The 117,736-nt window shown below is 35.7% G+C and overlaps 1 protein-coding gene across 3 annotated transcripts; it reads left to right on the forward strand.

The window, feature by feature from the left end:
- The first annotated feature begins 14,668 nt into the window (after positions 1 to 14,668).
- Alkbh8 (alkB homolog 8, tRNA methyltransferase) lies at positions 14,669 to 65,927 on the forward strand. 3 transcript variants are annotated; one of them, XM_046466404.2, is made up of 12 exons: positions 14,669 to 14,743; positions 19,314 to 19,449; positions 22,235 to 22,472; positions 25,684 to 25,815; positions 26,484 to 26,579; positions 28,898 to 29,002; positions 30,048 to 30,118; positions 42,005 to 42,111; positions 52,570 to 52,721; positions 54,774 to 55,030; positions 58,878 to 59,027; positions 65,027 to 65,927. In XM_046466404.2, the coding sequence occupies exons 1-12, from the start codon at positions 14,730 to 14,732 to the stop codon at positions 65,567 to 65,569; spliced, it is 2,001 nt and encodes a 666-aa protein (XP_046322360.1). In that variant the 5' UTR covers positions 14,669 to 14,729; the 3' UTR covers positions 65,570 to 65,927. The 3 variants fall into 3 exon arrangements, with proteins under 3 accessions (XP_046322360.1, XP_046322368.1, XP_046322373.1); XM_046466412.2 differs by having other exon boundaries at positions 14,738 to 14,850; XM_046466417.2 differs by lacking the exon at positions 14,669 to 14,743 and adding an exon at positions 14,865 to 15,385.
- The last annotated feature ends 51,809 nt before the right edge of the window (positions 65,928 to 117,736 follow it).

Below are 117,736 nucleotides of genomic sequence, written 5' to 3' on the forward strand. Positions count from 1 at the left end.
TTTGTTTAGAATAACAGTCAGCACTAGTAGAGCCTTTCTGCCAGGCCTTATTCAGAAAACTTCACCCAAATTATTTCATTTTGTACTCAAAGTAGCCTTAAAGGTAGATTTTATTATTATACAAGACCCACATTATAAACAGATGAGGAACCTGAAACATAAATTTGCAAATCTAGTGTTGATGAAGGGAGAAAGATCAGGAAGTCTAACTGGGGAGCCCACATTTTAACTACATGTGATATTGTCTCAAGGCCACATTAACTGATGGATATTTGGTAAGAAGGAATGGAGGGTATAAGTTTTATTCTGGCTCTGTCTTTTACTAGATTGTTAGTCAAAATCAGTCTCATACATAGTGGAAATTTGGATGTATTTTGAGAATGGTAAGGAAGAGTGGATCTCACCCATGCCAAGAGACCACACACTCCTCTTCCTTTAATCCTGTTACCTTCTGTGTGCGTGTGTGTGGGTGTGTGGGTAGGGTTCCTGGGCATCCAACCCAGGGCCTCATGCACTACCACTGTGTTCCCAGCCCTCCTTTTCTCTTTTCTCTTTTTTTCTTCCCCCATTCTTTTTCCTTCTCTATTGGTTAGACCATTAGTCCATAAATGCCACCCACAGAAACTTCTTAGTGTTATTGGTGATCCTCAGGTATAAATAGCCAGGGGTAGTGGGTGGAAGGACAAACACTACTCCAGGCAAAAAGGAATAATAAAAGCACAAGGTAAGAATGCTCTGGAGAAGAAAAGCAGAAAGAACCAGGAAGGTATGTAAGCTGAGTGGAGAGAGGGAGGCATCCCAAGTGGCTCTCCTAACAATTAGGACACCAATTAGGTTTATAGGAAGGCTAGAGGGAAGGGAGGAGCCTACATGTTTGAGATGACTGAGCCTAGGCTTGCAAAAGAGGTATGCAGTTACATGCAAACCACATCCATGCAAAAGTTAGAGATGTCTCTAGAGGCCAGTGAAGGTAAAAGGATGCACAGGTCTTAGGCTGGGATGGACCACTACCAAATAAGACACTTGTCTTACTTCAGTCTCAATGAAATTACAACATCATACACTGTTAGAGTGAAAGAGACCTTTGAAATAATTGAGTCATGATATTTGAAATTTAAGACAAAGAACCTTTATAAGTGGCCTTCTACTGTGAACCCCAGACCTCAAAAGCAGGTCTGCTCTTAGTAAAGTTGGGGAAGGTCAGTGTTCCTCTCCTCTCCTCACTCCACTGTGTATTGTAACTACTTCTTGGGAAACCCAAATAAGGCTGACCATTTAAAAAGCAGTGGTTTGGTCCAACTTCACTCCATTACAGAGAAGCAACTAAGGTGCAGAAAGGAGAAAAGACTTGCCAAAATAAAATTCTCCTCACTTATACCCCCTTGCAGTATGTTCTCTGCTGAGTCATTCTGCCTTTAAGTTGGCCAACAGAAGGTTAGGTGCAGGGGTGCACATCTGTAATCTTAGTGATTTGAGAGGCTGAAGCAGAAGGATCCCAAGTTCAAGGCCAACCTCAGTAACTTAGTCAGACCCTGTCTCAAAATTAAAAAATAAAAGTTGACTGGGGATGTATCTCAGTGGTAAAGCACCTCTAGGTTCAATCTCTGGTGCCAAACAATAATAACAGAAAACAAACAAAAAAACCCCAAAAGCAAATAGAATAAGTCAACCCATGTATACTGAGCATTATCAATGTTCAGGACTTGATCCTGGATGCTGTAGGGTAGGGTACAAAGTATAAGCTGTGGCCTTCAAAGTGTTTATAGATTAATTAGGGAAAACTGAATAACAATATGAAAGTAAAACAGCAGAAAGAGACTGGGAGGTGGTGGTTTCTCTTCTATGAGGATTGGTTTGCTTGCTTTGTTTCCACAATGGGAGTTTCTTGAGCACAATGGGAGTTTCTTGAGCACACCGGGAGTTGCTTGACCTTTCACCTATAAGTGCAAACATGCCCAGTTGTTACCCTCAGACCTGACCCAAGCAGTAGGATTTAAAATCCCCACAAGAGGGCTGGGAATGTAGCTCAGTTGGAAGGGTACTTGTCTTCCATGTATAAGGCCCTGGGTTCAATCCTTAGCACCACACACATACAAAAATCCTTACAGGAAACTTCCTTATGCCAAGTTGCCAAGTCTCAGGTTGCTTAGCTAGGTTTTTACAAGAGCTTCCTGCTTCATATTATTATTTTGGAGCCCACACTATGCGAACTTAATTTCTCTGAGAAGTGAAATTCTGCCTTGCTTTTTGAAGGGTAGGGTACAAAGTGTAAGCTGTGGCCTTCAAAGTGTTTATAGCTTAAGAATTCTCTTAAGGAGTGGACTTTATTCTTAACTGAGTCCTGAGACTTTTTATCTGAAGATGCTTGCTGGAAATTCCAAGAATTACCTGTTGTTGAATATTTTGTTTTGTGTGGTCACTTGTGTTGACTCTGCTACTGTATGCTGCTTGCATGCCACAAGTCTTCATGCCCTTTGGACATACTGTTTCCTGGCAATATCCCAATCCCAATGGACAGATGTCTAGTTCTACAAGTACTTCAGAATCTTCCCTTTGGGTTTCAGTGGATGGTGCAGACAGTGGCTAAAGAGCTTGGCTGTTCTAGCTGATGGTCTCTCCTGGTCTTAGCAGCTATTGAACTGACTGAACATGCTGTGTCCCTATTTGGGTGCATATATACCTTTCAGGCTTTATTTTGTTATGGCCTGACTTGAAAGTTTAGTCAGACTGACCCCATTCTGCTCAGACATCTCACCCCTTGCAGAAGCTGGCCCCCATCCTATAAGAGCCAAGTCTCATAAAAGCTGACACCCCCACCCACTTGTACCCTGACCACAATGTCTTTAAACTATGGAGCTTGTGCTAGCTTACTTCCTGAGTAGGTACAAGAGGTGCAAATTTCTGAGCACATACTTGTGACTATACTTGCCTTTCCCACCCCCCTCCTTTGTGGTTTTTCTGTTTTTAAATGGCCCTTCCATTTGCATTCAGTGCCTTGAACTGCAGAACTGTCTGCCTTCTGTTCCCTTGTCCCTGGCCAGAATAAATCCTTTGTCTTTATTTCAAAAAGACCTGAAGTTTTATTTGGGATTTTGAAATAGCACCTTAACAATTTCTAGTAAGGAATTCAAGATTTTTTTTTTGACAACCTAATTTGCAATGAATAAAAGCTGTGGCTCTGGTGTCTAGAGAAGAAGTTGCCACAAAAGAACGCTGTTCAACAGCTTTATAGCTCCCTCCTCACCAAGGAGGACTGACTCCTGAAGACCCAGCATTCCAGATATGCTGTCATGGTGTGACCTACTTCACTGAGAGTTGGACAGGTGGAGGAGCCACAGAAGTTCTGTCTAGTTATTTGTGTGGACATGCCTTTTTTTAGGGCCTAGAATCTAGTAGCAGACTCTTCAACTGACTAGAGGATAGTTAGGCTCAAAGTCTTTTGGCTGGGGGTAGAGAGTAGGGAGTTAAGAAACTTGCTGTGCAACAACCTTCATTCAGTGCCTCTGTGATAGGATTTATGGACAAATGCTGACAAAGTTTTGGGGAGAGGCCAGTGATGGTATGAGAGAGAAGCAATAAACTAACTTTTAAATTCGAAGCCAGAGATCTTTCTCCAATGGAGACTGTATCATGGAAAAAAGCTCAAGCCACAAGTGTTTGCTGCAGACCCCTGTAACTGTGGCAGTCTGAGACGTCTAGCCACATGCCCGGTGTACCAAGGGTGGAGATAGCTCTGCTCCATATTAAAGATCTTCTTCTGATTTTCTCTGTGTCATCCACTTCTAGCTCTTAAACAGACTTGGAGCTCTGACTTCCTGGCCAATGATAAGTATGGAAATTATCTTGTTTGGAGGGATAGGACTTGCATTTTTCTTTTTTCCTCTTTCCACATTTTTTATTGGTACATTATAGTTGTACATGCTCTCTTTCAATAGGACTGGGTCTTTTTCAGCCTTGGCTAAGTCTTTAGTGCTATTAGTTGGAGACTAAATCTCCAGGTCCATGTTGGCACTTGCTTCTCAGATGTGTTCTATTCTTAGTACTATTTACTTGGCTTGGAATATTTCAACTCTAACTTTGTACATTTGACAGCTGGGTCTTTGCAGACTGTCACTCCATAGTCTCTGGTCTTTCAATGTGGAGACCAGTGTTCCATCACTAATGAGCAACACTCTCAGCCTCCCCTTGATGTTTCAGGAGCTATTGGTATTCTGTCCAGGTGTTTCATGACCACAGTGATGAAAGTCGGAAGCCCAAATCTTTCGGATTTCCTTGAGGATCTCTTGTCCCATTTGCACTGTGGCTGTGGGGCACTCTGATGTGACATGCCTGTCATCATCAACCTCTGGACAAGTTATTTGTCAAGGAAGGAGGCCAAGCCTGACCAATAAGGAGACTATTATCTTGGAACCTGATATTAAAGAGGACTATTTGGACCTATGAGTACTTCTCTATAGCTCTTCTGTGTATCTCATGCTAATCTCTATCTCCTATAATTAAAAAAAAAAAAAAGACAGGTGACTGGTTCTTATTTAATCCTGGGCTCTGAATCAGATTAACAATCCAATAAATACCTCTTAGTCTCAACCCTGTTCATAAAACCTGAAAAACATGGCCAACAGAAGTCATTCTCCTAAAGTACATTTGCCCTCAGGAAATGTAAATGGATCTCTCAGATCTAAGTGTTTTTGTTTGGAACACCAAAGGTTCTCTTCATCAGTACAATTTGGCCCCATTTCACTACTTTCAAAGTCCCTAGGTATTTAAGCCTCCTATCACCATCCCTGTTTTGAATTTTTCCAGAAAAAATAAGGGCAGTTCTAGACAGTCTGGAGACCAAGCCACGTTTTACAAAGCAGCACAACCAGGAAAGTAAGGCATTGTACTAGAAGCGAAATTCTTACTGTAGGATCTCTTCTTCTTGTGGTATTAGGTCTGATTTCCCCTCACTCTCAATCACCTCTTCAAGATATTGGGGAAATCTTCATTGACCTTTTTTAAATTGGTGAATTATAATTATAGATAATAGTTGGCTTCATTGTGAAGTATTTGTACCTGTACACATGTTTTGGTTATTGATCTTCTTTAATCTGATTGGTTAGTCCCTCCTTCATTCCTCATCACTACTTACTTTAACAGTTATTTGGCAAGGAAGGAGGCAAGATCTACACCATCAGATTTTTATCTGCTCCCAGGGATACCTAATATGGGCCAAGAAACTGAATTCCCCCAAATACGTCATCATTATTTGGGATTACCAATACAGTTCCTAGGTGGGACTTCTGTTCTCCCAGGAGGCCTGCCCTGTGCTCCCACCACTACTTTAATAATTGGCGTGAACCAGAGGTCCTGCCCAGATTGTCAGCCCTGGAAACATTTTCAGTCCAGTCATTTATGTCTTGCTTTGTTTGGGGACTTGTGGCTTAAATCCTAGTCCATTTTCCTGCTTTTTATTTCAGTGGTTCCCTGCCTCTGATACTTGTATTTGACTTCTCTTGTTATTAATTGGGATAAAATTGGAGAGATCCTTTATTACTCTGGCTTAGCAACATCAGCTAAAAGACTTAACCCTTGATTGTGGGTTAAGGGGACTCCTCTCTGCACTCTGAACAGAAGCCTGGATCACTTCGTGGAAGTGGCATCTTCTAAAGACCTCCTACCAGCCAGAAGCAGAGCTCTTGAGAAGAAATCTTTATTTTCCAGTACTGATATTTGCCTCAGGATTCCATTCTCCCTACAGACGTTCCTGCTTCTATTGCTGCCATCTCCTGGTGGAAGATGATGGCTACATTAAAACAAAAACAAAAAAACAAAACTGGGCTAGCAACTTCCTGTTTTCTTTAGGCCTTAGATCCCCATGTTTTAAACAATTTGCCACTAAGACATTAAGAATTCTCAGTCAAGTCTTGTGTAACCACTCCATCTTATCCCAATCTTCTAGGGTTTAGAATAGAACCAATTAATGTGAAGTTACTGCTGTCATACATTTCTGTTAATTTTACTGAAAGAACATTAAAAACTGGAGGAATTTGTAATATGGAGAAAGACATAAGGAATATAAATCAGATAGCTCGGTTTGATGGCGCAAGCCTGTACCCTGCTCCGGATGGGATGGGGGTGCTCTGAGCCAGGAGGATTGAAAGCTCAAAGCCAGCCTCAGCAACTTAGTGAGCCCCTGTCTCAAAATTAAAAAAAAAAAAAAAAAAAATTAAAAAGGGCTGGGGATGTGGCTCAATGGTTAAGTGTCCCTGGGTTCAATCCCTGGTATCAGAAAAAGAAATCAGATACTCAGAAATCCCAAATGATGACATACATTAAAAACACGTGTTAACATAAGGTTATGGTCTTCTGATACTACCAGGTCAATAGTTCAACTTCACAAAACTTCATTTCAAATAATTCTTGAAAGTAATCTATTTTTAATTTGGTACATGTCTTGGCCTATTTTTGCTACTATAACAAAACACCTTATACATTACCTAGTCTAAGCAATAGAAGCTATTTTGTATATTTCTGGAAGCTGGGAATTCCAAGATCAAGGCACTAGCAGATTCAATCTCCATTGAGGCCCTGTTCTTCATGAATGGCACTTTCTTTGTGTGTCCCATGTGGTGAAGGATGGAAGGGCAAACACACTTCTTCCATCCTCTATTATTAAGGGCACTAATCCCTTTTAATCTCTTCCTAAAATTCACCATCTCTTAATAATATCAGGAATTAAATTTCAACATGAATTAATTAATAAGGATGGGGGAGGAATGTCACCATTTAGACTATAGCCATATGTTAAATTTCATGAAGAAATGGTAATTAATTATTCTTCATCCTGAGGAAGTCAACAGACTTTCCTGGAAATATTGAAAAGTAAATTCCAGATCTGGTAAACTGACTTGACTACATGATTCCATAAGACTTATTTTAAATAGGTGACAAAATGAGGCTATCCGATCTTATGTTTGACTTGGACATCTGAGACAAGAGACTACAATAATGCTCGTTTTTTTAAAATAATATAGCACATAAACTTTCAATTAAGATTCTGTATGTGCTAGCTTCTTTGAAAGTTTCAAAATTACACTATGTAAATTTTTCTTGTGTGTGCTTGCATAACAGATGAACTCACTTCAACAAGACACTTATCATATTGGTCATGTCTATATTTGTCTCATTACACTTGTATAAACCTCAAAATATAAAAAAGGCATATCTTCTCATAATGATGTCTGTCCCTCAGCAATAGTGCACGAGGTCAGTCAAGAGAAGTAACTTTGGATTGGATCGTGGCTTCATCACTATCTGATCTTGGGAGAGTTGCTTAACCTCTCTGAACCTCAGATTTCATTTGTAAAATTGGGAGAATTAGACTTTTGAGTTCTTTTTTTAAAAAAAGAATTCAGTAATAGTGTATATTCAGTCTTTCGTACTTACTACTTCAATAAAAGTTAGCTGTAGAAAAAGAGGTATGTGTTCTATAAACTGCACCCCTTTATTCATAAATAAAAATACACACACATAAATGTAAGGCACTCTTAAAAATATCTCCTACTTATATACTCTGTCTTAGTTGCTACATGTGCAAAATGGGATATGGTAATGCCAATAATTAGAATTATTTTGAGACATAATTTCATGGATTCTTAAAAAAATTTCTCAGTTTTTGGATCATCAAAATTCTTTGTTCTTTGTACCTTAAGGAATTAAAATATTCCAACTGAAATGAAAATTCCAAATATAATAGAAATCTGGCAGCTGGTCACCTTTGGGAAGGTTGTTAGACATTTATCTGTATTAATGAATAATGTACAGTGTTTTTCTTCAATGGTTGTACATTTACAATAGAAGCAGGCCTTTTTGATAAACATACAAATTACTAGACTCCAGTCCCAGAAATTCTGGAGTACATACTATAATTCATAGATGTTCAAAGAAATTATTAACATCTATATTTGTTCTCAATTTCCTCATTATAGCTTGTCCGGTCATAAATTACATTTTCAGGGGCCAGAGATGTAGCTCAGTGTAAGCACTTGCCTAGTAAATACTAGGCCCTGGGTTTGATCCACAGCACCAAGAAAACAAACAAAATTACATTTTCAGAGCTGGGGATGTGGTTCAAGCGGTAGCGCACTCGCCTGGCATGCGTGCGGCCCGGGTTCGATCCTCAGCACCACATACAAACAAAGATGTTGTGTCCGCCAAAAACTAAAAAATAAATATTAAAAAAAAATTCTCTCTCTCTTAAAAAAAAACAAACTACATTTTCAATAAGTACTCCAGTGATTTAGCGAGGCAAGTAGTCTAACAACCACCCTCTGAGAAACATGCCCTAGTGCAGTGGCCTCTGAGGGTAAGTATGTATAACTTAGGGGATCTGGAAGATTATATTGGAAATTCTATTTATATTTCTTATCTAAACTAAATTTCCATTCACACTTTATAGACTAGAGCCTTCATTAGGTCTGAAAGTCTGTTTGTCATGAACTCTGAGAGATGCTGTCAAAGAAAAGCAGAGGGGTGCTCACAGGCAGGGGAACTGCCTCTGACACCTCCCTCTTTTGATTTAAGTAAGACATGATTTTTTTTTTTTTTTTGGTCTGGTAAATGGATGAAATAATGCAAAACTACTTTTGCAAAATGGACAAGTGGGTTAAAAAAAGCTCCAAACTCCTTACAGTGAAGTGAATAAAGACAATAATTCAAGCCCAAGTAACCAATACAAAGTGGTAAAATGATGCTCTAGTATGGGAGCTTAGTTAGTCATAATACAAGCAAAAGCCAAGACCATCTAATCAGATCTCACAGAGTCGACTCTCCAAATTAGAAATGATTGCAAAAGCTATGTGAAATACAAATTTATACCCAGTATAGATAATGATGCAGCTTGTACTTTTGGGGCAAGTATCTTTGGGTCTTAGGATTAAGCATAGCATGAAGCCATCAAAGTAGCAAGACACTTTAAAATGAAGTATTTATAAATTCTTAAGAGATTTTTTTTTTCTTATAGAGTGAAGGGGAAATATTTTAAACATTATTTTATTGAAACCTTTAAAAATCCACAAAATCTATTCCTCTAGCCATCCCCAAAGATTTTCCCTCACTTCAAATTGCCTACTATTTCCTTACTCTCTTCTACTTGAAAAATATGTTGCAGGAAAAAAAATCTGCAGTGTAAATAGGTCTTCAGACTTAAGAATAAACAAACTATTATTGAGAGGTTAATGCTTCACAGCTTAAATTTTATGTTTTGCAAGTGACCAAGATATAATCCTCCAAGATGAGTTTTATGTTTTGTATTACAGATTAAAGTTTGGTTTCATTTCTTCTTCCTCTTTTTTTTTTTTGGAGTGGGGGGGGGTGCCAGGAAGGTTACTTTTTGCCTCTAATTACTGCACCAGGAATACTTTCACCATCTGACTTATAAAACTGCTAACTTTTCATTGAATTTTTATTACCATAGCATGAATAATGCATTTAGTTCTGAAATGTCACAGTGAACATCAAATGGTTTTACATAATGCATTTTTGCAGGAGTTTCAAGAAGCTAGCAATCCTGGGAAAGAGTAGTGAAGACACAATCTTGGAAAGGAAACTTGATACAAATTTGTCATTTACCCAGGAGGGAAAAATAAGTAGCAGAAGAGTAAGTGGAGAGGAAAGACTGTGGAATACAAGTTTTTTTTTTTTTTTTTTTTAACCAAAAATAAGGGAATAAAAGCAAAACATGTACACTTGCTTCCGGGGACAAGTGGAAGAAAAACCTCAGGGAGAAAGAAGCAAATATGGGAGCAGGGTGAGTAGGGAGAGGAAGGGGAAGGGAGGTTAGAAACTTCATAAATACAAGAATTAAGTCCGCATTTAATACCTTGAAAAAGACTGAAATTGAATTTCAAAATGTAGAAAAACCGAATCATAGTTTGGAACCACAGTATGTTAGAGACTATGAGAGCCATTTTCAATTTTTTTCTGATTGATGGATCTGAAAGAAGAATGCAACAAGATGCTGTATTAATTGATGAAAATGCTCATACATCTTTTAGGTTTTGAGACAGACTATATTATGAAAACCTGACCAGAAATAAGTGGTAAACTCCCATGTCTCCCTAACAGAATTCTAATAGAACTCTCTATATATTTTTAATTTTTTTTGTAGATGGACACTACATCTTATCTTTATTGTATTCACTTATTTTTATGTGGTGCTGAGGATCAAACCCAGTGTCTCACATATGTTAGGCAAGTGCTCTACCACCATGTCACAACCCCAGCCCAGAACTCTATATTTTTTAAAGCCGGGCCCCAATATTGCCACAGTGCCACACCCTAGGTAGAGCTTCCATCCTGTGGTGGAAAGTGGTTAGAAGAGACCCCCCCCAATACACAAACCTCACTGCAGCCACCAGAACTTAGCTCCACGAACAGGTAGCTGGGGCAACATGAGAAATGCTAATGTTGGACTCACTTTTTGATTCCTCTTCTCATTAGTTTTTATATATTCTTCCTTTAAAACATCTCTCAAGTTAATCTCTTTCTTTCAAAAAAAAAAAAAAAAAAAGAAAAAAAAAAACAAACCAAAAAACCTGGAAACCACTGTCCTACTTTTTTCCCCACAAAGCATAGTGTATCAAGGTCTTTTGATCTTAGGGAAGCTTCATCATAGTCCTATAGAAGAAATCCCATGGTTGGCCTTAAAGCAATCATGGTAATTCTACTCCCCTTACCTAGGGATTGGTCTGGGATAAGCCTATGTATTAATTTTCTATTGCTGCTATAACAAATTGCCCCAAATTTAACAGTTAAACACAAATTTATTATTTTTCAGTTCTGTAGGTCAGATGTAAGGAGTATTAGTTTAGTTGATTTCCCCTGCTCTGAGTTTCATGAAGATAAAATAAAGATGCCAGCTGGCTAGGTTCTTATCAAGATGCCATGGGAGGGATCTGCTCCCCAACTTATTTAAGTTGTTGGCACAATCCATTTCCTTGTAATTATATGATGAGATCATCTTTCCTTTTTTTTTTGGCTATTAGCTGGGTACAGCTCCTAGCTCATCTGAGGCCTCTCTTCAGTCCTTGCACAAAGACCCTTGTATCTCAGCAACAGTGTTGACAGCTTCACACTTAGCATCATTCTGTTTAAGAAATTGTGTGGTTTCTTTGGACCCTTGCATAATCTAAGATAGTCTATATTAGTAAAGTTTGCAAACTTAATTATATCTTCATATTTACAGGTTGCAAGAATTAGAGTGTAGATGCTGATGGGGCCCATAATTCTGCCTTCCATATTATACAACTTGTACACAGTTAAAAAATAAACAAAACAACAATAACAAGGGGAAGTCCATTGGAAGCTTCATTTCCCGGATCAAAAATGAAAAGGAGGCGACACTGCTACTTTTTTTCAGTTACAGGTGCTAGTATACTGGGAGACATTAAGAATTAGAATAAAATGTCAATACACCAAGGGTGAAGCAGGGGATTAGAAAGTACTTGGATTTTTTATGACATTTTTGAGCAGCAAAACCAATGACAGTGACTACCTTTGGGTAGCTTCTAATTTGGAGAAAAACAACTGTTCAATAAGACCAGTTTTCTGTTACTGGCAACTAAACACTCGCCTGGCATGTGCGGGACCCTGTGTTCAATCCTCAGCACCACATAAAAGTAAATGAATGGAATAAAGGTATTATGTCCAACCACAACTAAAAAAATAAATATTAAAAAAAGCAATTCTAAATGATATGTTGTTCTTCTCCTTAATTTCTGGAACTCTTACTTTTTACTGCTTTAATAGTGTGGGCTAATCTGATTAAATTCATTTATGTTATCATGCATAGTAAATATCCTCAGTGGTGGGTTCAATCACAACTTTACCTTGAGAATGTGCTCTCAATTAGAAAAGGGTCCAGGGTTGGCAAATTATGACCCACTGGCCAGGTGCTGTGGCATAGTTAGAGTAACTAAGAAAATTTTTACATTTTTTAAAGGTTTGTTTAAAAAAAGGAATATGTGGCCAGAAAGCTGAAAAGATTTATTATCTTGTCCTTTGTAGAAAAATCTTGCCAAACCCTGCAGTTGCACAGAGGACCTATCTCATGAAGTTGAGATTAGGATTTTACTAAGGAAAAAATCATTATGTCAGTATTTAATACCTTTGAAAAATTATTATAGATCACCACGTTAATTTTGGTACAGGTTAAGATGTATTCTATCTTTAAATTAGATTCCTTTTCAGTTTATTAAATTCCTATTATTACAAGACTATGAAAGACACTGGGTTTATGTAGTGAATAAAAAAGGGTCTCATTGTAGTTGCAAATTGCTTAGGGAGAAATGGTTTGAGCAATACTCCAAAGAAAAGATAAGGGTATGCATACAATTTTTTTTTCAGTACTGGGGATCAATCTCAGTGTCTTGCACATGCTAGGTAAGGACTCTGCCACAGAACTTCTTCCCCAGTCCTTAAAATTTTATATGTATTCACCGTTTTCTATAGATCTTCAGGCAGGATTGAACAGTGGATAGTTAGAAATGTGGGCCTAAACCTCAGGAGCAGAAGAGGAGAAATGAACAACCATCCAACAGCTACTCTATATGTTTCATTTTATTACATCAATCCTCAAAGTTAAAATGTTTTGCAGTTTCTACTTCGGGTAATACTCCAATGCCCATATTATTTTCATTAAATTAAATTGCTTCTTAAAGGGAAGTCAGAACTAAAGGAAAATAGGGAATGATTCACAAAAAGTCCGGGGAGGGCTGTCAGGGAGAGACTATGGAATAAAAGGTAAAGGTCAAACACAAAACCTGAGGGATTGCCTGTGTTTAATTATGGGTAAAAGGAGGAAAGGTAGTAGAGATCTCTGAAAAAAGTGATCCAAATGTATAAAGATAACTAAATGAGACTTCATGGAGACTTGGAAATTCAAAAGTTTTAAAAGCTCAGTACCTTCAAGTACAACACATACAGAGAAGTCACTTAATTTGGCCAATAGGAGAAACGGGGATATCTTACAGTGTCCTTCAATTTGGTAGCAACTCATCACATGTAAATTAATTGAAGCTAAATAAAAATTTAGAGATTCAAAATTCAGTACCTTACCTATCTGGCCACATTTGAAATGCTCAAAATCCAGATGTGGCTAGTGTCTACCACATTGGACAACTCAGGTTATAACAAATTTCCATCACTACAGAAATTTTGATTGGGATATGTTTGCAAAATATCAGAAGCAAGATTGAAATGGGGGAGATTGAACATGTTTACCTTCACACTAAAACTTGATTTGACCTCTCCAGCTTGCACTTGCCTTTTCCTCTTATGTTCTGGTCTCAATCTTCCTTTCCTGGACTATTGCAAGGCTGCTTGTCTGCCTCCCAACCTCTGTTCTTTTCTCCTTCTAACTTCCTTTTCTCAAAATAAATCATTTCTCCACTCAACAATACTTTCTTTTCAGTGCCACTTTCCCTGGCTACCTAGCCTTAACTTCTATTCACAGTCTGCTGTAGTGGAGCCCGGCTAGCCTACCGGATCACGCTACAGGAAGGCGGCTGAGTGTCTCAAAACTTGAACTCACAGCTCATATACAATGCTGAGAGAATGATTATGGTGCATTGTATCACATTTAACATTAGAATAGAAACGATTGCTGATCATTGCACTTTCCTGTCTTTTCTCACCTGTTGTCAACCCATTTTTTTTTTGGGGGGGGGTACCAGGGATTGATTCCAGGGATACATAACCATTGAGCTACATCTCCAGCCCCTTTTGTATTTTATTTTGACACAGGGTCTTGCTAAGTTGCTTAGGACCTCACTAAGTTGCTGAGGTTGGCTTTTTTTTTTTTTTTTTAAATATTTTTGTAGTTGTAGATGGATACTATACCCTTATTTATTTATTTTTATGTGTTGCTGAGATGAAACCCAGTGCCTCATAAGTGCTAGGCAAGTACTCCACCACTGAGCCACAACCCCAGCCCACTCCCCCACCTCCACCCCCACCCCCCACCCCCCCCAGCTTGGCTGGGGATCCTCCTGCCTCAGCCTCTGGAGCCGCTGGGATTACAGGTGTGGGCCCCGCTCAGGCCCATTTTTTTCTTTCCCTTTGCCGCTGTTGTGTCTCAGTTAAAATTCCGGTACATTTCTGTTTACCACTGCAACAACTGTCTTAATTCTAGTCTCTTCTTTCACTTTCCACAAGGAGATCTGGTCATACCATTCCACTTCTCTAAGCTTTCCTCCCTTAGGCAAACAGGATATAATATTGCTAAGTTTTCTAATAATTTAGGGACACCCCACCTTTCCTACCTTGACTTCTTTAACACATGTTTCTATTACTCTGTGGGTACTCACCATTCCCCTGGAGCTTTCATGCAATGTCACCCCCGCCCACGTGATGCCATCTTTCATACCCCAAGATCCTCTCAAACCTCTAATAAGATTCAGGACTAAAGTAGCACAAAGAGCCCAAGCTGAGGGAGGCTATTATTGATGGAGTAGAAGGACACGACCGTGTGACCTTGTCCTTTTGGGAAGGGACCCATAAAAATAAGCGGCACGTCCAACCACAACTATTCATCCGAAAAAGAACCAAATCTTCACTGTTAGGGTCAGCGGCTGACAAACAAAGACGTCTGGGTCAACGCTCCCTGGGGCTTTGGGAGCGAGGGGGATTGTGGGAGCGCTGTTCGCGCACCGCTGGCTCATGGGAAATGTAGTGCCGTGTTCTCCAACATGGCCGCGCCCAGGTACAGTGGTGTGCGAAGGCCTCTTACGGCTCTCTGGGGCTAGGTGGAAAAGCTGGCGAGGGAGAGAGCAGCAGAGTAGCGAGAACCCGGCTTGAGCAGAGGCGGAGGTGTGGGGCACTTCTTGCTGGCGGGCACGAAGGGCTGCATGTCTTCATTTTCTCTTGTCGGACTTTTTCGTTCTTTGTTAGGTCGCTGGCCTGGGGCTGAAAGCTCGAAAGAAGGAAGATCTAGGCGGCTCTCTGCTTGTAGTTTGTGGGCTGTACTGTGTCTGTGCGTTGGGTATCCACTTAAGGTTGAAGGTGCACGTGTTTGTGTTTGGTACGATTGCTCACGTGGTGCCTGTGTCACTCTGTTTTGGGGGCCGGGCAGGCACTTGTCACCTAGGGCATGTTAGTATGGCTCTTCTAGGGCTTTTCTGACCAGTGTCCACTCAGTGAAGCAGAGAGCTTGTTGATGGCCTGATTTCCCACGGAGCTGTCTTCCTATGCTTTTGTTTAGCAACCCCTGTGCCCCTTGCGTGTGGTGGTGTCACCCTGTGGTTTTGATCTATTTCATTGGACATTTATTGCTAGCCGAATGCCAGGCATCCAGTCTGTTCCCTTAAGTAGATGACAGCCTTCTGAGAGCCCAACACACAAACAGGTAATTATAATACAATGTGAGGACTCCAGGTATACACTGTGCTAATGAAAACGTTGAAGAAGGCCACCAAAATCAGAATTCTGGGGGAGGAGAGGTTTAGAGATGGCAATTTCTATTTAGTTATTTTTTGAAAAGTTTAATGAGTAGCTACTGGGTATTAGATCTTGTTTAGGTGTTGAGTGCTACATGGTGACAGACAAAATCCTTACCTTACAGAGTAGACATTCCATTAAGTTGTAGGAGAAAGAATAAACACAATAATGAACACACAGACATTTAGAAAGTACTTGAGTACTTCTAAGGTACTTTTGAGTATTCAAAGGGTTAAAAAGGGACGATATGATAAGTGATAGGGGAATTTTTCCTAGTTGTTTAAAATCTTTATTTTCAAATAGGAAATGCATTTGAATAGCTACTAAATTCAAGTCATGAAAGAGGAAAATTCTCATTTCTGGATTCATCTTACCATTTTCCATTCCTGGAGACAACCCATGTCACCAGTTTCTTGTGTGTTCTAAAGATTTACATGTATACTCTGTGTACCTGTGCTATCTTTAAAATCAGGCCTCATTTGATAGGAATTTAGGGTCTTTCTACTTATTGTTATTTAAAAATTTTTGTTGTTGTTGTAAATGGACACAATACCTTTATTTTGTTTATTTTTTGTGGTCCTGAGGATAGAACCCAGTGCCTCACATATGTAGGGAAAGAGCTCTACCAATGAGCTACAACCCCAGGCCCTACTCATTGTTATTAATGCAGGTCTACACAAGCACAGGAACATTTGTTTTGCCTCTACTACTTTGTTCAAAATAAGTTCTGTATTGTTTAAGAAGGGCATGGACATAGATACTACAATTGCCACTTGGGGTGGTATTCAGTAGGGTATATTGAGGGTTAAACTACCTAGCAAGCAAGTTGCAAAGCATGCATATTCTTTAGGCTCTTTTATCTTACAGAGAATATCCTCAGGCTGGGGAGGCTCAACTGGGCCCAGCATGGCTAGAATCCTACTAAATAGTGACTTTACTCCTATAATATGCCAAGGTGCAACCGAGAATCTGTGCAATAATGGAAAACTCCCTGGCTAGGGAAGTGGCCTTGATGAAAAGGAGGTACCTTTATGCTTCAACAGCTGACATCCTGTTATTGTTGAATTGACAGGTCTGCTGGGCCATTGCATTGCCAAGCCACAGGAATGGAAGTGGGGGACCAGCTTCAAAGGCTATCTGGATTTGTCTTTCTTTACATGCAAAAATACAGCATGATTGAGGGAGGGAGAAAATAGAAGGGATGACCAAAATGTGGTATGAGGCTCCATCTGCTGGTGTTGGACTCTTAGTGGCAAACTTAAAAAAAAAAAAAAATGTATTCAGCATCTTTTCTTTTTCATTTCTTCCATTCTTAGCTTATGTGAAACATCAAGAAAAAAATTTGTAGTATACTCACTATTTGTTTTCCATGACATACTACAAAGTTGCTCTTAGAAAGATGGAGAATTTAGAATGGAATGACTATAAAATAGTCTTTTGAAAGCCCTCTACTGTTCTTTGTTTTGTTAAACCATTCTGATATGGCTCGAAAGAAAATTAACAGTAATGTAGTAACAGATAAATTTAATCCTAAAAAAGTTGTGAGAGGCACTACTATTATTATCCTTATTCATATTTACGGAAACTGAAGCACAGGTATATGTAACTAATTCAGTCAGGATCATTCAGCTAGTTGGACTCCTAAACACTGCACTGAAGAAGGGTCTAGGGTAACTAGGGAAAATATGACTTAATTCCTCAAAGAGCTCATAGTCTAGTGGAAGGGGACAGATATTAGAACAAATAATTTGAGCAATGTTACAAATATCCAGTCATTTATTCTCTTCCTCTCTAATGATTACTCCTCAGGTTGTCTAACCTTAGTGGTCTTCTTAGGAGCTACTTAGTATTGTCAACTGCTATGCAGACATTGAGACTGTTTCTCACCAATGCCTTAAACATATCATATCCTAAATCTGACTCATTACTTTCCTCCTCAAGTGGCCCTTCCCAACCTTCCTCTTGACTTTGCAGTTTTGAAATGATATCACTAGTCTCTCAATCACTCAGTCTGTGTCCTATTAGTATGCGATCTTTTATTCCTTTCTTCCTCACATCTGAGTGGCAATCAAGGTGTACTGATTCTACCTGAAAAGATTTTTACCCTTCCTCTTTCCCCTCTCCTCATTTCCTTTCTTTCTGTACCTCCATTGTAGACCAGGCCAACATTTCTACTTGCCAAGCTGGGTTATTACATATTTTCTCATCTCTCGTCTCCCTAGTATGCTGTCTAACCAGCCTGTCTTACTGGTTTTCCTTCCTATCACACGTGCCCTGTGTACTAGGAAGCTGGAGAGCTGACATTTCAACAAACTTGGTGTTTTTTTTATTGTATATTTAAAGACTAGTAATGAGAGTTTCTACTGTTAGCCATTTTTAAATATAATTTTACTAACCCCCAAATTTTGAAGTGTGCAGAGCGGAACTAGAGGGTCAGCAAACATCTCTGCTCAAAAAACATTATGCCTATATCACACTGTCTTTGCCAGACATACTCTTTTCTGTTTTAGTTTCTGTTCTTTACCACCTCACTAAATATTTTCTTCTTCATATGACTCTATAATGTTCTTATCCTCCAGTACTGAGAATGGAACCCTTTCTGGTTTGAAGTTTTCCCAACTTCAGTTAACACTGATCTTATGTTTTTGGATCTAATTCATGTCACACTTAAGGACTGTACCATTAGCACTTACAGATGTGTCATATGATTTCATTGTTTAGTATTTGCCTTGTCAAACTTAAACTTTTTGAAAGCACATGGTATGTATTATAGTTGTATGCTGCAGGGTGACACTATAATAGGAATATGTGTATTCGTACATTTAATATTTATACCTTCAACAGTATTCACTGGGCACCTACTGTGTGTTGGCATTCCTGCTCTCTTGGGGTTTACATCATGATGGGGGAGTTAAGCTAACGGGTGAATCATCAATTATGTTAAATTCTGTGAACAAAATAAAATTGGCTATTGTGATAAAGCATGGTGTAGGGTGCTGATTTTGAATGATTATAAAAGCCTCTTTGGGTGTACTTAATAACTCCCAAATTTGATGATTGATGCGTTTGATGATTGATGTATTTCAACAAAATGAATAGTTTTATGGGGTTCTTATTTCTATTATTTAAAATTATAGCTATAAAATATATAAGATGTACAGCTTTTAAAATAGTAGTACAAACACCTGTACCTGTTTTCTGGCTTGAGAAATACCTATGATGCTTCCATGTGACACTCTCATCAGTTTTCTTTCCCTTTCCCACAGATATAACCTCTCTCCTAAATTTTGTGTTTATCAGTTTATTGCTTTTATTTTAACTTTGTTATATATATTTAATATCTAAACAGTAATGGCTTGCTTTTGGATTTTGAACTTTATTATAAGTAGAATTGTATTTATTTTATGTTCTTCTGTGAATTTTTTGTATGGTTCTTCCCTCTATTGCTCCTCTTACCCCTCTTCTTCCTCCTCCTCCTCCATGTCTTACATTGTGATAGTGGAATTTATCTATGCCAGTGTTATATAGGACTTTATAGTAATGGCATTCATCACCTATGGGTAGAACTGTGTGCTTAATGGACTAAAGCATTGAAACATTTCTTAGAACCCTCAGAAATGTTATTAGATGTTCCTATCTTGCTACCTTCTTAGATATTCCTTTATTTCCCATGTCTGTTTGTTCTCATTTCTTTGGATTGGTGAAAGGTAAATAAAGAATTTTTAAAAAATTGTCATGTAAATATTTTTATAAATTATAGGACATGAATAACATTATTATAATTGTTCCTTTAGGGAATCTTAAGGTTGACATTTTTTACTACTTTTTTTTAATAGTGTTGCTATGGACACCAACCATCAAAGTAATATCAAACTCAGTAAAACTGAGAAGAAATTCTTAAGGAAACAGATTAAAGCCAGGAATACTTTGCTGAGACATGAAGGCATCGAGGCAGTATCCTATGCCACTCAGGTGATCTAAAATATTATTATTATTTGAATGTACATATATTGGTATGTAAATATGTTTTATTTATATTGTTAATTGCTCAAGATTGTAGTTGTGTGTTATCTCCACATTAAATATACATATGATAGGGCCTAACTTTATATTTTGGGCCATAGCATAACCCAAAAGGTTTGCTAATCAGTAACTATTCTTTGCACTAGAATAAGTTGTGGGTTTATATTAATGATAACAATATACAAGTCTTTTCAGTTGATAAAACAAACATATTCATTATCATATTTAATTTCCTAAAAGTCCTTATGAAATAGCTGAGAAAACTATAAAGTTTTGAGAGATTATGATATATCCATTGATGTAAACTAGTAAGTGGTTGATCTTGTAAGCCAGATCTTCTGTATCCTAATACAATCTTTCTTCTGTTCTCAACCTTACCTGTGTTATATTTTGATAATATACAGTAAATCTTTTTTCATTTACTAGACCTTATTTATAAAACTTTTTCATTATTTGCCTACATAATGAAGCTTCCATAAAAACCTAAAAGGACAGAGTTCAGAGGAATTTCTGGATAGTGGAACAGGTAGTGGTTCCTGGAGGGTGATGTAGCAGAGAGGGAATGATTCTCTCTTCCCTTTCCACAACTTTACCCTGTGTATATTTTCCATCTGTCTGTTCATCTCTGTCCTTTGTAGTACTCTTTATAATAAGTGGGTGCATGTAAGTAGAGTGTTTGCCTGAGCTCTGTGGGCTTCTCTAATAAAGTAATTGAACCTGAGGAGGGAGTCCTGGGAACCGTTTACAACCATACTGTCAGAAAGATGGGAGACAACATACTGTTTGCTGTGGCATCTGAACTTGAAGGCAATCTTGTGGGACTGACTTCTCGACCTGTGGGATCTGATAGTGTCAGAAGTAAACAGAATTAGAGGACACTTTAACTAGTTTCTCCTGGAGAATCTGCTGCAAAATATACTGGTTGCTGCTGGGGAGAAATCCTCACAGTTTTTGATGGCTAGAAATCATAGAAATATTTTCTATTGGGTTGTATTGCATGTGTGGGAATAGGAAAAAACCAAAATTTAACCCACTCTGTCTCTCAGAGTTAGGGATATGGAAATGTTTTTGTGATTATATGTGACTATATATAAGCAAATTATTTTGGCATTTTAATCAAAAGACAATGCTCATTGACTGAGGTCCAGGGCAAATAAATTGCCATCTGAAAATAAATTTTCTGTCCTTTAATATAGTATTGTAGTACTGGATTTGTTTACTATGTATATGTGTATACTTGTATGCATATAAAGTATTGGATACTCTATGACAAAATAGTTTCACTTTTCTTCTTATCCAATTAATGGTAATTCTTTCACATCCTTTTTAAGCAAGGTTATAGATAACTTTCATTTTGTATAACAAAACTAATACCTAATCTTAAACTTGGAATAAATTAGGGGGTCATCAAACAATTGTCCTAAGAGCAAATCAGGCTTATGAGTTAAGAATGGATTTTACATTTTATGGGCTTGTTAAAAAATAAAACCAGGGGGCTGGAGTTGTGGCTCAGTAGTAGAGTACTCAGCTAGCATGTGTGAGGCACTGGGTTCAGTCCTCAGCACCACATAAAAAAATAAACAAAATAAAGGTATTGTGTCCATCTACAACCAAAAAATAAATAAATAAATAAATAAAGCCAGGACTATATTACAGAAACTTATGTGGCTTTCAAACTCTTAAAATATTTATTATCTGAGTCTCTTTAGAATTTTACCAACACCTGGTATAAAATGATAAAGTGAATGAGAGGAGACCATTCATGGTTTACTTTTGTTATACTGTAACATTTTTAGAAATCATAGGTCATAAATCGAGCTCTTAATATTGTGTAGAATGGTTTTTAAGTATAGAGATATAAGGACACAAGGCTATAAACATCAGAATGAAGATAGGAGGACTCTCCAACCCAAAACCTCTTGAATAAAGCTTAGTGTAGGACTATAGATGACAAGAAGCACAAAACTTACAAAGGAAACAATTTTAACTGCAAATTGACTAAATTACTTAGACTAATTAATTTCCTTAGGGAAATGTTCATATTTTATGCTCAATAGAACCTATAATTGATTTTTCTTTGAGCTAATACCATTACTTTTAGTTTTTAGTAACCATTTTATAATAGTTGTATTAAAAGTGTGGATTCTGTAAAACTAGCAGAAATAGGTTTGGAACCAGCTCCTCCTAATCACCACCTTAATCTAATTGTTCTGATTTTCAGTTTCTTCCTCTAAAAGGCTCATATTACTCAAATAAATATACTTCTTGTAAAGATTATGTTAATCAGGATTAGGTAGATAACAAGAATATAGAACGTTCATTCTCTGGAAAAAAGCAAGTATCATAAAACTGCTTGTTTCTTCCCATTCTTCCTCTTTTCTTCCCTTTAATTATGCTAAATTTGTTTTTAAATGATAAAAAGTCATTTTTAATTTGCATTTATAGTTATTAAGAAATGAATATTTTACAGAAATTGGCTATTTAAAAACAAATGTTTAAAAAAATAAAAAATAAATAAAATAAAAACAAATGTTATTTACAACATAGGAATTCTTTTTATTCTTCAGATATTTAGTAAATTGGTTTACATACTTTGAATGAAATTAACAAGTAATTACCACAAAAAATTTCTTTTTAATTACATCTTTGTTGAAAATTATTTTAAAATAACTTTATTTTAAAACAAACAAGTTGATATCAATTGATCATGTTTCTTTCTTTTTTTTTTTTAAAGAGCCTGGTTGTTGCCAATGGTGGTTTGGGTAATAGTGTGAGTAGGAAGCAACTGCTCCCAGTTTTAGAGAAATGTGGACTTGTGGAAGCTCTCTTAATGCCACCTAACAAGCCCTATTCATTTGTAAGATACACAACTACAGAAGAATCCAGAAAAGCCTATGTTACCCTCAATGGAAAAGAAATAGTGGATGATTTAGGACAAAAGATTATTCTGTACTTGAATTTTGTGGAAAAAGGTATTATCATAAAGGTATTATATAGTTATTTTTTAAATAATGGTTCTTGCCTTTGTAAGTTTTCTTTTTTAAAAAAAAATATTTAACATCAATAAAATTTAAGGTTATCCTGTATTCATGTTTAACTATGCAAGAGTACAATAGGAATTGATTTTGTGATTTTAGTGTTGCTGCAGTGAGAAAACATATTTCATGCTAAAAGACAATGCTTTTCATCCTGTTTGTAATTATTACTTTAATCATGATAATCATAATCATTCCAAGTAATGTATACTTGTGTATATACTTACATATTATATTTACATATAATCATATGACATAATTATCATCTTATAAGTTATTTTTTATTTCAAATTTTTTCTTTTTTATTTGTTTTAATTAGTTATACATGACAGTAGAATGCATTATGATACACCATCTGGGAAGCTTTTGTGAGTTTTCTTTTCATGGGCATAAGTTGGATGGGAGTTCAGTTACTGTGAAACAAAAGGCCATTGGTAAAGTAGTCCTCTGACATATATTCTTTAAGCACCTATTTGTGCCAGACTTGGGGCTAGTAGTTAAAGGATATAGTGGTGAATAATACATGGTCTGCCCTTCAGGAGGTCTCACTAACTAATGATTAATTAATTAATTTGTTTATTCATTATAGTACTGGGAAATAAACCCAGTGCCTAGCAAGTGCTAGCCAAACACTCTATCCTTGATCTACATCCCCGGCCCTTTTTGTTTTATTTTGAGACACAGCCTTATTTAGTTACCCAGGCTGGCCTTGAACTTGCAATCCTCCTGCCTCAGCCTCCTAAGTAGCTGGGATTACAGATGTGTGCCACTACAGCCAGCAAACAATACATTTATTATGCCTGTTACTTAATTTAGAACTTTGCTACCTAATTTTACTTTTCAGAGTTTAATATTGAGGATTCAGATCAGTTTATTTCACAGTATGTACCCGGAAGCTTTGAATTAATCACTTAAGAATCAACTGTGATCCAAGTGATATATGTCAATCTTCATCTTTTTTGAAGAGCGAGCAGAAATCCCCAAAACTTTATAGGGTGTTATTCAATGGACTTTCTGTGTTTGTGAATACTTTCATTTCTGTGCTGTCCATACAATAGTTGTGGATAGTGCAATAGAGGAACTGAATAATTTAAGTAATAGCTTTATAGACTTATTTGTACAATTGCTATAGGGAGTGTTACACCTTTTTACCTCTACCCATAGATATGAGATGTATTGAGATGAACTGTAATTCAGATATCTAATTTTATATCCATGTTTTATTTATTTAGCAATAAAAGAGATGTTTAGATATCCTGAGGGTAGGTAACTGGATAAAATATGATCAAATTTATGTTTTTGTAAAATGAGACTTAAAGGAAAACTTTTAAAGACTCTTTTTAAATATATATGTAGAAATTATACTTCTCGGTGTCCCTGTGTTTAATTTTAAATCTGACTTAGGCTTCACAGATTTTAAAAACTAGATTATTCTTGTACTTTGTTTCTGATCAGTTTTTGAAAACTGAATGGTGAAGGAGTAGCTAGTAATCAGGAAGTATTGTCCTTAGATTGCCTCCTCTGCCTCACTCCATTTAGTATATAGGACGTTCAGAAAGGAATTGTACAAAGTGAGCTTGGAGTATTCTTTATATGAAATCCTTCATTAGCATTATATCCAGGTATACTTCTAAGACTGTAGCAATCACATTTATAACCTTGGAAATAATTTTTAATTGAAATAAGAATTTTTTATTATTTATTTATTTTTTATTTATTTGGTATCAGGGATTGAACCCGGGGGCACTTAACCACTGAGCCATATCCCTAACCCTTTTTATATTTTATTTAGAGATAGGATCTTGCTAAGTTGCTTAGGACCTCACTAAGTTGCTGAGGCTGGCTTTGAACTTTTGATCCTCCTGCCTTAGCCTCTTGAGCCATTGAGATTATAGGCATGTGACAATGTGCCTGGTTACAAAAGTTTTGATACTTTTTTTATATCTCCTGAAGAGCAAATATAAGAGCTTAATTTTAATTTTTTTTTGCAAAATTATTGTCACACAATAGAATACAGGAGATATTTTTAATTTTTTTTGTAAACAGGAGGATGTTTAGGAAACTAAATATAACTTAATTGTACTATGAATTATCTGTCTTTAAGGAATTCTTCCCAAAGCTTTTCTTAACAAAATTTGAATAAATAATATAATTTCTGGCATATAGTAGGCACTTGGTCTATACTTATCAAGTGATTTACTATTTATATTTACAAAGTGCTATTAACAAAATCTAGTGGGTACTTATTATTTTTGTAAATTTTTATATTAAATAATTCTAAGATAGATTTGCCTAGCTGAAAATCTTTAGAAATCATTTCTGTAATGCGAACAATTGGATCCATAATAGTAGATATTAATATATGTATTCCCTTAATCTGGTAGAAAATTTTTTCACTTTCCTTCTGTACCTATCTAAAACTTTGAAGGACATAGAAACTTAAATTTATTTTAATATGTATTAAATAATTCTTCTTACGTGATTTTTAAATTTCTTTAGAAAGCTCTTTGCTAGTTTACATTTTTCTATTACTTGACCACATCTAGTATGAAGAGATTGAAGAGTAAAAATGGGCAATTAAATTCTTGAATTAATATTCAAAGCTAATCTTGACCTTGTTGTAGAGTTATATACTGTGAATATTTTGAGAAACTTTGTCTTTTAGTGATGATTAAAAAGTGAATTATGATCAAGCAGTATACTTAGTACTGTTCTATTTGCTGAAGGGAATTGGGTGAATAAAATATGCCATAATTTTGATCTTGGTCCTTGTTTTTGTAATTTCTTTTTTTTGGGGGGGATGGGGGGCTTGTGGAACTAGGGATTAAACTCATAGGAACTCGACCACCGAGCCACATCTCCAGCCCTATTTTGTATTTTATTTAGAGGGTTTCACTGAGTTGCTTAGTGCCTCACTTTTGCTGAGGCTGGCTTTGAACTTGTGATCCTCCTGTCTCAGCCTGATCCATTGGGATTACAGGCATGCGCTACCAAGCCTACCTATAATTTCAATATGTTGTGTGCCTTTTAGCATTCTTATTTATAAAAATGTGAATTTTCTGAGTTGATAAATGACTATTGGGCAGAATTATCTGTATATAAAATTTTTCTGTTTTATATGTAACTATTTTAATTTGATTTCCCCTAGCACAATGGAAGGAGATGGGGCTTCAACCTTTACCTCCAGGCCTCATGGTAGTAGAAGAAATTATTTCGTCTGAGGATGAGAAAATGCTTTTGGAAAGTTTTATTTGGACAGAAGATACAGACAATCAAAATTGTAAATAAAACTTTCCGAATATCATGTTTAAAAGTTCTGCAAAATGTTCTGTCACTACTCTTCCTTCCCTCCCTGCTTTGGTTTATTAAAACTTCAATATTTCCTCAAGTTCATTGAGAGTAGCTTGTATCCAGTGTTAGGCAAGTCATACCAATAATTCTTAGGAACATTAATAGTAGATAACATTTATATAGCTATCAATTTTAAACTCCAAACTGATGAATATTTATTAGTTAGCATTTATACAGCTAACATTTTAAGTCTTTTCACATATATTATCTTATTTGCTCCTTTCTACCCTAAGGCAGATTTCCTCTGAGGAATCAGCAATGCAGTACCATACCACTGTAGTGTAGCCAAAGCCTCCTGGTGTTATTTGCAAATTAGAGTTACTCTGACTTTCCAGATCGTTAGCAGTCTTGTGAGTGGCAGTGTGCATGTTTATGTCTTTCACAGTGATTAGGTGAATCTCTTTATGTGTTTGTTACAGTTTTAGACTTGAAAGAACAGTGGATATGAAAAGAATAGTTAATGTTATCAAATACAGTAATTTAGCAGTCAACCGAAGTTATCATTCTAAACAAATCCATACTCATAATGTTGACTTAAATATATGAAGGATTGCTTTTTTTTTCTCCTAAATAGTTTTCTTTCTTTTCTTCATACAGTTCAGAAATCCTTAAAACACAGAAGAGTAAAGCATTTTGGTTATGAATTCCACTATGAGAACAATAATGTAGATAAAGATAAGCCATTACCGGGGGGTAAGTAATTGTTAATAATAAATATGAGTTTAGAAAAAAAGACTTGTATATTTGAAGTTTGTCATAGCTTAAAGTGTATGTTTTATTTGTAGGTAAACTTTTGACGTATTTATTAAAGCCTTTTAATTAGATAAATGGTATTATTTTTATATTTTTAGCTTCTTACTGTATTTCTTATTGGTATATTATAATTATACATTATAGTGGGATTCATTATGCCATATTCATATGTGTATACAACAGTTTGATCAATCTTATTCCCCAGAACTTTCCTATTCCCTTCCCTTCTCCCTCATCCATTTGCTCTACTCTACTGATTTCCCTTCTATGATTATTATTATATATACACGTATATATATTTTAAACATTTATTTTTTAGTTACAGGAGGACATAATACCTTTATTTTATTTTATGTGGTGCTGAGGATTGAACCCAGTGCCTCATGCATGCTAGGCGAGCACTCTTCCTCTGAGCCACAACCCCAGCCTTATTATTATATTTTAAAAATAAGTGTATTATAATTATGTATATAGGCAGGATTTATTGTGGTATATTTGTACATGGACACAATGGTAATATTTTGTTGTAAAAAAATTTGAACATACAAATAAAACTAAAACTACTTTTCTCATACTTCTTTCTTTTAAGAAGTTTGTGATATTACAAGTTTAGCATGTATTCTTCTAATCCTTTAAAAGATAAGTGTACATCCAAATATATACCTACTAAAATATGTAGTTTAATATATGTAGTATTATATTGTATAAATTGTATATTCATATTTTACATGCATCCCTCCAACATGTTCATTTTCCTTCGTGATATATCTTAAATATCTTATGTAGTTTTTCATTTTACTGAAAGTTCCATAATAGCTTATTCAGTTAGTTTTCTATTGATAAGCATTTAGCATATAGTGCTATAGTGAATATCTTTGTGTGTGCTTCCTTAAGTACAATGTAAACGTGTTCTCAAGAGAGACTGCCAAGAAATAGAATTATTGAGTAAACATTAATGCTCGTTTGACATTGTTACAAGATACAAATTGTTCCTCAAAACAGCTGTGCCAACATATTCTCCCCAAGTGTGCACCATTTTCCTTTCACACTTTCTTACATGTGATGTTATAAAACTTTAAAATTTTTAATTTCCTAATTAGTAATGAGGTTAAGCATTAGTATATCCTTTTTTATGAATATTTTTCATATTCCTTACCAGTTTTTTAATATGGTTTGCTTTTATGTCCTTGATATTATTTAAGGCTTTTCATTCATTGTGAAATAACATTTATGACTCCCATGAACTAACACTTATGACTCCTATGATTCCTATCACTTTGAAAAATGTGGTATTTTAAAGACAATAATTTAAAAATATATAAAATAAATATAATACTTAACATAACAAAAAAGAAAACGAACAGGTTAATTTCTAATATATAATGTACAGGTTGATTATTCCTAATTAGAAAATCCAAAATTCTCCAAAATCTGAAAAGTTTTGAATACTGATGTGATGCCATATGCATTACCCATATGAGTTCATGTGACAGGTTAGTCAAAACGTAGGCGCTGGGCACGTGGTGCATGCCTGTAATCCCAGAGGTTCAGGAGGCTGAGGCAGGAGGATCACGGGTTCAAAACCAGCCTCAGCAACTTAGCGAAGCCCTAAGGAACTCAGCAAGACCCTGTCTCTAAAAAAGAAAAAATGTGTGTGTGTGTGTGTATGTGTGTGTAAAGGCTGGGGTTATGGCTCAGTGGTTAAGCATCTCTGGCTTCAATTCCCAGTACCAACAAAACAAAACAAAACAAAAACCCAAAACTCCAAACAAACAGAAAAACTACTTAGGCAAACTAAAAATATTATATGAAATTACCTTCAGACTATGTAAATAAGATGCATATATGAAACTTGAGTGAATTTTGTTTAAATTTAGGTCCATCTCTGAAATATCTGTTGTGTATTATATGCAAATATTCCAAAATCTGAAAAAATTCCAGAATCTGAAACATTTCTAGTACCAAACATTGTAGATAAGGAATAATCAATACATACTAAGTTTTATTATTTTGTTATTATTTTATAAACTACCCAAATTGTTGTTAGTGAAATTATTCTTTTATTAATTTTATTTGATAAAATTAATGACATACATAGATTCTTAAGAGGTTTTGTTTGTAAGCTCATTGTTTTATTAATAGATCTGACTGCTACATTAAATCTGTTTGATTTATATCAGAGCGACTTTTTTATTCTTGGGTGAAACATGCAAAGTAATTATTTTAATATGTTTTGCCTTTATGATTGCTGATTTCAGGTCTTCCTGACATTTGTGATAGCATTTTGGAGAAATGGTTGAAGAAAGGTTACATTAAGCATAAACCTGATCAGTTGACTGTAAATCAGTATGAACCTGGGCATGGTAAGTATTTATTCTTTTAAAATACCAGTTATATATTTCAGAATTAAGAAGATTATATAACATTTTAAGATCAAAGGTATTTGATAGTTAGCTCAAACTCTTAACTTTGCTTATATTAAATATTTATGTTTATCTTAATTTCTTGCAAATCTACGCCTCAACCCCTTGAGGAACATTAGTCAAAAAGTCTTAAAAGACTGATATAAATTGATGTTAATGATTTTTTTTTGTTTTGCCTCTCAACATTTTATTTAGAGAAGGAGGTGACTGCTTAAAACAGAAATATTCTATAATGAAAGAACTGAATAATTTAAAGAAGGGAAGAAAGTTAATTGGTTGAATGCCACTTTCTCTATCTGAGAATATAGAAGACAATTCTAGGATGTCATGTTAGTGGAAAATCTTTAGGTCGTAGATTTTTTGCCTTTGTTAGCAACATCTTTATCTGATATTTGAAATAATCAAATAATTTTGAGGGTTTTATAAATGGCAATAGTTGATGTATTTTTTATTGCTTATTAACCTGTCTTTCTACTGGTTTGTAAACTTCTTGCAGACAGGGACTAGGTCTTGTTTTATATCTTTTCACTATTCTCTTAGTTTCTTTACTAAGAGGTACTCAATTAACAGATTGATAGATCAGTAGAGGAAGCCTTATCTTAATTATTAGATATGCTCAGTCTTCACACATGGCTATTGCCTTTATTCTCCAAGTACATGGGAATTCAGAATTCAAGGGAAGCAATGACACTTATTCATCTTTCACATCTTCCTCTTGGGCTGGGCTTGGATAAGTGTCCTAGTTAAGCACTGACTCCCAAGCCTTGATTGTAGAATTCTAATGGTACTTTATCATGAAGTTATTTTTAGTTTAGCTTTAAGTTTAATTTTGTTTAGTTACATTACCTTGTTTCCCTTTAACTAAAATTATAGTACCTTTTTGATAACCAATGTTTTCACCATAATTGCATGAGGCTGCATTTAGAATCATCTTAAATTTCCTACAAGGAAAAATGAAATGACATGTTATATTTTTTTATCTCAGGAATTCCTCCTCATATTGACACACATTCTGCTTTTGAGGATGAGATTGTTTCTCTCAGTTTGGGGTCAGAGGTAAATGTTCAAACATTTTTATTAGCTTTCAGCATGTGTTTTACTTTGGAACAATGTCTTTTTTATAAGATTATTCACATTCTTAATTAAAATGAATTAAGATTTTTAAATGATAAGTAAGGGCATCATTAGCACTTTATTTCTCATAGGACTAGGTATAATGGTATGCATCTGTAATCCCACTGACTCAGGAAGCTGAGGTGGGAGGATTGAAAGTTTGAGGCCAGACTCAGCAATTTAGTGAGATCCTGTCTCAAAATAAGAATTTAAAATGACTGGAGATGTAACTCAGTAGTAAAGTGTCTGTGGTTTTAATCCCTAGTACTGCATAAAAGTAAAACAAACAAACAAAAAATCTTAGAGAAAATGAAATTATCATATTCTCTCCCTTCAAATAGCCAATGTTTTACCATCCTTCTTATCAAATACTAAGAAAAATTTAATTTTTACATATTTCACTTTAGCAGTTAAATGAAATCCAGATTTCCCTTGGTAGGTTGGCCAACTTTGGACCTACTGATGCTGCATTGCCATCTAGTGGCAAAAGACCATACCTGCAGGCCTTAGAAAAAAGACAAAACTTTAGTATGTGTCTGGAATTTTGATAAACTTTTTTACATATGTTACGTGATTAAATCCTTTCCCAAACTCTGAGCAGTAACAGGGTCTTATACACATTTTTTCCTGATGAATAAGAGGCTTATGTTTATTCACAGTTTCTGTAGCTGAACTTTGTTGAACTGCTAAAGAAGATATCAAAACCATGACTTAAAATGATATACGCAATTGCAAGAATTTTAGAGAGAAAAAAAATTAGAATTTTAAATCTAGAATAATCTTTAAAATATGGGAGTATCTAACCTAACTAGACATTGCTTCAAAATCTGATCTTGTACCTGGTTGAGTTTTTGTTTTAGTTTTCTTATCTTCTTTTTTTTTTTTTTAAACCATAGTTTAGTGCCCATCACTAGGTCTTCAGTGCTTTCACAATCTTTGCCGAGCTCCTGTGATCATGCTGATACTGTGGTTAAAGAATTAAGGCTGTTTGTTTGATATGACAAAACCATCTTATCAGCTACACTTGTGGTTTCTTAATTTAGACTTTCAAAAATAATGAAGATGGGGAGAAAAAAGAAAGAGGTCTTCTCTGTGATTTATTTTTATTTTTGCCTCTTGTCTTTGCTTGTAGCTTTAGGAGATTGATTAAAAAAAAAATCTTTGTTTTTTCTTCCCAGCTGTGTAATCAGTTGAAAATGAGACCAAAGATGAATGGAAATTAGAGCATTAATTTTGCTACTAAGAAAGTGATAATAGGACATAACTGTAGATTTATGGCCAATTGGACTTGTAATACTTCTCCTCTGAATTAGAGAAACATACTGACCTTGTCACTGGCACCTATCTTCCCCATAGAGACAGAGGCTACACCTATAACAGGGATGTCAAAGAGCTATGTTAGATCCTACAAACCAGCTGGTTCTGAAAAGAGGAAAGGAATGAGCCGGTTGAGTCTGTCTGCAGACCAACTGGTCAGCCAAGAGGTTACTTCTTTTCTGGAGAGTTGTGAGTGAAGGGGCAGAGAAAGCTAGGAATGTGCTTTCTACTTTTCACTTCTAGAGAAACTCCCCATTTAGCAGTTTTTCATTAAAAGTTATAAAGAAGGGAAATCTTACCCTTTAGTTGAGCTAAAAATCTGCTGCAATCATTATTTTCATTTGTTGTGTCTAGAAGCCTATAATTTTTAGCCACCAACAGGAATGATAGAGTTTTTGTTAGAGCCATCTTTGTAGTAGTTGGAAAATGTGCATATATTAATTTATGACAGGATTATTAGATTTTCTTTCAAAAGAACTTTTAAGGGTAAGTAAATGATATTGAGGAAAAAATGTTTATTAAACATTTCATTTTATCATGCTATATAATACTGAGTCCTAAATTTGAACTTGTTTCACTGTAAGATGGGATTCATTACATTTCTTTCCTGGTTGAAGGATTATGATGGGAATAAAATGAGTTTAATGTAAGAGCAAATGTTCTTCAAACTCAGAGCAATTTGTACATGTAAAGGATTGTTAAGGTACGTGTCCTCTAGGGTTCTTTACTTGAAACCTTCACTTCTAGAACAAGATGTTGCCATGACCAGAAGTAGGATTTCAAGTGGTCATAGAAAGAAAGATGTCTTTCATTTTTTCTCTTTTCATTTTCTCACTCTGGTGCCCTGTGCTGTTCTACTTTGTTGTTGTTGTTATTTGTTTGTTTTTTGATGCTTTGTAATTACTTGAATTCTTCCCTAGATCCTTTTCCAGACATAGAATCTGGGTGCCACACCTTTGTCTCTATTTCTTTTTTTTGTCATCCTTGACATACTTAGTTGTTTTAAGAAATTTACTATAGTGCCTATACCAGTTTCTATTTCTTTGTAACCATTTTGTTAGTGGCATCATTGTTTTGGCCTCTTTTACACATTTTTTTTAAAAAAATTCTGTTTTGTTTATTGATTTTCCTTTGGTTAGAATCCTTTTGTTTATATTTAACTATTTTCTTTCCTTTTTCAGGAAATTTCTAAAATATTTTTTGAATTTCCCCCCTCAGTAGTACTAGGGATTGAATCCAGGGGCACTATCACTGAGCTATATCCCCAGCCCTTTTTATTTTTTTATTTTGAGACAGGGTCTCACTAAGCTTCCAAGACTGATTTTGAACTTGCATTTCTCCTACCTCAGCCTTCCAAGTCACTGGGATTACAGGTGTGCACAACTGTGCTCCACAAAGATTTCTCTTAATTCTTAAATGCTCCAACACAAGATGTTCCCAGAAGGTATTCTTAACTTTAATATCAATCTTACTCAAATGCCTTATTTTCATGACCAACTAACTACTTGAACTTCAATATCTCTAACAAGATGTGTGAACATTTTATAAACAGCCAAAGTAGTTTTTATTTTTTCAAATATGTTTTGCCTCTGCAACTAAGTTGTGATTTTCTTTAATGCTTTTGTACCTCCAAAAGTATTACAAATATTCATACATAAACTTCATGATATGTATATAAATGAGGATGCTTTTAGCTGCAAAAACAGCAAAAAACCCCCATAAAACAAAAAACTGAATAAAATGATTATACAACAAAAGCAAGTTAATATCTCATATAACCAGGCAGGCTAAGTTCCAAAAGTTTCAATTTGTTGGCTTAGCTTAGTAATTTCTCCAAGGAACCATGTAGATTCTTTGCATTACAAATACTCAGGCTCCCCTACCCAAGGACTAGCTTGGGGAAATATCCAACAAGAGAATTATATGAGAATTATATGCACCCTGTGAAATCAATTAGGCTTTTGCATTTAAGTACTCCTTACTTAGTAGGTTTGTCCTACTGTAAATTGCATCTTGCCTTTGTTGGCCAGATGTTTTGAGAAATGCCCTTGCCATAAACCTCCTTGTAAACTAATACGCTTGTTGGGCAGTTACTCTTTAGAACAAATGCCGTAAGATTGGGTTAGCCAAAGGTGAAAGTGATCATATAATGTGCATTTATTTAAAATAGTACCAAACTTTTATTGAAAATAAGAAAGAAAAATTTTGACTGGCTTATCTGTAAAAATGAAACAAAATTATGAAGATAGCTTTAAAAATCTTTTAAAATTTAACAATATTTAGATTATGTTACAACTATAAGTTTATATTTAGAAAAAAGAATAAGTCACATGAGCATTATTTTGGTATTGCTTTTCTGATAAAATATGACAATTTGATAGAAAATTTCTTTGTCATTTACAACTTAATTATAAAGGGAGCCTTTTTTCCCTAATGCAATTATTGAAGTCATTATCAGTTTTTCCAAGAGTTTGTCTTAAATCTCTGATATTCACATTTCATTTAAAAGCTTTGTGCATCACTGATGTCTTCATTGTAAAAGTCCTGGCTTTGTCAGATTTTCAAATCTTAGGCTTGCTTTATGTTATTTAAATGATTCTCTGATTAAGAATGTTAGGAATGAAGGCTGGTTTTCTATATTTATAGTTTTCTTCCATATAAAACAAAACCTCAGATAGACTTCTATCTTTTGTAAGAATTGTGATTCCAATTTGTTCATATTTGCATTGCATTGGCTCATATTTGTAACATCAACATTCACTAAAAGGCTGACCAAAAGGGTTACAGCAGTGAGCGTAAGTAGTAGCTGATGTTGAACAATGGTTTGGGCCATTATTAATTTTATAACAAGTTGATTGGTTTATCAGTGAATATTTCTTTTTGGACTTTTGCAACTCAGTGGGTTTGGATAATCCTGTACACGGGTAATGAAGATCCTATCTACTGAATACTTACTACTAGGCAGCATCTTTCATTATATTGTCTGCTTTCTCTCTAGGCTTATGCTTTCAGTAAATAGCTGTTGAGTCCAGTATGATCTTCTTAGTAGGAAATTGAATATAAATTCTTTGTGAAATGTCTTGAAATACCCAGCCAAATGGTATGGTAGATTTCCTAGTCTTTTCAATTTGATCGTGCTATAGTTTGCCCAGCAGTATTCTCATTCTGGAGAATTCTTATCAGTTTTATCTATCAGGAATATCTTCTCTTTTAGGAGTTTATTGTTTTAATGGACAAATGTTCATTACTTTCTGATCTTTAGCACAAACTGGAAAAAGCACAGACCTTTTCATATACAGCTTAAAACAACAATTACAATCTGAACTCCAGACATACTGACTTTATCTACAGCCTTTAATTTAGCCCTAAGTATTTGCATTTATAAGTAATGTTTAGACTCGGACACCAATCTCCTCTTTTTATCTGGATTCCAAGTTTTAACTTATCTAAATGAAGCTCATTATTTTTGTCTTCAGCCTTTTACCTCCCATTGCCATTCTCTCATATAAAACAAAACAAATTTCTGCTCTCTCTGGGTTCCCTGCTCTGGTTAATGATCAATTCAGAACCTGGGAAATGTTCTTGACATATATTTTATTTTTTGTTGTTTGTGTGTGTGTGTTTCTGGGGATTGCACTCAGGGCCTCATTCGTGTTAAGCTCTATCACTGAGCTGCATTCCCAGTCCTATAAATTTTACTCTTAAGTACTGCATTATTGCATCTAATGTCTTCTTTGTAGAACAGCTTTACAGAGGTAAAATTAACATACAATAAGCTGCACTTATTTAATATGAGACAGCTTTACTACACTCAAAATAATCAAAAAGAATGAATATATATATATATATATATATATATATAAAATTCTCTAAAGTTTCTGTATGCATTTATTTCTTCAGCAAAAAGAGGGATACAAACATATTTTCAGTCTTTATCCTATCCCCCTAATACCTCCCACCCCCCATGTTAGACCAGAATATCCAATGTTCTGAAAACATTTTAGTTTGTTTTCTTTTTGTGGGGTGGGAGGTGGGAGGGGTACAAGGGATTGAACTCAGGAGCACTGGACCACTGAGCCACATCCTCAGCCCTATTTTGTATTTTATTTAGAGAAAGGTCTCACCGAGTTGCTTAATACTTCAGCATTGCTGAGTCTGGCTTTGTACTTGATCCTTCAGCCTCAGCCTCCTGAGCTGCTGGGATTACACGCATGTGCCACCGTGCCCGACTAGCTTTTTTTTTTTTTTTTTTCTTTTTTATGGTGCCTAGGGGTGGGTGCTTTGCCACTGAACCACACCTTCAGCCCTTTTTATTTTCTTATTTTGAGACAGGGTTTCACTAAGTCACTGAGACTAGTCTAGTACTTACAATCCTCCTGCTTTAACCTCCCAAGTCACTAGGATTGCAGGCAAGACTTTGGCTTTAAATTTTTTTTTCTTTTTTCTTTTGTTTTTTATAGTTTTATTTTGATGGGCCTGCTTATTCTGCTAATTTTGATATTTTTTTTATTCTTTTATTTTATTTTTATTTGGCTTCTTGAATCTGTGGGTTGGTTTTGTCCATCAGTTTTGTAAATCTCAGACATTGTCTCTGTCCCATTTTCTCTCTTTATTTACCTTTTCTTTATATTCTTTATTTTACTTTTCCTATTCTTATATGTTTTATTTTATTTCTTCATGCTTCATCCCAGATAATATCCTGTATCACTAATTCTTTCTTTTGACATGTTTAATTTGTTCTTAAACCCATTCATTGAAGTCTTAATTTAATTCATGGTATTGTTCTGTTTTAGCATACTTGTTTTGTGTCTCCTTTTATAATTTCCATTCCCTGATGAAGTATTCAAGCTTAGCGTTTATATCTTCGAACATGGTACACATGTTTGTTTTATAACCTGTGTTTGATATTTAAATATTTGAGGTCTCTCTGATTCTTTTTTTTCCCCTCTGCTAGACTGTCTTTTTGTACCTTGGCTTATTCTAATTAAGAATGTCTGTGATGAAGGCTGTTTTGTATATTTATAGAAAGCTCATAGATGATTGTGTTATTTAGCTGAGATTTTGGACAGTGGAGTTAGAAAATGCTGAAATGTTAATATCACATGGTATAGTTCCAATTCCAAAGACAAGAAATTTCAGACTTATTCTTTCAGAGAAAGATTAGAAATGAATTAATATAGGCTCCGAATGGCAGTTTGAATCATCATTCAATTTATATCCTAATGCAATGCTGGAAACTGAAAAAGTTAAAGCCTATATGTTTTATTTTCAGATCCTTGTGTGTTCCTACTGGAACTGAATTCAGCATGGAACAAGTCAGGAAACTTGGGTTCTAGCTCATCTCTTATATTAATAACTTTTAATTGACTAAGGAGCGATAACTTCCTTTTTGTGTTTTCTGTCTTATATTGCAGTTGGCATACAATACTTGCATTTAATTGTCACAGGGAGTTGGTAAGCATTTAGTACAAATGATAGCAGCTACTATTGCTTTTTTCATCATTGTCAATGCTGCTATTGCTATCATCATCATTGCCAGCAACTACCTGTTCTATGCTTGGGATGTGGTAGATGCTATAAGTGACCTTTTTCTTATGGGAACAATCTAGTGCCTCAGGAACAGATATACCCCTGACTGTTGTTCTTTGTTCCTCTAGATGTCTTTTTTTGGTTATATGTATATATGAATCTGTTGATTTATTTTGCTTAAGGAAAAAGGTCCATACAATATACAAATGGAATTTAGGAAGCCTTCTGTCCAAAAGATACACCACTGTATTCTTTCAAATTAAGTATTTATAATTAATTAATTCAAAAATCCTTCTAGAATATAATACACTAGATAAGCTATAATGAGTAAATAGGGATAAAATTTTAAAAGTTTATATTTTTTAAACTAAAATGTTTCATTACTTCTTTAGCCTTATATATAAAGTGGTTTGTCACTGACATTTTTGAGACCCCATCTTTGGATGCTGGTTCGTTTTCCACAAACAAATGAAGCCACAGTGTAATTAATGAGAGCTCATAGCAAATGGTCTCAGTGTAAACACATAAGCATGAGCATATTATCTTTTAGGCATTTAAACCAAGCATTTATAATATTTAATATGCAATGGTATCTAAAGTATCTCCTTGAGCACCTTTTATTTTTCACATTAATTTTTCTATTATGCAGTGGGCATTTTGCTCTCCATTGTACCATTTGGCAATTGCATTTAGACTGTTGAGCTAAAAGATGTCTTCTGTTTTTATTTTATATTACACTGGAGCTTAGCTAGACAAGAAAGTTCAAAATCATCTGTAATTGGGGTTGAAGAGGATAAGATGGTATAATTTATTCATTCTGCAGCTGAGACTGACTTTTGGAAGGCAGAGTTATGTTTGAAAGGTAGAATTGGCTGATTTGTGCTATAGTGTTAGTGTTTTATTTTTAAAATTTTTGACCTATATAATATTGCTTGTTTCACATATGCACACTGCAGGCATGTTCCTTGATATGTGTCCTAAATGCGTGTGTAGTACCTGATCAACTGAGAAAGTTTTTACATCATAAGCATCAAATGAAGTTCTGCCTTTCATATTCTTTCTTAGTAGCAATGAGAATTGAGTGCCTTTGGATTGCACTGTATTTAGCTGTTGCACTTGCTGTTAAGGGCTTATTCTCCCATATTGTAGGGCACTATCTAATTTTCATGTCCAGACGGGTGTGATTTTTTCCATTCTCATGACCAGAATAGAGAGGCCTATATTTTTTAGAAATTGATGTTGTCTAAAGGACAAGGAAGCAAAGCTTGTTTTTTATTTTTGTCATTTTCAAATGGGAGGTCCTATATGATAATTTCAGGGTGCATCGGTGACATTTTTCTCTTTTCCTTTTGGTTTCACTAGACTTGGTATTTTGGGGATTCCAACTTTCAAACAGTTTAATCAAATGGATTCAAGTCTCCAATGTGGGTTGTTGAAAAAAACAATTTATTATTATTATTTTTTAAAACATACTTTGCCAGTAAGAACCAGGAAAGAGAAATAGGTTTGTTGCAGGTCTTGATTTTAATTTGTCTTAAAGGAGCAGGCTATGTGCTATACATAGAAGTTTTAAAGGCCACTGAAATCAGCCATTGGTTTTCATTGGTGTCTATTTCTCTGTCATAGAAAAATATGGCATAACCAACAAACTTCTCTTCCAACTACTCTTCAGCATAGCAGTATGTTCTTGTGGGAGCATCATCTTTTGTTGAGAGACAAAAAACTATATTTGTTTTACTAAAAATGCTCCCAATTCCTCTGATTACCTACAGTAGACAAATTAGCTCTTTAAATGGTGGGACTATAAATTCGTAAGTCCAGGGAAAATACATAAACATATTTTTGGCACAGCTGTATTTTGTAGTTCTGATAATTTTTATGTAGTTTTTAAAATATATAATTCTAATCTTATATCCTTGCAATTTTGAGTCTGTCTTCTCTTTTTCTTCTTTTCTTTCCCACTTATCCAGACATGGTGGACATGTCTGTCCATATCAAGGTATGTGGAGTCTCTTCTTTGCTGTTATTTCATTTTGGTCAAATTAAGATATTAGCACAATCTAGAAGATTTAAAATTGGTAGTTTGTGGGAAACAGTGGACTTCAATCTATGAAATATCTTCTCTAAATAATGAAGTAATTTCTGGTCTCAGCTTTTAAATTTTTTTTTTAGTTGTAGATGGAAAAATATCTTTATTTATTTATTTTTATGTGGTGCTGAGGCTCAAACCCAGTACCTCACACGTGCAAGGCACGTGCTTTACCACTGAGCCACAACCCTAGCCCCCAGCTTTTATCATTCTTTGTGAATCACATGTCATTCTTTATATCATATTGTCACTTTTCCACATATTCTTCAGGGTTTCTCTTAATAGGTTAATGATTTCAGTCTATTTCTAACCATTAAGGATCAAGATTAAGTTTGTCTTCTTTTCAGAAGTATGCCCAGTGACGATATGTCCTTCATTTTCCTGTTTGGCCAACGTGGAGATCTGTTCCTTCTTTTATGTACTAATGAATCTTATTTTTTTCTAATGAATTTTATTTTTTCTTGGGTGATAGAGTGATAACTGTATCTGAAATGTTCATTCTGTTGCATTTTGGATGTGTAAAGTTGTAAAAGATCAGAATGTCTAAGATATTTGTTTATTTGTTTGAACTGAATATTGTCCTCAGTCATGCCCACAAGTTTCTGGGGATTTGGTCTTTATTGACTCTGCCATCTTGGAAAGTAGAGAAATAGGTTAAACTAAAAATAATAATTGGAAAGGGCTCCTGTACATCTGAGCTGTCCCATGGCAGAATGATTCAGCAGTTGCAGGGGAATGTTGTTCAGTGCATTATAGTTTCTAAGAGCATTTGCAATAAAGTAATCAGGCTCCCCTGGCTGGTCATGCTCTTATGCTTATTTGCATTCCTAGCTCAGGTGCTTTCTGAATGTGAGGCCTTTGGTCAAGTCCTCTTCATGCACCAAAACCTTCTTGTTGGGGGATGAGTGGCAAACCTAGAAGACACCTTTTCTCACTGGTCTTCGTACTCATGACTTTTGAACTCCTAGTCCTTCTCCTTCATCTTTTCTATCCCTGGGTTCATAAAACTGTTAGAGCCTTCTGTTTGGGGTTTAAGTTGAACAATTTTATAGGTAGCTTATAGAATTCTATAGGTGTCTTATATATAGGATAATGCAACATAATGGGTTAGTAAATATTTGTTTGATGAATGAATTGGAGTCTCATTTTCTGGAATATTTTCCTATCACAATGTGGGATACAGATGACTGTCTTTAATAAAATGATAAACATGATGATTATTCTTTTCTATATGTGGAACTTAGCTTTTATTCAGAAAATTGAATCCCATACACATTGGTTGAAAATGGGCCACAGTCAGGTGGATTTCTTCCCCCTTTCCCTCAGTAATATATTATAAAAATTTTCATGTGGAAAAGTTGAAAGAATTGTAGAGTAAAGATCTATGTACACACTACCTAAATTCTAAAAGTATCATTTTAAAACTTTTGTTTTATCAAATATCTATCCATCCATCACTTCATTACTTCTTTATTTATACATTTCAAGAAAGTTGCAGGTATCAGTACACATCATCCCTAAAAACTTCAGAATTAATCTGTAGTGTTTATGAATAGAATGCTTTTAGAGTATAACTATATGAAATTACATATATCACCTTACATTACTTTCCACAATTAGATTGAAAGAATAGGTGAGAATGGGGAAAAGAATCAGCTTAGATCTGTATAATTCCTTATAGTTTTCAGAGAATTTTCATGTGGCTTATGTAGTTTGGTCCAATATTATTAATAATAGCATTAATAACATTTATTGAATACTAACTTTGTCTCAGGTACTTTGCTGAGTTTATCTCTAAGAAAGGTATTTCTTCATCCCACTTAATACTTTGTTATATTTATTTTTCAAATGGCTTGTTCAATTAATATATTTTTCAGCCCTATGGCATGCCTTTTTATTTCACATTTGTCAGCTGCTGCTATTTTAGTTGAAGTCTGGTGTTTGATAGGCTACTAGGACAAAAAAGATTTTATGGGTGTAGTATCTTTACAAGTTGCCGTTCTGAATAATATTTGAGTATAACTTAGGAAAAGTGGCTGAAAAATTTCCTGTTTTCTCTAATCATCTCTTATTAATCAGCATCCAATTCCAGTATGTTGCATGACTTTCAAGGTGCAAAATGGGTTACATTAGAATCTGTATTTAATCGTTACTTTTCCTTAGATTATTAATTGTTAGTATTCTAGAGATAATAAAAATAACAGCTACAATTTGTGTATTTACTATGTGTCATGTCTCTTAGCACCACATAAGATTAAATAAAAGTATTGTGTCCATTTACAAATAAAAATATAAAATTATAAATGTTAAAAAACAGTAAGTAAAAGATTAAAATTCTAAGTGTAAAAAGAAAGGCCATAGATGCCCCCAGGTTTCTAGGAGAATTGAACCCAGAAGTCCCAATGTGTAAACATGATCCTATTTATGTCTATTACATATTTAATCATATAGCAATTCTATAAGAGCTGAGAAAGCCAGGGCACAAAGAGGTTAAATGGCTTGTCCCAGTTCATGTGGCTAGTAAATGGAAGAGCCAGGATGTGAGCGTTTCAGCTCCAAAGCCTTTGTGTTTGACCATTACCCTAGGTTTTCCATGGTATGATCCTCAGATTACCTGCTTTATAATTTCTTGGGGTGATTGTTAGAAATGCAGATTCCTGAACCTTACTTTAGACAGATTAACTCTGAATTTCTACGGATGAATTTTGGTTTTTTTTCTTCATTCATTTGACTATTCTGCATGAAAGTTTGAGAACCACTGTGCTGTACTTTTCTGTAAGCATAATTTTTTTTAATATGTTAGCCTAGAAAATAGGCCAGAATGAATAAATCACCCTTATCCTTGGAGTATATGAAATTTTGTATTGACTTTATGTTTTTGTTTTTGCTTCAAGATTGTTATGGATTTTAAGCATCCAGATGGTGTCACAGTACAAGTTATGTTGCCTCGTCGGAGTTTGCTAGTGATGACAGGAGAATCTAGATACCTTTGGACTCATGGGTATGTATATTGAAATGACCCTGATGTCAGGATGTCTTTTGCTTTGTGAGAGTTCTTGTTCTTCTCTGTCTGAGCCACTGGATCATGCCTGCACTTTGGGGCTTCTGGGTTCAATTCTACTAGGAACCTAGGGCCATCTATGGCCTTTCTTTTTACACTTAGAATTTTAATTTTTTATCGTTGTTTTAAACATTTATGATTTTTTTTTAGTTGTAAATGGACACAATACCTTTATTTTATTTATTCTTATGTGGTGCTAAGGATCGAACCCAGTGCCTCGCACATGCTAGGCAAACAATCTACCACTGAGGTACAACCCCAGCTCTATGATGTTATTTTAAACATTTTAAAATCTTTTTATTTTGGGAAAAAATAAAATTTAAAGAAGAGTTGGAAGCATAGTGAAGTGAACTCCCTTCACCTTTTACCTAGATTTATCAGTTGGGAACATTCTGCCACATCTGTTATTTCTTTCTCACATTTATTATTATTTTTTGCTGAATCATTTGAAAATTATATCATGACCCTTTATCTTTACATGCTTCATTATGTGTTTCCTAAAAACAAGGTCCATATCTATATCAGGGGTTAGCCAACTATGGCTTATGGGCCAAATTTAATTCTGTTTCTATGCAGCATTGAGCTAAGAATGAATTTTATATTTCCAAAGGGTTTTAAAATGGAAAACAATGGGGAATTTTCAACAGAATCTATATGTGGCCTTCAATGCCTGAAATATTTATTGTCTGGCTCTTTATGGAATGAGTTTGCTTATCCATGTTTAATAAAACCATAGTGTAACACTCAAATTCAGAAAATCTAATATTGATAAAATACTTATATATAATCCATATTCAGGTTTTGCTAGTTGTAAGACTAAGTGCTTTATACCAAGCTTTCTCTCAGTTCGGGATTCAGTTCATGATTCTACATCACATTTATTTGCTAATTTTATTTAATCTTTATTTTGAAACACTTCCTCAACTTTTCTTTGTCCTTCATGATGTTTGGTTCTTTTGAAGAGGCCAATTGTGTTGTAGAATGCTCCTTGAGTTTGATTTAATCTGAATCTAAAGAAATACATTATATGCTTTTGGTAGGAATGCACTTTTAGCCTTTTGAGAAGAGAGTACTGCTACGATTTATATCTATTATCACTTAAAATGTTGCTGAGTTATGTACTTATTTTGTTCTGCTTGGAGGTTTTAGCTGACACATTTTTATAAAAATTCATGGAAGTGATCATGTAAATGAATTTGTAACCTCTCTTAAATGTGAGCCATAAAAAAGATGGCCTGATTTTGTGCACTGGTGCTTAAATTTATTTGATTTTTTTCATGGCTACTAAAATGTTCATAACTTAAAATAAATGAAAATGGTGATCTAATCCATTGGTTTTACGTATTCTTGGAATTTTGAATGTAATGACATTTTATTTTTTGGGTACAAGCATTTTTGCTGTCACTAATGTTTAAGCTTAAGAGTAATGCTTTTATAAAAAATGCAAAATAAGAAATTACTGTCCATATAGTAAGAAAATATTTCCATCTACTTTTGGTAACGATACAGATTCTTCTAAAACATCATTTTGATCATATTTATCCTGTTGTTGAAAGTATATCATGCCTTTAAATGTTAATATTTATTTCTGGAAGGTTGGATTATAAGTAATATTTATTTTTAATCTTGGCTGTAGACTCAAAAATCCTTCTTAATATTTTTTTAGGGGAAAACCCCTCAGCATTATTATCATTATTATTATTATTATTATTAACTGTGGATTGAACTCAGGGGTACTTTATCTCTGAGCTACATTCCCAGCCCTTTTTATTTTTTGAGACAGGGTCTCATTGAGTTCTTTAGGACCTTGCTAAGTTGCTGAGGCTGACCTCTAACTTGGCGATCTTCTTGCCTCAGCCTCCCAAGTTGCTGGGATTACAGTTGTGCACCACCATCCCCAGTATTATTTTTGAAGGCTGTCATTGACCTCATTGCCTGTAATGTGACTGTATAATTTTGTGTGTTTGTGTGTGTGTGTGTGGAGGGGGGGTGTTCAAAAGAGAGAGAGAGAGACAGAGAGAGAGAGAGAGAGAGAGAGAGAGAAATAAGAGAAGGAGGGAAGCAAAGAGATCAGGAGAGAGAAAAGAGAGAGAAGAAACAATATCCCAGCTATTTAGATGTTTATCAGAATCTTTGGTGAAAGGGAAATAGACTGAAAAAGCATATTTAATATACCTTAAAACTATATAAACATATTGATTAAAAACTTTATTTCTATTCTGAAATAAAAAAGCACTGTGGAGAGTCATAGATTTGAAAAAGCTTAATGCTGCCCTATAATATTAATTTCAAATACCTTAATCTTATTTCAATTTGATGAAACTCAAATTTATTAATTTACATGTCCTAAATCAAAGTTGGCAAACCAGTAGCATGTGAATAAACTTAACAGTCTGAAATGTTCTGTTTGACTGGTACGGGATGGTTCACATGATTTGTTCTGTTTTAATTATGTACATACAAGAATCATGAGCTTTCATATAAAATTTGAGTTTTTAGCTTCTTCTGAAAACTGAAAAGTTCTGTCAATACTGGGCCACATATTGATTGGTAGCAATAATGGAGACTGAATATCAATGTCATTTTTTAGGTGGTGGCTACTTTTCCAGTTTTCTACAGTTCTACCCTTTTCTATTACTCCTGGATCAAAAACTGAGTAACAATTTTTATTTATCACTGTGCTTGTTAATATTGTTTTTATGTTATAATAGAATTAAATAAAAATTAAATATTTCCTGAACTAATGTATGTTTTTTTAATATTTATTTTTTAATTGTAGGTAGGCACAATACCTTTATTTTATTTTTATGTGGTACTGAGGATTGAACCTAGTCCCTCACACATGCTAGACAAGTGCTCTACCTCTGAACCACAACCCTAGCCATCATGTTTGTTTTAAGAAAAGTAGGAAATGGAAAACTAGACTGAATGAGAATATGTATTCCCAGAAAATGGAAGATAATACTCTGCTTTATTAAAATGAAAATTATTCCTATAAGAGCAGACAATGTGTTTCTAAATAAATCTACCTGCTTCATTTTATTTGTTACACGACTGTCCTTGGGAGGCATTAATTCATGAGATTTCATGAACTCTTCTTTTAAATTATTTGTTGAGAGCTTGGATTGTAGCTCAGTGGATGAGTGCTTATCTAGCATGTATAAGAGACCCTGTGTTCAATCCCTAGTACAGGAAGGAAAAAAAATGTGTATTTAAATTATTTTTGGAATATTTTCTTTGTATCAATTATTGTTCTGAAAGCTTTACATCTATTAACTCATTTAATTTTTACAATCGTAGTGGGAAGTTGTTCCATAGTTTTGTCTTCATTTTTAAAGGAAATTGACACATAAAGAAGTTAAATAACTTGAACAGTCACAAAGCCAGGAAGTGGCAAGCCAAGATCAGCAGCCAATTTGGCTTTAGAATCGGTGCTCTTAATCACGGTTCTAGTTTGTTCCCTTCCTCTGAACTTATACTGTGCCTTCACACTCACACTGTCAACCCTCAGAACAGTATGTTTCATTTTCCTTTCCATTTACTCTGTTTACACTCAACTTTTGCTTCCTTTTTAATTTATAAAACTTTTCCTATATTAGCTTGAAATAATTGATTCCTTACTTTCCCGAGGACTGTGTTGTCTCCTACTACCTCTTCTATTATATTGGATTATTATTTAAAATGTTTTTATCTTTTTATTGAATATTTTCCCAATTAGATTATAATTTGAGCATGGGGAAAAAATAAAAATTTTTAGTGATGTGTGAAGAAATCATTATTTTAACATGGAGGTTACCTATCTCTAAAAATCTGAGATTGGTATCAAAAGCAGTTAAAAGCTATTTGGCCTTCAGTAATTGACTTAAAAGTGCTGTAATAGAGAACTTCTTAACCTCCAAGAGAGGGATTTAGTTTGTTAGAAAAGAGTTTCAAGACACTCATCTTATAAAAAATTCTCATGTTCAACCTCATAGTTTTAATATTTTTAGCTATTAGAGTAACATATATTTAGGCAATGATTGCTTGCTTTTCCTTCTTAAAAATTGCCCTTAGCACAAGCTCTTTTAGTTTTCATTTTTTAATTCTCTTTTTTAAAAGATATTTTTATTAATGCCTTATGATTATGCATAATAGTGGGTTCATTTTTACATGCATGGAATTTATTTGTCTCCATTTCAGTCCCCAGTACTTCCTCTTTCCCTCCTTCTCCCTTAAAAATATATTTAATATACACAATATTAACAATATAATTTGGCCAATATCACTTTCCAGCACTTCCCCCTCTCCCTCTCTTGGTCCCTTTCTTTACTGATCTCCCTTTGATTTTCACGAGACACCCTTGCCCTCCGCCACACCTTTCTTATTTCCTCTCTAGCTTTCACATTACTAGAGAAAACATACAATCTTTGACCTTCTGAGTTTGGCTTGTTTTGCTTAACTGATGGTCTCTAGCTCCATCCATTTTCCTGCAAAATGACATAATTTCATTCTTCTTTATGGCTGATTAAAACACCATACTGTGTATATACCACATTTTCTTTATCCATTCATCTGTTGATGGATGGACACCTAGGCTGGTTCATAGTTGACTGTTGTGAATTGTGCTGCTAAAACATGGATATGCATGTATCACCGTAGAAAGATGCCTTAATTCTTCAGAGTGTATACTGAGAAGTGGTCTAGCTGGGTCATTTGGTCGTTCCATGCCTAGTCTTTTGAGGAGCCTCCATACTAATTTCTACAGTGGTTGTACTAATTTACCGTCACACCAACAGTGTAAAAATATTTCTTTTCTCCACATCCTCTTCAGCATTTATTATTGTTTGTGTTCTTTTTTAAAATTTATTTTTTAATTTTAATTTGTTCTTTTAATTTTACATGACAGAATCTATTAATTAATTAATCTGTTAATTAATCTAATCAGGATTCTTGATGACTGCCATTCTGACTAGTGTGAGATGAAATCTCAGTGTAGTTTTGATTTGCCTTTCCGTAACTGATAATGATGCTGGACGTTTTTTTCATCTATTTGTTGGCCATTTGTATTTATTCTTTTGAGAAGTATCTGTTCAATTCATTTGCCCATTTATTAATTGATTTATTTGATTTTTGATATTAAGTTTTTTGATTTCTTTAGATTTTCTAGATATGAATCCTTTGTCAAAAGAGTAGCTAGCAAAGATTTTCTCCCATTCTGTAGATTCTTTCTTCACATTCCTAATTGTTCCTTTGCTGGACAGAAGCATTTTAATTTGATGCCATCCCATTTATTAACTCTTGGCATTATTTCCTGAGCTTTAGGGGTCCTACTGAGAAAGTGGTTACCTGTACCTATCTGCTGGAGTGTTAACTATGGTTTCTTCTAGGAGTTGCATAGTTTCTGGTCGAATTTCTAGGTCTTTGATCCATTTCGAGTTGATTTTTGTGCAGAGTGAAAGATAAGGGTCTAGTTTCATTCTTCTACGTATAGATAACTAGTTTTTCTGGCAGCATTTATTTAAAAAGCTGTCTTTTCTCCAATGTATGTTTTTGGCACTTTCGTCAAGAATCAGATGATTGTAGATGTGTGGGTTTGTCTCTCCTGTATTTTGTACCATTAGTCTGTGTGTCTTGTTTTTATGCCAATACCATGCTATATTTGTTACTATACATTTCTGTAATATAATTTGAAGTCAGGTATTATGATGCCTCTAGCATTGCTTTTATGGCTGTGAATTGCTTTGGTTAGTCTGGGTTTTTAATTCTTCCAAATTATTTTAGGACAGTTTTTCCTAGTTCTGTGAAGACTGTCATTGGTCTTTTATTGGGAACTGTATTGAGTCTGTGTAATGATTTTGGTAGTATGACCATTTTAACAATATTAATTCTGCCTACCCATAAACATTGGAGGTCTTTCCATCTCCTGAGGTCTTCAATTTTTTTTCTTCAGTGTTCTGTAATTTTCATTGTAGAAGTCTTTTACCTCCTTGGTTATATTTGTTTATTTTTTTGAGGCTATTGTGAATAGAATTTTCCTGATTTCTTTCTCAGTGCATTCATTGTTGGTATATAGGAAAACTATTGATTTTTTTTTTCAGGTATATTTTATTTATTCTTTTATTTTTCTTTGTACATGACAGTAGAGTATATTTTGACATATTATACATACATGAAGTATAACTTATTCTAATTAGGATCCCATTCTTGTGATAAAGCTACTGATTTTTGTATGTTGATTTTATAACCTGATACTTTGCCAAATTTATTAGCTCTTACAGTCTTTTAGTACAGTTTTTTGGATCGTCTAAGTAAAGGACCATAACATCTGCAAATTTGACTTCCTTTCCTATTTTTATCCCTTGTATTTCCTTCTCTTGCCTAATTGCTCTTGCTAGAATTTCTAGCACTATTCACCTAGGAGTGGTGAGAATAGACATTCTTGTCTTGTTCCAGATTTTAAAGGAAATTCTTTTAGTTTTTCCCCTTTTACTAAGAGGTTGAATTTGGGTTTTTCATATAGAACCTTTATGATGTTGAGACAGGTTCCATCTCTTCCTTTTTTCTTCAGTGTTTTTTTTTTTTTTTTTTATCATGAATGGGTGCTGAATTTTGTGTAAGGCCGTCTCTGCATTTATTGAGAAGACTAAGTGTCTTTAATTCTATTTATGTGATGAATTACATTTATTGATTTGCATATGTTAATCCATCCTTGCATGACTGGAATAAAACCAACTTGGTCATTATGTACAATCTTTTTAATAGGTTATTTAACAGGATTTGCTAATATTTTGTTAAGTATTTATGTATCTAAGTTCATCAGGGCTATTGATCTGTAGTTTTCTTTCCTTGATGTGTCCTTATCTGGTTTTGGTATGAGTATGATACTGGCTTTATAGAATGAATTTGAAAGTGTTATATCTCTTTCTATTTTATGGAATAATTTGAGGAATACTGGCATTAGTTCTGTTTTAAAGGTCTGGTAGAATTCAACTGAAAATCCACCTGGTCCTGGTCTTGGAAAGTTTTTTTTCATTGCTTCAATCTCATTACAAGTTATTGGTCTGTTTAGGTTTTCTATGTCCTTTTGATTCAATTTTGTCAAATCATATTTGTCTAGAAATATATCCATTTTTTTCTAGGTTTTTCCAATTTATCGGAGTATACATTTTCAAAATAGTCCCTAATGATCCGCTGGATTTCTGTGATGTCTGTGGTGATTTCTCCTTTTTCATCTCTAATTTTTATTAATTTGGGTCTTTTTTCTTTTGGTTAGTTTGGCTAAGGACTTATTAACTTTGTTTTTTCTTTTCAAAGAAATAACTCTTTTTTATTGATCCTTTGTGTTTTAAAATATTTATTTTTTAGTTATAGGTAGACACAATATCTTTATTTTATTTTTATATGGTGCTGAGGATCGAACCCAGGGCCTCCTTCATGGTAGGCTAGCGCTCTACTCTGAGCCATGACCCCAGCCTTATGACCCCAGCCTTTGTGTTGTTTTTTACGTTTTCAACTTCATCTCTAATCTTAATAATTTCCTTCTTTCTACTGGTTTTGCAACTCATTTGTTCTTATTTTTAAAGGGCCTTGAGATGCATCATTAGATTGTTTATTTGGGATCTTTCTGATTTTCTTATGTAGACATTCATAGCTATAAACTTTTGTTTTAGACTGCCTTCACAGTGTCCAGAGGTTCTGATATGCTGTATCACTATTCTCATTTAAGTTTAAGAATTTTTAATGTCTCCCTTGTTTTCTTCTACTACCCATTCATCATTCAAAAATGTATTGCTTCATCTCCATATATTTATATAATTTCTATAGGATTTTGTTGGATTGAATTCTAATTTCATTCCATCGTGATCTCATAAGATGCAAGAAATCATATTAATTTTTTTTTTGTATTTGCTGAAAGTTACTTTGTGTCCTAAAATATGGTCTGTTTTGGAGAAGGTTCCATGAGCTGCTGAGAAAGTATATTCAGCTGTGGTTAGACATCTATAGATGTCTGTTAAGTTCATTTGACTTATATTTGATTTATAATGTTTTTCAGGTCTATAAGTTCTTTACTGAGTTTATTGTGTAGATGGCTTATTTTGGGGGGAGAGGTGTGTTGAAATCACCCAGTATTATTGTACTGAGGTCTATCTGAGCTTCCATTTCAGTAGTGTCTCTTTTATTTGCCAGATAGGTGCTATGTATCCATTGGAAATAAAATGAACCTCAGTATTTCATACCAGTAATAAAAACTAATTTGAGGTAGATCATCTATTTCAATATAAAAGTAAAAAATATAAAATGTCTAAAAGACAATATGAGAGAATATTTTTGCAACCTTGGAGTAGTCAATGTTTTTTTTCCTTTTAAGAAAGATTTCAGAACACCATGATAAAGCATAATAAATTGGGCCTCATCAAAGTTAAACACTTCTGCTCATCAAAAGTTATCATTAAGAAAATGTAAAGGCAGCCACATATGGGGAGAAAATATCTGCTGTACACACACACACACACACACACACACACAAGAAAAAAAAATTGAGAAAAAGACTTAAACAGATCCTTCATAAGAAAAAAGATCTGTGAGCGGCTAATGAACACATGAAATAATGTACAATATTAATCATCAGAAAAATGCAAGTTAAAACAATTTCATACCACTTGCCATTCAAAAAAATGGCTCAAATTGAAAACTCAGGAAATATCAAGTGTTTGTGAGAATGTCAAGCAACTGAAAATCATTCGTTGCTTGTTAAAGTGTAAAATGTTGGGATCACATAGGAAAACTGGCAGTCTCTTAGTCTATGATCCTACCAATTTCATTCCTAGGTATTTAGCCAAGAGTAATGAAAATATGTACCTAAAAGTGATGTGGATAAAAATGTTTATAGAAGCTTTATTTTTAATGATCCCAAACTGGGAACACCAAAATGTGCAACAGGGGATTTTGAACAAATAGATTGTTTTATTTTCATATAGTAGAATATTGTTTAGCAATAGAAAGGCAATAAGGTACTGATACACAGCATAACATGGATGAATCTCAAAATCATTATGTTAAATGAATGGATACTAACTGTTTATGAAATTCATGAACAGGCAAAACTGTATTGATAGAAATCAGAAGAGTGATGGTTTTAAGGTGGGATAAGAGAACAAAAGGGAATTTCCTTGAGTGATGGAAATATACTTGATTCTGTATTGGTTACATTTGTCATGCATTACACATTTGTTAAAGCCTATTCAACAGTACACTTATCTGTGCATTTTACTATAATTGAGCTGTAAAGAGTTTTATTTCCTACTAATTGATCCCTTTTTTCCCATTCAAAAGTGTGACTTTACTTCAAGGATCCTCTTTAAAACTTCTAATAATCTAAAATAAGTAGTACCTCTCTCTTTCTTCATTTTTCAATTTTTATTCTACTTACTTATATTATGCAATTTAAGAGTTAATCACTACTTTTTTGATTCTATTATCTGTTGTTTCTTGATGTTAAAATATGTCTCTAAACTAGATTTCAGCTACTGAGAAGAATGTATCAAAAACTCCGATATAGTCATGTATTTGTATATTTTTCCTGTTTTTTTAATTTTTGCTTCATGTTTTAAGATTGTTATGAAAATATAGGATTTTAGAATTTTTGTGTTGAATTGACCATTATGAAATGCCCCTTTTATCTTTAGTAATATTGCTTTAAAATCTGCTTTATCTGATTAGTATAGCTAAATAACTTTTCTTTTGGTTTTGTTTGGTATATGCAAAATATTTATTTTTATATGTTATATATGTATTTTTTATTTTCAGCCAGTCTTTATGCTGATAATTAAGACTTTTTTGTAATTAGCATGTAGTTGGATTTAATTTTGCAAGTCTAGGCAAGCAATCTTTGTTCTTTAATTAGAGTTTTTAGTCATTTTACATTTAACGTAATTACTGAAATTAGATTTAAATTGACCATCTATTTGTTACCTTTTTGCCTAATTTGCTTTTGTGTGTGTGTGTGTATGTGTGTGTGTGTGTGTGTGTGTGAGAGAGAGAGAGAGAGAGAAAGAGAGGGAGAGGTATACTGGGGATTGAACCCAGTGCATGCTAGGCCAGCATTCTATCACTGAGCTCCATCCCCAAACCTTCAATATGTTTTTTAAAAAATTGTTATTAATTGAATATTTGTTATTTCATTTTTGCCTGGAATGTTTGTTTTAGTTGTACATTCTTCCAGTATTATTATTCTGAAAATAACTTCCTTAAATATTTATGTTTCTTTACTTTTCCTATAGGGTCTAACAAATCTGGGAATCTAATAGATACATGTAATATATTCTTATAGATTTGCTCTGTTCCCTTAATAGTTTTAAAAGACCCAAAATGGTTTTCTTAATGCAGTATAAAGTAAGTTATTTTACCTATTGTTTTTAGAATCACACCCAGGAAATTTGATACTGTTCAAGCATCTGAGCATTACAAAAGTGGAATTATCACCAATGATATTGGAGACTTAACTTTAAGCAAGAGGGGAATACGAACATCATTTACATTTAGGAAAGTGAGGCACACACCTTGTAACTGTAGTAAGTATATGATTTCATTTCTACTGTAAAATGGAGTAAATCTAGTATGGAAATCCTTTAAGGTCCCCTCAGTACCTAGGATAGCTTTTCCATAGCTTTTATAATGGCATTTCCTGTATTCTGCCTTGTATTTTACTTTTGGAATACTTTTCTGTACCACCTCCATTAGAGTATTCTTTGAAGTTAAGAACTCTTCTTATGATCTTTTTTTTTTTTAATTTTTTTTAGTTGTAGATGGACATATAATATCTTTATTTATTTTTATGTGGTGCTGAGGATCGAACCCAGTGCCTCACACATGCCAGGCAAGTGCTTTACCACTGAGCTACTAGTCCTAGCCCCTTTTCTTATGATCTTTATTTTCCCCATACTTAGTTTTTTAAGCAGTTGAGTGCCAAGAAATACTTTATTTATTGAAGTAACAGTTTAGAGTATTAGAATTATGGGACAGTAAAATATCACTTGTACAAAAATAGGTTTTTGTTGAAAATAGCTTGTCAGATTTCTTCTTCTTTTTTTTTTTTTTTTTATTAATCCAACAGGGAAGCTAGAGATGACAAATTGCTTTATGGTAGGTTACTATAGGGAATAAGCATTGGTTTATGGCTTAGTCTATTTGGAAACCTAGAAGGGACTAAAGGGAACTGCACAAAATTTGTCAAGAGGATACTGTTTTGAATTGTCTACATAAGTACATCATGCTTTCTTGGACTTAGTTTACAGAGATTTTTTTCATTTTATAAATAAGAATTTTTAATAACAGTGATAGAATCCATTTTATATCCGGGGGGTTTCAATTATGGGTAGTATCTACCAGTAGCTTTTGAATTTAATCATAATCTTAAACATTTTGAATTAAAACTCCTCATTATGTCTACAAGATGTTAGCCTAACAGAAACTTGAAGTCTTCTATGTTTGATAATCTTGATGGTAGTGAAGCTTTAAAACAAGTTTTTGCCTATTTTGCTGAAAGTGTCCTAAGGGCCTTAAAATGTGAATTTTTAAATTAAAAATATTTATTATTATTTGGTAAGGATCTAGCACTCATCAAAGAAAGAAAGAAAGAGAGAGGGAGAAAGAAAGAAAGAAAGAGAGAAAAGAAAGAAAGAGAGAGAGAGAAAGAAAGAAAGAAAGAAAGAAAGACAAGGTTTCTTTTCTCAAGTAAAGTCTAGTTGTAGAGATGCTAGTTTTCTTATGCAAATGTAAGGGAAGTGCTAAGAAGCTTCAGTTGGGTAATCAGTTTACAGATGTTTTTACAATAACAAAAATTGTATATATTGTGTACCACATAATGTTTTGGAATATGTATACATCATGGAGTTGCTGAATTGGGCTAATTAGCAAATGAATTATATCACACACAATTTTTTGTGTGTGTGTGTGTGTGTGTGATGAGAGCACTTTAAATCTAATCTTTTAGCAATTTTCAAAAATACAACACATTGTTATTACGTATAGTCACCATGTTGTAAAATAGATTTCTTTGACTTATTTGTCTATGTAACTGAAATTTGGTATCCTTTGACCAACATTTGCTCAACTGCAATGAAACAAATGGAGACAGAAGTAAGATGCAGAGGCAAAAATTACTGCTGGTCTAAGCTGCCATCTTAGGTTATCATTAGGTTACATCAGGTCACTGGCACCATTGGTACATTATTTTTCTTTATATCATTAAGCAGCATACATTAAGTTATAGTGTAAGATGTTCTTGCTTATGATTGGATATGTGCACTGGCCAAGCTTGTATTAGTTATCTTAATAGTTCCTGGGAAAAACCACAGAATGTTCCCTTTAAGCAGATGCAGAATTATATTTATATTTTTTTGTAAATAGATTTGCCCACTTCTTTTTATATTGAACTCCTCAAATATATAATTAGACTTGCAGGGAAGAATTTTGTTTTTTTGTTTTTTTGTTTTTTAACAGGTAAGTCAGAGCCTATGTATACCCAGTTCTGAAATTTGTTTTGATTTTCTTTTAAGAAAACTTGATAACTTTGAGTCATTTATAAAGATGAAAGGTTTGTATTGCCTTATTTTTATTTTTAGGTTATTCTTCTGTCTGTGACAGTCAGAGGAAAGAGACTCCTCCCTCATTTCCAGAGAGTGATAAAGAAGCCTCACAACTAGAGCAAGCGTATGTACATCGAGTTTATGAAGAGATTGCTGGGCACTTTAGCAGTACAAGACATACCCCATGGCCACAGATAGTGGAGTTTTTGAAGGCTTTGCCAAGTGGTTCCATAGTGGCCGATATTGGGTGTGGAAATGGGAAGTATCTTGGCATCAATAAGGAGTTATACATGGTAAGTAATGTTGCTTCTGACTTTCTTTTTGCTGTATTTGCAATGGTTATCATTATCTTTCTTCCTCATGATATACATTGTTTTTAGGCCATTGTAAAAAACTGATGATAAACAATGAAAATTAATTATTGCTTTCATTTTTAATTCCCCTAGAAATTTATGGGCATGGTATTTGGAAAAGATTTGGAAAATGTGGACTTGAAAGGCAGAAGTAAAACTAGGTCTAAGGAAGTTGTAGTTGTTAAAGACATTACCGCTACTGAAAAATGCTACAGGGACAGTAAGAAAGATGACTTGAGGGCATCTCAGGAGCTGGCAAGACCACACCCATCTAAAGCTTGAGAGAATAAAAGTAAAAATTCTCCTGAGGCCAGTGGGGAATCCTTCTTGTACCAGGGGGCCTGGTACAACATGATAAGCCACCTAGACACTTGAAAGCTGCTGCAGCCAGGGTCTCTGGAGGCTTTACTGCTCCTTGAAATGGTGACAGACCTTGGTGACAACCATGTGGTGCTGGTTCTGCAGAATGCAGGATGCTGGAGTTAGGGGGTCATGGAGGCTTCCACCAAGATTGCAAAGGAAGGTCTAGAAGGACAAACAAAGTGCTACAGGGTTGAAATTCCAGTGGGCAGCCCCTGAGAGGGCAAAGCATGGAGATAGGAGGAAGAAACCAAAGCTGCAATGGAAACCCCCAAGATTAATAAATGCCAGTAACATGGAACATCTGCTGAGGAAAGCTACAAGAATGGAGCAGAAAGAATCCAACAGAAAGGCCAGTTGTGTTGCAACAAATAAGGTCACCGGGGTAGAACTACCAAAGCCCTTTGGAGAGGACATCATGCCATGTACTCCAGATGCCTGACACAGAACTTGTTTGCCCACCTGGATTTCAGTCTTGCTTTGGTCCCATTCCTGCTTTCTATGTCCCTATTTTTGTAAATGGAGATATTTATTCAGTACTTTATATATTGGATATTTGTAAATTGCTTTTAATTTTACAGGAGCTTACAATGTGAGATTGCCTAAAGCCTCAGAGACCGCTTTGGACTTGAACTTTGAGCAATCTCAGAAATGTTGAGACTGTGGGCACTCTTGGGAATAGACTACATGTATTTCGAATTGTGAGATATTTGTGAGCTTTTGGGGGCCAGGGATGGAATGTTTTGGTTTGGATATAAAGGTGGCCCTCAAAAGCTTACAAGTGAGACAATGCTAGAATATTCAGAGAAGAAATTATCGGGTTATGAAAATCTTAACCCAATCAGTTTAATAGGAGAAAAATGGAATTTTTATATTAATTTGCACCCTTGATTAATAGCTTGAATTTTTGTGTGTGTTTACCTATGCTTCCAGAGTTGTATACTTAATGTTTTGTTGAAGATTAAATATATATAGGAGTAAAAAATCACATACTTTAATTTCAATACATACTTTTGTGTCATGATCTTTGTCTAACAGAAATATGTTAAAGAGACCTTGAATGTATGTTGAGTGTTTGCAAAATAAGCTATTTTCTCTTTGGTTGTTGTCATTAAGTAACATTATTAGGGAGAATTTCAAATACTTGACATTATCCTTGGTATTAAAACTTATATCAATTTAAAATAGAAAAGTTAAACAATTGTGATGTTTTGACTACCGTATATGGGAAACCCAGCAAAATAATGGAAATGTGAAGGTCGTGAGCCAGGTATGAGTCAGTGCCATGTCAGTGAGGAATCTATAATAGGTCTGGTGCTTTATTACTAAAATTTGCTGCACAGTTTCTTCTTGGTGAAAAGGCGTGGTATGAGCAAACAGACCTAAGAGACTGACAAGAAGGAGAAAATTTCCTCTTGTTTTGTTTGGCTGCTGTTCTTGTTCTGTTTTTATCTGTGGTCCTCAAATAATAATTCTCCTCTTCTGAGTGACTATTGAGCCCTGTCTCTGAGGATTTGTTTTATAGGCAGGCTGGAATTTTTCCTGTTGGCTCTAAGTAAGGTTTAGCTGTCAGAATTGGGCATAATTGAAACTTCTGAGTCTGTGAACTGAATTTAAATGTAACAAAAGGTAGCAAGCACAAAAATATTCTCTCTCTCTCTCTCTCTTTTTTCCTGTGTGTGTTTGTGTGTGTGTGTGTGTACACATTGATATTGTAACTGTTGGCTGGGTGACAGAGAATATTGGCAAAAATAAATAAAAGCAGTAAGTCAGGCATGGATCTTAAACAGATAAGGAAACAATTGGGAATTATGCCACTGTTATTAATAGCCCCTTAGTACTTTTCCATCTTTAAGTATTTCACAGAAAATTGCAGTACTTTACCTCTAGCTTGGTGCCTTTTATTCCACTTCACAAATTAAAGCAGCTCTGAGATAGAATACAAAAGCTGTTAAAATGCCTATTAGAAATTCAGCAAATTCATTAAATATGATCTGCTTGGCAGGCAATGTGATTTAATTGCTAAAGAATTATTTTGATATGAGAATTCATATTCTTTATTCTCAGGACTGAGAGAACCTCAAGGATCATGAGTAAATATTTTGAGCTGGCCACTTCTGTTTTTATTAAATCTTCTTTTACAATTCTTTTCCTCATTCATAGAGATTGGATTAAGAAGAGATTTCTGAGAATGATTATTTATTAATGATTTAACATTTCTTATGCCCCTCCCATTTTCCTTTCTCAATTTACATGTGCACATTGCGACTGCATACATGTGTGTGTGTGTGTGTGTGTGTGTGTGTGTGAGTGTAAACATTTTCTAAGACTGCCATATATATGTGTGTATATCTTTGGTATTAAAATTTCATATGAATATAGTATTCATATATATAGTATTCATAGAATTAAACAGCAAAACTGTATACAAAAACAACAGCAAAACTAGGGAGAAGATGGGAAGTCCCAGTCCCTGAACACTTTCTGCAGAACCAGACATGTGTAAGGCACATTTGGCCTCCCTTACTTGAAACATGAAAGCATGTTGCTAACTGCCTTCAGTAACAACATTCCGGTATAAGGCTTGGTTATGCTAAAAGATTTATTTAACTAAGTAGCATTTTATAAGTTTTGAATTCAGCACTTTATTCTTGATAAGGCTAAATATTTAACAGAAAAAAATGAAGAGTAAAATAAATTAAAAAATTGAAATATAGAATAAGTGATTTTACCTTTATGGATTTTTTTGGATTTTATTTTCTTATAAAAGTAATACATGGGCTGGGGATGTGGCTCAAGCGTTAGCGTGCTCACCTGGCATGCACCGGGTGCTGGGTTCGAACCTCAGCACCACATAAAAATAAAATAAAGATGAAAACTAAAAAATAAATATTAAAAAATTCTCTCTCTCTCTCTTAAAAAAAGAGTAATACATGTTGAAAAGTATAAAGAAGCAGAGAAAAAAAATCACCCATCCTCCTGCTATCTAGATTATCACCATATATATAGTAATGAAAGATACCTTAGATCATGTTCTTTGTAGCTCCCCTAAAAGTCTAAAATGTCTATGTTTTGGAGACAGTTTTGATTTTTATATGTAATGTTACAGAAAGATGAACATTCTGAATGGTGATCAATTAGGTGCAAATTTGGACCTCCCATTTTCATTGCCGTCATTTTTTTTAGTCATTTTGTTTTTATTCACTAATTTGAGTTCTGTTTGATATTTGTTAAGATAATAAATGTTATCATGAGCATTATATATTCTGACTTTGTGCTGACTATCTGAATTGGAAATATCATGGTCTGAGACCATTTCACGATAAATATGAAATCTTTTTAATGACTTTAAGGTATGGAATAAACCCATAGCTCTTAATTTCTTTTAAAATTCAAACAAAACATTATGAACTTTTTTCTCTTAAAGATTGGTTGTGATCGTAGCCAAAGCCTTGTGGACATTTGTAGAGAGAAGCATCTTCAGGCCTTTGTATGTGATGCGTTGGCTATTCCAGTTCGCAGTGGGTCTTGTGATGCCTGCATCTCCGTTGCTGTTATTCACCATTTTTCAACAGCAGTAAGTATTTTAAAAAATATGTTTTTCTTTCTCCAAGATTTTTGTCAGTAAGTGGCAACAAAACTTCATTAACTTATTGATGTTGGACCCTATTTTAGCTTCTCATCTTTTTCCACTACATAATCCATCCTCATTGAAGAGAGCATGTGTGACAAAGATAAGGCTACATCGGAGTTCTGGTTACTTAAACAGAGGCTTAATGGGACTCTGTGCTACTATTGCTGTATATTATAGCCTTTTTCTACCCAGGTCGCCATTCATTTCTAAATGCCTTCCTTCAGACCCACAGAGTCCCAGAATTTTAGTTGGAAGAGACGTTGAGACTAGGCTTCATGAGTTTATATCACTCCTCAGGTTCTTGAGTCTCTTCTCTCTCTTTTCCATTTGTCTTTCTCAGCCTATACCGTTCTTCAGAAATCTGTACTAGTATGTTAACTCTTAAAATGTTTTTAATTTTTCACTTTTACATTGTATGTGAGATTGAGATTTGTACAACCTTTATGGAAATCAGTATGGAGGTTCCTCAAAAGAAGTAGCAGTTCACACACATTAGGAATAGAACCACCATATGACCCAATTATACTACTACTTGGTATTTATCTTAAAGAATTAAGGTCATTATATTATAGTGACATATGGGTACCCATGTTTATAGCAGCACAATTCACAATAGGCAAATTATGGATCCAGCCCCGGTTTCCATCAGTGGATGAATAGATAAAGAAAATGTGGTATATTAGCGTTTTGTTCAGCCATAAAGAAGATTGAAACTATGTCATTTGCAGGAAAATGGATGGAACTTGAGAACATTATGTTAAGCAAAATAAGCTAAGGTTCCGAAAGTCCAGGGTCTTATGTTTTCTCATATGTGGAACCTAGAGAGAAAAAAGGAAAAGAAAGTTGGGAAGGGGGATATCAGGAAAATCAAAGGGAGATAGTAACATAGAGGTAAGTGATCAGGAGGAGAGAGGAGGAGTAAGAAAGGGAAAATCCTGAGAAATTGTATTGGCCAAATCCTATTGTTATATCATGTGTGTGCCTATACAAATATGTTAACACTGAATCCCACTATCATGTACCAATAAAAATATGGCTAAAAATGTTTTAAAAAGTAAAAATATTAAAAACAAACAAAATCTTCTTAAGTTTTAAATAAATGAATTTAATATTTTATGTTTTACTTAAAGGGAAAAAAAAGCTTATTTTTTGTATATTTTGTAAGCATCAGTAGTTCCTCCCCTGACAGAAACAAGAACCATATAGCTTACATTATGGGTCTCTGGCAGATTCAGTAGACTTTACATCCTTACCTGATTTCAAAACAAATCAGAAAAACCTCTATGACATTTGTCTCTTCAATTGTTAGCTCTTTATTTTTTAATAGTAACCGGGAGATTCTGCTGGACTGCAGCAAACAGGGTTAGAGGACTATCTTAAAAGAATTAGAAGAATTACTGCAAACAGATAAAGGCTTGTGAGCAACAGTTATACCTGTGAATTTTAAAAAAATTCCCTTCATTTGGAAGAAATGTTTGGCACACTTTAGTTCCTTCAGCCACAGCTTACTCTGTGAAAGAGGACTATCTTCAAAGTATAAAAGAAAGTAAAATACACAGGTAATATCTGTATCCATTTTTTTGTAATTGCATGTATATGTTGGACCCTTCCCCTATCTCCTTAGAAATTTGTCATATTCACCTTTCTCTCCATATCTCTTGTTATCTATTTAAAATTCATTCATTGACCATGTACAAAAGAATCAAGTTGGATCCAAGTCCTATAAGAGCCCAAACTATAAAACTCTAAGAAGAAAACATAGGAGAAAATATAAAAGAAAAGTTCTGTGACATTGAGTTTAGTAATGATTTCTTGGTTATGGTTCTAAGAACATGGGCAACAAATGAAAAAAATAGAGAAACTGGACTTTGTCAAAATTAAAACTTATGTGCATCAAACAACACTTATCAAGAGAGAGAAGATGCATCCCATGGAATGGAAAATAATATTTACAAATCGTGTCTGATAGGGAATTAATATCTAAAATATATGCAGAACTCCTAAAATGTGATGACAAAGCAACAAACAACCCAATGGAAAAAAGATGAAGGATTTAAATAGGTATTTTCCATGGCCAATAAGCACATGGAAAAGTGCTCAACATCATGAAACATTAGGAAAGTGCAAATCAAAACTACAGTGCAGTAGCAATTCACACACATTAGGATAGCTATTACCAGAAATATAGAAAATAGCTAGTGTTAGCAAGGATGTGGAGAAATTAGAGCTCTTCTGCATTGCTGGTAAAAACAAAATAGTGTAGCCACTGGGGAAAACATTGTGGCAGTTCCTCAGAAAGTTAAACATAGAAATACCATATGATCCAGCAATTCTACTTCTAGATAAATAGCCATTCCCCCCAAAACTGAAAGCATATAGACTTGCAATATTTGTACACCCATGTCCATAGAGCCATTATTCACTATATCCAAAATGTGGAAACAGCTCAGATATCCATTGATGGATGACTGTGTGAACAAAATGTAATCTATATACATATAGTGGAATATTGAATATTATTCAGATTGAAAAGGGAAGGAAATTCTGATACATGCTACAATGTAACTGAACCTTAAGGACATTATACTAAGTGAAATAAGCCAGACAGAAATGGAAAAATATTTTGAAGTACTTACATGCAGTACCTAGAAAAGTTAAATTCATAGAGACAGAAAGTACTACAGTGATTCTCAGATGCTGGGGAAGTTAGAATGGGGAGTTATTATTTACCTTGTATAGAGTTTCAGTTTGGTTTGAGTTTCAGTTTGGTGATGGACAGTGATGATGGTTATACAACAGTGTAAGTGTAATTAACATCACTAATTTGTGTACACTTAAAATGATTAAAATGGCAAATTTTACATCATGTGTTTTTTTACCACGATAAAAACTAATTCATTGAAAATTAGTTATATGCTGGTATTAAACAAGTGCCTGGGAATACAAATGGTGAAGTCCAAGTCTCTGCATTCATAGAGTTCATAGTCAAGTGGAGGAGGTAACACTGATTTATGTGTTGGTTGGTTTGGATTTTATGTTGCTGATTGAGTGCCATAGTAGTGATTTTGATTTTTAGAGACATTGAAAGATCTTACAAATGGTAGTGCCTTGATCAGATATATGCCATATAGGGATCATTCTTAGAGCACTGTGGAAGGTGGTTTAAGATAGGAGGCAAGACTGAATATAGAAAGTCTATTTTGACAGTCCAAGTATCTGGAGACAATAAGAGCATTGAAGTTTTAGTAGAAGAATTCTATTGCCCTCTACTTCATTCCTTCACCACTTTAGTTTTCTTTCCTGCCTGATCCCAGTATATGTCATTTTTAATCCATTATGGGTCTTTGGCAGATTCAGTACATTCTGTACATTCTGACTTCAGCATTCTCCTCCCTAATGTAACTACTTCTACCATTTTGTATTCTTTTTACCTTCTGAATACTTAGGTCTCTGAATACTTAGGTTGCTCATCTGTAAAATAAGATGGCAATAGCCTATCTCATAAGGTTGTTGTCAGAATAAATGAAACAATGCATAAATTCCTATCTTAGTGTCTTGTATGTTGTAAGAGCTCAGTAAATGTTATTGTTTTATTTTATATTCAATAAAATGATCTCATCTTGTATTTTCAGCTTGATTTCACAATATTTCCCAACTCCTAGACCCACCCTGGAAAAATTCTCACAGTTTTCTTCTATTAACTCTATAAATTATTCATGCTAAAGGTGCTTCCTCCTCTTTTAACATATAATCTGAGGTTATTTCTTGGGCTTTTGGGCCATTATGAATAACCCATTGCATGTTAGAATTGTGTGTTACTTTGACAATTTGACATTATCTGAGGCTAAGGAATCAGTAAGATCAATTTCTTTTTATCAAAGAGCACACGCATATTTGTAAACATTTCCAGTCTCAGTTCTTTTGTTTGCTAGCCTTATAACCTTAATGCAGTTTATTATTATATTTTTCCTCCTCTGTAAGTTTGCTGGTTAGATGCTATTTTTTCAGTGGTTGACATAGGCATTGTAGTATGTTTCCATGACCTTATTGTCTACCTTCAGTTGGTATGTTTACCCTTCCTAACATTGTGAGACTCTGATTAACCAAAGTTTTAGAGGGTTTAGATTTCTATTGCTTGAAGAATCCTTATTTTTTTTAAGTATAGGTATATTGATGACAAACTTTCTCACGTTTTGCAAATATGAAATCTTTATATTTTGTCTTTATTTTTAAAAAGATTATAACTAGGCTTGAATTCTAGAATGATAATATTTCTATGTTTTCTATCCCTGTGTTTTGATCCTGGGAAATTTGTTCTAGTCTGAATTCTAATTCAATAATTCTTTGTTGCAGTGTATCTAATTTGCTGTTAAATAATCTATTGCTTTTTTCTGTTATAGAATTTTTGTCTGACTTCTTAATATATTTTAATGTATTTTATGTCTTTACTGAAGTTCCTTCTTTCTATTTTTATGAATGTATTAACCACAGTAATTTTGAAGTCTTTGGGGGTTTACTTCTATGGTCTTCTTTTGCTATGATTTTCAGTCATTTGGTCATGATTGATTTTAACATACCTTATAATTTTTTATTGGATGCTGGACATTTTGTATTAAAAGATTTGGATATTTTATCTTTCTCCAAAAAGGATTAAATTATGGCAAGCTGATAAATATAAGCAGATCACTTTAATTCTGTAAAGGATTGGTTTTGTGCTTCACTAGAGCTGATTTATACCTTTTTCCCCCCCCTCTCCCTTTCTAGAATATGGCCCTTCTTGGTCTCAAGCAAAAGCCTGGGTTATATTCCAAGATCATTACCCCATGGTGGACTGTGAAATCCATTGACTTTCTCTCTAGCCTTGTTTGGCTACTTAAATTCTGTTTAGCTTTTTAATTTCCTAGCTGCCTTTCTGCTGAGTTCTTGGAATTTCACCCAGTGCTCATGCAACTTAGGAATTTGTAAGTCCTTCTAGAGGAGTTTGCATATAGATTTTCAGAATCACTTCCTAGCAGTTCCTTTACCTATGATTCTGTCTCCCAATTCTCATCTGCTTTAACTTCCCTGTATTCCAAGCCTTATTTCCTCAGGCCAGTGAGATTTCTGCTTTCTGATTATATTTTATTCTCCCACCCTGTGAATTATCAAATTCTCTGAGGGATTATAGCCCGTCAGGTCCACCTTCCAGAGTTGATCTTCAGTACCTTTAAGTAGCTGTTTTATGTGTAGATGAGCATCCCTAATCTAAAAATCAGAAATGCTCCAAAACTTGAAATGTTTGAACACTAACATGATGCCACTCCACACCAGACTTCACATGATGGGTTGCTGACATGATACAAGGCACACTAAAAGTATCATAAAATTGCCTTCAGGCTATGTGTATAAAGACTATATGAAACCTAAATGAATTTCGTATTTAGGCTTGGGCTTCATCCTCAAGACACTTCATTATATATATGAAAATATTTCAGAATCCAAAAATCTGGTCCCAAGCATTTCAGATAGGAGCTAATCAACCTGTATTTCATCCAGCCTTTGTGATTATTTTCAGTGGGAGAATTAATACAAACTATTTCATCAAGACTGTAAGTAGAAGTCTCTATAATCTATCTTGGGTGATATTTTGTAAATATAAATGTAATGATTCCCCTAAAAGTGCCTCATATTACCACTTGTAACTCTAAATCTGTTGTTTCCATGTGTCCAGCCAATTAAGGAAAGTCATGGGGGAAATTAACAAAAGGCACAGAACAAAATGCCCCTTCCTTTTTATCTTTTTTGTGTTTATATAAAACATTTTGTTAGATTTTCTTACTGATCATTGTAGTTGAAAACAGGCCTACAGTTAGTTTTATTTTTACATTTCCACTCTATGTCTCCTCCAGGTTCTTAAATGGCAATGTGTGCATGTGTGGTTTGTTTGTTTGTTTGTTTTTTAGGAGCGTAGAGTGGCAGCTCTCCAAGAACTTGTTCGACTCTTGAGACCTGGAGGGAAGGCACTCATTTATGTCTGGGCAATGGAACAAGAATATAATAACCAGAAGTCCAAATATCTTAAAGAAAACAAAATTAGCCAAGGAAAGAAAGAGATCAGTGATACATCTGTGCAAAGGCAGCTTGTGGAGCAAATGCCTAATGCGAACAGTCAAGACTCAGCAGCTTCTGTCCCCTCCATTCAGGAGGGAGGATGCAATTCAAGGAAAGTCACTAATTCTGAGCTGCCTATACACACCAACAGGACTACTTTTCATTCTCAAGATGTACTGGTTCCCTGGCACCTTAAAGGAAACCTTGGTAAAGACAAACCTGTTGAGCCATTTGGTCCAATAAGATCTCATGACCCAGGTTCTGTGTTCCATCGTTACTATCATGTGTTCTGTGATGGAGAATTGGAAGCTGCCTGCCAGACTTTGAGTAATGTCAGCATTCTGCAAAGCTACTATGATCAAGGAAACTGGTGTGTGATTCTTCAGAAGATCTGAATATTTATGTGAACATATTTTATGTAGAGAATAAACTTTAAAAAAAAAGGAGACTAAATTAATTGTCCTTTTAATTAAAGCGAAAACTTGTGGTGAAGTACCAAAGGAGAAATACTGAGAGAAATTTGGAAATAGAGATTGCTTAGGAAACATTTGATCTGCTACTTTGACTTCATAAATGTAGGCTCTTCCTACATCCCTACTCAGGATGGTGTTTAAAAGTGATTCAAGTAATTTGCGAAGTATTTGAGATTCTCATGTAAGAGTACAGCAATTTGAAGATGATATTTTATTATAAATGTTATTAAAGAACCTGAATTATGTTGAATCTTATTGAAGTAATTATATAATATTTTAATAAAGAAACTATTCTTGGTCAATAGAAAATTATCTTTTTTTTTTAATTTTTTTTTATTGGTTGTTCAAAACATTATAAAGCTCTTGACATATCATATTTCATACATTAGATTCAAGTTGGTTATCTACAGTTCTTTTTTTTTTTAATTTGTTCTAATTATACATGATGGTAGCACTCATTTTGACACATCATACATAAAATGGAGTATAACTTCTCATTTGTCTGCTTGTACATGATGTGGAATTACACAGGTAGTGTAATCATAAATGCACATAGGATAATGTCCAATTCATTCTATTATTTTTCTTTACCCATTCCCCTTCCCTTCATTTGCCTCTGTCTAATCCAAAGTACCTCTATTCTTCCCTAACATTTCCCCTTATTATGAATTAGCTTCTGCATATCAGAGAAAACATTTGGCCTTTGGTTCTTTGGGATTGGCTTACTTCACTTAGTACGATACTCTCCAGTTCCATCCATTTAGCAGCAAATGCCAAATTTCACTTTTCTTTAAAGCTGAGTAATATTCCATTGTGTGTATACACTAAATTTTCTTTATTCATTTATCTGTTGAAGGGCACCTAGGCTGGTTCCATAGTCTAGCTATTGTGAGTTGAGATGCTATAAACATTGATGTGGCAGCATCTCTGTAGTATGCATAGATTTGAAGTCCTTTGAGTTTAAGCCAAGAAGTGGGATAACTGGGTCAAATGGTGGTTCCATTCCAAGTTTTCTGAGGAATTTCCATAGTTGTGCCAATTTGCAGTCCTATCAGCAATGTATCAGTGTACCTTTTTTTCCACATCCTCGCCAACATTTATTTTTGCTTGCATTCTTGATAATTGCCATTCTGAATGGAGTGAGATGAAATCTTAGTAGTTTTGATTTGCATTTCTCTAATTGCTAGAGATATGAACATTTTTTTCATATGTTTGTCAATTTATTGTATTTCTTCTTTTGTGAAGTGTCTCTGTTCAGTTCCTTAGCCCATTTATTAATTGGGTTGTTTGGGTTTTTTTGGTATTAAGTTTTTTGAGTTTTTTATATATCCTGGAGATTAGTGCTGTATCTGATATGCGTGTGGTAAAAATTTGCTCCCACACTGTAGGCTCTCTTTTTACCTTAGTGATTGTTTTGCTGAGAAGAAGCTTTTTAGTTTGAATACATCCCATTTATTATTATTTTTATTTTATTTCTTGCACTTTAGAAATCTTGTTAAGGAAGTCAGGTCCTAATCTAACTTGGTGAAGATTTAGGCCTACTTTTTCTTCTATTAGGTTCAGGGTCTCTTGTCTTAATTCCTGGGTCCTTGATCTACTTTCAGTTGAGTGAGAGATAGGGGTTTAATTTTATTTTGTTTCATATGGATTTCCAGTTTTCCCAGCACCATTTGTTGAAGAGGCTGTCTTTCCTTCAATGTATGCCTTTGTCTAGTACGAGATAACTATATTTATATGGGTTTGTCTCTGTGTCTTCTATTATATACCTTTGGTCTGTGTGTCGGTTTTGGTGCCAATGCCATGTTTTTTTTTTTTTTGTTATTGTTACAATAGCTCTGTAACATAATTTAAGGTCTTTTATTGTGATGCCTCCTATTTTACTTTTCTTGCTAAGTATTGCTTTGGCTATTCTGGATCTCTTATTTTTCCAAATGAATTTCATGATTGCTTTTTGTATTTCTATGAAGAATGTTATTGGGATTTTAATAGGAATTGCATTAAATCTTTGTAATGCTTTTGGTAGTATGACCATTTTGACAATGTTAATTCTGCCTATCCAAGAACATGGGAGATCTTTCCATCTTCTAAGTTCTTCTTTAATTTCTTTCTTTAGAATTCTAAGTTTTCACTGTAGAAATCTTCCATGTTTTTTGTTAGATTGATTCCCAGAAAATTTTTTGAGGCTATTTTGAATTGGATAGTTTTCCTAATTTCTCTTTCAATGGATTCATCACTGATGTATAGAGGTACATTTTATTTGTGGGTGTTGATTTTGTATCCTGCTACTTTGCTGAATTCATTTATTCTAGAAGTTTTCTGGTGGAAGTTTTTGGATCTTCTAAATACAGAATCATGTTGTTGGCAAATAGTGATACTAGTTTGAGTTCTTCTTTTCCTATTTGTATCCCTTTAATTTCTTCCTTCTAATTGCTCTAGCCAGAGTTTCAAGGATGATGTTGAATAAAAGTGGTGAAAATTCTTATCTTGTTCCAGTTCTTAAAGGGAATGCTTTCAATTTTTTCTCCATTTAGAATGATGTTGCCCTTGGGTTTAGCATAGATAGCTTTTACAATGTTTGAGGTATATTCCTACTATCCTAGTTTTTCTAGTGTTTTGAACATGTAGGGGTGGGTGTTGTATTTTGTCAAATGCATTTTCTGCATCTACTGAGATAATTATATGATACTTGTCTTTAAGTCTATTGATGTGCTGAATTATGTTTATTGATTTCCATATGTTGAACTAGCTTTGCATCCCTGGAATCAACCCCACTTGATCATGGTGCACTATCTTTTTAATACGTTTACGTACGCAGTTTGCCAGAATTTTATTGAGAATTTTTGCATCTATGTTCATCAGGGATATTGGTCTGAAGCTTTGTATTTCATGGAATAATTTGAGAAGTATTGGTGTTAATTCTTCTTTGAAGGTCTTTTAGAACTTGACTGAGAATCCATCTGGTCCGGAGCTTTTCTTAGTAGGCTTTTGATGGTGTCTTTTATTGCTTGAAATTGATCTGTTTAAATTGTGTTAAGTCCTCCTAATTCAGTTTGGGTAGGTCACATGTCTCTATAAATTTGTCAATGTCTTCAAGATTTTCTGTTTTATTGGAGTATAAATTTTCAAAATAGTTTTTGATTATCTTCTGTATTTCAGTAGCGTCCATTGTGATATTTCCTTTTTCATCACAAATTTTAGTAATTTGAATTTTCTCTTCGTTAGCATAGCTAGGGGTTTATCAATTTTATTTATTTTTTCAAAGAACCAACTCTTTGTTTTGTCAGTTTTTTGAATTGTTTCTTTTGTTTCAATTTTGTTGATTTCAGCTCTGATTTTAATTATTTCCTGTCTTCTGCTTTGGGTGTTGATTTGTTCTTTTTCTTGGAATTTGAGATGTAATGTTAAGTTATATTTTTATTGACTTTTTTCTTTTAATGAATAAGCTCAATGCAATAATCTTTCCTCACTGCCTTCATAGTATCCCAGAGATTTTGATGTTATGTTGCAATTCTCACTTACTTCTAAGTATAGTTTTATTTCATCCCCGATTTGTTCTGCTATCCATTCCTCATTCATTAGAATATCATTTAGTCCTCCAGGTGTTAGGAGTATCTTCTATTTTTTATTTTATCGTTGATTTCTAATTTCACTCCATTATGATCTGATAGAATGTAAGGTATTATCTCTGGGTTTTTTTTTTTTTTTTTTTGTATTTTCTAGGAGTTGCTTTGTGGCCTAAGATAGGATCTGTTTTAGAAAAGGATCCATGTACTGCTGAGAAGTCTTATTCATTCATTGATGGATGAGAAATATTCTATATGTCTGTTACATCAATTATTGATTGTATTATTTAGTTCTATAGTTTATTTAGTTTTTGTCTGGAGGATCTATCCAGTGTTGAGAGAGGTGTGTGAAAGTCACTCAGTATTATTGTGTTGTGGTCTGTTTGATTTTTAAAATTGAGAAGGGTTAGCGTGTTGTATTTAGATTCTCCATGTTTGGGGCATAGATATTTATAATCATTATGTCTTATTGATGTACAATTCTTTTAAACATTATGAAATGTCCTTCTTTGACCCTTCTGATTAACTTTGGTTTGAAGTCCACTTATCTGATATGGGGATAGAAACTCCTGCTTATTTACAGAGTTCATGTAAATGATATGATTTTTCCCATCCTTTCACTTCAGTCTGTGGACGTCTTTGCCCATCAGGTGAGTCTCTTGGAGACAGCATATAGTTGGGTCTTGTTTTTTAATCCAATCTGCCAGTCTATGTCTATGGATTGATGGGTTTAGGCCATTAAAGTTCAAGAGGTATGAGTCATTTTGGTTTATTTCTGGGTTGTAATTTGAATTAGTTTCTCCTTTGATTGACTATTTCTTCAGTGTTGTTTCTCCCTTTGCTAGTTTTCACTTTTTTTTTTAATCCATTTCATCTTTTTTGTTGAGAAGTTGTATAGTGCAGGCTTTCTAGTTGTGAATTCTTTTAATTTTTGTTTATCATAGAAGTTTTTTTATTTCATCTTCTAATCTGAAGCTTATTTTTGCTGGATAAAATTATTGGTTGGCATCCATTTTCTTTCAGAGCTTGGAATACAAGACTGCCCAGCTTTGAGGGTCTGGGCTGAGAAATCAGATGAGATCCAAATTGGTTTCCCCCTAAATGTACTCTGATATTTTCTCTTGCAGCCTTTAAAATTCTACCCTTCTTCTCTATTTTTAGACATTTTCATTATAATGTGCCTTGGTGTGAGTCTGTAGTAATTTTGTATATTTGGGATCCTATAAGACTCTAATATTTGATTTTCCATTTTATTCTTTGGGAAATTTTCTGATATTATTTTATTGGTTTGTACCTCCACACCTTCATCTATCCCAATAAGTCTTAAATTTGGTCTTTTGATGTTATCCCATAATTGTTGGGAGTTCTGTTCATGGTTTCTTAACTACTTCTCTCCATGGTCAACTTTATTTTCAAGATTACATATTTTGTCTTCATTGCTTGAGATTCTGTCTTCCCTGTGGTCTGTTGGTGATGCTTTTCATTGAATTTTTAATTTGGATTATTGATTCCTTCACTTTGAGGATTTCTGCATGATTTCTTTTCAGAATCTCTATATCTTTATTGAAATGATCTTTCACTTCCTGAATTGTATCTCCGATTTTATTTCTTACATCGTCCTTTATGTTGTGGATCAGTTTAACTGTGTACATTCTAAACTCCTCTGTCATTTCTTCTTCTGTGTTGTCAATGGATTCTATTATTGGAGCATCTTGGTTTGTTTGGGTGATTTGTTCCCTTGTTTTTTTTTTGCATTTATTTTTTAGTTGTACGTTGACACAATACATCTATTTTATTTTTATGTGATGCTAAGTATTGAATTCACTACCTCATGAATGCTAGGTGAGCACTCCACCTCTGAGCCACAACCCCAGCCCCTACCTTGTTTTTAATGTTGTTTGTGTGTCTAACTCATCTTGCAGTGTGATTCTCAGGCAGTACAGTTTCTACCCTGTAGATTTATAGTGTCCCTGAAGGTTTCCAGAACCTCGCCTTTAATAGGGAGACAAATAATAACAGCACCCAATGCAAATAATAATATAGCTCCTACTAAGATGTTACAGTTTTGTCGTAATAAACAGAAAGGATGTGTTCAATTATTGTATACAATATAAACAGTAAGTTTGCAAAAGAATTTAAAATTTCAAATGGTGGACAAAGTGAGAATAGAAGTGGTATAGGGTGTGATGTTTATGAGAAAGGAGGAGAGAATTTAAAAATTATAGGAAGTGTGAAAGATGTATTTATAGAGATTGGCTGTTAGTAGGAGAAAAGAGAGAAAGAGAATCCAGGGAAACAGATAAGTGAGAGGAAATATATATATAATGTAAAAAATTAAAAATAGAAAGAAAAAAGTAAAAGTAAAATAATACACAACAAAATTATAATATACTACTCAGACATCCCAGTCCTCAATAAACTGATGCATGAAAAATACTTGGTTTCAGAAATGGTAGAAATGTGAGAGATTTTAAAAAAAGGAGGGGCTGGGGATGTGGCTCAAGCGGTAGTGCGCTTGCCTGGCATGCGTGCGGCCCGGGTTCAATCCTCAGCACCACATACAAACAAAGATGTTGTGTCCGCTGAATACTAAAAAAATAAATATTAAAGAATTCTCTCTAAAAAAAATGATTTAAAAAAAATTTAAAAAAGGAGATTAAAAAAATAAATCTTGATAAAAAATTCAACAATTTTTCCATTGGAGTTCAAAAGTTTCTCGGGTTTCCTTCTCAGCAGGTAGGTGGGGTTGTCTGGTATATAATGCTAACTCCACCCAAAGGATGGGTGGGCTTGCTAGGGTGAGAGCGTTAGTCCTGGAGGCAGGGTTCCTGGGGGCAGGATGTAAGTTTAGGTATGCTCCAGTCTCTTGCTGGGTGTCAGCTGGTCTGGAGATTTTAAAGCAATACACCTCCAGGGCCCAGCAATTGCCAGTCCATGCTGGAAGACTGCACCCCAGGAATCTCCTTTGGGTTTCACTCATGTGGTATAGGAGCCTGTTCTTAGCCTATTACTTCACTTGTGGACCCCATGCTTCCTGGTCTCTGATTCAGTCACCCCGAACTCAGTCTCTCCCCGACTCTGCCCTTTTGAATTCCTGGTCTATTACTTCTCTCCCATCCTGTTCTGCAAGCTGCTAGATTGAAAGGTGAGGGGAAAGTCAGGTGAATTTCCATGACTAGTATTCTATGTAAACCTCCATGCTTGATTTTTTCCTGGTCACTTAGGCACACCCTCTGTCACACAGCTTGGGTTTGCCTGACTTGTTTTTCAAGCCAGACTTAGGTCTGCTAGTAATTGCTCCCCTAGCTATCGACCCCTGAGCTGCAGGTTCCTTCTGCTGTTCTCCACCCAGGCCACTGGGAGAGAGATAGTGACTTCTTTCCCATACATGGATATTGTGTAGCGTACTTATTGTTTTTTTCAGTCAGTGACTCTGATCTCTAAACTCTCTGCACCCGGATATCCCCAGTCTTCCCAAGAATGGGGATTCCTTTAATTCTTTTATTGCTTTACTGAATTTATGGAAGGACCATTCTGGCTTATGATTCCAGTTGCTGCTGTGACTGTGGTGCTTGAGATCTTTTCCCCTTATTATATAAGATCTCCTGAGTCCTGATCTGTTTTGAGTATCCAGTATTAAATTCCTGGGATCAATTACAGCATCATAATGAACAAATAAGAAAGAAAAAAGCCCTTGCCTTTATGGAGGTTACCTTCTCAAGACAATAAGCAAATAAATAAATAAATATTACATGCCACATAGTGATAAATACCATGAAAAATAAAATGGAAGTCAAGGGGACATTCACCCAGGAGCAAAGGGTTATTTTTTAAGTGGCAGAAATAGACTGTAATTTATTACCAAGAGTTAAGTGGTATTACTAATTCATTTGTCTAGGTGCTAAAGACAACCTAAACATGTCCTTTTATGCTGCCAATCAGATCTAACTATGCCCTTATAGTCAAACCTATGGTTTCATTATTTGGTTTTTGTAGTTTATTCATAGTTTGTCCCAGCCCAGGAACAATCAGGAGTTATTTGCTTATCTATATAATGTTGTATAGTAACTCAGTTAACTTAATTGCTTATGTCATGGTTCCAGGAGGAACAAAATTAGGAAGCTTATCACCAATTGAATTATTACACAGAAGAGAAAGGCTTAAAAACAAAAATTTCAACACTTTACTCCAGCAGATATCGCTTTTGTAGTAGCCAGGCTTAAGACTATTCTATAGGAAAATTACTTTATGTAAATTGTGGGTACTGGTCTATAATATATCTTATTATTAATTTCAGTGATGTTTAATTTCCAAGCATTGAACTTTCTGAAATCTGTAGTGACTGATAATTGGTCTTAGTTAAGACAATGGATTTTTTTGTCATGGAATTTCAGTACAAGATCAAGATGTATTGTTTCTTCCATATAAATTTATGAGGTTCATGATAAGAGAAGAAAGAATATGGGGCTAAATGTAGTTTATGTTTATTATTTTTTATATGGCAGAAATAGCTACTAATTCTGACTATAATTTATTCCAGGACTTCACATCAAAATTTGAAGTTTGAGTCTTGTTAATAAATTTTAAAAATTTAGATAAAACTGATGATTTTCTAGAAAGATACAAGAAGAAAGAAAAATGAAACATGTTGAAAAATAGCATAGGGGCCCCCTCCCCCTGCACCGGCAAGGTAGAGGGAACTGTGACCACGCACAGAGCAGGCCCAGCGGCCTGCTGAGGGGCAGAGCCACCCCCCACCCCCCGCGCCTGCCAGGTGACCACCGACAGAAAAGGCCCAGTGGCCCGAGGTGGGACAGAGCTTCCAATCACTCCTGCAAGGTAGGCGGGCCTGCGACCCACCGGCAGAAGAGGAGCAGCGGCCTGCTGAGAGGCAGAGCCGCCCCCTCCCCCTGCACCGGCAAGGTAGAGGGAACTGTGACCACGCACAGAGCAGGCCCAGCGGCCTGCTGAGGGGCAGAGCCGCCCCCCACCCCCCGCGCCTCCCAGGTAGGTGGAACGGTGACCACCGACAGAAAAGGCCCAGTGGCCCGCGGCGGGACAGAGCTTCCAATCACTCCTGCAAGGTAGGCGGGCCTGTGACCCACTGGCAGAAGAGGAGCAGCGGCCTGCTGAGAGGCTGAGCCGCCCCCTCCCCCTGCGCCGGCAAAGTAGAGGGAACGGTGTCCACGCACAGAGCAGGCCCAGCGGCCTGCTGAGGGGCAGAGCCGCCCCCCACCCCCCGCGCCTGCCAGGTAGGTGGAACTGTGACCACGGACAGAAAAGGCCCAGTGGCCCGCGGCGGGACAGAGCTTCCAATCACTCCTGCAAGGTAGGCGGGCCTGCGACCCACCGGCAGAAGAGGAGCAGCGGCCTGCTGAGAGGCAGAGCCGCCTCCTCCTCCCAGCGCCTGCAAGGTAGCCGGAACTGTGACCACCATCAGAACAGGCCAGACCTGCAACCGAGAGACAGAACAGGCCCAGTGGCCTGAGGAAGGGTAGAGCTGCCCCCCCCCCGCGCCTGCAAGGTAGGCGCACCTGCGACCCACTGGCAGTACAGCCCCAGAGGCCTGCAGAGGGGCAGTGCCGCTGCCTGCGCCTGCAAAGTAGACAGAACTGTGACCACCGACAGAACAAGCCTAGCGGCCCGCAGAGGGACAGAGCCGCCGCCCGCGCCTGCGAGGGCGACTTTGCAACTATACAAGACCAATATAAATATATAGGGGGAAAATTCAATAGCACAACAGTTTCACCAAGTAGAAAGGAACGCGAACAGTATGAAGAGACAAGGAAAGAAAGGACCACAAGCATTGCAGGTCAACTGAACGTTAGAAGAGGTAATAGCTGCAGCAGATGGAATGTCAGATAAAGAATTCAGGATATACATGCTTCAGATGATCTGCAGTCTCAAGGAAGACATCACACAGCAAAATCAGACAATGAAAGATCACTTCAACAATGAATTACATAAACAAATCCAAGAAGCAAAAGATCAACTATACAGGGAAATAGAGGTTATAAAAAACAAACAAACAGAAATCCTAGAAATGCAGGAAGCAATAAGCCAACTTAAAAACTCAATTGAGAATACTACCAGCAGAGTAGAACACTTAGAAGACAGAACATCAGACAATGAAGATAAAGTATTTCAACTTGAAAAGAACATGGACAGCTCAGCAAGACTGTTAAGAAACCATGAGCAGAACATCCAAGAAATATGGGATAACATCAAGAGACCAAATTTAAGAGTCATTGGGATACAGGAAGGGACAGAGTTTCAAACCAAAGGAATGAGCAATCTATTCAATGAAATAATACGAGAAAACTTCCCAGACTTGAAGAATGAGACAGAACCCCAAATCCTAGAAGCCTACAGGACGCCGAATGTGCAAAATCATAAGAAACCCACACCTAGACACATTATAATGAAGATGCCCAACATACAGAATAAGGAGAGAATTTTAAAAGCTACAAGAGAAAGGAAGCAGATCACATTTAGGGGTAAGCCAATCAGGATAACAGCTGATCTTTCAACACAGACTCTGAAAGCTAGAAGATCCTGGAATAACATATTTCAAACACTGAAAGAAAATGGGTTCCAACCAAGAATTGTGTATCCAGCGAAATTAAGCTTCAGGATGGAAGATGAAATTAAAACCTTCCACGATAAACAAAAGTTAAAAGAATTTGCAGCTAGAAAACCATCTCTTCAAAACATCCTTGGCAAAACATTACAGGAAGAGGAAATGGAAAATAACAATGAAAACCAACAGTGGGAGGTAGGACACTAAAGGGGGGAAAATAATCAAAGAGGAAAACAAACCATGTTTAGTAACAGAAATAAACAAATATGGCTGGAAGAACAACCCATATCTCAATAATAACCCTAAATGTTAATGGCTTAAACTCACCAATCAAGAGACACAGGCTAGTAGAATGGATCACAAAACAAGACCCAACAATATGCTGCCTACAGGAGACGCATTTGATAGGAAAAGACATACATAGGCTGAAGGTGAAAGGTTGGGAAAAATCATATCACTCATATGGACTTCGGAAACAAGCAGGAGTATCCATACTCATATCAAATAAAATAGATTTCAAGCCAAAGTTAATCAAAAGGGATAAAGAGGGACACTACATACTGCTCAAGGGAACCATACACCAACAAGACATAACAATCATAAATATATATGCCCCAAACAATGGTGCAGCTATGTTCATCAAACAAACTCTTCTCAAGTTCAAGAGTCTAATAGACCACCATACAATAATCATGGGAGACTTCAACACACCTCTATCACCACTGGACAGATCTTCCAAACAAAAGTTGAATAAGGAAACTATAGAACTCAATAACACAATTAATAACCTAGACTTAATTGACATATATAGAATATACCACCCAACATCAAGCAGTTACACTTTTTTCTCAGCAGCACATGGATCCTTCTCAAAAATAGATCATATATTATGTCACAGGGCAACTCTTAGACAATATAAAGGAGTAGAGATAATACCATGCATCCTATCTGATCATAATGGAATGGAACTGAAAATCAACGATAAAAGAAGGAAGGGAAAAGAATACATCACTTGGAGAATGAACAATAGGTTACTGAACGATCAATGGGTTATAGAAGACATCAAGGAGGAAATTAAAAAATTCTTAGAGATTAATGAAAACACAGACACAACATATCGGAATCTATGGGACACATTGAAAGCAGTTCTAAGAGGAAAATTCATTGCTTGGAGTTCATTCCTTAAAAAAAGAAAAAACCAACAAATAAATGATCTCATACTTCATCTCAAAATCCTAGAAAAAGAAGAGCAAAACAACAGCAAAAGAAGTAGAAGGCAAGAAATAATTAAAATCAGACTTGAAATTAATGAAATCGAAACAAAAGAAACAATTGAAAAAATTGACAAAACTAAAAGTTCGTTCTTTGAAAAAATAAACAAAATCGACAGACCCTTAGCCATGCTAGCGAAGAGAAGAAGAGAGAGAACTCAAATTACTAACATACGGGATGAAAGAGGCAATATCACAACAGACACTTCAGAAATACAGAAGATAATCAAAAATTATTTTGAATCCTTATACTCCAATAAATTAGAAAGGCATAGATAAATTTCTTAAGTCATATGATCTGCCCAGATTGAGTCAGGAGGATATAGACAACCTAAACAGACCAATATCAATTGAGGAAATGGAAGAAACCATCAAAAGACTACCAACTAAGAAAAGCCCAGGACCGGATGGGTATACAGCAGAGTTTTACAAAACCTTTAAAGAGGAACTAATACCAATACTTTTCAAGCTACTTCGGGAAATAGAAAAAGAGGGAGAACTTCCAAATTCATTCTACGAGGCCAACATCACCCTGATACCTAAACCAGACAAAGACACTTCAAAGAAAGAAAACTACAGACCAATATCTCTAATGAACCTAGATGCAAAAATCCTCAATAAAATTCTGGCCACTCGGATACAAAAACTTATCAAAAAAATTGTGCACCATGATCAAGTAGGATTCATCCCTGGGATGCAAGGCTGGTTCAATATACGGAAATCAATAAATGTTATTCACCACATCAATAGACTTAAAAATAAGAATCATATGATCATCTCGATAGATGCGGAAAAAGCATTCGACAAAGTACAGCATCCCTTTATGTTCAAAACTCTAGAAAAACTAGGGATAACAGTTGAACATGAAGCCGTTCGAATATTGTAAAAGCAATCTATGCTAAGCCTCAGGCTAGCATCATTCTGAATGGAGAAAAATTGAAGGCATTCCCTCTAAAATCTGGAACAAGACAGGGATGCCCTCTCTCACCACTTCTGTTCAACATAGTTCTCGAAACACTGGCCAGAGCAATTAGACAGACGAAAGAAATTAAAGGCATCAAAATAGGAAAAGAAGAACTTAAATTATCACTATTTGCAGATGACATGATTCTATACCTAGCAGACCCAAAAGGGTCTACAAAGAAACTATTAGAGCTAATAAATGAATTCAGCAAAGTGGCAGGATATAAAATCAACACGCATAAATCAAAGGCATTCCTGTATATCAGCGACAAAGCCTCTGAAATGGAAATGAGGACAACCACTCCATTCACAATATCTTCAAAAAAAATAAAATACTTGGGAATCAACCTAACAAAAGAGGTGAAAGACTTATACAATGAAAACTACAGAACCCTAAAGAGAGAAATAGAAGAAGATCTTAGAAGATGGAAAAATATACCCTGTTCATGGATAGGCAGAACTAACATCATCAAAATGGCGATATTACCAAAAGTTCTCTATAGGTTTAATGCAATGCCAATCAAAATCCCAACGGCATTTCTTGTAGAAATAGAGAAAGCAATCATGAAATTCATATGGAAAAACAAAAGACCCAGAATCGCAAAAACAATGCTAAGCAGGAAGTGTGAATCAGGCGGTATAGCGATACCAGACTTCAAACTATACTACAGAGCAATAGTAACCAAAACAGCATGGTACTGGTACCAAAACAGGCGGGTGGACCAATGGTACAGAATAGAGGACACAGAAACCAATCCACAAAACTACAACTACCTTATATTTGATAAAGGGGCTAAAAGCATGCAATGGAGGAAGGATAGCATCTTCAACAAATGGTGCTGGGAAAACTGGAAATCCATATGCAACAAAATGAAACTGAATCCCTTTCTCTCGCCATGCACAAAAGTTAATTCAAAATGGATTAAGGAGCTTGATATCAAATCAGAGACACGTCGTCTGGTAGAAGAAAAAGTTGGCTACGATCTACAGTCGGTGGGGTCGGGCTCCAAATTCCTCAATAGGACACCCATAGCACAAAAGTTAATAACTAGAATCAACAAATGGGACTTACTCAAACTAAAAAGTTTTTTCTCAGCAAAAGATACAATAAGAGAGGTAAATAGAGAGCCTACATCCTGGGAACAAATCTTTACTCCTCACACTTCAGATAGAGCCCTAATATCCAGAGTATACAAAGAACTCAAAAAATTAGACAATAAGAGAACAAACAACCCAATCAACAAATGGGCCAAGGACCTGAACAGACACTTCTCAGAGGAGGACATACAATCAATCAACAAGTACATGAAAAAATGCTCACCATCTCTAGCAGTGAGAGAAATGCAAATCAAAACCACCCTAAGATACCATCTAGATTGGCAGCCATTATGAAGTCAAACAACAACAAGTGCTGGCGAGGATGTGGGGAAAAGGGTACACTTGTACATTGCTGGTGGGACTGCAAATTGGTGCAGCCAATTTGGAAAGCAGTATGGAGATTTCTTGGAAAGCTGGGAATGGAGCCACCATTTGACCCAGCTATTCCCCTTCTCGGTCTATTCCCTAAAGACCTAAAAAGAGCATGCTACAGGGACACTGCTACATCGATGTTCATAGCAGCACAATTCACAATAGCTAGACTGTGGAACCAACCTAGATGCCCTTCAATGGATGAATGGATAAAAAAAATGTGGCATTTATACACAATGGAGTATTACTCTGCATTAAAAAATGACAAAATCATAGAATTTACAGGGAAATGGATGGCATTAGAGCAGATTATGCTAAGTGAAGCTAGCCAATCCCTAAAAAACAAATGCCAAATGTCTTCTTTGATATAAGGAGAGTAACTATGAACAGAGTAGGGTCGAAGAGCATGAGAAGAAGATTAACATTAAACAGGGATGAGAGGTGGGAGGGAAAGGGAGAGAGAAGGGAAAATGCATGGAAATGGAAGGAGACCCTCAGAGTTATACAAAAGTACATACAAGAGGAAGTGAGGGGAAGGGGAAAAATAATATAAGGGGGACAAACGAATGTCAGTAGAGGGAGCAGAGAGAGAATAGGGGAGGGGAGGGGAGGGAAGGGGAGGGGGGATAGTAGAGGATAGGAAAGGCAGCAGAATACAACAGACACTAGTATGGCAATATGTAAATCAATGGATGTGTAACTGATGTGATTCTACAATCTGTATATGGGGTAAAAATGGGAGCTCATAACCCACTTGAATCAAATTGTGAAATATGATATATCAAGAACTATGTAATGTTTTGAACAGCCAACAATAAAAAATTAAAAAAAAAAAAAGAAAAATAGCATAGGAATTCAGAAGTTGGATCTAGAATTAAATTTCCTAAAAGCTGAAATTTAGATCTGTCATTTATTAGCTGTGATTTTGAGCAAATTTCTTAATGTTTCTATGCTTTAGTTTTCTTACTTGTAAAATTGGACTAGCTATATGAAAATTCACTGAAATAATAATTGTATAGATCTTGAATTAATATAAGAATATAGTATTCATTTGGGCAATACTTCTTTATTATTTCTCCCAAAGAAGACCCAGAAGAGTTTTAAGTATTGAGTAATGTCAAGCCTTATTTTTAAATTGTATAATAAATATATTGTTTTCTAAATTTTTGTCTTCTTGTTCTTGTCATTTGATACAGATGTGTTAAAATCTCCTTCTATGCTTATGGATTTTTCTGTGCTTTTCTTGTAGATGTGTCAGTAGTGCAAATCTCAAAAATATTCAAGTGACCATTAGTAGTAGAGTGAGAATTGTAGTCCCTTCATATACTATTTTACTACACAATTAGAGAAACTGTACTTACAAACTATTATATGAATGAATCTCAGAAACATAATACTAAGTAAAAGAAGCCATATAGAAGATAATGTCGTATGATTTCTGCAGAGTTTAGGAATCCCTAAGACCACCATCACTTCTGACATCCCCTATAAAGTTCAGGCATTCCTCAAGACACCCAGACTTCTGAAGTCAACTGCAAACTCATGTGTTCCTAAGGCCATCCTCTGGTTTGATGATTTACGAGAAAGTTTCACAGAAGGCACTGAAACTGTTATAGTTATGGTTTATTACAGCAAAAGGATACAAGTTAAAATCAGGAGAAGATGTTCACTGAACCAGAGTTGAAGAGTGTTCTGAGCATGGAGTTTTCAGTTGTCCACTCTAAGTAGAGTTATGGACAGAACAGACTTCTCTTGGCAGCATTGTATGACAATACACATGAAGTGTTGCCACCAGGGAAACTCACTTGAGCCTTGGTGTTCAGATTTTTTATTGAGACTTGGTCATGTAGACATGGTTGACCATGTGTGTGGCTGACTTTTATTCTCCAGTCTCTCTGAAGGTTGAGCCGATACTGCTTGATCTAAGGTCGTAAGGTTTGTTTATCTCCAGATAAACATGTTTCTCAGGCAGGACTTTCCATGAGTAGGAATTACCTTCTGGAAGCCTAGAGCAAAGGCCAGCCCTCTTTTTGGATAAGGCTAAGTCTCAATTTCCTCTAAGTAAAAGATCAAAAACACGTGAAACTGCATTCTCACAAGACTAAGTTAATTGTGAATTTCTACTTGGAGAAAATTATTGGGCCTGTTTTGGTGTTCACAATGATCTCTTTCTTTCCATGGGTGGTATTTATATGAGTGTTTCTCTGGATAATTCATTGAAATGGACACTTCCAATTTGTATATTGTTTTGTGTATATATTTTAGGCTTCAAATTTTATAGCAGTTTAGAACAGGAAGTTCTAAAATAACAGGTCAATATTTCAAATATCTTTTTGTGTAATATTTTATAATGTATACTTTACATATAACATTTACCAATTTTAAATGAACAATTTGATGAATTTTTAGAAATTTCATGTAGTCATGTAATCATCACCATGGCAATCATGATAAGAGAACTTTTCCTTTACCCATAAAGCTCCTTTCTACCTCTTTCAATTAATCCCCTCTACTTTTGGCAACACTGATCTATTGCTTACTTTTGCTTCTTCTAGAATTTTATTTAAATAGAATCATGCACTTAAGTATAATGTTTTATGTCTGACTTTTTTCCCTACAAATAAGATTTTTTCTAAATCTTGACAATGCTTTTGAGATTTATCCATGTTCTTGCATATATCAATAGTATTTTCCTTTTTGCTGATGTTATATTTGGATTTTGAATTGTCTTCTGAAGACAGATGTTTTGAAGACTTGGACCTCAGCCCATGGCACTATTGGGAAATGGAAGAAGCTTCAGTAGATAAGGCTTAGTGCAAGGAAGTTAGGTCAATAGGGGTGTGTCCTTGAAGGAGACATTGGGACCTTTGTCATTTTCTGTCTCCCTATTTTGCTTCCTGGCTTCCAGAAAGTGAGCAGATGTTTCTACCATGTTCTCCTACCATAATGTACCATGTTGCCACAGACCCAATAACAATGAAGCCAGTCATTCATGATAGGAACCTTTGAAACTGTGAGCCAAAATAAATCTTTCTTCTTTACAGGTAGATTACTTGATGTATTTTGTCACAGTGATAGAAAGCTGGCTAACACAGAAAATTGGTACTGAGAATGAGGTTGTTGCAGTGACAATACTGGAAATGATGTGAAAGAAACTTTGGAACTGGTTTGCAAGAAAAATTTGGGGAAGTTTGGAGAAAAAGACTAGAGAAAGCATAGAATGCTGTTAGGTGGAACTTAACAGGCAATTCTGGAGAGGACTCATGTGGGAGAACCTCGCATGTGACTGAGTTAACTCCCCTGCTGGGCAATGTGGCGCCAGGCGGCAACCATGCTGCTAGACTGCCCAGCTCTTCTAGGGTTCGAGTTGACTGTGTCTTCCTGTAGAGGGGTGTCTCTCCACAGCCCCAGGGACCCAATCACCTCACCTGTCCTTGCAACCGTGCCCCCCTTGACCTTCACTGGACTGGATTTTCCCAAGAATTTAGAGTTCCTCAATAAAAGCTCACTCCAAAGTGTTTCTCCCTCTCTCTCTCTCTCTCTCTCTCTCTCTCTCTCTCTCTCTCTCTCTCTCTCTCTCTCTCTCTTCTTGTGTAGATCCTCGCTCCCCCGCTTAGAGAGCTTGAGGTAGAGGGAAGAGGAGCCGTCCTGGAGCTTGGTTTAAAGGTAAATTGTGTGTCTGTGTTTTATTTCTAACTCCCTGAGAATTTCCCCTGAGTAACCGAACAGTTAGTAGTCTGCGCTGGAGACGGAAGATAGACTCAGGAGAACATAATGCTGATAGAAATGAAAATAGGAAAGGTTATACTCATGAAATTCAGATGAAAATAAGGACTGTTGAGAATTGGGCTAGAAGTCATTCCTGTCACATTGTGGTGAAGGGTTTGGATTCCAGTCATCCAAGCCCTGAGATTTTGAATAAGGCTGAGTTTAAAGTCTTTTTATCTGGTGGAGGAGATTTGAAGACACCCCAGCCTCAGGCAGCTGCATGGATGGATATACTAGCTGCTTTTAACCAAACTGGAGAATTAGAAGCAAAGAGGAACAGAATGGAAAAATTTTGAAAACTTGCCTTTATGCCATGTTTTAGCCAGTTTTTGTTTTTGCTGCTGTAACTAAAGGACCCGACCAGCACAATTATAGAGGAGGAAAATTTATCTGAGGGCTCACAGTTTCAGAGGTCCCAGTCCTTAGAAGGTTGGTTCTATTTCTCAGGGCTCAAAATGAAGGTGAATATCATGGTGGAATGTGTGGCAGAGGGAAGCAGCTCACATCACGGTGATCAGGAAGCAGAGAGAGATTCCAGTCTCCAGATACAAAAATACACACCAAAACCATGCCCTAATTCCTTCCTCTTCCAGCCACACCCTACCACTTCAGTTATCACTCAGTTAATCCCTATCAGGGGAATTAAATCACTGATTGGATTAAGACTCTTATAACGCAATCATTTCTCCTCTGAACATTCTTGCATTGTCTTACATGTGAGCTTTTGGGAGACACCTCACATCTAAACCACAATAGACCAGAAAAGGACATTTAAAGGTTCTGCAGGGATGGGAATATAGCTCAGTGTTAGAGCATCAAGGCCCTGGGTTTGATCCCTAGTACCATACCAAAAAAAAAAAAAAAAAAAAGGTAGAGGGGGTGCTGCCAAGTATGGTGAAGTTGCTACAGAAATTAGTCCCATTAAAAAGAAGTCAAGCTGGGTACAATGGCACATGCCTATAATCCCAGTGGCTCTGGAGGCTGAGGCAGGAGGTTAGTGAGTTCAAAGCCAGCCTCAGCAAAAGCAAGGTGCTAAGCAACTCAGTGAGACCCTGTCTGTAAATAAAATACAAAATAGGGTGGGGATGTGGCTCAGTGATTGAGTGCCCCTGAATTCAATCCTTGGTATGCTCTCCCCTGCCAAAAGAAAAAAAAAAAAAGAAGCCAAGTACTTTATACTGGGACAATAGGGAAGATATCTTGAGAATATCTCAGGAATCAGCAAGATCCCAACCCTGGTAGGCTTAAATGTGTAGAAGTATAAACTCATTTCAAAGACTTAGTTTGAAAAGAGACCATAGGGCACTCTGCTCACATAGGGCTACCTGTGCATTGCTACCCCAGGATTTGTTTCCCATGTTCATCTATCAAGCGACTCAGAGGCTACAGCAGTCATGGTTCAAGAAGACCCCAGTATAGCTTGTGCTTATCAGTGTAGCTTTGGCAGCAGCCCCGTGATGCTGGTTTTGCAGGCAGGCAGCATGCAGGGCTATGGATTCATGGAGACTTCCACCAGGATTTCAAAGGAATGCCTTGGAGTCCATTTGAAGACCCTGCAAGCAGCCCCTAAAAGGGTGATGTATGGAGCTGTGATATGAAGCTGTCGTGGAGTTCCCAGGAAATTAGAGATGCCCAAAAGGTGAACACCTGCTGAAGAAAGCTTCAGGCAGTGAGCAGAACCAGCCCAAGAGAGTGGTCTTGTGGACTACAACTAGTAAGGACACAGGAGTAGTGCTGCCTAAATCACATGGAGTGCACATCATGCTACCATGTGACCCAGATGCCAAATATGGAGACTTAGGCTTTAATGTTGGCCTTAATGAATTTCAGTCTTGCTTTGGTCTGATCCTTCTTTCGTTTTTTCCTGTTGTCCTTTTTTGAATAAGAATGTTTATCCTGTGTCATTGTGTCTTGAAGGTATGTAACTTGTTATTTTAATTATTTACAGGGGCTCACAGCTGAGTTTACCTTGAAGGGCAGAGAAGACTTTGGACTTAGACTTTTTAGCAATACTGGAACAGTTAAGATTCTGGGGATGATTGGACTAAATGAATTTTATATTATACAATGGACATGAGCCTTTGGGGACCAGGAAAAGAATGCTATAGTTTGAATAAGAAATGTCCCCCAAAGACCCATGTGTTATGAAGTCTAAGTCCCAAGCCCATGAGATTATTGGGAGGTGGTGGAACGGTTGAGTAGGGGCCTAGAAGTAAGTTTGGTTATTGGATACATGCCCTTAAAGAGCATATTGGCACCCCAAGCCTAATCCCCCCCCCTTTTTTTGGCTTCCTGGCAACCATGAGGTGAACAGATTTGCCCTACCACATGCTCCCTGTCATGATATTCTGCTTTGCTATAGGTCTCAAAGCAATGGATACAACCAACCATGGACTGAAACCTGTGAAACTACGAGCCAAAATAAACCTTTCTTCCTTAGAAGCAGTTTATATCAGGTATTTTGTTACAGTAACAGAAAGCAAACACAATTGGTGAATATTATTATATTTTATAGACATATCATAATGTTTATCCATTTTCCAGTTTGTATAATTTCTATTTTAGAACTAATATTTTTTTAAAGTTGCTATGAACATTTAAGAACACATTTTTCTATGAACATGTTTTCATTTCTCTTAGGTAAATTCCTCAGAGTTGAAGTTTTAGATAATGTGGTAAATGTATATATACATTAACTTTATAAGACACACCTGAACTATGTTCCAATATGGCTGAACCAGCTTTTATAACTATAAGCAAAGTTTGAGAATTCCAGTTACTGCCCATGTGCAGCCATTCATAATGGGTCTGAGGTTAAGGGCTTTCTGCTATGTGTATGTGACTTAACTGGCGCTTGTCACTCTGAACTCTGAACTCTTCTGTAGAGGTTGTCTTCTCTGGGACATATTGGATGTTGGAGAAAATGGATCTGAATGAGTTGGACTTTTATGCTCTGTTGAGTATAGATGACCTGGAAAGCATGGCAGATGAGCTTTGGCCATATTTACTCTACATCATTGTTAACACTTGAGATCATCAGTCTTTTTTTGTATCAGTCATTCAAGTGGGTGTGTAATGATATCTTTTAGTAAAAGATCAAAAACATAGGCAAAATCCAACTATTTTTTTATAAGTCTAAGAAATAGTAAACATGTACTTGGAGAGAGTGAGTGGGCTTTCATTAGTATTCACAGTGTTTTCTATTTTTGCCTGGGTGGTATATACATTTTAATTTTCATTTCCCTAAAGACCAGTGCTTTGGGACCTTTTCCAAATGTTTATTTACCATTGTATATATATGGTGAAGCATTTTCTCAAATCTTTAATCATTTAAAAAATGAGTTGTCTTCTTTTTAGTGAGCTGTACCACTTATAAATTTTCTACATAGAAGTATATTCCATAGTCTGTGGCTTGCTTTTTAAATTACCTTTACAATGTCTCTTTTTTCTTTTTTCCTTTCTGTGGTGCTGGAGATCAAACCCAGGGCCTTGTGCTGGCTAAGCAAGTGCTCTTTCTTTCAGCCATAGCAATGTCTTATGAAGGGCTAGTGTTTTAAATTTTTATGAAGTCTAACTTATCAATTTTCAGATTTTATAGGTCATTTTTCTGTGTCCAATTTAGGAAATTTTTGCCTAACTCAAATTGCTAAAAATTTCTCCTATATTTTCATCTAGGAGTCTTGTAGTTTTCATCCTTACATTTGAAACTAGGTTTTGTACATGGTCTGTGCTGAGGATGGCTTATTTTATTTTATTTAAATTTGGCTATTCAGTTGTTCCAGTATCGTTTAGAAAGAAATATATACATATATATGTATACACCTTTGTGGAGAAAACCTTTGACCATATACATGTGAGTATATTTCTGGACTCTGTGTGTGTGTGTATATATATATATATATATATATATATATATATATATAGAGAGAGAGAGAGAGAGAGAGAGAGAGAGAGAGAGAAATTTTACAGTTTATATGTAATATATACTGTATATTTTTATAATTTATATATATATACATATATATATATATATATATATATATATGTGTGTGTGTATGTGTGTGTGTGTGTGTGTGTATTTGCCAATATCACATTGCTTTGGTTATGTACTTTAAAAATTATAATCAGGTAGTATGTGGCTTCCAGCTATGTTCTTTAATGCACTTAATAATAAAGTTTCAAAATAGTTGAAGCAATCTGGTGTGGCTTGGGAGGCTCAGACAGGGGAATCATGAGTTCAAAGCCAGCCTCAGCAACTTAGTGAGGCACTAAGCTACTTGGTGAGACCCTGTCTCTAAATAAAGTACAAAATAGGGCTGGGGATGTGGCTCAGTGGTTGTGTGCCCCTGAGTTCAACCCATGATACCAAAAAAAAAAAAAAAAGAAGAAGAAGAAGAAGCAGCAATGTCCTCACCACAATGAAATGATAAATGTTGGAGGTGATATTATGCTTAATACACTGATTGTGATCATTATATATATTTTCATGTAAAGAAACATCATGTTGTACCCTACAAATATGTACAATTATTATGTGTCAATTAGAAACAAAATAAAGCAACAACAACCAAAACAAAATACATGAAGCAAAACTGTTGTAACTGCAGAAAAAATAGACAAACCGGTAAATTTTCACTTTGTGGCCTGTGCTTTTGGGTTCATATCTAAAACAGTTTTCCTAGGTCATTGCCCTAAAGGGTTTCCCTTATGTCTTCTCCTGTTGTTTCATATTTTCATGTCTTACATTAGGTCTTTGATCTATTTTGGGTTGATATTGTATATGTTGAATCATAGGAATCTGGTTTCTTTCTTCTGCATATGGATATAAAATTTCCCAGCACCACTTAGTGAAGAGACTTTCTTTTCAATGGTGTATATTGTTGCTTCCTTTGTTAACAGTTAGTTTTAAATATTTGGATTTATTTGCTTGTTCTCCATTCTGTTCCATTGGTTTATGTGTCTGTTTTTATACGAGCACCATGCTGTTTAGGATATGAGAACTTTGTAGTACTGTTATAATCTAGATATGAGGTATGCCCCCAAACTTCTATTAATGCAGAAACTTTAAAATTACATACAGTGATTGAGTATGAGAGCTGTAACCTCACTGGCCCATCCTAGTTTAAATGGACTTACTGGGTGATAATTGTAGGCAGGTGAGGCATAGCTGGAGGAGGTGAGTTACTGGGGGCATGCCCTGGAAGGTTGCATTTTCTCTGTGGAAGAGGCCTCTTTCCCACTCCATGCTTCCTGATACCATCATGATCTATTTTGGGTTGATATTGTATATGTTGAGTCATAGGAATCTGGTTTCTTTCTTCCGCAGCTTTTCTTTGCTGGGCTCTTACCCTATGATGTGCTGCCTTGCCTTGGGGCCCATCTGTGGACTGAGACCTCTGAAACCATGAGCCTCAAATAACTTTTCCTCCTCTGGGTTCTTGTTGAGTGTTTTGGTCACAGCAATAAAAATCTAACTGAAACAAGCATGTTTTTGAAGTTGGGTATTATCATGTCTCCAGTTTTGTTGTTTTTGCTTGGGATTGCTTTGATCTTTTTTGTATTAATTTAGAATTTTTTAAATTTCTGTTAAGAATGTCTTTGATAGGTATTTTGATGGGAATTGCAATTAAATTCATAGATTTCTTTGAGAATTATAATCATTTTAACAATACTAATGCTCCCAATTAATGAACATGGATTATCTTTTTCCATTTTTTTTTCGTCCTCTACAATTATTTTCATCAGTGTTTTGTAGTTTTTATTTTAGAGACCATTCACTTCCTTAGTTAAATTTATTCCAATACATTTTGTAGTAATTATAAATACCCCAAATTTCTTGATTTTTCTCAGAAATTTTGTTATTGGTACATGAAAAATCTACTGATTTTTGTATGCTGATGTATCTTACAAGCTTACTGAATGCATTTATCAGCTGTAACAGTCGTTTAGTGGAGTCTTTAGGTTTTTCCATATATAGCACTGTTCATCCGTAAATAAGGATAATTTGACCATTATTTTCCTGTTTGGATGCTCTTAATTTCTTTCTTTTGCTTGATTGCTCTGGCTAAGAATTCCAGTACTGTATCACAGACTATAAGGTAGATATCCTTTTCTTATTCCTGATCTTAGAGGAAATGATTTCAGCTTTTCCCTATTCAGTATGATATAAGCTGTGGGCTTGTCATACATAGTGTTTATTGTCCTGAGATATATTCTTTCTATAAATAATTTTTGAGGATTTTTATCATGAAGAAATGTTGAATTTTATTCAATGCTTTTTCTCCATGTATTGAGATGATTTTATAGTTTTTATTATTCATTGTGTTGATGTAATACTTTACATTTATTGATTTGTATGTTGAACCATCCTTGGGATAAATCTCACTTGATCACGGTATATAATTATTTTTATGTGCTATTAGATTGAATTTGCTAGTATTTTGTTGAGAATTTCTGCATCTATGTTCATTAGGAATAGAGATCTGTAGTTTTATGTGTGTGTTCTGTCTCCACTGGTCTGGATTTAGGGTAATGTTGGTATCATCAGGTGAGTTTGGAAGGTTTTCTTTCTTTCAGTACTTTGGGATCATTTGAGAAAAACTGAAGTTTGTCATGTTTTACATGATTGGTAAAATTAAGTAGTGAGGCCATCCAGTCCTGGATTTTCTTTGTTTGGAGAATTTTTATTATTGTTTTGATTTCATTACTTGTTCATTCTGTTCAGGTTTTCTGTGTCTTCATGGTTCAATTTTGTTAGGTTACATGCATTCAGAAATTTATACATTTCCCCTATTTTCCCATTTTTGGGGGGTTTATAGTTGTTCACAACAATTTCTAATGATCTTTTTTATTTCTGTGGTTACAGTTTGAATGTCTCCTTTTAAATCTATGATATTAGGTGTCCCCCCAGAAGCTCATGTGTGAGAAAATGCATGAGAGTTTAAAGATTGAAGTGGTTGGGTTATAAGAGCCTTAACTCAATCAGTGAATTAATCCCCTGATGGGGATTAACGGAGTGGAAACTGAAGGCAGGTTGGGCATGACTGGAGAAGGTGGGTCAATGGGGGCACATTTTGGAGTTGTATATTTTGTATCTGGCAAGTGGAATCTTTCTGTCCTTCTTGATCATGTCCTGGGACACTTTCTTCCACCATATCCTTCTTCCTTGATGTTCAGTCTCACCTTCAGTCCAGAGGAATGGAGATGGCTGTCTATGGACTAAGACTTCGGGAACTATGAGCCCCAAATATGAGTTTTGTGTATTCTGCAGCTTTTTAATGAAATATTTGAAATTCTTTTTAGGCCTGTTTGGTCAATATTATAGTTTAACTTCTATTTTTCTGTTGTTGATATTTTTGTTTGGATGTTCTGTGCATTGATGAAAATGTGTTGTTGAAATCCTCAACTACTATTATATTAGAGTTTACCCATCCTTTTTGATCTACCTAATTGTTTGATTTACCTAATTGGATGCTCCAATATTGGGTACATATATATTTATAATTGTTATTTCCTCTTGTTAAATAGATCCCTTTATCATTATATACTTATCCTTCTTCATCTCATCACAGTTTTTTAAAGTCTCTTTTATTTGCTATAATATAGCTACTCCTACTTGCTTTTGGTTTCTGTTTACATTGTATATCTTTTCCCATTCTGTCACTTTCAGCATATGTATCTTTATTGGTAGACAGCATTTGGTTAGACCTCTTTTTCTTTCAATCCACTCATCCAATCTGAATCAGTTAATTGGGGAACTTGCTTACATTCAAGGCTATTATTCATAAATAGAGACATATCTCTGGTCATTTGTTAATTTTTTTCTGGTTGTTTTGTGCGATCTTTGTTCTTTTCATCCTCTCTTATTTCTTGTCATTATGGTTTGGTAGGTTTCTGTATTGATACATTTTTATTCTATTCTTTTTCTCTTTTATGTATCTGCTCCACTGATGAGTTTTATACTTTCCTGTATTTTCATGGTGGTAGTTATCAACATTTCACTTCTTGGGTCTCTCTTAAGGGTTTCTTGTAGGTCATTTTGGTGGTGCTAAATCCCCTCAGTTTTTGTTTTGTCTTAGACTTCATTTCTTCTTCATTTATGATGGATAGATTTTCTGGGTATAGTATTTTTGTTTTTCTTCTAGTTTTGACTATATTATCCCATTCTCTCCTGACCTTTAAAGTTTTGGCTAAAAAGACTGCTGTTGTAGTTTTTCAAGTTGATTTATTTTTATTTGTGCATTATAGTTATACAAACAATGGGATTCATTTTCACAGTTACACAAGCATGGACTAAAATTTGCTATAATTCAGTCCCTAGTACTTCCCTTTTCCTTTTCCTCCTTCCTTCCCCTGTGCCCTTTCCTGCACTCCACTGATCTTTCTTCTATTTCCTTGTAGTTTTTTTTTAATTAATGCATTAGGGATATACTTAAAGGTGAAATTCACTATGGTATATTCCTATGTGTACATAGAAATGTTTGATCAGATTTATTCCACCTTTCCTACCCTTTTCCATTCTTTCTCCTTCAATCCCCTTCCTCTACTCCACTGATCTCTTCTATTTTCATGGGATTTCTCCCTTGTTTCTCTCCCTTATTTTGATCTAGCTCCTAAATATGAAAGAATAGGTTGGCTCTTGCCTTTTTGGTTCTGGCTTATTTCACATAGCACAATGTTCTCCAGTTCCATTCTTCTACCAGAAAGTGCCATAATTTCATTCTTCTTTATGGCCAAGTAAAACTCCATTGTATATATATCCCATGTTTCCTTAATCCATTCATCATTGATGAGAATCTGGACTTGTTTCATAGCTTGACTATTGTGAATTGTGCTGCTATCAACATTAATGTGGCTGTATATCTATAGCTGATTTTAGAACTTTTGGATAAATACCAAAGAGAGGAATATCTGGGTCATATGGTGATTCCATTTCTAATTTTTTCCAGGAATCTCCATACGGCTTTCCAGAGAAGTTTTATTAATTTGCAGCCCACCAAAAACTGATAGTGTACCTCTTCCCCACATTCTCGCCAATGTTTATTATTTTTGTATTCTTGATAATTACTATTCTGACTGTGGTGAGATAAAAATCTAAGTGTAGTTTTGATTTGCATTTCTCTGATTGCTAGAGATGTTGAATATTTTCATATTTTTTGGCCAGTTGTGTTACTTTTTTTGTGAAATGTCTCTTCAGTTCTGTTGCCATATATTAATTTGGTTATTTGCCTTTTTGGAGTTAAGCTTTTTGAGTTCTTTATATATTATGGATATTAATCCCCTGTCTGAGGATCATGTGGCAAAGATCTTCTCCAATTCTATGGGTTCTCTCTTCATATTTCCTTTGCTGTGCAACAGATTTTTAATTTGCTGTGGCCCTATTTATTGATTCTTGGTTTTATTTCTTGTTCTTTAAGAATGTTACTAATTAGAGAAGTTGATACCTGTGCCAGTATGTTGGCGTTTGAGCCTACATTTTCTTCTAGCAGTTACATAGTTTCTGATCTAATTCCTAGGTCTTTGATCTATTTCAAGTTGACTTTTGTGAAGGATAAGATGTAGGGATCAAGTTTCATTCTTCTACATATGGATATCCAGTTCTTCTAGCACCATTTGTTTAAAAGGCTTCTTTTCTCCAATATATACATTTTGTCAAGTATCAGATGACTATATCTATGTGGATTTTTCTCTGTGTCTTTATTCTATTTTATTGGTCTTCATGTCTGTTTTGGTGCCAATACCATGCTGTTTTTATTACTATAGTTCTGTATTATAAGTTGAGGTCTGATATTTTGATGCCTTTAGCATTGCTCTTATTGCTCAGAATTGCTTTGGCTACTCTGGGCCTCTTGTTCTTCCAAATGAATTTTATAACTTTTTTTCTAGTTCTGTGAAGAATGCCATTGTTATTTTAATGGAGACTGAATTGAATCTATACAATGCTTCTGGTGGTGTAACCATTTTGATAATATCAGTTCTACCTGACCAAGATCATGGGAGGTCTTTCCATCTTCCAAGTTCTTCTTCAGTTGCTTTCTTCAGTGTTGTATAGTTTATCTTGTAGAAGTATCTCACCTCTTTGGTTAGATTCATTCCTAAGTATTTTATTTTTTTGAGGTTATTGTGAATGGGATAGTTTTCCTAATTCCTTTTTTGGGAGATTCATTATTGGAATATAGGAAAGCTATTGATTTATGTACATTGACCTTATATCTTGCTACTTTGCTGAATTTGTTTATCAGCTCTAGGATTTTTCTGGTTGAGTTTTTTTTTGGTCTTCAAAATTAGGGCCACATCATAAACAAACAGATAATTTGACTTTTTCTTTGCCTATTTTTATTTCTCTAATTTCCCTTTCTTGCCTGATTACTCTGGCTCATTTCAAGAACTATAGTGAGAATGGACATCCTTGTCTTGTTCCTGTTTTTAGAGGATGTGATTTCAGTGTTTTTGTTTAATATGATGTTGGCCTTAAGGTTGTCATATATAGCCTATACAATGTTGAGGTAAGTTCTTTCCATTCCTAGTTTCTGTAATATTTTAAACATCGATGAGGGCTAGATTTTGTCAAATGCTTTTTCTGCATCTCTGGAGATAATCATGCAAGTTTTTTGTTCTTAACTCTATGTGGTGAATTACATTTATTGATTTGTGTATACATCCCTGGAATAAATCCCACTTAATCATGGTGTACTATCTTTTTAATGTGTTTTTTTGAATGTGGTTTGCCAATATTTATTGATAATCTTTGTATTTATGTTCATTAAGGATATTGATCTATAGTTTTCTTGATGTGTCTTTATCTCGTTTTGGTATCAGGATGATACTGGCTTCATTAAATGATTTGGCAGTGTTTGTTTCTTTTCTTCTTCTTTTTGGTACTGGGGATTGAACTCAGGGACACTCAACCACTGAGCCACATCCCCATCCCTATTTGTATTTTATTTAGAGACAGGGTCTCACTGAGTGGCTTAGTGCCTCACTGTTGCTGAGGCTGGCTTTGAACACTTGATTCTCCTGCCTCAGCCTTCCAAGTTGCTGAGATTATAGATGTGTGCCACCATGCCTGCTGCTCATTCCTTTTTTATTTTATGAAATAATTTTAGAAGGATTGGTATTATTTTTCATTTAAAGGTCTGGTAGAACTTGGCTAAGAATCCATCTGGTTTTTGGGCATTTCTTTGTTGGAAGTCTTTTAATAGATACTTGGATTTAATTGCTTGATATAGGTCTGTTTAAATTTTCTATACCCTCATGGTTCAATTTGGGTAGTCCATCTGTCATTAGGAATTTGTCAATATCTTTGAGATTTTCTAGCTTATTGGAATATAAATTTTCAAAATAGTTTCTAATGATCCCCTGGATTTATTTCAGTAGTGTCTGTGGTGATATCTCCTTTTTCGTCTCCAATTTTATTAATTTGGGTCTTCTCATGTGGGAAGCCACCTGTGAAATACATGAGAATCTTCTCTTGGCATGTAGGCAGGTAGAGTTAGGCCTGGCATTGGGAACTACCTGTGGCTCTCCCAAGGCAATAGATTGCCCAATGCATGTGACCTTTCTCCCAGCTGTGCTAGGAAGGTTCCTCTACTAGCTCCAGAGATGGGTATAACCCATTAGGAATTGAATAGCCCACCTTTAGCCACTTTTGGAGAAGAACATTCTATAGAATCTCTTTGATGTTTTCAGATATAAATAAAGCAGGTGTGGGCTTCATTTTGTCTAGAACTTGATCCGTCTGGTGTTAGAATGTTTTTTTTTTTTTTGTCTTGTTATTGATTTCTATTTTCATTTCATTATTATCTGATAGGATATAAGGAATTATCTCTACTTTTTTATTCACTAAGATAATCTGTATGCCCTAAAATATATATAATTTAGAAAAGTTCCATGTACCAATGAAAAGAAAGTGAATTCAGTTGTTGATGAATGCAATTTTTCTATAGGTGTCTGTTAGGTCCGTTTGATTAATAGTATTTTTTAGTTCTCAAGAGTCTTAATTTATGTCTGGATGACTTATTTAGTGGTGAGAAAGGTGCACTGAACTCAGTCACCCAGTATTATTGTATTGTGGTCTATTTAATTCTTTACAATGAGAGTTTTTTTTTTTTTTAATGTATGTAGCTGCACCATTGTTTGGGGCATAAATACAATCATTTTATCTTTTTTGTTGAATGATCCCCTTGACCAGTATGAAGTGATTTTCTTTGTATCTTCTGATTAATTTTGGCTTGAAGTGTCTCTTCTGATTAACTTTGTCTGATATGAAAGTAGTACCCCTGCTTGCTTTCAGCCTTCACTTACATGGTACATCTTTTTCCATCATTTCACCTCTGTGGATGTCTTTGCCTGTTAGGTCAGTCTCTTGTAAGCAATACATTGTTGAGTCTTTTTTTTTTTTTTTTAATGAATATGCCTCTGTATATTTTTAAATTGTAAAGTTTAGACCATTTATACTTTACATTATTATAGAGATGATTTTTATTTCCTACCATTTTGACTCATTTCTAATGCTTAATTCAGACTCCTTTAATTGACTATTATTCTAGTACAATTCATCCCTATGCTGGGTTTTATTTCTTCTGCAGGAAATAATTCACTGAGTATTTTTTGATAGTGTAGGCTTAGTAGTTTTGAATTCTTTTAGTTTGTGCTTATCAAAGGTTTTTATTTCATCTTAAATTCTGAAGGATAACTTTTTTTGGAGTAGTAATTTTGGCCGGCAGTTATTTGCTTTGAGAGATTGGTATATATTATTCCAAGCCATCCAGGTGTTTAGGGTCTGTGTTCAACTGAGAAATCATTTGAAATCCAAATTGGTTTACCTTTAAATGTGACCTTCTCTTTTTATCTTACAGCTTTTAAAATTCTATACTTATTCTGTGTACCTGACATTTTCATTATAATGTATCTTGTAGAGTATCTTTTTATATTGCCTATCTTGGGTTTTAGATGCCCCTTATATTTGGACTTCATCTTGTTTCTAAGATTTGGAATTTTTCTAAAATTATTTCATTTAAAAGAGTGTACTTTAATTTGTATTTCAGACCTTCTTCTACCCCAATGATTCTTATATTTGGTCTCTTGAGATTATCTCAGATTTGTTAAACATTCTGATCATGGTATCTTACAACTTTTCTTTATTGTCAACTTTATTTTTATGATTATATACTTTGTCTTCAAGTCCTGAAAAATCTATCTTCAAAGTGGTCTAATCAAATGGTGATGCTTTCCATTGAATTCTTAATTTGATTTATTGAGTCATTCATTTCCAGGGTTACTATTTGGTTCTTTTTCAGAATCACTATCTCTTTTGAAATGATCTTTTATTTCCTATATTTTCTAAGTTTATTCCTTACATCTTCTTTTAGCTCATTAAATATTTTAACTATAAGCTTTCTAAATTATTTATACAATATTTCCTCCACTGTGGTGTTAACTGGATCAGTTGTTGAAATGCTATAGGCTGATTGGGGTGTCCTGTGGCTTTTTCAAACTGCTTGTATGTTTACCCATATGTTGTGATGATTATTGCTTCTTCTTTTATGCAAGGGACCATTTAGTGAGTTTGTTCCTCTTAAGAGTTCCAGGATGGGCAAATAGATACTTTAACTCAGTGTGTGTGATACTTTCACTCAGTATGTGTCCTATGCTGTTCACAGTAGCAGCACCACTTTAGGAGAAGACACTAAATCCTATTTACTTCAATCACTTCAGATCAAAGACATGTACCAATCAACCTTAGGAAAAACTCAAAACTTGTTGATAATATTCTCTACAAGTCTTCTAGTCTAGGTATGAACTTGTAGTAAAGGTCTGGAATAAGTTGAAAAAATAATTATTAAACAGTAAGATTGCTATAACATTATTTAGGGGCTAAAGAGGGGAGGAAAGAAAAATTAGACAAAAGAAGAGAGATAAAAATAAAAAGGAAAGAAAAGGTAGAAATGAATAATGCATATCAAGGTAAAAAGAGGAAAAAGGTGGATGGGGGTGAATTAGAGCCAGTATTAGGTAATGTAAGAGGGAATAGAGGGGTTAAAAGGAGAAAGTGTAAACTTGAACTAGGAAAACAAAGAATGATTTCAATTAAGGCTTTAAAACATCAGAGGAAACACAATAAACAAGGTTGAGAGCACAGTATTGAATACTAGAGTAACAACTATTCAATCAAAATGAAGCATGGTATATTTTGATAGAAGTTGATGTTAGAACTACTTACACTAAACTATGCCAAGGTGAAGAAAATTCTTATTGAGTCCTCCTGGTTTGGATTTCATCGGGATTTGGGACCTTTGAGGATGTCCATTGCTCTGTAGCTTTCGATCTCCCTGAGAGTTGCTGGGGACACAGGAACTACTCTCATGGTTGGAATTCTCTCTTCTTCTCCCCCTCTTGATCCCTTTCCTCTATTATACTGGTTTCAGTGTGGAGATGCACACCTTTGCCCCCCTTTTTTTCTAACTCCCACATATGAGAGAAAACATATAACCCTGACTTTCTGAGTTTGGCTTATTTCACTTAACATAATGCTCTCAAGTTCCATCTGTTTTCCTGCAAATGACATAATTTCATTCTTCTTTATGGATAAATAAAACCCCATTATGTATATATATACCACATTTTCTTTATCCAGTCATCTATTGATAGACACTGAGGCGGTTCCATAATTTCAATTAACAACTTTTTTAAAAAAAAATTACAGTTGGATTACTTCAAATGACAACTCAAATTAAGTACACAATTTTTCTGCAGTTCATCTGTTTATCCATTAAATAAATATGATCTTTGTTGGTTCATAAATATAAATTTTTGAATAATGTGTTTGAGAATTCAAGATTCTAGGTAAAGCAAACAAGCCATATTGGCCATAAGAATAAAATTTCTTAAAATGCATTATTCATTCTTTTCACTAATTTGAACATTTCTCTATTCCATGACATTTTAAAAAGAAAAGTATATACGAGACATGGTTTCCTTGTATAATTCCCCTCATTGCTTTTTTGCTTAGAAATGACATCCTTGGCTGTCAGTCAAGTGTTTACTAAGCAGTAAGTCCATTGTTCTTGTAGGCGTTAAGGCAACTTACTGAATGTTTTCTACTCACAGAAGTTGGCAGAACATGTATTACTTCTCTCCCATTACCCATTTTTAGTTGGTTCTTGTCACCTATTGCATATATGTAGTATGTCTTTCCTTGCAGTTGAAGAGGAATATCCAATATGAAAGACTTATGGTCTCCTGTATAGCCTTCTTTAGTAGAAATTTTTTTTTGATTTTGTCATAAAGCAAAAGAAAATTATATCTGATTAACTTGTCAGTTATGACTCTATAATTCAGAAAAATTAACTATCTTTTCTTAGTGAGAGAACCTCAAGTTTTAATAGTACTGAGAGACTACATGTATTTTGTCTCATAACCTTCACTCCTTCCTCTACTATTGGCTTTCTTTGCTTTTGAATGAAAATATTCAGGGATCAAGATTAGTTAGAAATACTAGCACCCTACACATGATTTTAAAACCTTATTCATGGCATGGAAGGTAAACTTGTCAAATCAGCACCCTATTAGTTAAAAGTCTAAGAAATAATAATGGAGTCATAATGACCTGAATCATGTTTTATATGATTTAAGAATTGTAGCTCTATATTTGAAAATTTAGTTATGTTTGTGATAGTATGGTAGCAACTGTGTGACTATTTTATTTTTTAGCATGTGACTTTCTAAACTCCCTCAGTGTAGTTTTGATTTAAGGTAAATTGGTCAGTGGTTCTAGAAAGAATTAAGTATTTTCAAGCCAGATATAGACTTGAAATTGAACTTTACCACTTAGTAACTAGAAGAATTTGGGAATATATGTCTAAAGAAGAGGATAGTAAAACCTACTTGCAAATTTGTTGAATGAATCATATATGAGAGAATAAAAAATATCAAATATTTCATTTATTACATAATAGATGGTAAATACATGTCATCTTGCTTCTGTCCAAATTGCATAACTGAGAGTAATCTGGTCTTTGCCTTTTCTAATTAGTGTACATGCTTGTGTAGTCAATATGACACTGATATTATTAATTCATTCATTTATACAATTCATTCAGTGTAAATTAATAACTACCTACTACATTTCAAGCGCTACTCTAAATGGATACATAAGCAAATAAAAAAGATCCTACCTCCACAGAGTTTGCATTCTAGTTGGAGGGAGTAATGTAATTGAATGTGGTAGAATATACAATAAGCAATAAATATAATAAATATGTAAACAATATGTCATATGTGAATTTTTTTCTCCATAAAGAAAATGAGGGGTAGGACAGGAAAAGAAAGTTAAACAGTAGGATGGCAAGTGAGTTTCAATTTTTAAAAGGATATACAGGATGGTTCTTATGAGAAGGTGAAATTGAAGTGAAAACTTGAAGAAGGTTGGGGAGTTAACTCTGTACTTACTGGGAAAAGAACATTCCAAACAGAGGAAACTGCCACTGTAAAATTCTAAATTGGGGTATGTCCACAAGACACTAATTTATTAAAAAAAGTAAGTAATAAATTAAATAAAGATTGGTGGAGTAAAGGGAGGAGAGCAGAGGAGAGGGGGGAAGTGCTGGGGACCGAATTGGAGTGGGTTGGGTTTCATGCTTTTGTGCTTATGTCAAGGTGTATCCTAGTGTTGTATCATAACTAAAAAGATTTAGGATTTTAAAAAATCCTAAAGTGGAGCTGGAGTTGTGGCTCAGTCATAGAGCACTTGCCTAGCATGTGTGAGGCACTGGGTTCGATCCCCATCACCACATAAAAAAAACTAAATAAACAAAATAAAGGTATTGGGAACATCTACAACTAAAAATGTTTTTTAAAAAGGATATATTTAAAGAAAAAATCCTAAAGGGAAAGGCCAAGGATGAAGAACCCATAGGTGTGGCTCAAGCTCAGTGAATGAGAATATTCAGCCCTCTGTATTTGAATGTTCATGGATTCAACCTACTGTAAATAGAAAATATTATTTTAAAAACTTGCATCTGCACTGAACATATACAAATACTTTTTCTTGTTTCTCTTCCCTAAGCAAACGGTGTAATAGCAACTTAAACACTGTTTGCATTGTATTAGGTATTATGTGTAATCTAGAGATAACTTAAAGTATATGGGAGGATGTGTATAAGTTATTTGCACCATTTTATATAAGGTTCTGAAGATTTGGGTATCTGCAGGGGGTCCTGGAACCAATTCCCCGTGGATACTGAGGGACAATGGTAGTTGGAGATTGATGTCAAAGAGAAGTTCACTCTAATATGGTAGGCTATTTAAATGTTTGCACAGATAGGTGTCATGTTGAGTTCCATTTTGAAGGGATACTCTGCCTGCTTTGTAGAGATTAGACAGTGAAAGGATGAGCAGAATTGTGGGGACAGTTAGGAGGCTTTTACCATAATCCAGATGAGAGATGATGGTTGGTTTGCAACATTGTGATAGTTTGCATTAATAAGAGAGAAATAATAAGCTTTTAGACATGAAATTTGGAGGTAAAGCCTTCAGGATTTCTGATGAGTTGGTGGTGGGTGTGAGAGAACAGATGGAATCAGGGATGTCCTCATATTTATGGGTGTGTAACTTTTCTCTAGTTCTAAATCTGTCTTGTGGGACTGCCATTCTTTAGTTCAAACACATTTTTTTTGTCCTTTCTTTCTCATTATTTGCAGGCATGGGTCTACCATGGTGCTTCCCTGAGCAAATATTCCTAATAATACATCTGCAGACAAACCCAGCAGTTACTGTAAATTCAGATATTCCATGCACTGCTAAGCAGCAGAATGTGCAGTGTGTGAAAATGGAAATAAACAGAATGCAATGCAAGGACTGTGAACATAAATTCCTTTAGGGACCATTAGACTGAGACACACATTCAGGGACACAAAATCATTCTAAGTAATGGAAAGGCAGGTGATTGATGGCACTTTATTTTTAGCAAATCACTAAAAAGGGAAATGCTTCCACAAGAGGAGCCAGGCATATAAAAGCATAACCTTCAAATGTCCTTAATAGAAACAAGGGAATAAATGGTGATGAAAAGAGGGAGTTAAGAGCTTTCTTGTGGCCTTATCTTCTAATGTGGTTCTATTTATAAGTCCCTCAAAACCTAAAAAGAAAGTATATTTATGAGATTTAAAGACAACCCCAAAATCTAAGCACAGAATATTAAAGTGCCCCAGTGATTTGTACAGTATACAAAGCTCCCACATATGGCTAGTGTGTGTGTTGTGCGTGTATGTGTGTGTGGGGGGGGGCAGTTCTGCATCTGTATGATGAACGAATCAGTCCCCAGCCCAGCCCTTTGGATCCTATGTGGAGAAAAGACGATAAGTATGTGGTATATTCCTTAAAGTTTTGTGATTAACTTTGGGACAGGAATAAGAAGTACAAATAAGTGTCAACTAAGAGACTGGGGATCATCCAATAACTTTGGCTCTTTCTCTCTCTCTCTCTTAACAATAAAAAAGAAGCCATACTAATAAGTGTCCCTATAGAAACCACTACACTTTCAGGCAGACCAGAGGAAACAATAAGCCAATAACTTCAAAAAACTTTCACAGATTGTCACTGTTTAGACTATACAGTTATAAAATTGGTAGTTTAGGATTACCTCTGATCATTGCATTATTCCTATGGCAATGGGAATGAAGTGTTGATTGTCTCAGGCCAGGGTGCTGTGTACTTCTTTGTATCTAGTGTCCAAGGGAAAGAGATTCCTTGACTGGCTTTAGCCTATCAGAGTTTTCTTGTGTATTTTTTTGTAGTATCACTCCCATACAAACTATGGGATGGAAAATAGAGGAAAAATTTCCCAAAGAAATTTGGACTACACTAATCAGAATGGCAATGGATACTGGGCTACAACAGCAAGGATTTTAATATTTCTATAAATCCCATTATAAGGGTACATATGAGCCCCTATGCAGGTTCCCAGGATTGATACCTTTGAGCTTTCTGGTAGGGCATAAATGATATAGCAGCTTCTTCTGGCCAGAGCCACTATACCTATAGGAGAAATAATAATGTCTACAATTATAGGAAGAGCAGCAGGAATATTTTGGTTCCAAATATTAGCCAAAGATACTTCAATGTCACACAGAAGGTGAGAAAAGCGGGTATAGGGCTGATAGCACAATACCTCCAAGAAGACCTCAAATTTGTGAGAAGTCTTTAGCATCCTTGGAGAGCTCCATGGTCACTCTTCTCTTTAATTCCAGTGGGAACTGCTGCCAACAAACTGGGATCTTTAAATGTATTGGGGATAATTGGATTCCAAGGTGGTAAGGCTCAATTGGTGGCACTTAATCATCAAAGGCAAGATAGACATGGTTACTGTTATATTTTGGATATGAGGTGTTCCCTGAAAAGCTCATATGATAGACAGTGCAGTAATGTTAAGAGGTACAGGGATTAAATTATGAGATCCATAACCTCATCAGTGGTTAATCTATTTGTGGGTTAATAATTTGAGTAGATTACTGGGTGATAGCTATAGGAAGATGGAGTATGACTAGAAGAAGTAGGTCACTAAGAGTGTGCCCTTGAGGATTATATCTTGTACCTGAATTCTTTCTTTCTATCTATCTATCTATCTATCTATCTATCTATCTATCTATCTATCTATCTATTTCTCTCTCCTTCCCAGATGCCATGAGCTAAGCATCTTTCCTTGACCACACATTGTACTATGATGTTCTGTCTTACCTCAGACCAAGAGAAATGGAGTCAGCTGACCATGGATTTAAACTCTGAAACCTGACCCCAAAATAAACTTTTCATTCTCCAAGTTATTATTGTCAGATATTCTGGTCACAGTGATGCAAAGATGACTAACAGAGTTATCCTGGCAAATAGTGAAGTTTATTCCCAAAGACCTATGACATTGTCTAGTTCATTACTGTGTCCCTAGAAAAGAATTAGATGAGAATCTATAAATTCTTACTTGATCTGTGTAAGTGGAAGAGTTCTAGGTCAAGTCTAACTTGAGTCACTAAAAAAGATTCACAGCCCGTTAGTCAGTTTCCATACCTGAGCCAATTTATAGACCCAGAACCCTTTGAATGAAGAGTAGGCTGTTCCCCTTGAGGAAGGACCCTGCTATAGTGATGAAAACTTACAATGTTAATTGTTGTGGGCCAGCCAGGGGCTGTGTATGTGAGCTGTGAGCATTTTGAGCGCATGAGCAGCCTGGACTGACATTGCTGCTCTGTATGCACTGTGCACGTATGTGTCCTTTTCGCTTGCTCTGCCTTTTGATCCCACACAATACCTGAGATGGGTGTGGCCTTCCAAGATGTCAGTCAATCTGCTGACCACAAGACATTACCTATGCTAGATTCAGCCCCCTAAAACCTGACCCCCCTCATTGGAGTGGAACTTTCTCGAGTGTCTTCCCCTCAATTAAAAGGGTCTTCAGAACGTTGTCCTCCTCTTTTTTTCTGCCTTCCTTGTGGGAGCTGGAGCAGAGAAACCATCGCTGAAGAATCCCAAGAAAAAGGTATTTTCTGTGTCTTGGTATGGTTATTTCTGCCAACCCAAATTCACCTGGAGTGACCCTGAATGTCATAGTTGCATGTTGCGGCAGTTAATCTTTCTCCCATAGCTCTGTTAAGGAACGTATATAACTTTTAACCAGGGAGACTGCGCATTGGAGAAAAGGAAATAATTAGATTTGGGGAACTACTGGAAAATGGTTTGTAACTGATACAAATTCTGAGAACATCAAAATGCCACTATAGACAGAACAGAAGCTTATGGAGTTCAAATGATCAACGGATTTTACAGCTCAGGTGTGTCTCACAATGAGACCAGTGTGTTTCTAAAACCATAATGTGGTTTTTCCCCAGTTTCAGAATAAATAAGTGGAAGAGACATATTCAGCAACTGGTGTCTGCATTTTGTTCACTGGCCTGTGGCATGTGGGTTGTTGAAGATATGCCAAGTGGAAGCCAGTGGAACTGCCTTCCTAATGAATGTGGTAAGCCAAAAGCAAGACCACATTCCTGAAGGATTGCAGAGATTAGTGACATCTTCAAAGATGCAGGGGTGCATCTTCTTGAAGGAGGGAGGTGGTGATTCCCACCACATGCCGTTTCAACTTTATTTTTTTTTATCAGTATACAAACAGATGGATCATGGAGAATGGCAGTGGATTATCATAAACTTAATCTGGTGGTGACTCTGATTCTAGCTCCTATTTTAGATCTGTCTTAATTGCTTGAGCAAATGAGGACCTCCCTGTTACCTGGTATGCAACTAAATTCATTACCAAAATATATTTCCAACTCATTTTGCTTTTGTTTTTTTTAATTGCTCCAAATATTGTATTATTTGAGTAGATTATTTATTTGGTTCTTTTATTTACAAGAAGGAATTCAGTTTTCAGATTCTGTATCTGTACTTGAATACTTGATCTTTAGCAACACTAAAATTATGGTTCATTTAGCGTCAGTGGCAGCTCCTCAAGGTCTCACAGAATGCATGACCTTATATCTGGGTATTCGGATGTCTTTCCAGGCCTCTCTAGCCTTTATTGATTACTCCCTGTCCTGACTTCCATACCACAGTCTGTTCCTCAAAATAATAGGACTATGAGTTGTTTATTTCTCATGCTGTTTATAACCACTTCATGTATCTTAGGTCACCAAATCCTGCTGACTGTACTCCTACATATTTCATGTGATGTCCCCCCTGCTTCAGGCCTCACTGCTTTGATTTTCTACACTGATGCCAAAATGAGTTTTATAAAATCTAAATATATCTCTCCTTAACTCTATCAGTGATGTCTAAGTCTTAGCAATGAAATCCAAAATCCTTAAAGTAGCATTTTCTCATACCTTTATTGCTGCTGTTGAAACTGTAGCTGTTGGCTTCAATGCAAAGAAAATGAAAGAATATGGGATTTTAAATAAAATAGTCAAGTGTCAATTAAGAGAATAGAGAGTCATCTCTGTTTTAAAAATCATTTTATGCTAGCCTCAGGGGCTTGACCAATACAGTGTTCTGTCCTTTATCTATTGCTATGCACATGAGTGAAGATTCTCTTAAGGAATGAAAAATCTGTGTAATTCTATTTATAGAATGTCCTTCTTTCACATCCTGTTTGAGAAATAAATAGACCCAAATAGTCATCTTGGACCACACAAAGTTTACGCATGTAAGTCAGAATATTTTCAACATACATGACCTATAAAATAAAGTTTATGCCTCATGGTAGTTTCTCTCCTGGGAGACATTAAAATGACATAACTTGTTTAGACTTTCAAGGTTGTGAAATTGTGTCTTATATACAATACTTAAGCCATTTCCTGTGGAAGCAGATGGTCCTTTAATAACCTGGACAAAGATTTTTTTTCCAGGTGGCCTGAGAACATTGCTCTAGTCAATTGAACAAAATGTCAGCCACAAGTCTCTCATGAGAAAATTTGGTTTAAAAACTCTGAGCAGATGAACTCCTTCAGAGCACTTCTGAAATAGAATTGCTATGCATGACCTCCATGCTTCCCAGAGGACAACTCAAAAGTGAGCCCACCTGTCTCCATTGAGGGGGGAAGGCTTGCACTGACCACTGAGCCAGCATCTGGTCAGCCCCCTGTCTGTTGGTCTGGAAATGAACAGATGGGGTTTTAAAGAAGCAACTTTTACAATTACAGTGAAAATGCTCTTGGGCAAAGGTCTGTGATCACTGGACGAAAAAAGGTTTTCCCCACTATTAAATCTTAATTATTGTTGAGTTATCATTTTACATGGATAAAATGGCTCTCTGGAGGTTTTCCTACAATCTCCATATGGTGTGTAATCACCTATAACAGTGTTTCTCAAAATGTGGTCTCTTACCTCCTGCGTGGGAATTACTTGGTAGTACCTATTGAAAATTTAGACTCCAAGATCTTTCCAGCTAGATCCTCTGAGGCTGGTATCCTGATATATATGTACTTTGATATGCTTCCAAGGTGATGTCTGTGTCTTTTAATGGCAAAAGGGGAATTGAATTCTATTTCTGTCTTGAATATTTCAAATAGTAGGATTATAGGAGTTAGGAGACCTATACTCAGAATATAGTTTTGTAATTTACCTTCTGTGTGAGCTTAGGAAAGAAATTTCTGGACCAGAGTTTCTTCATTTGTCATTTTGGGGTGAAAGAGCCTTCCTAATACAGTAAATAAATATTGATGGAGATCTATGGAAAGGCTTTCAAAATTGCAAATAACTAAGTAAATGATAATTGTCATAACAAGAGATTATGAAAATGTGACAAATTGGTGTAGGAATTTAGAGTAAGGCTTTGATAACAAACACTTGGTTAGGGAATCAGAAAAGACTTCATGGAAGTAGTAACATTTTGGCTAGACTTAGAAGAATGGCTAAGGATTTTAATGTTTAAATGGTGAGGGAATTACAAAAAGGTGAAAGCAGAGTCTGTTTGGCTAAAGCAGTGGTTCTCTACCTTGGTGCATATCAGGATCATCTGTGAAGACTGCAGAGGTATGGGCCACCTAAGGCCAATTTAAATCAAAGAAGCAATTCAAGAAGATTAATCTAATGTATATGTAGAAGGGTTTGGAGTGAGAGAAGAGATAGCAAATAGGGTGCCAGGAGATCCCTTGGGAGGCTAGCAGAGAAGTCCATTATGAATGTCCACTATTTAAATGTGTCCTCCAAAAGTTCAAGTGTTAGAAAGTTAATTCCTAAATTCATATGCTAATGAAAATTGAAGGTGAAGTCTTCGGTAGGCAATTAGGATTTGATGAGTTTGTGTGGGTGGGGTTCTCATTATGGCCTCAGTGGCTTTACAAGAACTGGAAGAGAGACCTGAGATAGGGATACCAGTGATGAGAATCAGGGCTGAGTCCTGTTTCCCATGTGAAGATTGCCTGAGAAACGTGGAGGCAAGCATAGAAAGCAAGTTTTATTTAAAGGATAGAACAGAGATAGACTTCTCTCAAGAGAAGAGACCCCAGAGCTGGGTATATGAGGAATTGGGGGTGTCCTGCCCCTTTCCTTTGTTCTCATCTCCTGTCCTCCCCCATCCTGCACACTTGACTGGTACCAGAAGGTGAGCCAAAATGGAGTGATCCAGGCAGGAAGGGAGCAGCCCAGGAGGCATTAATTAACAACTCCCACAACTCCTTGCAGGGAGGAACAATTCCCTGGAGGCAGGTAACCTTGGCAATAGAAGGAGGAGGGGAAAGTGCTCTGGCAGTACTAGCATTTTATTTTCTTCTGAATCAGCCCCATCTTTGTGACCCAATCATTCATTACCTGCACTGACTATCCTTTTACCCCTGGCCTCACTAGCCCACTTGTTCTGTCTTCCATATGATGCCCGCCACCATGTTCCATGGAACAAAAAGGCCCTCACAGATGCTGGCACCATGTTCTTGGTCTTCTCTGCCTCCAGAATTGTGAACTAAATAATCCTCTATTCCTTATAAATTACCTAGTCTGTGGTATTCAATTGTAACAGAAAACATACTAAGATACCACAAATTATCTGAAAGAAACATATATACCATTCTTAAGAAAAAAATAAGATGAGAAAAAAACGAACTTCTTTAAGGAAGAAATACAGCTTCAAAACTCTGTAGTGTTTGACAGCTAGATTGAAAGTTAAAGAAAGTTGTCAGCATGGAAGTATTTTTAGTGCCTTTACATTCTAATAATAGATATGTAACCTGAACTTAAAAAGAAAAGAAGATAATTCTTCTAGTCTCAGAAATTTACTTTTTTTCTTCTTTCTTTTTTTTTCTTCTTTCCTTCCAACAGATTAAAGAAAGAACTTTAGGGTGACTTTAATAGTGTCAAGTGCTTTGTTTATGTTGTTCAGATAAGTCTACTTCAGAAAGAACAGTTAATGTGAAAATTAAAAGTAATTTAAAAATTGTATTAGTTGATTTAAAAATGTAAAATCTTGCTAAACTAGAATCACAGCATCTGGAACAGAAACCCTCTGTTTTTCCTTTGCTAGAAAGTTATAAAATTTCTTCTTCCTTTTTCTCAAAACTATGTCCTCATTATTAGATTGGCATTGGGGACAAGGACCAAGCTTTTGGTAACAAATTTGGCACCCCAGATGGGACCTGGGAGCAGTCCCTGCTCCAGCTTTTTTGGGAAGGCCTGGCTCTCTAAGTTATCCCACCTCCATGCTGAGGATGCAAAGTGGCTGGTGAACTTGTTGAGAGTCAAATTCAAGAGAGTAGGAGACAGGTGAGTTTACCTCAGGTTGAACTGGAAGGGCAATTCCTGTGAGTAAAGAGAGGGCCTAAGGAGCCATCTCAGCAGCTGCTGTAGCTCCTTTTGTTTGGGGGAACTGCCTTCTCTCCCTGAAGGTTGCTCCATCATGGTTCATTTTAAGAAAAAGGAAACTGAACTCAGTAAAGTCCCAACATTCCTTAACCATTTGGTAAGTCCCCTTGTGTGCACACTAAGACAATTGATTCTGCATATCTGATTCCTCTTCATTGGAACATCTGGTTCCTCTTTGTGGGAGCCTCCGGCCCTTCTGTGGGGACATCTGTGGTGCCACTGGTGTAGGAGTCATGCTTAAGTAGTATTCGAGAACCGAGGGATATTTACTCCCTTCTGGTCTGTTTTAAGTTTTCATCTGTTTGTTGGTCTTAGGTTTGGGAATTCCCTCTGGTTGTCTATGTTTTTGTTTTGTTTGTATCTATTACTGCCCCATTTAAGACATGGCCAATACTGCATTGATCCTATAGGTAGTCTCTTGGGAAAGATCTTGGCTGTTCATTTTAAAGGTTTCTGTCTGTTGGTCATAGTTTTGGGACTCCTCTCTGATTCTCTTTTTGTTTCTTTTTTTGTATAACCTTGCAATTGGAGTTCATCTGTCAGAGGTAAAGTAAGTTGAAGAAAGGACCACTTATCAGTATAAGCCTGTCTAAGATAATATTTTACTGTAATGATGTGGTTTTGAATAGCTTTCTGGATTATTATACAATTTTGCAGTTAAAGTTGGTCTGTCAAAGGTAAAGTAAGTGGAAGAAATTTGTATGTGCAGATCTGTCTGTTTTAAAGGTTCTGGTCAGCCCTGGTTTTGATGACCCTCTCTTTTGGTCTGTGTCTTTTGTATCTGTTACTGGCCCTTTAAGACATGGGCCATGCTGTGTTGATCTTACCAGTAGTCTCTTGAGCAAAGAGATCTTGGCTGAATGGGCTACCTATAGGTATAAGCCTAAGAGAAAGCTGGTTTACTGTAACACAATCTGGCCTTTGAATGTTTTTTTTTTTTTCAGTTTATTATACAATCTTGAAGTTGAAGTTGGTCTGTCAGGGGTAAAGTATATGAAAGAGATTCTGTATGTTCAGACATTTATGCAGTTGCATGATAAGGAGTCTGAACAGTCAGGAACTAAGTTGAAGGAACTAAGTTGAAGTTGCCAAAAGGTTCTGCCTCTGGTGTGCAAAGATAGCAGGGTGCCAGATTTAAAATTTAAATCTTTTAAACCTAATGCTGGCTCTCCCAGCACTATTTCTCAGCCTGGCACCAGACAGCTGCAGATCATCTCATGTGGGTCAAGGACACCAGCCCTAAGCTGGAAGAAAAAGTCCCAGAAAAGCTACTGGGGATATAGACAAATGGGCAAAGAGAACCTGGCCTCTGCCCTGCCTTTCAGCCCTTTTAGCCCATGGGGTGGGGATGGAGGCTGTTGGCCACAAAGTGATACCAGTGATGAGAATCAGTCAGGGCAGAGTTCTGTTTCCCCAGATGTGAAGATTGAACACCAAAGAAACACAGAGACAAGTGTTGAAAGCAAGTTTTATTTAGAGGATAGAACAGAGATAGACTTTGCAAAGAAGGAGCCCCACAGCTAGGTGTCCAAGGAAGTGGGGGTGTCCTGCTCTTTTATATATTTAGAGTTCCTTTGTTCTCATGCTCTCTCCTCCCCTCCATCCTACATACACGAGTGGTGACCAGAAGGTGGGCCAAAAATGGAGTGATCCAGGCAGGAAGGAAGCAGCCCAGGAGGCATTAATTAACAACTCATACAACTCCCTGCAGGGAGGAACAGTTCCCTGGAGGCAGGTCGTGTTGGCCACTGGTGGAGCAGGGGGGAGTGTCCTGAAGGTGTTAATATTTTATTTCTTTCAGAATCAGCCCCATCTTTCTTTCCCAATCATTTGTTACTTACACTGACTGTCTTTTTGTCCCCCAGCCTCAAAAGGATGTGGCAGTATGTTTCATCAATTTTAGTTTACAACCTGGGGACAGGAATAGTCTTCCCTTTTAAGATCCAACAGGATACCTATTTGGTTAGGAGACATCCATAACTGAGGCCAGTCTGTTCTTGCTATAACAGTATCACATCAAACTAAATGTATGGGCCACTGACAGAATAAACAACTGCACCAAGAAAAGAAAAAAGACAGGAATGAAGGCGAACCTGTGTTTTGTAGCAACCTCTGCAAAGGGATCTTCAATGAAGCCTAAAGGAAAGGATGGAAAGTTCCTACTTCATTGCATATCAATATGCTTAGTATAGAAAAAAGGCCCTAAAGGAGCCTCCAGGTACAATTGACAGTGGGGGGAGCTGACTTAAACTTGATGGCATTGTAATAATGGTAAGGGAGACAGGTCAGGCTCAGAAAGATCCTGTGCTCCAACCCCTTGATGCCACCTAGGATAAAAAGATGAAGGCGAAATATTTCTATATGCTGGATTGTCCAACCCTTTCTGGAATGAAATTTGTTGTGTAAATTAAATATACAGAAAATTTCCCACAGGCCACAAAAACCTGCATGATTATTAATGTCACTGTATCCCTATAAAATAAGTAAAATGAATTTAATAAGAACATTTTTTTGTCTTTAACTTTTTATTCCCAAATTCACATTACCAGAACAGTACTCCTGATTATACTTGGGATTATAGTAGTTTTTGTTTTTTTTTTTTGACATTTTTCCCTGTGGCTAAAGTTTCCTGTTATTTCTATATAAATCCAAGACTATTGCTACAGATAATTATAGTTTAAAGAACACCAACTTGGTAAAGTGCTCTCCCCTAAGATTTACATTTAATTAGGGTGTGATGAGGTCACTTTTGTTCCTGTACAAAGGAAGACACTTCTTTCTAGACACTAGACCTCAGTCAATAACATTGTTATATTCTTCAACTTGTGGTTTCAGGTACTCTCTTGTTTAATATTAAGATTCCTAGGAGGTTGAGTTAATAATCAAAAGCATTTTATGGATGCTTATAGTATCCATAAAATAAAAAAGGAATGGTATCCCCTAGATTTGTGCAATGCAACAGCAACAAGAATTGTAGCATGGATAGAGTTTTGAGGGACATTTATCTGATGCCGTAAAAAGAATCAACAAAACACCATTAGGTAACAGTAACATCTCTCTGGTGTTGGCATGTCAAAGCCTTCTCTGCTTTTCTTTTATGAATAGTGGCTAATACCTTTTCCTTTTCTAGGCTCCCAAAGACTTTTCCCTTTGCATCACATGGCTTTTCCTTTGTCATGGTTCACTCAGCCCCACGTGGAGACATTTCTTTAAAAACAATCTGCTTTGATACGTTGATATAAGTTCTCAATAATGGACCAACATGGAGACAGAAATATGGAGATGAAATACAAATATGTTCTCTTGTCTCTACCTCTATTGCATTTAGCACCCAAATCATCTCTTATCCCAGGCTAAAGGGGTACCAGATATTAGCACTCAGTTATGGAAACTGAAAAGTCAATTTCATAGAAGAATGGGGTGGAATAATGGTCGCTAGAGACTGGGAAGGGCAGGGGAGAAGGGTATGGAAAGAAGTTAGATAAGTGGCACTGTCCTGTAGGGGCTCAGACCCTGGGAAACAGAATCAGGATCCCAGCAGGTATAAGAAGATACAAAGTACATTTAGGATACTAGACAGGCTTTATTTTGAGGTGGGAGCAGCTCCCAGAACCCAGGTCTTTCCATAGGCCTTTTTTATGTGCAGGCCAAAGAAGGCACACTGCCAACAGGTTACACAAGTGGGTACATGCTCATGAGCAGATGTTTGTGACCTTGAGTACATACACAAAATCAGGGTGTTCATGACCTTGACAACATACTAAAACATAGCTGGCTGGAAGTGTCTATGAGGGAGCTTAACTAGGGCAATCTTGGGCCTGCCCAACAGGCACAAAACACAGGGAGATTATCTCTGGCTTTAGCACATTAGGGTGACAATTGTTTACAATGATTCATGATATCTAGGAAAATAACTATTAAAATAACTGGGAAAGAAGAGTACAAAAGTTTCCAACACATAAAAGTGATGAACTCTTGAAAGAAAGTGCTTATTACCCTGATTTGATCACTACACATTGAGTATTTATATTGAATTGCCATACTGTACCCTACAAAGATGTACAAATACTATATATCAATTAAAAAAAGAGAGAGTAGTAATATTGATGTTGAAATAAAATTATTTTGGATTGTTATATGACTCTCTTTGAGCCACTCTTGCCTGTCTGTACAATAAGGATAATGGTACCTTCCTCATGGGGTTGTTGCAAGGATTAAAAGAACCATGTACATAAATTGCTTGGTTTGAGTAATATACTTAGTAAACATGAGCTTTTCTTCTTCCTCTTCCTTTCTTCAGACTGTCCTCTTCTCTTTCCTTCTCTTTTACTAACTTTTAAATATTTAACACAGAATGATTATCACCATGAAGTAAACAACCATGGTGTCTCAGTAACACAGTGCAACAAGTTGTCATTGAATAAATGTATCCTCTTATTTTTCAATTTCTGCCTATTATGTTTCTCCTTTTAGTGTTTGGTGAATCTATTGACATGTTCAATACTTCATTCCAAATTAAACCCCACTTCCACCCCCTAATCAATGGTCTTATATGATTCCTAAACCAGTCACAATGACTGGATCTTCACCAGATGCATGCAATTTTTCTACAGCAAGCCTTTAATGTATCTAATCCAAGACTGACTGGCCTCTGCAACCAAATAGGCCATTGTGATGTCTCCTCTTATAATAATAAAACACAGTGCTCAGGGAAAACAGACTCATTTTAATAAAATTACAAGCACAGCATAAGTATCGTGGTACATTTGCTGCTGGAAAAAAATCACTGTGCTCCAAAGCATATGTGATTCAGGACAATGCTGTATAGACACATGGCATTACCTCCTCCATTACTATGGATAATTAAGAGTTGATTGGTACTTAAAATACAATGAACTTTATGTGGGGAAAATAGAAATTCACAGTTTGTCATTCCCTTCCTCCCTTGCCAAAAGGATTACAAATATGCAGGCTGTAGGCTCAGCCAATCCAGGTATTGGACCAGTAGGAGCTTTACCCGGACAAAGATCAGGAGAGTCAAATCACTGAGTTGGGTAGAATCCCTTGGCTTCAAGCTATACGACACACCAATGTTTCTATGGACTGGAAAGAGTAAGTCAGTACCACCTCAAAGAATAAACAACATAGCTAAGTTGCCAATATCAAGGAAGTTTAATTCTGTTCTGATAAGACAGGTGTCAGTATCCAAGGGGTCAGACCAAGGAGCATTATAAGATAATTGTAGAGGTTAGAATCATAGAGGTTGGGAGAGCCATTCAAAATCGTGCAAGAGATAATGAAAGCAGTATCTAGCTACAGAATGAGGAAAGGATGATTCCAAAATCCTATTTCAACTGAGCAGAGGCTTAGGAACAGGTTCCAGTCCTAGCATCCAGGCCCAGTTTTACCCCAATGGTGGGAAAATCAGAAGCTAGGGAGGAGTCAGTCATCAGACAGATGAACCACGTGGAGGGGGGAAATAAAAGTGTAATGTGAGTCAGATTTGCCTCCAGAAACACAAGGTACTAGATAAGGAGTAGTAAATTATATGAAGCAATCTAAATATGCTGCTACTTTAGATTTTGGTTTAAATATCGAGTGGTGAGGAACTTGTTAGACACCAGAACTTTAGTATTCACAGTAGTAGACAGAGGAAGAGGGAATATTTTTCAAGTGATTTTACTAAGACAATAGACAATAATGGAAACATTTATTATGGTAATATCCCTAACCTTAAAAATCAATTATACTTAGAACTCAGAAAAATGTGTTAGTATGTAACTAATGTGGATCAGATGAGGTAAAGATTCTCTAAATATGAACTAGCTACTTTGGTTCTCATCCAGAGAGAAAGAATGATCTGTTCCAAATGATCTGGACAAACACTAGTCTAAAGGACTTACTGAGAAATGGTTTTCTTTCTATATAACTTGTTTCAGTAAATGAATATAGCTAGCATTAATGCCATGATGATTAGGAAGAAAAGAGTGATTTAGTGTAACATCAGGTCATTGGCAATGTGGCAATAAGGCTTTATTGAAATCTGAAAATAATTGTTGCTGACATACACGGAGCACTTACAGTTTGGGTACAATGGCTTAAACTTTATGTTTTAATTCATTTAATTCTCACAGAAGTTCTAGGGGACACGCACTATCATTATTTCTGTTTTACAGAAGAACCAAAGCATGAAGCAGATTATATAAACTGACATGGCTAGTATATGGCAGAGTTAGTATTTAACCTGGGAGATCTGACTTTAGAACCTGTGCATTTAATACCTAACACCTTTCAAATTGTTACACTGGCAGCTGGGAGACAGGGAATTTCAAATCTGTGTTACTGGCTTTTGTACATTGATAGAGAAGGCTCGTGGCCTTACCTTAAACTCTAACTTTACCTAAAGATAGGCAGCCTTATGTTGAATACGAGTCAAGATTGGTGTAATATTAGAGGGGTCACATGATTTATCATTCAAACTGGAAAAGGGGTGTTATGGATAACAATCAGGGCAACAGATATAAATGAAGATTGTCTTGTGTTAACTTGGTCATATGGTCATATTACTTACAAGATATCTTTCAACGTTAAAGACATGCAGACCACTGGTGAAGTGCATGTTACTGTAAACATTACATATTCACATGTTACTCCATATGATTGTTTTCTCCAGCCCATGTGCCTATATTTTATGGGCAATTTGACAGATCTTTCAAGGATCTTGATGGTGCTTGGTATTTGCCTTACACATTGATGATAAAATTTAACACCCACAAAATGTGCCCTCCTTATATAGACGACAAGCACTTCCAAGCAAGTTCTATTATCTAGTTAGGTTTGTTCATCTGTGAAGAACTTTTTTTTTTTTTTTGAGAGTGAGATTCTGTATGCTTCGGTAATTTTTGTCTTCCTGCAAGAATTAGCATGATTTTCAAACAAAGGAGGTTTAGAAAGAGATAAGTTAAGCTCCAAATTAAGGGATAAGTTAAGCTCCCTTGTGCCAGGTACTTTGCTAGATGCTGGAGATACAGAAGGAAAGAAATAAGTGGATAAACAGTCAAAACAATTATAGGTAGTGCTATGGTGAAAATAGAGTGAGGTGATAGAGAAAATGGGGAGTAGTGTTAAGGTAGGGAAATTAAATTGTGTGGTCAGGGAAGCCTTCCTCAGCAAAGGAATATTTGTTTGATCTGAGACATGAATAATAAAAGAACTGTCAAGACAGACTTGCTGACAGAACAGCAAGTTTAAGGCCATGAGTAGGAATGAGAGCAGAAAGGAGTCTTGTGTGACTGAGGCCCAGTGGCTGAAGCTGGGAAGGAAGGAGGTCAGATCTGAGGGGCGGTGAAGGCACAGAAGCAGTGCGTCTCCTATGCATGACTCATCTCTGTGATGAATTAGAAGGCAGGGCACACGAAAGCAGCATACACTGGGAGGGCGGGAATGGGTGGTCCTCTGAGACTTGACTGTCTTCAGGGAGGAAAAGGACTGAACCATTCAGGGGCTGGAGGACTCAGATCTTACCAGTCTGCAAACTGATTTTTATAGTGGGAAGGACATGGCAGAGCAAGCCCTGTGAGATGAATACAGACACAGGCAGCTTGTCATTTTAAGCCAGGGCATGGCTTGAAGTTCTGACTTTAGTTGTAATCATTGACCTTTCCTATACATTGCATGAGGAGTTCAGGGGCAGGGAAGGGAAGGGAAGAGGTATCAGAATCTGCTCTTTAGTTTCCTGACTTGCCCATATCCTGTGGATCTACTCAGTGGAAGGGCTCATGGGTGTTTCTTCCTCAACAATAAAATGACCTTTCAAAGCTTTTCTGATGGATAGGGATGAAATGTCACTGTGAAAACCGTACCAGAGTAGCTAGACAATATTTTATGGCATGCTTTCCTGGATGCTTTTGATATTGGGTGAGCAGGTGCAGCAGCCCTTCCAATTCAGCTCAGCCCTGGCTGGCCTGAGATGCACCAGCTGTGCACTGTACAACCTCTCTAATACAAGGAATCAAATCAGACAATATCTAAGAGGCTGGCATTTCAGATGGTGTTCAGAGTCCTGAGAAGTACAAAGCATATGGCTTCTTGAGAATTCTTATCCTAGACACATAAATGTGCTATCAGATCTCTCCCCTTGAATGTAAATGTTCCATATATAACTGAGTTAGCTGAAGACAGAAATAAGAGGGCAATGGCTTGTTTCAATCTTCTTTACCCACCTATTTGGGCCAACTTAATGATGCACAGATAATTCCCCATCTCTTAATAAAGATACCTATTTATTAGAAATGTAAAGAACACAAGAAGGAATTTTTTTGGTTTCTGGGTGGGACATGTCTGACAACTGGGTTACCTTTCCTCAGGGTGATGAAAACTCTTGTACCCAACCTTGAGCAGTATCAGACCTCAACCTCTGCAGACTTTCTTTAAAGAAGCAGCCCAGGAATACAGTCAAGTATAAGAATATCAATCAAAAAAGCGTAATTCTTAAAAGGTTGCTACATCTGAAGGGATCATTTGATTTAACCCTAGCTAATTGTTTTTAGAAAGTGAGGGCAATTAATCCAGCCATTCCCCCTTCCCAATGTAACCTGTTCTCTTGTGCCCTGTACATTTGGTCACTTTGTGCTCTCTGCCCAGAAGGCGCCTTTCCCTCCATCTCCTATGTCTTCATCTTGCTAACTCTTACAGATATTTCAAGATTCAGTTTAGGATTACCACCTATCAAAACCCTTTCAAGAATATTTAACCCTAATAGTATGCCTTACCCCTCCCCACCATCCTGCAGTCCTAACTTCCCCATAGATTCCTCTATCAGAGCAACAATATACCTTGACATTAATTCCCAGCCAATGGAATGTAAATAAAATAGGAGCAATTTTAGGGTTATATCTTTATAAAGGAACTCCTTATCTGACATCTTTTTATTCAGACCATACTTCTTGTGGGCTGAAATACATGGGGTAGTGTTGGACCAGATTTGACCTTCTAGATGAGGATAATACTCTAAAGGCTGGCCAAGTTACAAGGAATCTGTTTCCCTGAATGTTATCTCTATCTATCCATCTTTATCCCCTGTCTGTCTCATTTTGAGCTGCTGCATTTTTTGGTTCCTTTGTTAAAGAAGTTTTACATA

Source organism: Marmota monax, unplaced genomic scaffold (assembly GCF_021218885.2).
Source record: "Marmota monax isolate L192 unplaced genomic scaffold, Marmota_monax_Labrador192_F-V1.1 WCK01_AAM20220418_F8-fsc00045, whole genome shotgun sequence".
In the NCBI taxonomy this organism is placed as follows: domain Eukaryota; kingdom Metazoa; phylum Chordata; class Mammalia; order Rodentia; family Sciuridae; genus Marmota; species Marmota monax.

What these genes read in the sequence shown, in the direction of transcription:
- Alkbh8 (XM_046466404.2), top strand. An exon ending in TCAGTATGAACCTGGGCATG is followed by an intron (nt 29,003 to 30,047) that starts GTAAGTATTTAT and finishes TTTTTATCTCAG; the next exon opens with GAATTCCTCCTCATATTGAC. An exon ending in TCAATAAGGAGTTATACATG is followed by an intron (nt 55,031 to 58,877) that starts GTAAGTAATGTT and finishes TTTCTCTTAAAG; the next exon opens with ATTGGTTGTGATCGTAGCCA.